Source organism: Lissotriton vulgaris, chromosome 4_1 (genome assembly GCF_964263255.1).
Source record: "Lissotriton vulgaris chromosome 4_1, aLisVul1.2, whole genome shotgun sequence".
NCBI classification, from domain to species: Eukaryota; Metazoa; Chordata; class Amphibia; order Caudata; family Salamandridae; genus Lissotriton; species Lissotriton vulgaris.
The window spans coordinates 818,610,863-818,755,041 of NC_141691.1; the positions used below are offsets into that span (position 1 = coordinate 818,610,863).

General features: G+C 45.1%; 1 protein-coding gene across 1 annotated transcript; it reads left to right on the forward strand.

Moving 5' to 3' along the window:
• Positions 1–63,406: 63,406 nt before the first annotated feature.
• LOC147722626 (thymosin beta-4-like) lies at positions 63,407–63,835 on the forward strand. The gene has a single exon (XM_086966872.1). The coding sequence runs from the start codon at positions 63,434–63,436 to the stop codon at positions 63,569–63,571; it is 138 nt and encodes a 45-aa protein (XP_086822998.1). The 5' UTR covers positions 63,407–63,433; the 3' UTR covers positions 63,572–63,835.
• Positions 63,836–144,179: the final 80,344 nt, after the last annotated feature.

Consider the following 144,179-nt stretch of genomic DNA (forward strand, 5'->3'; position numbering starts at 1 on the left):
AGGTCGATATGGGACTTGGCTTGGAAGCCAAAAAAGGACTGCCCCCTCAACGGGTATATTAGTACCCCTACGAGTACGACGTTGAAGGTTTGGGATACACTCGCCACGGACGACCGCTGGACTACATTCCCCTCGCCATTCACGCCCTTGCACTTCAACCCGGCCTTCCCGCCGGCGCTTCATGAGGGGCCCTTTGACGTATGGAGGGTGGGAGGCTGCAGAGCCTTGACCCATCTGTTTCATGGTCAGGACACCCTCACTTTTGCTAATTGTATGAGGGACTATGGAGTCCCCCGGTCTGAGCAATTTCGTCATGTTCAGCTGCTTCACTGGGCCACGTCGCCTGGGATATTGGAGGCGGCTACGAGACCACCATCGCCCTTTGAGGCCTTCATACTACGGACATCTGCCATGAAGGGGGCCATCTCCTTTCTGTACCGGCTTCTGCTTAAATCGACAATGGCGCCTCGGCCTCGCTATATGGGGCAATGGGAAGAGATGTTGGGGAATGATGTCTCGGATATAGAGTGGTCGGCGCTTTGGCGGGACTTGACAACATTTAACCACTCGCTACAATTGAGGGAGGCTCACCTCAAGACGGTCATGCAATGGTATATGTGCCCGACCAGGCTCCACCGCATCTATCCGGCCACCTCCGATAAATGCTGGAGGGGATGCGGATTTCTCGGGGACTTCCGCCACATCTGGTGGGATTGCTCGGTGATCCGACCGTACTGGGAGGAAATTCTCTCGCACATCAAGGACATCCTTGCTTATCCCATTGAGGACTCCATGGCCTATGTCTTGTTAGGATTGCGTGAACCTGGACTTGAGTATCAGACCAGGGCGGATAAAAAGATTTTGTGGCTATGTCTCGGAGCTGCAAAGCTCACGTTGGCCGCTGCCTGGAAAAAGAAAGATGCTCCGGCGATCTCTTTGTGGCACGCGCGACTCTGGAGGTTGCTAAGCATGGAAAGAGTGGCGGACATCTTCCTTGGCCAATTCAAGAATTTCCAGTATCAGTGGGGTCCCTTGGTTACTTTCCTCTCTAAGGGGCTACCTTCGGCTGTATGTCCTGCTTCTTTGCGGTCACTACACCTCTTTCAAGTCTAGTATGGTTGAGGGTATGAGTGTTGGTATGGATGGTGTCACCACCTTGGGAGGGGAGGGGGGGGAGTTTAATGTACTGGTTTTCAGGGCTGTGGAGGTGTTATTACCTGGGTACTTAGCCTGCTTGCCTGGATATGCAGGATCGGGGGCCGGCCTGTTAATATATTGACTATCTGTATTGTACTGGCCCAGTTGACAGGCTTTCCGAGCCATTTGCACTACTGTTTTCGATACCTGATTCTTCGTTATCGGCCTGGATATGCTTATGTTGTCTTGGGACGCTAATGCTTTATGACTTCTGATTTTGCCCCCTGTGTGGGGTACTGTGCGGCACCTCCGCAGCCCTATGTTTGTTTTCCTCTGTAACTCAAAATAAAAATTTTACAAAAAAAAAATGTAACACATTTGGCCATCAACTAAGTATTAAATAAGAGATTTCCAAAAATAGATAATCAATTCTACATTTGGTTTGATGGGCTGGTGAATAAAACATATATTCCATTGTATCTGGATTAAATACTCTCTAGGCATCCATCAATCCCCTGGAAGCAATTATCTTCCAAAAAGGCTCTGTGCTTTACTGGGGATATATTTCATGCTTGAACATCTATCTATCTAATATGGGATCTATAAGTTGTTTGCAGACCCCTCCAACAACAAGGTTTGTTTGAACCTGGGACAACAAATTATTTGAGAGCTTCTCATAGAATGGTGGAGCCACCTCATTAGGGCCAGAGATTTTGAGAATAGAAAATCCAACATTATGTAATTTGAAATCAAGACATAACCAACTATCTTCATTGTCAGATTCAACATTTCTATATTCAACCTAAGATTTTTATGAAAAGTAAAACACCAATTCTTCCCTATATATTGAGAAAATGTATATCCTTTTGAAAAGGATGTGTTTCTTGGAACATAAGCTATTACAATGTAATGTGGATAGATGCGAAAGAACTCTTCATGTTTAATTGGATTACATGTATGGCTAACATTCCATGACACAAAATAAAGATTTGTCATTGCATTATTGACAAAAGTGTGAATAAGTAACAATGTAAATGGTTTTCGGAAACATAAAGGCAAAAAGAGAATACTAAAGAGTGCAACATAATAAGAAGTGAGAAAATTCACAAACAAAACCAAGTCAAGAAGAAACAAAGGAAAGACAAAAGCAGGGGAGAAAGGATTTGAAATCAAATCAAAAATCATAATGAACAAATGAAAGGTAAGAAGTCAACAAAATGTAACCATAAAACTGTAGTTATAAGTGGAAGAACAATATTGTAGGTAGGATGGTGAGATGCTAGAGCGAAGACAGAGTCCAAACATAAGCCCTGGCTCCCAGAGAGGAATTCGAAAAAGATAAAGGAATAAGAATGTACAAGTTGTGGACATATTAACATAGAAAGGGAAGATGGCAATATATAAAAAAAATGAAAAATTTACAGTTGGAACATTAATTAATGTCATCAAAAATCAACAAAAGGATAGACTTGCCCAACAAAGATGAAATGGAAGAGAAGTAACAATGTGGGGAACCCCACAAAGTACATCAAGGAACCCATTGGTAAGGTGTGGTGCGGAAAACACTTATGGTTCAGCAAAGAGAAAAGAAAAGTGTTAATAAATGCGGTGGTATTTAGAACAAGCATACCAAAAAAATCAGGAGGCACAACAGACCATTTAAGATGATCAAAAACAAAAGAAGGTTTTTAGTAAATAATTAATAAAATCAACTATAGTTTCTCAGTATCCATTGCCTCTCCCTTGTGATGATGTAAAGATTCTCTCACCTGGTTTGGATGATCAAAAGTAGTGGTAGTGCCTTTATAACTGGCCTTGAAGAAACAGGGATGTATTAAACCATATATAGCATTCATTGATCTTAAGACTGGATGCATGTTCAAGAATTCCTTCCATCTATGTGCTGTAGACCTGTCTACATCCCTGGGAATACAATCCATTTTCACCTAACAATAACATTTGTTTGCTTTGCTTTGCTGCATAAAGAACTTCCATGAGGTCCAAAACCTACAAGAGAAGAATAATGATGCCTCTAGACTTGCGTTGAGTCTGCGAATGAGATAATTTAAGTCCAATTAGATGAGCTCTTTGAATATTTAGGAACAACGCTTTCTGACAGACCGACAAGCTTTGGAATTGCGGACCTCAAGAAAGCACCCAAATCAACCTTCTGTTACTTCCAGAATACCACAGATTCAGAGATTGTTACAACGATTCCTGTTTCCAAATCCTATGTTTATTTATTTAAATTACATTGAATTGACTTTTCTTAATAACATCTTCTGCATCATGTATACTTTGCTCAACAGCTGAAAACCCAACCACTTTCCTTTCAGTTTTTGGAGAGTATAATTAGTTTCCATTACAGAGGGTGTAAGGTTTTTAATCTCATCCACTAAATCTTCCAAGGTGATTGGAAGTGGGGTTTTGATAGCTGATATTGGGTTTTTCATGGGTCGCTTATTTTTCCCGCCAAGCAATTCTTTACGAGACGTAGGCAATTGGGTAGCATGCATGAACTTAGTAGGAATAGATGTTGATCTATCCAATTTATGTAGAGTATTGTCTGCATTTTCACCACTTGTTAATACGCAATTGGGTAGCATGAATGAGCTTAGCAGGAATAGATATTTAGCCATCCAATTTATGTAGAGTATCATCTGTGTTTGTGCCACTTATTAATAGCTGAGAGTGTCCCACATTGTGTGATGTAGTTATAGAAGTTAATTTGTGAAGACGTTTCAGTTGTTTCCGTTTGCCCATGAAATAAAGAAAGTTCGACAGCAACGATAAAAGAGAGGACACCAATATGTAGTAATGTCTGTTTAATGTGGAGTTTAAATTAATAAAGTCCTCAAAACTGTCTCTCCTCTGTCTGCCACATCAGCACTTTACTGAAGTAATTTGCCATTGAAAGTTATAAAATATGTTACCTCATTCATACTGTCACCAATTCTTCGGCCCCATAAAAAGCAAAATGTAAAAGGCCACCTTAAAACATTATACGCCGTGATATGAATGTAAAACTCACAAATGCACATTCAAAATATTGGTCGCGCCACGCTCGAACTGAGCAGAAGCGTGTTAACATATGAATATGGTTAGAAAAACACATTGAAAAAGTTTGGCACTGTGCACATGCTCTTCAAACGTTCCACAGCACATACCTTTTTTTAGCATCATGTGGCACAAAAGAACATCTTCTCACCAGGATGTTTCACATAGGAGCCGCAGAGTCAGGCTGCCATCCTCGGTGCGCACAAACCACGCCCCCCACCAAAAAAAGTCTTTCTAATCATGGCATGAAACTAATACAATTTAAGTTGGTCTAAATACAGTTTCTTAAACTAAAACCAACACCTGTGTTGTGACATAGTATTATTCTTCTATAAGAAAGCTTCTCCACCTTTCAGTTTTTGACTAATATACGAATACATATGCCCACCTCTGGCTTCTTGTTCTGTAAGCGTTACCAATAGATATAGACTAGATGCCCAATCCTAAATAAAGAAGTTTCTTTTTAACACCAGATGTTGCTTATCAAATTACCTTTTATTGTGTGGTTCGCTATACTTGAAGAAAGGAGAAAATATTCACCCACTTTTAGCAATTCGGTTTTTCAATGATGAAACAGGGTCCATGATTCAGCTCCTTCTTGGATTTGGAGTGATATAATAAATATACTACGGACCTCACTAGAATAGGGAAAGAGCTGTATTATTTTCAGTGTCCTTTTTAATGTTAGGACAGACATCACCATTTCAAAGTTTTTTAATAATTGACGTTCACGTTTTTTACAATTCAACACAAGTGCAGCCTCGCACAAATGAAGGCTAAGATATCTATATATATTATTTTTATTTATATAGATTTTAAAAAATGTGAACATGTGATAGCAAACTATGCCATAGTCATATTTAAATGATAGCTTGTGTTTGGGTACATGAATGTTTGGAAAATAATTGCTGGTTTAAGAATCATTATAGATACAGCAAATGTGATCACTATAAAGGGCTTAATAGCCCATGAGTATGTGGCTAGTAACTGAAATAACAACTCTGGCAGTAGGCATATATATTGACAGAATACCATGGCCAAGGAAGTGTGGATAAAGGAAAGCTAAGGACCTAATTTATATGTTGGTGGAGAGAAAACTGTAATTCAACACTAGTTTGGCTGACATTTCTAAATTAGGTGTGCAGCATCTCGTTTAGGGTGATGAAGTAATTTACTCTGTCACCCTAGTGGAGAAACGGGCTGTCCACCTACATTTCAATTAAGTCCTAAGTCTTTGCATGGAGGACTGGGTAAATGAAGGGTATGTCTTTGCCACAGTGGCATGGATAAAGGAAGAGTCAGTCTTTGCCATGAAGGCATGGGTAAAAGAACAGTAAGTCTCAGACATGCAGGCATCACTAAAGGAAAGATAAGAGAAACAAAATGACCTGTAAAGTACCTTTTTGCTTGGGCATGATTATGGCTGCAGTAAAATTTGAGTCACATTAATGCCAAAAGATAAGAGTTCTTATCCCTTTAAAGGACCCGGTTCCAAATTGCATGGTATTTGGGACTTGGAGATACCAAGGCCAGAATGGCCAGTATTCCTGCAGCTCTACTGTGTAATTCCAACTTTAGATGGTCAGGATGGGGAATAACATCTTGGAGGCAGAATATCCATGCCTTTTTCTGCATGTTTATTTCCAAATCCAGATGTGTTTGCATGAGTATGAACATGGAAGCACGGGGCACTGAGGGGTATATTTATGAAAAAATCAATTACCGCATCAGGTCACCTTGCTGCTCTGTGCTGAGTAAAGGGCAGACATGCTGTTTTTAACATACACGCCTTTTCCCTGTGCTGGCACACAATGGGCTTCCTAGTGCCAATACAGGCACCTTTGCACCATGGTGCAAGGATGCCTGCGCTGCAGGCAAAATTGTTGTTGTGAAGGAAGGTATACCTTAATGCACAAAAACAATCCTCTGAGGCTTTTAACTCTGTCCATGTGTTTCTGCAGCACACATAGACAGAGGATTTAACTAGGAAAAATAAGGATGTTTCTTCTCGCTATGTCTCACCTGTCGAGGCGTGGCATTTTTACTCCTTCCTAGGTCTACTAGTAATGGTAAATCTGGAAATGCACCAACATCCATGGGTGGATGTGAGGGAACTCTTCGCAATCAAAATAGAGGGTCCCCTACAGTAATTTGTAGGGAGAAGAAACGAGGGAAGGTTTAAGTGGCAACTAACAGAAAACATACAACTTCTCCAATAACTTCAGAAGGGACAGTACATCTCCACACCTCCACATCTCCACTGGGTGTGAGTGTTTTGTCTTGCTTTTGTTTTTGTAAATGTATGTATAGTTGTTTAACGTCGGTTTGTTTTTGATGTTTATTTTTTTCTTCATTGTAGAGCTCACGAAAAAATTGCTGTATATAATATAAATATAAATATCAGTAGCTGTATATGTATATGACTATAATATTTGTTACTGATGGTGAATATAACGCAAACTGAATTGATCTGACTTATGGTTTATTAGTTTTGGAGATGTACTGTCCCTTCTGAAGTTATTGGAGAAGTTGTGTGTATTCTGTAAGTTGGATGCGTGGGAACACCCGTGCTCCACTAATGGAATGCCTCCCTCAGGAGTAATGAAACTCTGCGAATTGCGCTGTGGTGATTTACTCTAGCTTTATCAAGCCATGCAAGGCCAAGGAAGTTGATAAATCTAACTTGAGTAGCATTGCTCTTGTGCCCCGTTGCATGGTGCAAGGGCAACACAACTTGTTAAGAAATTTGCCCCTGAGTTTGAATCCACACCCAGTGAACCCAGAAGTGGGTGGTGTGGTATGTCAAGAAGTGTGCAATTAACATGAAGTCACTTGAATACATGAAATGAGATTCATACCAAAGCATAGACAAAATAGTAGAGTGGGCTCTTCCCAGAATATCAATTTCTCATCTCATATTATTGGTTGTTTGATGTATTATTCGGATCCTATAGAGTGCTCGCATTTTAATGCATTAAAAGCTATTTCACATTTCCACAGTACTATGATTCATCACACACTATTTGATTTCTCATAGATGCATTTTATACAGAAAGTAATAATATTTTTGTGATTTTTTTTGATTTACTGCAGAAGACTTAAAAAAATATTTAGTCAAGACTCAACATGCTGGTTTAAATTTAACCTATAAAACATTTAAACACAGCCCATTTCTGATACCTCCTTGCTCTTTATTCAACTGTTTTCTGCGTTGCTTGTAGGGCACATGTGTGCTTGTTGTAGGGAAATTCTGATCTAAGTTGGATAGTGGACTATGCATGGCTTCCCAAAATAAAAGGGCACACCATTGCACCCAAAAGATGGCGTTTATTATTATAATTTTTTTAGTTATTGACATTTTTCTCTGATCCATATAGAACACGTTAAAAACAAATTGTCAATGTCTTGAGAAAGATGAGCATGTTGATTTGTGTATGTTTGTAGTAAGTTAAACGCGGTCTGAAAACACGGAAAATCATAATTCCTGACTTTCATTTATTTAGCTAAAGAAAAGATATGTGGAAAAAAAAACATAACATCAGAAAAACAGATTGAAATGCCTAAAACATGAATACCACAAGACCGGGAAATGTAGTTATACCCTAGAAAATTGCATTGGGAAGTAAGGATGATGGTGTAATAAGCCTTGGGGCATGCTCCACTTTGCTTTACCACAAGCAGAACAAATGCTTGCCATTTGAAAGCATTCAGCTTGCTTCGAAAGGCTCAATGATCGTAAAGAATGTGAATTGGTTCCTGAGAGGGTCAAATTGTTTGCTCTGAAAACAATTGGCTGACAGCATACCTTCCATAGCTACTGTACGTTTTTCTGATAAGATCATAAATGCTTTCAGCCAACATTACACAGCTGGGCCAATATGGAGGGTAGGCTGGTGTAGGATAAAAGGCAACATTATAATGTTTCTTCGAAATGGCAGTGATTCTCATAAGAGGAATGGCACACTCTTGTTGTGAACCTGCTTCTAGTCTGCAGTGAGGCGTTAAATACTGAGAAACGCCACCATCGGGCGGAAAAAGCTGGACCCAGAATTAACAGGCCCATTACCATATTAGAATCACAATTTTAGGGCTTCTTCCGGGCACCTTCACTTCCTGCATTCAGCAGGTGGGGATGTGCAAGGATTAGTGATAGGTTTCCTACTTCCGGTAAAAATTGAATTCATGCAGAGCTCCGCACAGCTCTGAATTTGCCCTTCTCTGTTTTTGGTTTTGGTTAAAGGAAACAAAATACCGGTTTTCCAGTACTTCTTCATATTATTATATGACCGGTTAAGTTAGTATTATACATCCATACCTAAAGAACTTAAAAATAAATACAATGCACGCTCTTCTCCATCTCCATCTAACATGGAGCTGTTTGGAATTTATCTGGTGGGATAAATATTATCTATTCAGGCTTTTTCAGAGTAACGTGTGGATTTCGGTGTTTACAGCTCTAAAATCTGCATGCCTCGGTAAATAATGGACCCTTTTTCCCTATGAAATTACACCAAATTGGACCTGCCAAACTTTAATGGAGACTGTAACCGGTAATTACCGGGTGTGATAAATATTGCTGCATTTATAATCTTCATCCCTGCGAGTGGTGTAGCAAGTGGGGACAGGCGGGGGGAGTCCGGTCAGGCGGCATGAGTTTTGGGGGCAGCCGCTCTTACCTGGGGCCGTCACTGGGCTGACGTCGCACGAATCGCCAGCAGCCCCGCTCCTACATGCGCCTGCTGCGGCCGGCAAATGCAGGAACCGCAATAGCGGCACAAGGCCTAGCTACACCACTGATCGCTGCACAAACAGCATGCCTGCGCAGCAATCGCAGTGTCACCGCCCATTTGCAATCAGGAAAATTAACTGCGAAAGTTTGCGAGGCGCAAGTGGGTGGCACCCAGGTTACACAATGGGTTTGGCTTGAACTTGAGGGCAGTGCTTAATTTGAGCCCGTGGTTTTCGGCCCTCAGCACTGACACTATATTGTCATCACTGGCTCCTACAACAACCAGTTACATGGTGGTGCTGTTTATATGATTTTGTGAGGAGCACAACAACAGCTGCTTAATAATTAAATATACATTAAAATCAATAATGCCTGCCACCCAAAGCTATTAGAATAGCTTTGGCGGCACATGTCAGTCATTTTTAATGCATATTTAAAATCTGAATTGTCATATTTGTATGAGTGTGATGGTTAGCAGTTATGTTGGTACTGTCATTGGCAGTGCTAATGGGGTCAGATGGTGGTGCAAGCTGCAGTGGCCTTCTGAGAAGGCCTCTGGCACTTAATTATTTTTACAAATTAAGAACCGATTAAGGGTCACCATAAATTAACACAGATGCAAATGTATGGCAGAAAGACAAGAGGAGGAAAGTGTGAAAAAAGTTCTATTCAAAAAGTCTCAGAGGGAAGGGGGGAGGGAGGTTTCTACTTTTCTCTTTGTTTGATGTTTCTTACTGTTCAACGAGATAGTCCCACTGATGGGCTACACTACGATAAGCATAGCATCTGCTGGATTTGTTTGTTGATTTATGTTCTTGAAATCAATAAAAGAAATTTAACCATAAAAAGTCTCCCTTTTAAGGAAAATATGGACTGATGCCAATTCACTGAAAAGCTATAGCGAGCAAATACAAGAAGGGAACAAAAGCGAGTTAGGTGCTTGTTTATTTTTTATCATTGAGATTCTTTAATAAAAACATTTATGAAGCAGATTTTGTGGCTGAGGGTATTCAAATTATACTATCAGCAGAATTTATTATTTCAGGTACAGGAAGTACCAGAAAAATGCATGTTCCCCGGCAGACAATATTAAAACAAATGTGGGTCGCAAGAGCTGTGGGCTGCAGAATTTTATACTGTACTGAAAAACGTGTAGGTTGTTTCAAAATGTCATCTGATAAATCCGTCAACAATGATAAAGATCAAATCAAGAATAAACTCAATTGTGAAATTTGGCTTAGTAGGTGAGAAGTGAAAATGCACATCCTGAACATATTGTTCCCAGAGTGACAAAAGCAATGCCGCTTCACCCAGCCTGGAGAAAGGAATGAATGTCAGTGAATAGATTGAGTACTTGATAACTGTTTGCATTAATCACGTAGAAAAAAATCCAAGACTGCTCAGTGAGAAACAGAATTCTTAATGTAGGCAAGAACAAAGCAGTAGCTTCAGTTATAAAATAAAATTTAAAGACTATTGCCAACTAGAAATAGGCTTTACAAATCTTAAAGTGAAATAGGCAAGGTTCTCTACATTGTCTAGGCTTCTATAAGCATATTGATTGCAAGCTACTGACAAGTACTCTGACAAGGACTAGTGGCTGGGTAGACAATGTAAACAGAATATTGGGTACAAAGTTGTGTAAGATCACACAGGAAGACAGAAGAAAAACGAGATCTAATGGGAATGCTCCACAAAAGGAACTAAAAGAATTCAAAGTTTCGAAAAAACAGGCACTCAAGAGGCTATTCGGAATTCAGAATAACTAACACCCAGGACATGAAAAAGGCATGCGTATAACAACATTAACAATAGACGGTATGTGGGGTAAGGCACTCAGGAACTCCACAGGGTAAGACTGAAGCTCAGTAAGTTCCTCACCCACTATTGCTGTTAAAGATACTTACTGCAAGTACCCACATATAGGATGTATATGCAAAGGCAGTGTCTGTGGAACTGAGACTAAGTAGTGATGTTATGAAAGTAACCTAAAGGCAAAACTCACAGTGGACAAAAAAACATCTTCTAGTTAGTCAGCTGTGACCATGAAATCTAATGATCGAACAGGAACATGCATGGTGGTAACAGCAAGGGTGGAGAGCTAAAATACACGGACACGATCGACAAGGAGCAAACATCACAAGGGGAGGTGGAAGGAAGCAAACTAGAAACTGGACCTAAGGTTCTTATCCGCAGAAGCATCGCCCATCCAGTGGAGTGTCAGTGTTGATTTTCATCCGCAAAGGGGAGGGGGGGACTGGCATATGTGAGCTCAGTGACTAAAAATTCCCCTAACTTGCCTCTAAGTATGTGAGCGCCAACCTTGCTGGAGCTCTCAATTTTCCTTTCTGGGTTATTTTCCTGCCTCCACCTGGCTAAAACGCCTAAATATCAACACACAGAACAATAAATAGTCTCACACAACTGACTACGTGCCGTACACTTGTTGTTAGTCTTCAATCAAATCAGGCACACAGAGGGATCCCTAAGAAAATCTGTTTGCTAACTTATGTGTAAAAATTACACACATATAAAATACACTCCCATAATACGTGTCATTTAAGCATCCCCACCAACAGCCTACTCTACCAGTAAATTAGGTTGTCTGTGGTAACCCTGCTCTTCCTGAAATATCTCTAGGTTTCTATTACCTTTATTAGTAAGCAGACCTTTTTGTAGGTGAAGAAAATTAAATTGAATAAGCCAATGTGGGCACTAATCATTTTAAGTGGTATCCAAGCAATCTCCGACACCCTGCAGAAAGTCTGGGATGAAGACCTGACTGAGTCTTTGTCTGGTGTGATCTGTTGTGTTGATAAGACCAAACCTGTGGGTGTGTCCCGCTGAATACTTGCCACCTTGCTAGCAGCAGACCACTAGCCATTGTGTAGTCCAAGCATCTGATCCCCAGCTCCATCAACCCTTTGAGTGACAGAAGTAATCAGTAATGCTAGAGAACATCCAGTGAGATGTTCTTTCTCAAATTGTTGTAGGAGCTGGCTCTGGGTGTGAGACATTGGCTGCATCCAAGCTCATGCACCTACCTACTTCAGAAGTTCCTGTTTGAAGACATGGCATACCAGCTTTTGGTCCTTAGTTGCTGTCTCTGCTTTTACAGCTACCTGTAGGTGACTTCACAGTCTTTTCTTTTGTTGTGATCCATTGCTGAGTCATCTTTCACAGGAAAGAGAGATCATGCGATCAGTGCAAGGAATGCATACATTTTGCTGAACAGCACACCTACGAAACTTGGTTATGTTATGTTATGTCATGAGGATTTGTATGGTGCAGCTAATCACCTGTGCGAGTGTGCAGGTGCTGGTGAGGAAACAACCACTGAAAATTGGGTTTCAACAACAAAAACTAATATAGCATGTCTCTGACTTATTACAGTGTGTGCTGTTAATCAATAATAAATAACTGTGAAACATATTTTTGCTGTGAATATTCCATGAAGAGTATCATCTTCTGTTTGCAATATCTTCAGCAAAAGCTGCAGCATCTCATGCATGTTTCACATGTTGCACTCTGACATGGAGCCAGAAGCTTGCATTTTAGTTAAGGTGGAAGGACACTGCATTCCAGTTAAGTGGATAACCATCCACATTAATCTGGTATTACATTTTTGTATCGGATCACTGACAGAACATCGACAGACAAAATATCGAGATGCCAAAATATTGAGGATAAAATATCGACTGACAGAATATCGACTTCCTATCTTCAAACAGGTAAGTACAAAAATATGGACTCCAAAATATCGAGTGTAAAAAATATAGAATGTCAAAATATCGAATTTTTTAAGTATGTTAAAAGTAACTTAAAAGTAATATAACAATAAATTAAATTAATATAAACATATTTAAAATATTTAAATAAATGTAAAATTAGGAAATAATTAATGTAACTTAAAAAAAATAATATTAATACTTTTTTTTGTGAAACCCTTATAGGCAACAAGGATAAAGCAATACACAGCTTCACGCCTACAACCTGTGACAACAGGCCGGCAGCATCTACAGAATTGGTTCATAACATGCCCAGCATTAGAAGGACAACATCACTGAAGTTAGACACAGCATGCCGCCTACAACCCGACCGGGCCGGCCGCGATATAAACTGGCATAATTGAATAACACGTAAAGTAGAAAGAAGGCACTGGAAGTGCCGCATAGCCGAGCAACGGGCTTTGAGGTTTCTTTTATAATTTTTGTGAAAGAACCAACATAAACATCAAACAAAACGAAACTCCCACGTGATATACCACCATATCTTGCGTGTGGACAGGGGGGGGAATCATGAGGCGGGGGGGCTATGCAATGGCCTTAAGGAGAAAGCAGTGCAACCATCGCCAGGGTAAGTGTTGCTTCACATTTGTGTTGTGCATTAGGCTGATACGGGAGGGGGAGGGCAAAGAGGGAGAGAAGGGGGGGGAGAATCTAGGGAACGCTGCAAATCCAGCGCACGAAGTGAAAACGGTGCCAAGGTCAAAACAGTGGCGATCTGTGCAACATGTCTATAAAATGAGCACGGAGTCATGCGAGGGGGAACGTGTCGCAGGGCGTATCTGGGTCAGGAGTCATAATTGAACTGGGAATGCAGTGCGGTGTGTAACGCGCAGGCGTGCCTCATGGATCCGAAGAGTCGTCCCCTTGCTCTCGAAGAAGATAGGCCACCAGGGGTCCCCAGAGATCCTTGGGGCGGGACATGTGTGGCATGAGATTGGCATAATTGCGTATATGTTCTTGCCATGTGGTCATTGTATTGAGCCATATTTTGAACTTAGGCGCGCGGCCCCTACCCCATTTACATGCCACATGGCGTTTAGCTAACAAGAGGCCTAGAGCGAAAAATTTCCTATGTGATTTCAGCGCCGGGGCTGAGTGTCCCAGCAGCGCTATCTTGGGACAGGGTGCTACATCCGCCCCGACCATGTCGGATAGTGCCTCGAAGACTTCGCGCCAGTATGCCGCTACAGCGGGACAGGCCCACGCTAGGTGAAAAAAGTCAGCCCCTTCGCCTCTGCATCGGAGGCAGCGATCGTCAGCACGCAGTCCGAGTCAGAACAGTTTAGAGGGAGTGAAGTAGATTCGGTGCAGGAATTTGAAATGCAGCAGCCTGAGACGGGCATTACCAGTGACTGCATTAGTGTGGGAGAAGCTTTCTTCCCACTGTTCGTCCGAAAGCGGGGTGTCCAGATCAGCATCCCAGTCTCTGCGGGATCTAAGTGGGAGGGGGACGGAGCTGCTTGTGCATGTCGGTATAGCATAGACACCACGTGCTTCGGGGAGTCGGCTTGTAGGAGCGTATGGAGGGGGGTCAGGGTGTCTGGCTCGTCCGGGAAAGAGGGCGGGACCGCCTTGACATTTTGACGAAGCCGGACATATAGGAAAGTGTCCATTACAGAGGGGGTATGTTCTCCAAAAAACTGAGCCGCCGTACGGAATTGTCCCTGGAGGTACAATTCACCCCATGTGTGGACCGCCAGCTTCACTAGCAATTTACGGCCGATCTCCTCACAGGCCACACGCAGCTGCGGGTCATGTGCTAGGGGCATAAGCGGAGAGTAAAGGAACGTGAAACCCATGTGTTTCGCTAATCGCTGCCAAGCTAAAACCGTGCAGTCAACTGTGGTCGGGTCACGGTCAGTGACCCGGGGCTCGGTGTATAAGTAACCCGATGGATGCTCAGGCCTCATATAACCGTCCTCCACCGCCAAGTGGGCCATGAAGGGAGGAGGGTGAAGCCAGTAGGCGGCAAAGTGGCCCTGGGCGCAATCATAGTGGCGCTGAAAGTTCGGTACATCGAATCCGCCTTGGTGGTATGGTAGCATGAGAGTCTGTAAGCTAATCCTGGGCTGCTTACCTCCCCATATGAGGCGCGGCAGTTGGGAGTTAAGGGAATGAAAAAAATGTGATCCCGGACTATACGGAATGTTGGTGAAATGATACAGGAATTTGGGAAGGATGACCATCTTGATGAGGGATATACGTCCCGCCATGGAGAGTGGAAGATGAATCCACCTAGTGATAGTATCAGTCAATTTATCCAGGACTGTGCCATAGTTAGCCCTGATGAGTTCTTCCCGATTTCGGGAGACGATGACGCCCAGATATTTACGATTTAGAAAAGGGGGTGGTGATGAACAGAGTGTCTGAGTTAAACAGACCACTCTTACCCAGTCCAAAGATCAGGGCTTGATCCATCACCGTTATTTATCTCACTGCCCCATCCCAGCTCAGAACCTGGCTATATGCAAATCAGTCTGTCCCTGGCCCAGTGCATCATGGGAACAGGGCAGACTAAACTACCAAGCCAATTCTTCACCGGAAAGGAGACAAGCTACCGGGGACCGGTTTCTGGCATTTCAGCCTTCTTCGGCCCGGCTTGCTTGAATCCTGATGGAGCAGTGAGAAAGGGACTCATGTCTGAGTATACCCTGCCACACCTATAGTGGCCAAAAACGATTTAGAAAAGGGGGTGGTGATGAACAGAGTGTCTGAGTTAAACAGACCACTCTTACCCAGTCCAAAGATCAGGGCTTGATCCATCACCGTTATTTATCTCACTGCCCCATCCCAGCTCAGAACCTGGCTATATGCAAATCAGTCTGTCCCTGGCCCAGTGCATCATGGGAACAGGGCAGACTAAACTACCAAGCCAATTCTTCACCGGAAAGGAGACAAGCTACCGGGGACCGGTTTCTGGCATTTCAGCCTTCTTCGGCCCGGCTTGCTTGAATCCTGATGGAGCAGTGAGAAAGGGACTCATGTCTGAGTATACCCTGCCACACCTATAGTGGCCAAAAACGATTTAGAAAAGGGGGTGGTGATGAACAGAGTGTCTGAGTTAAACAGACCACTCTTACCCAGTCCAAAGATCAGGGCTTGATCCATCACCGTTATTTATCTCACTGCCCCATCCCAGCTCAGAACCTGGCTATATGCAAATCAGTCTGTCCCTGGCCCAGTGCATCATGGGAACAGGGCAGACTAAACTACCAAGCCAATTCTTCACCGGAAAGGAGACAAGCTACCGGGGACCGGTTTCTGGCATTTCAGCCTTCTTCGGCCCGGCTTGCTTGAATCCTGATGGAGCAGTGAGAAAGGGACTCATGTCTGAGTATACCCTGCCACACCTATAGTGGCCAAAAACGATTTAGAAAAGGGGGTGGTGATGAACAGAGTGTCTGAGTTAAACAGACCACTCTTACCCAGTCCAAAGATCAGGGCTTGATCCATCACCGTTATTTATCTCACTGCCCCATCCCAGCTCAGAACCTGGCTATATGCAAATCAGTCTGTCCCTGGCCCAGTGCATCATGGGAACAGGGCAGACTAAACTACCAAGCCAATTCTTCACCGGAAAGGAGACAAGCTACCGGGGACCGGTTTCTGGCATTTCAGCCTTCTTCGGCCCGGCTTGCTTGAATCCTGATGGAGCAGTGAGAAAGGGACTCATGTCTGAGTATACCCTGCCACACCTATAGTGGCCAAAAACGATTTAGAAAAGGGGGTGGTGATGAACAGAGTGTCTGAGTTAAACAGACCACTCTTACCCAGTCCAAAGATCAGGGCTTGATCCATCACCGTTATTTATCTCACTGCCCCATCCCAGCTCAGAACCTGGCTATATGCAAATCAGTCTGTCCCTGGCCCAGTGCATCATGGGAACAGGGCAGACTAAACTACCAAGCCAATTCTTCAACGGAAAGGAGACAAGCTACCAGGGACCGGTTTCTGGCATTTCAGCCTTCTTCGGCCCGGCTTGCTTGAATCCTGATGGTGCAGTGAGAAAGGGACTCATGTCTGAGTATACCCTGCCACACCTATAGTGGCCAAAAACGATTTAGAAAAGGGGGTGGTGATGAACAGAGTGTCTGAGTTAAACAGACCACTCTTACCCAGTCCAAAGATCAGGGCTTGATCCATCACCGTTATTTATCTCACTGCCCCATCCCAGCTCAGAACCTGGCTATATGCAAATCAGTCTGTCCCTGGCCCAGTGCATCATGGGAACAGGGCAGACTAAACTACCAAGCCAATTCTTCACCGGAAAGGAGACAAGCTACCGGGGACCGGTTTCTGGCATTTCAGCCTTCTTCGGCCCGGCTTGCTTGAATCCTGATGGAGCAGTGAGAAAGGGACTCATGTCTGAGTATACCCTGCCACACCTATAGTGGCCAAAAACGATTTAGAAAAGGGGGTGGTGATGAACAGAGTGTCTGAGTTAAACAGACCACTCTTACCCAGTCCAAAGATCAGGGCTTGATCCATCACCGTTATTTATCTCACTGCCCCATCCCAGCTCAGAACCTGGCTATATGCAAATCAGTCTGTCCCTGGCCCAGTGCATCATGGGAACAGGGCAGACTAAACTACCAAGCCAATTCTTCACCGGAAAGGAGACAAGCTACCAGGGACCGGTTTCTGGCATTTCAGCCTTCTTTGGCCCGGCTTGCTTGAATCCTGATGGAGCAGTGAGAAAGGGACTCATGTCTGAGTATACCCTGCCACACCTATAGTGGCCAAAAACGATTTAGAAAAGGGGGTGGTGATGAACAGAGTGTCTGAGTTAAACAGACCACTCTTACCCAGTCCAAAGATCAGGGCTTGATCCATCACCGTTATTTATCTCACTGCCCCATCCCAGCTCAGAACCTGGCTATATGCAAATCAGTCTGTCCCTGGCCCAGTGCATCATGGGACCAGGGCAGACTAAACTACCAAGCCAATTCTTCACCAGAAAGGAGACAAGCTACCGGGGACCGGTTTCTGGCATTTCAGCCTTCTTCGGCCCGGCTTGCTTGAATCCTGATGGAGCAGTGAGAAAGGGACTCATGTCTGAGTATACCCTGCCACACCTATAGTGGCCAAAAACGATTTAGAAAAGGGGGTGGTGATGAACAGAGTGTCTGAGTTAAACAGACCACTCTTACCCAGTCCAAAGATCAGGGCTTGATCCATCACCGTTATTTATCTCACTGCCCCATCCCAGCTCAGAACCTGGCTATATGCAAATCAGTCTGTCCCTGGCCCAGTGCATCATGGGAACAGGGCAGACTAAACTACCAAGCCAATTCTTCACCGGAAAGGAGACAAGCTACCGGGGACCGGTTTCTGGCATTTCAGCCTTCTTCGGCCCGGCTTGCTTGAATCCTGATGGAGCAGTGAGAAAGGGACTCATGTTTGAGTATACCCTGCCACACCTATAGTGGCCAAAAACGATTTAGAAAAAGGGGTGGTGATGAACAGAGTGTCTGAGTTAAACAGACCACTCTTACCCAGTCCAAAGATCAGGGCTTGATCCATCACCGTTATTTATCTCACTGCCCCATCCCAGCTCAGAACCTGGCTATATGCAAATCAGTCTGTCCCTGGCCCAGTGCATCATGGGAACAGGGCAGACTAAACTACCAAGCCAATTCTTCACCGGTAAGGAGACAAGCTACCGGGGACCGGTTTCTGGCATTTCAGCCTTCTTCGGCCCGGCTTGCTTGAATCCTGATGGAGCAGTGAGAAAGGGACTCATGTCTGAGTATACCCTGCCACACCTATAGTGGCCAAAAACGATTTAGAAAAGGGGGTGGTGATGAACAGAGTGTCTGAGTTAAACAGACCACTCTTACCCAGTCCAAAGATCAGGGCTTGATCCATCACCGTTATTTATCTCACTGCCCCATCCCAGCTCAGAACCTGGCTATATGCAAATCAGTCTGTCCCTGGCCCAGTGCATCATGGGAACAGGGCAGACTAAACTACCAAGCCAATTCTTCACCGGAAAGGAGACAAGCTACCGGGGACCGGTTTCTGGCATTTCAGCCTTCTTCGGCCCGGCTTGCTTGAATCCTGATGGAGCAGTGAGAAAGGGACTCATGTCTGAGTATACCCTGCCACACCTATAGTGGCCAAAAACGATTTAGAAAAGGGGGTGGTGATGAACAGAGTGTCTGAGTTAAACAGACCACTCTTACCCAGTCCAAAGATCAGGGCTTGATCCATCACCGTTATTTATCTCACTGCCCCATCCCAGCTCAGAACCTGGCTATATGCAAATCAGTCTGTCCCTGGCCCAGTGCATCATGGGAACAGGGCAGACTAAACTACCAAGCCAATTCTTCACCGGAAAGGAGACAAGCTACCGGGGACCGGTTTCTGGCATTTCAGCCTTCTTCGGCCCGGCTTGCTTGAATCCTGATGGAGCAGTGAGAAAGGGACTCATGTCTGAGTATACCCTGCCACACCTATAGTGGCCAAAAACGATTTAGAAAAGGGGGTGGTGATGAACAGAGTGTCTGAGTTAAACAGACCACTCTTACCCAGTCCAAAGATCAGGGCTTGATCCATCACCGTTATTTATCTCACTGCCCCATCCCAGCTCAGAACCTGGCTATATGCAAATCAGTCTGTCCCTGGCCCAGTGCATCATGGGAACAGGGCAGACTAAACTACCAAGCCAATTCTTCACCGGAAAGGAGACAAGCTACCGGGGACCGGTTTCTGGCATTTCAGCCTTCTTCGGCCCGGCTTGCTTGAATCCTGATGGAGCAGTGAGAAAGGGACTCATGTCTGAGTATACCCTGCCACACCTATAGTGGCCAAAAACGATTTAGAAAAGGGGGTGGTGATGAACAGAGTGTCTGAGTTAAACAGACCACTCTTACCCAGTCCAAAGATCAGGGCTTGATCCATCACCGTTATTTATCTCACTGCCCCATCCCAGCTCAGAACCTGGCTATATGCAAATCAGTCTGTCCCTGGCCCAGTGCATCATGGGAACAGGGCAGACTAAACTACCAAGCCAGTTCTTCACCGGAAAGGAGACAAGCTACCGGGGACCGGTTTCTGGCATTTCAGCCTTCTTCGGCCCGGCTTGCTTGAATCCTGATGGAGCAGTGAGAAAGGGACTCATGTCTGAGTATACCCTGCCACACCTATAGTGGCCAAAAACGATTTAGAAAAGGGGGTGGTGATGAACAGAGTGTCTGAGTTAAACAGACCACTCTTACCCAGTCCAAAGATCAGGGCTTGATCCATCGCCGTTATTTATCTCACTGCCCCATCCCAGCTCAGAAGCTGGCTATATGCAAATCAGTCTGTCCCTGGCCCAGTGCATCATGGGAACAGGGCAGACTAAACTACCAAGCCAATTCTTCACCGGAAAGGAGACAAGCTACCGTGGACCGGTTTCTGGCATTTCAGCCTTCTTCGGCCCGGCTTGCTTGAATCCTGATGGAGCAGTGAGAAAGGGACTCATGTCTGAGTATACCCTGCCACACCTATAGTGGCCAAAAACGATTTAGAAAAGGGGGTGGTGATGAACAGAGTGTCTGAGTTAAACAGACCACTCTTACCCAGTCCAAAGATCAGGGCTTGATCCATCACCGTTATTTATCTCACTGCCCCATCCCAGCTCAGAACCTGGCTATATGCAAATCAGTCTGTCCCTGGCCCAGTGCATAATGGGAACAGGGCAGACTAAACTACCAAGCCAATTCTTCACCGGAAAGGAGACAAGCTACCGGGGACCGGTTTCTGGCATTTCAGCCTTCTTCGGCCCGGCTTGCTTGAATCCTGATGGAGCAGTGAGAAAGGGACTCATGTCTGAGTATACCCTGCCACACCTATAGTGGCCAAAAACGATTTAGAAAAGGGGGTGGTGATGAACAGAGTGTCTGAGTTAAACAGACCACTCTTACCCAGTCCAAAGATCAGGGCTTGATCCATCACCGTTATTTATCTCACTGCCCCATCCCAGCTCAGAACCTGGCTATATGCAAATCAGTCTGTCCCTGGCCCAGTGCATCATGGGAACAGGGCAGACTAAACTACCAAGCCAATTCTTCACCGGAAAGGAGACAAGCTACCGGGGACCGGTTTCTGGCATTTCAGCCTTCTTCGGCCCGGCTTGCTTGAATCCTGATGGAGCAGTGAGAAAGGGACTCATGTCTGAGTATACCCTGCCACACCTATAGTGGCCAAAAACGATTTAGAAAAGGGGGTGGTGATGAACAGAGTGTCTGAGTTAAACAGACCACTCTTTCCCAGTCCAAAGATCAGGGCTTGATCCATCACCGTTATTTATCTCACTGCCCCATCCCAGCTCAGAACCTGGCTATATGCAAATCAGTCTGTCCCTGGCCCAGTGCATCATTGGAGCAGGGCAGACTAAACTACCAAGCCAATTCTTCACCGGAAAGGAGACAAGCTACCGGGGACCGGTTTCTGGCATTTCAGCCTTCTTCGGCCCGGCTTGCTTGAATCCTGATGGAGCAGTGAGAAAGGGACTCATGTCTGAGTATACCCTGCCACACCTATAGTGGCCAAAAACGATTTAGAAAAGGGGGTGGTGATGAACAGAGTGTCTGAGTTAAACAGACCACTCTTACCCAGTCCAAAGATCAGGGCTTGATCCATCACCGTTATTTATCTCACTGCCCCATCCCAGCTCAGAACCTGGCTATATGCAAATCAGTCTGTCCCTGGCCCAGTGCATCATGGGAACAGGGCAGACTAAATTACCAAGCCAATTCTTCACCGGAAAGGAGACAAGCTACCGGGGACCGGTTTCTGGCATTTCAGCCTTCTTCGGCCCGGCTTGCTTGAATCCTGATGGAGCAGTGAGAAAGGGACTCATGTCTGAGTATACCCTGCCACACCTATAGTGGCCAAAAACGATTTAGAAAAGGGGGTGGTGATGAACAGAGCGTCTGAGTTAAACAGACCACTCTTACCCAGTCCAAAGATCAGGGCTTGATCCATCACCGTTATTTATCTCACTGCCCCATCCCAGCTCAGAACCTGGCTATATGCAAATCAGTCTGTCCCTGGCCCAGTGCATCATGGGAGCAGGGCAGACTAAACTACCAAGCCAATTCTTCACCGGAAAGGAGACAAGCTACCGGGGACCGGTTTCTGGCATTTCAGCCTTCTTCGGCCCGGCTTGCTTGAATCCTGATGGAGCAGTGAGAAAGGGACTCATGTCTGAGTATACCCTGCCACACCTATAGTGGCCAAAAACGATTTAGAAAAGGGGGTGGTGATGAACAGAGTGTCTGAGTTAAACAGACCACTCTTACCCAGTCCAAAGATCAGGGCTTGATCCATCACCGTTATTTATCTCACTGCCCCATCCCAGCTCAGAACCTGGCTATATGCAAATCAGTCTGTCCCTGGCCCAGTGCATCATGGGAACAGGGCAGACTAAACTACCAAGCCAATTCTTCACCGGAAAGGAGACAAGCTACCGGGGACCGGTTTCTGGCATTTCAGCCTTCTTCGGCCCGGCTTGCTTGAATCCTGATGGAGCAGTGAGAAAGGGACTCATGTCTGAGTATACCCTGCCACACCTATAGTGGCCAAAAACGATTTAGAAAAGGGGGTGGTGATGAACAGAGTGTCTGAGTTAAACAGACCACTCTTACCCAGTCCAAAGATCAGGGCTTGTTCCATCACCGTTATTTATCTCACTGCCCCATCCCAGCTCAGAACCTGGCTATATGCAAATCAGTCTGTCCCTGGCCCAGTGCATCATGGGAACAGGGCAGACTAAACTACCAAGCCAATTCTTCACCGGAAAGGAGACAAGCTACCGGGGACCGGTTTCTGGCATTTCAGCCTTCTTCGGCCCGGCTTGCTTGAATCCTGATGGAGCAGTGAGAAAGGGACTCATGTCTGAGTATACCCTGCCACACCTATAGTGGCCAAAAACGATTTAGAAAAGGGGGTGGTGATGAACAGAGTGTCTGAGTTAAACAGACCACTCTTACCCAGTCCAAAGATCAGGGCTTGATCCATCACCGTTATTTATCTCACTGCCCCATCCCAGCTCAGAACCTGGCTATATGCAAATCAGTCTGTCCCTGGCCCAGTGCATCATGGGAACAGGGCAGACTAAACTACCAAGCCAATTCTTCACCGGAAAGGAGACAAGCTACCGGGGACCGGTTTCTGGCATTTCAGCCTTCTTCGGCCCGGCTTGCTTGAATCCTGATGGAGCAGTGAGAAAGGGACTCATGTCGCCCAGATATTTAAGCTCCTCCGATTCCCACACCAAGGGGTAGTCAAGGGGGAACTTCTCAGTTTTGTCCGTCAAGGGGAAAAGAGCAGACTTCGACCAGTTGATCTGTACGCCCAATATGGCACCGAATTTGGTAATTTCGCACAGGACGGGATTTAGGTTCTCGCGCGGTTCATGTATGTATAGGGTGATATCATCTGCATACAGTGCCACTAGTAGCTGACGCTCTGGGTATATCAGAGAGCGGTGGTTATGGTGTTGCCGAAGTTTAGCCGCTAGCGGTTCAATGGCGAGCGCGAAGAGGACAGGAGAAATGGGACAGCCCTGTCTAGTGCCTCAGTAGGACTTAGGCGCATGGGTTAGTATATAGTAGTTTGATCCAATCTAAAAAGCTGTACGGAATCCCCATCCGCTCAAGAAGAGACAGGAGGTAGTCCCACTCAAGGGAATCGAACGCTTTGGTAGTGTCAAGGAACACGGCAGCCGCTTCGCAACGGCGATTAATGTCCTGGAGGACGGCTTGAAGGGTGCATAAGTTATGGGAGGTCGCCCTGTTGGGGATGAACCCTGCTTGGTCCGGTAAGACTAGACGCTCCATCAGCAGGTTGAGGCGCGATGCAAGCAGTTTCGCTAATATTTTAACATCAGTATTGAGCAGCGAGAGAGGCCCGTAAGAGTCACAGCTATCAGGCGGCTTGCCAGGCTTCAAAAGAGATGCTATAAGAGCTTCGCGCATAGAAGGCGGCAGGGTACCATCTTTGAGGGCAGCGTAATAAACCTTTTGCAAAATCGGGGCGAGTAAATGAATGTAGGCTTTGTAAAAGTCGATTGGCAACCCGTCAGAGCCGGGTGCTTTACCTGATTTCATGGACATGATAGCGTCCTTTATTTTGTCTAGCTCAAGAATGTGGTGTAGAAATTTTTGCTGAGTTGGGCCTAGCCACGCAATGGCAGTGTCATCTAGGTATTGGTGTAGGTGTATTGGTGTCGATCTATGGGACGTGTATAGAGTGGAATAGTGAAGTGTGAGAATGCGGAGTAGTTCTGTGAGGTCTCTTTGTGGGGTGCGGTGTTCATCTAGCAGGGAGGTAACAAAGTTGTTGTACCTAGGGGGTTTGACAGCCGATGCGAGCGCCCTGCCAGGCCTGTCGCCTTCGCCATAGATGCGCGCAGTATGCTGTTTGCCAAGGGACTTGCCCTCCCTATCTGCTGCCTCCGTATATTCGGATAGTTTTTCCCTAAGCAGGGCATCAGTAGCAGTATTGCGGGGGTTGCGAGTCCTATTCCGTTCTAGGTCTCGAAGGTCGGACTCAAGTTTATGTAATTCGCCCCGTAGTGATTTAAGGATGCCTCCTCCCTTTGCGATGCACCAACCTCGAACCTTAACCTTAAAGGCCTCCCAGACAGTAGTGAGATCTGAAACCGACCCAATATTAAGCTCAAAGAAGTCCTGGATGTCTTGTTCCAGTTCAGCTCGGAAAGCGGAGTCTGTGAGGTGGGCAGGATTGAGGCACCAGCTCAGGTAAGGGGAGACTTCAATGGGTATACACAGCGAAATCAGGACTGGGGAATGGTCAGAGAAAGTCCTAGCAAGGTGCAGGGCACTGGTTAGCCAGGACGCGAGGCTGGCCGAGAGAAACATATAGTCCAGCCGGGCCCAAGTGGAGTGTACAGCAGAGTAATTGGTACCTTGTTTAAGGGAAGGGTGCAAGTGTCGCCAGGCATCTACGTAGTGGTGTTCAGCAGTAACAGAGGCCAGCGCGCGCTGGGTATGGGAGAAGTGCGCTGCTTGGGGGTGAGACCTATCCTGAGACGGGACAATCACAGTATTAAAGTCGCCACCCATTATGACGTGGCCTATTCCCAGTGTTTGAATCCTGCCCCACATCGTGAGCAAAGGGGAGGTGTCATCAGTGTTGGGGCCATAATAGCATGCAAACAGGACAGTATGTGAATATATTTGCCCCCAGATCATGCAGTATCTGCCACTGGAATCCGCTTCCGTCCCAGCGGGTGTCAACCGCAGCCCTCGCTGAACAAGGATCGTGACCCCCCTGGCATAGTTAGAGTAGGAAGAGAAAACTTTGCAGGAGGCCCACCTGGTCGCAAATGGGGGCAAGCTATCTGGCAGTAGGTGGGTTTCCTGAAGCATTGCGATTGACACCCCCTGTCTGTCTAGATAACCCAAGATTTGCCTCTTCTTCCTGGGGTTATTCAACCCGCGAACGTTCCATGACACCAGTCTTAACTGTTGTGTTGGTTGCAGATTGTCTACGTCACCCATTCAAAGACATAACAGATTCTATGACACGTTATACTGTAAATAAGCACCTTAGCACAGTTGGCGATATGGCAATGAACCCTCCCTCCCAGTGCCCTCCCACACAACCCCCCCAGTGACCACACATCGAGCGCATCAAGGACAGTGGTACTTGCATTCAGTTTCTGCCCACCCACGCCGGCAACCTCAACTCGCCGGGAATACATCACCCACCCAACCACCCAACCCCAAAGTAACCCGAAAACTAGAAACAGTTTGACATCTGCCCCTACCCATAGGGGGGAGGGGGTGTGCAGGGGCTCGCCCATTGGGGGAAGACAGGGCCAGGGGGCACCAGACCCACCAACCACCTCCTTACTTGCACCCACAGACACCGGGAGTCCCGGGCGCCCATCATGGGACGGAGGTGGGTGACCGAGCAATCAGTATAGCAATAGACCGGTAAATGTAGGACTGTCAGAGTAACGTAGTTGCTGTGTGGAAGGAGCTGGGATGTATGCAGCCAGTAGCAGAGAAGTTAAGGCGACAAGGGTCAATGCCTCGCTGCTCCATTCAGTCCTGCTGCGAAAGTGGCGAGGGCGGTCGTGAGGGTCAGCAGTATCATCGCCGCCTTGACCCCTCCTACCATGTTTGAGAAAGTCCCCCACTTGTTGCGGGTTTTGGAAGAAATGCTGTCTACCTTGACCAAGCAAGCCGGGCCGACGACGGCTGAAATGCCAGAAACCGGTCCCCGGTAGCTTGTCTCCTTTCTGGTGAAGAATTGGCTTGGTAGTTTAGTCTGCCCTGTTCCCATGATGCACTGGGCCAGGGACAGACTGATTTGCATATAGCCAGGTTCTGAGCTGGGATGGTGCAGTGAGATAAATAACGGTGATGGATCAAGCCCTGATCTGTGGACTGGGTAAGAGTGGTCTGCTTAATTCAGACACTCTGTTCATCACCACCCCCTTTTCTGAATCGTCTACCTTGACACGTCACCTTCTATTTGGCAGGGTATAACATGGCATATGGGAGCTCCTGTGCCTGAAGTTTCTTTTTCACCACTGAAAATTTGCGTCTGGCGTCTTGGACGGAGGCAGTAAAGTCCGGAAAGAAGGAAAGAGACGTGTTGCAGTAGTTGACAGTACCTAGCTCTCTCGAACGCTTCAGCACTGCATCCCGGTCTCTATAATTCAGAAAGCGCACAATAATGGGGCGCAGCGGAGCTCCAGTGGGAGGACCCGCCGCCAGGGATCTGTGGGCCCTTTCGACGATGAAGTGCGGAGAGAAGGACTCCTTTCCAAAGAGTTCTATGAGGAGATTCTCCACAAAAGTCTCCATTTTGCCAGTATTGGTAGTCTCCGCAAGTCCTAAAATGCGAACATTGTTGCGGCGGGACCGCGCTTCTAAGTCCTCGTTCTTGTCGGCAATGAGCTTGAGCAGCCTGTCCATCTGAGTGACCTGTTTATGGGAGGAAGCGGCTCCATCCTCTAAACTAGAGATCCTGCCCTCAGCCTCCTTGATGCGATTGTCGTGCTGATCCAGCTTGGCCAACACACTGGCCATGAGTAAGTTCATGGTGTCTATTTTGGCGTCGATCGTGACGAGGCTTTGTTTCATGCCTAGCAATAGAGTCTTCCAGTCCTCATCTTGAGGGGCCGATGCTGCAGGATTACCCTCTGACTCCCGCGTCGCCCCGGTGGGTCTTTTGGATCCGAATGGGATCTTGGATTGACGGGCATCGTTGCGCCCCATGTTGCGTCTGGGCGCCAGCGACGTAGGGGGGGAAATGAGCGCCAGCTCGCTGTAGTGACAGTGTAGTTATAAGGGGGATGGAGCGCACCAGAAAACTTCACCGCGGGTGGAATGGGGTCCGGAGCAGCCGCAGCCGAGGACCAGCCGACGAGGCCACAGGCAATGTAAGGGCAGACCAACCCTCAGGTTACGACACCAGGTCTGCTGCGCGGTTCACGGGCCGCGCTGCTTCGATCAAGCGGCCCCAGGCAGCAGTCAGGAGTGAGAAGGACAAGCGATGAGAAGGCCTCTGTGGCAAGAGAGGGGGGGGCCACAGACTAGTGCGCCGCCCGGGGGGGGGGGCGACCGCGGCTCCCGATGTTCAATGCAGGTGGATGGCACAGTGTCGGAGTCCCGCTGTGGAGGCAATGGCACAGGTGAAGGCCAGGCAGAGAGTAAGTGCTGGTGAGTCTCCGAGGGTTTAAGGGGGCAGTCACCCAGTGAATCGCTGCCTCGGCAGCCAATGAAGTGGTGGGAGCGCTGCCGTGGAGAGGTGCGCACCACCGCCCCCGCAGTGTAAGTCTCTGCGATGCGTGTGGCAACGACGGAAGTCACAGCACGCCAGGCGCTCGTCGTCCCGCTGCAGCGGAGCCCGTGCGGCCGCCGAGCAGGTCCCACAAGATGGCGGTTGGCGGGAGGATCTTGGAGACCGTTGGCCAGGCTATGCGGCGGTCGTGTGCTGGAAGGGCCTGGGCAAGGACGTGGCGACACCCCACAGACAGCGCTCACCTTATGACAGCAGCGTAGAGTCTCCGCCAGGTACGTAGAGCAGATATCGGCCGTCCAGTGGTGGATTGCCCCGGTGAACCGGGCACTGCCGGCAGTGACGGGAAAGGCCTCTGAGCACCGGCCTTTCCCAGCAGGACGAGCTGGCGGGCAGGAGCCTCAGAATCAGCAATGGGTCCGCTCAGGCTTCTGCTGTCGCCAGCCTCACGTTAGAAGGGGTTCTCCAGGAAAGGAAGGTACCGCCGTGTTCAGCTCGGCAACGCGAAGGCAGGCAGTCAGTATTTGGGGCTATGTGCCCGGTCAGGAACACTGCAGGATAGGAGAGAATGCTCAGTCGAGCAGGAGCCTCACACCAGTGCGGCCATCTTAGTCCGGCGCCACCTAGCGCCCCCAATAATATTAATACTTATATATATATATATATCTACATATTATTAACAAAACATATACAACATTTTTACCGTAGGATAGCAAGAGGGTTAAATGTACTCTAACAACTCCAGTGAGTGCAACAGTAGGGAAAGCGTTGGATAGCGTAGGGGTAAAAATTACTATCACGACAACAACAAGTGAGGAGGGTCTGAGGGCAAGTTTACCGACCAGCCAGATATACGCCCCTAATACAATCTAACACAACAAATAATATCTGGGGGTCAAAAAAATAAAGAAGAGAGTTTGACAGTAAGACCCACTATACCAGACAGTAACAGTGAGGGATAATAATTAGAGAGTGGTCGAGTCAAGACTCAAGGGTACCAGGAGGGAAATATTATTCCCATCAGAAGCCACACTGTACCGCCCTTGTTATCATCATATGGGATCTCCTTACCCAGGAGGCAAGACGGCCGGTAAACATTACCGTGACCGAGATGTAATATGAGGTATGAGAGCAGAACAGAAAAGTGTGGTGGTGGCTAATGAAAAAAAGCAGCGTATAGTGATTTGGAGTGGAAAAGTGAAGGGTACTAAAATTAGGTGAATGGGTGGTAAAAGAATTTTAATAATAACCCCCAAACCCTAAGGTTAAAAGGCAGGTGTGGGTGCAGGTTTTAAATAATAACCGCACTTGTTAGTGGTCGACATGTTTCAGCATATGGTAAGATGTTCTTAATGCATTCCTCAGGACCTATATATAATACACTACTGCTTGCGAAAAAATAAATTAAAAGGTGTCACCTGAAATCCAGGCGTGCTCAACCGTATACTGTCAATGAAATGGTACGGGATCCAACATGTAAAACAAATCAACAAACAAACACACAAATAACACAACACACGTTATTATTTGTATTCATTGTGACATTGCACACTGTTCAATCATACCTGGTCGTTATTCCGAGTATGCACTCACCCTTACGTGTAGGCTGAGGAGCTTCACCCCACCTGGCTGCAGCGCAGGTAAAAGGAGCACCGCTCTGTGAGAGATCACATAACGTTTAATCGAGCGGTTGGTATTAAAACAATAAACTCAGTCAGTTGCAGTCGGAGTCCACGTCAGTGTCTTCCGACTGCAACTGACGCGGATCGGCTCCTTTGCTCCCCTATGTGTGGTCATTGCTCCTGAGTTATGACAGAATACGGCGCCTACGCCCAGCCTGGTTATAATTGTCTCAGATAACCTGCCATCTCAAAGTATGTTTTGCTACTCAAATAGTTTATTGTTTTAATACCAACCGCTCGATTAAACGTTATGTGATCTCTCACAGAGCGGTGCTCCTTTTACCTGCGCTGCAGCCAGGTGGGGTGAAGCTCCTCAGCCTACACGTAAGGGTGAGTGCATACTCGGAATAACGACCAGGTATGATTGAACAGTGTGCAATGTCACAATGAATACAAATAATAACGTGTGTTGTGTTATTTGTGTGTTTGTTTGTTGATTTGTTTTACATGTTGGATCCCGTACCATTTCATTGACAGTATACGGTTGAGCACGCCTGGATTTCAGGTGACACCTTTTAATTTATTTTTTCGCAAGCAGTAGTGTATTATATATAGGTCCTGAGGAATGCATTAAGAACATCTTACCATATGCTGAAACATGTCGACCACTAACAAGTGCGGTTATTATTTAAAACCTGCACCCACACCTGCCTTTTAACCTTAGGGTTTGGGGGTTATTATTAAAATTCTTTTACCACCCATTCACCTAATTTTAGTACCCTTCACTTTTCCACTCCAAATCACTATACGCTGCTTTTTTTCATTAGCCACCACCACACTTTTCTGTTCTGCTCTCATACCTCATATTACATCTCGGTCACGGTAATGTTTACCGGCCGTCTTGCCTCCTGGGTAAGGAGATCCCATATGATGATAACAAGGGCGGTACAGTGTGGCTTCTGATGGGAATAATATTTCCCTCCTGGTACCCTTGAGTCTTGACTCGACCACTCTCTAATTATTATCCCTCACTGTTACTGTCTGGTATAGTGGGTCTTACTGTCAAACTCTCTTCTTTATTTTTTTGACCCCCAGATATTATTTGTTGTGTTAGATTGTAAAAATTACTATTCCAACTCCAATGAGTGTAACAGTAGGGTAAGCGTTGGATAGCATAGGGGTAAAATTTACTATTCCAACTCCAGAGAGTGTAACAGTAGGGTAAGCGTTGGATAGCTTAGGGGTAACATTTACTATTCCAACTCTAGAGAGTGTAACAGTAGGGACATCGTTGGATAGCGTAGGGGTTTAAATTACTATTCCTACTCCAGAGAGTGTAACAGTAGGGAAAGCGTTGGATAGCGTAGGGGTTAAAATTACTATTCCAACTCCAGTGAGTGCAACAGTAGGGAAAGCGTTGGATAGCGTAGGGCTTAAAATTAATATTCCAACTCCAGAGAGTGTAACAGTAGGGAAAGCGTTGGATAGCGTAGGGGTTAAAATGGCTATTCCAACTCCAGTGAGTGCAACAGTAGGGAAAGCGTTGGATAGCGTAGGGGTTTAAATTACTATTCCAACTCCAGTGAGTGTAACAGTAGGGTAAACGTTGGATAGCGTAGGGGTAAAATTTACTATTCCAACTCCAGTGAGTGTAACAGTAGGGTAAGCATAGGATAGCGTAGGGGTAAAATGTACTATTCCAACTCTAGTGAGTGTAACATTAGGGTAAACGTTGGATAGTATAGGGGTATACATTACTATTACCACTCCAGAGAGTGCAACAGTAGTGAAAGGGTTGGATAGCGTAAGGGTAAAAAATAATATTCCCACTCCAGTGAGTGCAACAGTAGGGAAAGCGTTGGATAGCGCAAGGGTTTAAATTACTATTCCAACTCCAGTGAGTGTAACAGTAGGGTAAACGTTGGATAGCGTAGGGGTAACATTTACTATTCCAACTCCAGTGAGTGTAACAGTAGGGTAAGCATTGGATAGCGTAGGGGTAAAATGTACTATTCCAACTCTAGTTAGTGTAACATTAGGGTAAGCGTTGGATAGCGTAAGGGTAAAAATTACTATTCCAACTCCAGAGAGTGTAACAGTAGGAAAAGCTTTGGATAGCGTAGGGGTTAAATTTACTATTCCAACTCCAATGAGTACAACAGTAGAGAAAGCGTTGGATAGCATAGGGGTATACATTACTATTACCACTCCAGAGAGTGCAACAGTAGTGAAAGGGTTGGATAGCGTAAGGGTAAAAATTAATATTCCCACTCCAGTAAGTGCAACAGTAGGGAAAGCGTTGGATAGCGTAAGGGTTTAAATTACTATTCCAACTCCAGTGAGTGTAACAGTAGGGTAAGCATTGGATAGCGTAGGGGTAAAATTTACTATTCCAACTCCAGAGAGTGTAACAGTAGGGTAAGCGTTGGATAGCGTAGGGGTGAAATTTACTATTCCAACTCCAGAGAGTGTAACAGTAGGGAAAGCGTTGGACAGCGAAGGGGTTAACTTTACTATTCCAACTCCAGTGAGTGCAACAGTAGGGAAAGTAAATACTTCTTATATAAACATAAATAACATAAATAGTAAAATCTCTTGCAAAATATTTTAAATATTTTAGAATTGTGTACATTATATTAAATAATCTATTAAATTGTAAAATACAAATTATTTAATAATATATATTACCTACTAATACTAATAATTTACCTATTAACAATCAATTAATTTAAATTTTAAAATTATTTTATAAAATAAACTCAATTTATTTTTTAAAACAATGTAATTACTTACAAAATAAATTAATTCCAAAATTATTCCTCTATAAACACACAACCCACTACAGAAATTAAATTAATTAAATTAACATATTTATCAATTAATCATTTAAATGTATTTACCTATTATATTGTAATCAATTACCAATTAATAATTATTGAACAATTAATTCTAAATAAATAACATTTAATTAATTTACATATTTAATTAATTATATTTAAATTACTTCCCACCCTATTACCCTATAAACCCACAACCTACTAAATTATCAATTAATCAATAAAAATTAATTACCAATTATGTTTTAATTACTTACCAATTAATAATTAATTAACAAATAATTTTAAATAAATAACAATTAATTAAATAACATATTTTATTAATTATAATTAAATTACTTCCCACCCTATTCCCGTATAACACCAAAACCCGCTATAGAAAATAAATTACAAAAAATATAATATATATCACTTAATCAATTAAAATTAATTACCAATTATATTTTAATTAATTACCATTTATTAATTAATTAACAATTAATTCTAAATAAATACCAATTAATGAAATAACATATTTAATTAATTATATTTAAATTACTTCCCACCCTATTCCCCTATAAACCCACAACCCGCTACAGAATTATATTACACAAAAATTAAACATTAATATTAACTTACCTTAAATTTGATTTTTTTGTTGTCTATAGTCTGTCTAGTCGATATTATGTCCATTCTATATTTTTGAATCGATATTATTGCTATTCTAGTCGATATTAGATTTTTCTAGTCAATATTTTTTTAGTCTATATTATGTCTAGTCGATATTATGTCTAGTCGAAATTAAAAACTCTATATTATGTCTAGTTGAAATAAAAAACTCGATATTATGTCTACTTACCCTTTGTATCTATTTTCTGTTAGTGAAGGCTGAGTGTGAAAGAAGACTGTGTTGATATTGACAATTTGCTGTTGAGGTGAAACTTACACAATACATTGTGTATGATACTTAGGAAATATTTGTAAATGTGAAAAAGAGGGTGTATTCAATGTACTGTTCGTCTATCTTATTTATCCTGACAGTACACCTCAGCTGCTCTTGTAAATATTGAAGAGAAGAGCAGTTTATCTTATTCAAGTATCGTAAGTTGAACCAATCTAGAAGATGTCCTATTCTTCGTTCCATCGTCTTCCCTCATACTGAATTGTAATATGGAGTCTAGTATAGGTGCATGGCTATCACAGCAGCTACTGCCAAAAGGTAGGTACTATGACGGTGAACAAAGTCAGAACTAACTCATTCTAACCTACTCATTTCCTTAGCCTAATAGCTTTGCATTATTAGGCATGGGAAACTTATTGTCTTGCTTGACATGGGCAGGTTCAGGCTTTCAATGGTACCACTCTTCTCCAGCCATAATTCAAATGATAAAGATATAAATATGGACCAGAATGCCCTGGTGAATTTGTATCCCAGCTGCTTAAGTCAGCCTAGTGCAAGTCTATCTGTCCCCTCAGTCCACAAGGATCGTATCCATGTCTTGTGATTGTACTCATCACCTCATTGGGGTGGATTCAACTGCTACTCCTCTTCATGCATCCACAAAGCCTTATTGTGCAGGCACCATCAGTACCTTCCCCTGAAATTAACATAGACATGCCTACTGTCACCTCAGGTGTATATGTCCTTTGAATGTCAGGCCTGCCAACTCATTGTAGACAGAGTATCTGTAATCCAAACATCCTCAGTAGGGAGTAGGTTCCCACACTCTCAACATCATACCATGCAAGTATTCAGGCTGATCAATCGCACACAATGGTACCTGTCTTTGGACCAGACACATGACTATAAATACACAAATCTCAACACATGGTCTCACTCTCTAAACATGCATTCACTTAGCTACACACAAATAAAATATATATACAAAATGTTCTCTTTATCGTCTCTTCATCTACACAGTAAAAAAGCCTAGTTGGGCTGTGTATATATAAAGTAATAATAAAGAGAAGATTTCTTCTTGATTCCTGATCTTTGTGGAAACATTTTGCAAACCTTGTAATTATTGTATATGTGGTGCACCCGTAGCTCTCTTGTATATTGATTCTCCCTAGTTTAGAGTGGTACTTTTGGCAGAAGGTGTCTATAGTGAGTGAACGAATATTGAAGATGGCGGGGTGCACAACGTGAAGGTAGATAGATAGATCAGTAAGGTACTTCTAAGTTCTGGGTGCTCTCATAGGGTGGTGTTATCCGTCTGGAACACCTTTGGATATCAATATTGTCGTGTATGCGGAGCCCCGCAAGAACATCCCCTGGTGGAGCACACCACTTAAGATCACACGGAGGTGCTTCTATTTAGACTATAGTGAGTGCACACAGTGAGATATGCTTCTTCAGAATATATTTTTGTAGATAACAGTTTAGGTGCGGCATACTCTTTGGTCTACTGCCTTTTGGCTTTCTATATTAACAAATACAATATATGTCAGAATCTTGGAGAAAGAATGCAGGACAGCTATCAAAAAGTGGTGTATGACCTGTATGCTCTATTTAGAGGGCATAGAGAACCTCTAAAGGGTAAATAGGGCAGACGTAACATCCTCCGCTTTTTGACAGATGCTCAGCATCTGCCAAACTCTAAATAAGGCTTTTTGTCCTAGTTCTGTAACCTGCATACCTTCCATGACCAGCCCTAGACTCACAATCATAGGAACAATTGGATGAATCTATACTCTTAGGGGATCTACTGAGTCAATGTTAAGCCAATCATCAGTCCTTAATCACACACCACTTTAAAACATTTTTCTCATATCTTGAGGAGCATCCACACCAATCACTAGATACCAGTCCTCTAGATCCATGAACAGGTACACCAAGCCCCCTTCTTAAATCTTCACATTTATATATTTTTATGTATTTATTTGCTGTTTTTTATAGCATGAACAAGATCTGTGAGTGCCAGAGAGGTTTACATATGTAAGCATTTAAATAGTTTTTGGCATCTTGGTGTTGTTTGGTTTGTCTCAATTTATAAATCTCCAGTTTCTTGACTGGAATTAATCACAATGCCATGTTGAAGTGATAGTTCATTCAATATAATGGTAGGGAGTTCCATTTTTATATATTCTTACTCCCAGACGTCAGTAGGCAGCTTTTAATATGAGCTCATACTTCAGTAGGTAGATGTCAAGTGCGGTCTAGTCTTTCAGCTGTAATCACAAGAAGAGCAGATGGCCACCTCCAATAATGCATGATTTATGGCAGCTCTTTGTTCCTGGCATCAAACCTACCCACCCTCTACATTGTGGTGGGAGTTGGGCTGATGTTATGTTATGTTATGTTAATGATATTTTTAAAGCGCGTCGATTACCCGGAGGTGTCCTGGCGCTAGCTAGATCTCCTAATGGCCGAGTAACGGAAAACAGATTTATTGGGACCAAATTATTGGGATAAGAGCCAAGTTTTTCAGCCCTTCCTGAAGGATAGTAGTTATGTGGCATTTCTCAAATGGAATGGCAAATCATTCCAAGCTTTTGCCACGCAGTGAACAAAGCTTCTGCCTCCCCACTGGCTTTTTTATGCGTGGTATTAAGACCAGTTTGGCCCCATTGATCGCAGTGTTCTTTCTGGGATACACCATTGGAATCGCCGTTTTAAATAGCCTGGTCCTGTGCCTTGGAGTGCTTTATAAAAACATGCACAGAGTCTTGAAAGGTACTCGGCTCCATACTGGGAGCCACTGCAGTTTTTTGATTTCATTAGAAATCGAAGAGAATCTTGACGTACCAGTGAGTAGTTTGGCTGCTGCATTCTGCAACACCTGTAATTTGTTTGAGAATCTTTGTTGAACGTTAAGGTAAAGACTGTTACAGTAGTCCAGTCTCGCGATTATAAGAGCTGTGACCACTGTTTGCCTGCTCCCCGGGTGCAAGAACGGCAATATTTTCCTGAGCATTCTCATAACAAACATTGTTTTTGATGCCACTGACTTTACCTGTGGCCCAAAGGTGAGACTCTGATGCTGTAGGATGTTGTAAGATGAGCTTTAAACATCCCATGAACTTCTTCCTGAACCTCTCATAACCCTCTCTAGAATCAGTAAAACCGATTGATCAGGGCAATAGTTGTCTCAGGTATCAATGTGGATTTACACTGGACACTCCATCCAAAGTCTGTAACTCCACCTCCTGTTTACCCCAAACCGATCTCAAGTCTCTATATTCAAATGATGCCTGAAGGTGAGACTACCCTTAATACTGATTCTTCAATTGATTATCATAGATTCCCACAGTTCCTCAGATTGCAGTGGTGGCATACCACATGGATTCCTTCTTCGGAATAGCAGTTTAGTTTTAGCTATTGTAGGAAGGTGGCTCTTTATATATTATACCAAAAAGAGGTATATTGTGTAGAGGGACCAGATATCCCTTCTGAGTGGACAGGGATTACTTTAACAATCACAAGATGCTCTTTTTGGAGGTAGTGTGGTCGAGCAGCCTATGGTGTTAGACATTTGTTACATGCACAGAGTTAATAAATGATGCACGCACTCAAAAAAGAGATGCACACCAATTTGGAAAAATAACACTTACTACTTTGTAATTAGGTAAGTACTTTGTTGTGAGATAGCACTGTTTTGGAAATACACAAACATACACTTGCATTTGAGGTATCACAATTCTTCAGTATACAGCAGTACACTAGCACGTGTATCGTTTATGTTGAAATTATTTTATTGTTGCAATAAAGATATAGCAAGTTGTATTATCTGACTCAGCGTCAACATTCAGCCTCGTCAGCGTGAGTGCAACATTTTATCATGTAACAAAAGGATAAAATAAATGCAAAAAGAAATCCGAACTCCAGCCTCCCTCTTCCTTCCCCTCCCCCCTCGGGTGCCTGCCCGTCCTAGTGCCTGAACTTTCTATGAACCTTTCTCGCCTCCTGGATCTGGAGAGGTGTCTGTTGGGTGGGAGCCTTTCGTTAGTCATAGAAGTCTGAGGTATCGAGGGCAGGTAAGTTCAGTGAATTTTTGCGAGAGAAGTGTAATGAATGCGTGCCATATTTCTTGCAAGGTGTCTCGCTACGACTTTGCAACTGAAGAGAGGCGCTCCATACCTAATAGACCCCAGATCCTATGTAGCCAGTTAAGCCTAGTTTGGATTTTATCAGTGCCCCAACGCGCTAGTATAGCTTGGTGTGCTGCTTGAAGTGCTAAAGTTATTTGTCTACCTCTTCGTGACGTATGCGGATAAGTGAGTGGATTTGTGAGGCCCACGATAATATATGAAAGGAATCAGGGTAACTGGTTAGAGAAATGCATATCAATTTATGTTAGAATGCCCTCCCAGAAGTGTGTCAGTTTTAAGCAGGCCCATAGTAAATGCGTAAGTGTTCCCTCATCTGTGAGACATCTCCAACCTTTGCTCTCTTGTGCAGGGTCTATTTTGTGTAGGTGAATTGGGGTTAAGTACCAATAGGAGACTATATTCACTGCTGTTTTGGTGCTTGTAGTGTTGGGGGCTGATCGGCGAGTTCTATGATAAATGTCTTTCCACTCCTTTCGGGTCAGTTCTCTACTCTGCGCCCTCTCCCAGCATTGTTGAGCAGCTGATTTTATCTTTGTCTCTGGGCCCATTAAATTTTTTTTATTAATCTAAGACTAATCGCTTATCTGAGGTTCTACCAATAAGCCACTTCTCAAAGGTAGTTAAATGCCTTTGTGCTACTTCTCTAGTCTCTTGATTCATAACCCAATGTCTAATTTGAGTGTAGTGAAATCTTTCTTCCTCTGGGAGTACACCATCTGCTCTCAAGGAACTGAATGGGATTGGGCCATTGATATCAAACAGATGGTCTATCGATCTGCAATCAGGTTTCTGCCAGGCCTCAAACCCCCTATGCTCTTTTCCAGGTATAAAAGCCGGGTTCCCCACTATAGGGGTCAGGGGAGACGGGTGCAATGTAAGGCCCTTCTTTGTCCCACTGAATCCAAAACCTTGAGAGTAGGGGCAGTGAAGGCTGGGGACACGGCTAGCCTTATCCAGGAAGGGGATCTTCCACATTGAGGAGCCCGCCAATGCCATATCCATAAACAACCACGCTTTCTCCAACTCCGACCGGGACCATTCAACTAGGAATCTCAGCTGTGCTGCCTGGAAATAGGTGTCTATTGATGGGATTCTCAGGCCTCCTTCTCCTAGATCTCTAACTGTGATCTCCCTTTGCATTCAGGTCTTTGTTTGCCCATGCAAAGGCGTGGAAAGCATACAGACGCTTAGCAGCGACTTACAGTACTGTTCTTCAGGACTTAAGGTAAGTAGGGGGCCACAGTCCATGGTAGTACCAACAGGTCACCTCAGTCAACTCTGGGGCGTCCGGGTGCACAGATGCAATTCAGTGTTGGGTGCCCTGTTGAAGTCAATGGGGAACTGTCCAGTTACAAAGAGGCTGCAAGCAGGGAGTGGGAGACCAGTCCAGGCGAACTCACAACTGGCCCTGTCCTTGAGATTATGGGCAAGTAGGGAGTCGGGACACCACTGGTTGACTGGAATTTGGTTTGGTGAGTTCAGCTGCAGTGGTGGCTTCTCCAGCACGGTCGCATTGCGGGACTGCAGGAGACGCTCTGGATTGTAGGGGGCCTTCAAAACAGGCTGCAGGCGGGGATTTGGAGTCCAGTCTGGCCAAACCCAAAGGTGGGCTTAGCTCTTGAGAGTGTCAGGACCCCATTGGCACCATTAGTCCACTCCTCCCAGAACTGTGGGGCTCGGTGCAGTGGTGCTTCATGGTGTTGGGTATTCGTGGTCTGAGGCTTTTGCGGTTCCTGCTGTCTAGCAAGGAAGACTGCAGGTAGTGACTGGGATACCAGTCTAATGGACTCCAAGGAAGAGCTTGCTTCTTGAGGTCTCTGTGCCTCAGGGACACCATGGGTTCACGGTAACTGGAGCCGGGGCGCTCGTGTGGAGTGGTGTTTAGTCTGGGAGTGTCGCACTGGCAGAGGCTCTCGTTTTGGTCCTTCTGGTGCCTGCAAACATACAGACAAGCAGCTCCTCTGCTCTAAGGGAGATGTTGATGATGGGGTGAAGCTTTTGGAGGTGACACCGCTTTCTGTGCAATTGTTGGAGACAACAGGCAGGGTGGTAGGGTTGGCACAAAGTCAGTTGCTGCTCCTCAGTTCTAACGTTTTGGGCTCTTCTTTGTCCTACTTTCTTCTTCAGGCAGATGAATTTGATTTACTGCTATCAGGGGGCCACCAAAATACTTAATTTAGAGACGTTAAGGGGAGTGAGTGGTAGTAGGCAAAGGGCTACTATCCCTGGAGTCACCACACCCCATAGATGACCACTTCCTGTAGGGAGTGGGCATCACACTGTCCCAGAGTTCCTAATTTTACCACAGCCAAGATGGTGAACTCCTACTTTTCGTGTACCCTTCAGGTAGCCCGCCGGAGGGGTGTGACTAGCCAGGAGGTGTAACACGCCTGCTTGCATAGCTAATTTCCCGCCTGTCCTGGTGCTAAATGGATCTCAGGCCACGGGGTGGCATCCTCCAAGTCTGGAGGAAACCAGGCGTGCATATCAAAGGTGGTGGGCTCTTTGAAGCTCCGTGCCTTAATATGCTAATTTTCTAGCCATCCTGCTGGAGGACGTGTAAACACCTTCTGCCAGGAGAAACAAGGTTTCTGACCTCTTAGAGTGAAGCTCTCATCTCTTAGGGGGTCATAAACTCACCTGTGGAGGCAGGCTGGACAGGAAAAAGCAGCCAGCACACTAGAGGACTAGTAGGGTTCAGGGGGTACCACTAAGGTCCCCTCTGGGTGCATGTATTAATACAGCCATCGTTGGATGAGGAACTCTGGGACAAGGTGATGCCCACTCCTCACAGGAAGTGGTCATCTTAGGGGTGTAGTGACCCAAGGGTGAGTAGCCCATTGGCTAGTACCCCTCACGTCCCTTAATGCCACTAACTTGAGTATCTAGGTGGCCCCCTGACACCAAGGAAATAGATTTGTTTGCCTGAAGAAGAAAGAAGGACATAAAAGAACCTGCAATATGACAACTGAGCATCAGCAACTGACTTGGCACCAACCGTACCAGACAGCCTGCTGTCCCCTACAATTGCACAGATCCAGCTTGTCCGGAAAGCGGTGTCACCTCCAAAAGCTGTGGAAGAGTGATCAATGACTTCACCTGGCCACCACCTTCTCCCTTGGAGCAGAGGAGGCTGCTTCCCTGCACGTTTGTTTGCGGGCACCAAAAGGACCTAAATGAGAGCCTCTGCCTCTGCCACTGGGGACCTACTGGACTAAATAGCCCTGCACACGAGCCCCCCAGCCTAAGTTCCAGTGAACCAACGGTGACCCCAAAGCAGAGAGATCCTCAAGAGTCGAGCCCCCCCATTGGACTCCACCGGACTGGTCCCCCAGTCTTGACCTGCAGTCTCTCTTGCTAGACAGCAGGAATCACGAGAGCCTTAGGCCGTGAAAATCCGAAACCACAAAGCACTACTGCTCCTGAGCCACACCGTCCAGGGAGAAGTGGGCCATCGGTGTCAACGGGCTCCTGAGAAACTCAAGAGCTGAGCCCACCTTTCGGTTTGGCTGGACTGGTCCCCCAATCCCTGCCTGCGGCCTGTTTTGCAGGCCCCCTAAAACCGGAGTGCCTTTAGCAGTGCAACTCTGCTTAAGAAACCATCACTGCATCTGAGTCCACCTGCCCAAGTTCCAGTAGACCAGTGGTGTCCATACATGGCTGAGCCCCCTGTGGGTTTGCCTGGACTGATCTTCCAGACCCTGCTTGAAGCCTCTTTGTAACCGGATAATTTCCCATTGACTTCAGCAGGGCACCTGATGCTGAATTGCATCTCTGCACCTGGATGCCCTAGAGCTGAATGAGGTGACCTGTTTGTGCTGCGTTGGACCAAGGTCCCTTCTTACCCTAAGTCTCGTAAGTCACTGCTAAGTGCACATAAGCAGTATATGTTTCTTTCCCATAGGATAACATAACTGCTTCAAAAAGATACAATTGCTAGTGTACTGAAGAATTGTGATATCTCAAATGCATGTATACAAGACTTAACCTTTGCTGTACCACTCAGTTAATAGGAGATTCACCAAGGAATCCCAAATTCTCTTTCATAAAAAATGTTTGGGTTGAATTTGAATTTTTTTCTAAATTGTTTAAAAAGATTGTTAGGGGCATGTGGTAAGTCCCCCAGTTCAACCTATTTAGAATTTACAAAAGCATGCAAACAGTTAGGCCTTAAAGTCTGTTAGAATGTTTGCGAAATTTCTAATAAGGTCCCAACTGATTTAAAACCTTGTCTGAGACAGAGGGTACTAACCAGGAGCTCAACCTGGGTCTCTACAAGAAACCTAAGTTGGCCCAATTTAAGGACCTCCTATACAGACATCGTATTCACTTAATCAATGTGTCCGAAATGGATCGGCACTTTGTGGTTGAGTTCCAAGAGTCTGCCACTGAAGACAGTACTTGGCTTCACCTTCTTCTGGTCTTGGCTTTTTTGAGCATTGTAAGGAGGCAGGACAGAGATTCTTAAATGCATCTTCTATTTTAAGACACACAGCACCCTGTAAACATCTGACCAGCTCATGGATGTCAGCATTGGACACTCCCTGTGATTCTGAAAATGCACCTAACAAACCAAATCTGGGTTCCCTTGGCATTCCCTCTATCTTGCCATTGTTTTTTTAGGTTGCTTGATGTTTTTCACAGGCGTCTTCACCTGGATGCATGTAGCAACCTCTGCCAAGCTTCCTGCCCCAGTCCTGATTTCATATCCAACTGAAGTGAAACAGGTCTTGTACTTGTATTGGCAGTAAAAGAATGTGGCGGATGAGAGTTCTGGGGCAGCACCAATAAAGATGAGGCCAGAAGGTCTGTGTTCTCACTGGGTGTAAATGGTCATGGGGAAAGGCAGATGTTTTCTGTGACCTCCTTATCAATAAAGCAGACAAATGCCTTGGAAATTCCAACACCGCTGTGCCCTTCATCTCACCAAGGAACCTTGGTCTCTCTGCTGCAATTTCAGCAGCTCATGCTAGTGCTCCCAGACATTCTCCAGTGGGGAATAGATCCCTGAACAGCTATTACACACTATAAAAAACTCTAAAAAAAAAAAAGGAGACGATAAGCCAAAAGAAAACACGACTAGGTGAGACAAGGCAAGGGACAGTAAGGCAAATGAAGACAAGGCAACATAGCAGGACACAGCAGAACACAACACAGCACAGCACATCACAACACAACATTATTCAAAAAGCCAGAGAACATAATTAACGTGCAAAACTTTAGGGTAGAAATGCACTAAAAGATTTAAAGAAATATATACAGGAAGTGATTCCGTACAGCTGTTTATAGGTTTTTGTTCCCCAGGTGACAAGTGCTCCCTAAACCAAAACAATAACCACAGCTCATTCTATTTGCCATCTCGGTTTTCAGTGTTATCCGAAAATCCACTGAGAGAATGAAGAACATTATTACCAACTTTCTTGCAGGGAGGATTTTCATTGGCTGGTAATGTATCTATTTAACCCCTCAAACGCAAAGGAAATACATAAATCCAGTTTTGGATGAAATATCAAAATAAAAACAAAAACACATCAGACATCAGACATGAATGATATCCATAGGAAAATGAGAGCAATATAAATATAATGAAGTGCTGTCAATCACTAATCCTTACCACTGTGTTGGTAGTTGATGTCGGAGACTTTTTGGGAATAACAGCTAGCCAGTAGCTCCTCATTTCGGCAACAATGCAGTGCTTCAGTGTATGTATTTCACAGGTGTTTGTTTTGCTGGACATAAAACCATGGGGCATATTAGCAAGAACCTCGTTAAAATTATCGCCGTTTTAGCGGCAGGAAACTGTCGCTAAAACGGCGATTATGGGCTTGCTAATATGCGTTATAGAATTCTAATTTAAGCCCAGGTTAGATGTCCTGCAGATCTAACCTGGGCTTCTATTGGAATTCTATAACGCATATTATCAAGCCCATTATTGCCGTTTTAGCAGCAGTTTCCTGCCGCTAAAACAGCGATAATTTTAACAAGTTTCTTTCTAATATGCCCCCATGTTTTTAATGCTGGATGTACAATTTTCAGCACATTATTTCATGTAATGAAGGCAGATCTTGCTATAAAGTGCAGTGTATCAGCAGTAGTCAAGCACCTGTGAAACACCTGGAGATAATCATTCACCACTAACTTTATTTTATAGAGGCCACATGTAGATCACTTTTAGTCAGATGTGTGACTTTATCTCTGGAATATGGAGGAGGGGACAAGGCACAGAAAAAGCAGTAAATACTACCTTTAGATTTGAATTTATTGCACTAACAATCTTTTCATGAGCGAGAGATCACTTCCAGTAGTTGTGGCAATAGCCCTACTTGCCTGTCTGGTACCTACTCCACTAATAGCAGATTACCACACAATGGCTGCCGCATCATGAACATGTTCAATTCTCTCTAGCAAACTTAAGTCCAGGGCAGCATCATACAGCAGGCCTGACTTAGGTTCAGGCAAAACGTGTGTCCTAAATGAAGCAACCTGCCTGTTTCAGGCAATAAGTCTCTCATACATAACAATGCTTGGATGGGGCAGAGAAGGTATTCATTCGCTCTAGTCTTTATTACGCCAATAAGGAACCAACTTTATATTATTAACTAAGCCTGTGGTGGAGATTGTTGGTTCATTTCTTAGTAGGTGTTTTCATAATGTTGACCGTCAGTGACTTTAGCCCTGTGACGAGTTTGCCTTTATTCCACAGCAAATCTGAATGGACAGAGAAATATTATGCTTTCTTCCAAATCCTTGACCTCAGCCAGCCATACCATGCTCACTGCTAGCAAAAAGAATGACTGTTATTCTGATAAAGGAGGTACAGGCAGTCCCATGCGACTCTTTCACCAGTGTCACAGGTAATGACATAAAAATAATGCAGATCGACTAGATGTTCTGGTTAAATCAGAGGCCTCATGCTACTTTGAGATAATGAGGGGCACATTTATAAAAAAAAGCAATGCAGCGCAGCAAGACACCTTTCTGCCCTGTGTGATAGGGAAAGGCCAGGAATGTGCTGCATTTAACATTATACAGCGCATTCTTGTCTTTTCCCTGCACTGGCGCACAATGTGCTGCCGGATGTACGTTCGTACACCGCATTCTTTTACCACGCATGCCTTTACAATGCATGTTTTTCAACGCAAGTCGTTACAACGACTTGCGTTGGGGGGTGCTGGATAGTGAATAGTTTAATTTACTATTCCATCTCCAGTCCCCGTGTATAGTAGGGAAGGTGTTGGATAGTAAATTAAACAATTACCTATCCTAGAGCGCCCCCTAGCGCAATTCGTTGTAATGACTTGCATTGAAAACCTGCGTTGTAAAGGTACTGCATTGTAAAAGTTGCGTCGTAAAGGATGTTTCCCGTGCTGCCTAGTGCCAAAGCAGTCACCCTTGCGCCATGGCCCTAGAGTGCCTGCGTTGTAAGCAGGATTAATTTTGTGGAGGGAGGGGCACCTTCCTGCACAAAAACAATCCTTTGAGAGTATTTTTCTCTTTCTATGTTTGCTGCTGAATAGAGCCCACATAAAAAGAGAAATAAACAAGGAGAAATAAATATGTTTCTCTTCAATAAGCCTCACCTGGGAAGCGTAGAATTTTGCTGCATCCCCAGGTCTACCACTAATTGTAAATCTGGGAATGTGCCAAAATCCATGGGTTGATGTGTGGAAACATCCAGGCTCCACCCATAGAAAGGCTCCCCGGGGCAGAGTAACGCAATGCTTGTTGTGCATTACTATAGATTTATCAAGCCACACAGGAACATGCAAGGTGACAGTGTATGACTTGATAAATCTTACTTAGTAGTTGCGTCACCCTTGTGCTCCATTGTGTGGTGCAAGGGCGAAGCAACTGCATGATAAATATGCTCCTGAGTTTGAACATGGTGCTAGCACGGAACAGTGTTTCCCCATGACATAAGTAACTGATTAAAAATGCTGCTATACTGTATTTCTCAGTGCAGGAACTGGGTAACCAAAAGGGTATAAAATATGTTTTGTCCTAGAGAATGCTGTGTGGCACGTGTAGGGCCAGATATATCTCCTGAGTCGTCTCCCAGAGCTTCTGAAGGAGAACATATTGGTCAGAATAAACATTCATAAAACAAAGGGAATATACAAAATGAAAATTGCTGGCATGCCGGGACAATTAATTCTATTTTCAGATACACATAGGTGTTAGGCACTATGGCATAGATGCATCAAGGTAAAATCCTCTCGTAAAGGGGCAGATTCTCAGAATCTGCCCCTTTGCGACCGGTATTTTTGCATTTGGGATGCATCATCCCAAATGCAAAAATCGCAAATTAAGAAATCGCAAAATTGTGATTACTTGCATTTAAGGAATCTCAAATTGAGATTCCTTAAATGCAATGCATTAAAGTTTAAAAAATAGAATTTCGCTAATAGGACTCGCAAATTACCATGAAGTTGAACTAAAGTGCATTTTTCAAAGTTTCATGTTGCGCACACACATGCCCTAAGGGCATGTGTGCGCGCAACATATGTGCACAGATCAATTTCAGGGGTGTAACAGGGTGTCCTTTGGACACCCCTGCACCCTTGAAATCACATTCTCAATTTGCGATTCGCTAATTGCGATTCGCAAATTGAGAATGTCCTCCTATTCATTCCTATGGGCCTCTAGGCCCATAGGAATGAATGGGGAGGTATTTCTTAATTGCGACTCGCAATTTGCGAGTCGCAATTAAGGAATTTTAAGAAATCGCTATTTTTTTAGTGATTTCTTCATGCATTGCATTTTGCTATTCCTTAATAGCGAATCGTTATTTTTCGCTATTAAGGAATAGCTGCAGTCGGGGGGGGCGTGGCTTGGACGGCAATGTGGACGGTCGTCTGAGTCCACTCGCTCCGCATCCCTGAGGCAAACTAAGGCCATAACTACCCGCCATAAAAGTTTGTGCAGTTCCAGTGAACAAGTTTCATGTAGGGGAAGAGCAAGGCTACAAGCGAGTCGAGGAATTGCCAGACAGAATCGGTGCAAAACGAAGATATCGGACCTCGAAGCTCCCGGGACCCAGCCAAGGTGCAGACCCCAAAATGGCGCCCAGCAAGTAAGGAGGAGGAGAAGCCACTGCAGCCAAAACGGAGAAGTCGTGGGAGAAGGGAAGGAGGTGAGCCGCGCACGAACAACCCCAGCGGGCTCCCAGGCACAGCAACAGTGTGTGCGGAAGCAGAGGAACCGGAGGTGAGCGGGGGAGTGGTGCGAAGTGGAGCGGAGTGGCTGCAGGACATAAAGAGGTCGGGCGCAACAGCAAACAAGCGGAGGGGTCCGCAGAGTGAGTCGGCAAGCAGTAAAGCAGCTAACGGTGGCAAACGGTGGCGGTTTCTGGCACTTACCAAAAACGAAGAACGGTAACGAAAACGAAACCATCACCGCTCATGGGGGCCGCCATCACCGGAAGCGGAGCAGGGAGTAAACAACAAACGCCGGAAGTGGCGAACGCCCAGAATGACGCGCCGACTGCAAACACCGCGACCACGACCCAAGCTACGAGGCAAAAAAGCGGCAGGTGTGCAGGAAGAGCGGGGCTCACCGAGACAATACCCGAGGGTGGCGGCTGGCCAGCGCAAGGGGCATAGAGGAGCTGAGGCACGAAGGCGAGGCGAGCTCAAAGGTCTCCACAACTGCCCACGTGAGTGCACAAGTGCGGAATAGCGGCAAGTACGCAAGGGGAAACGCACGAGAGCACGAACGCCGCGACCGAGACCCCCTCCCCCGGCAGGTGCGCAGGAAGGCAAAGGGGAAAGCAACAAGCGCACGAGCGCACAAGCAGGGGAACAGAAGCGGCCAACCAGCACCTCTCAGCAACATCAACCCATCAACAGCTAGGGGGAAAGCAGAAGCAATGCGGAAGCGCATAGCCACACAACACATGGGCGCAAGAGGCAAGCGCTAACTAGCTCAATCTTGAGCCCTCAAGTTTGCGAATAAGGACCGCTAAGGCAAACTACGTGGGGCCCATTACCTGCAAGCAGTAAGTGTCTAACAAGGATAACAACTACACCAGAGGGGTCAGAGGACAACACCTAGGGCAACACACGCCGTACACCCACTCACAGCTTCGTAAAGCGGACGGCCCAAAAGCCGCGAACGAGACAAAGCACACGCTGGCAGGTCCCAAAGCCAAGACCAGAACAAGACACATTAGAGAACCAAGCAGATACAGATCTCAAGGATCTTATGCCTCAACATCAAAAGCAACCCTAGCAGGCAACCCAGCAGCGGCCCAAAAGGGAGGGCGCCTAGGCAACATTCTGTCGCGAAGAGGCATCGGAACTATGGCGAACAATGAGGGGAAAACGGAAGGAGACCAAAAAAAGCCAAAAATAGACAATCAAGGATCCCCAATGAAAACCAAAGGCGAAACAGCCACCCTAGAGACCATCCTGAGGAGAATCAATGAGGGGAATGAGGTGGCGAAGGAAACAAAACTAAAAGTGGAGAACATGCAACTTGAGCTGGCGGCAATAAGAGCTGATCTCCACAAGACCAACATAAGAATGGAAGCGGCAGAAGGTCGAATCAGCTCTGTGGAGGATGCAACTAAGGAGAACACTAAGGCCGTAGCAGAATGTCAGAAGGCCACGAAGGCCATACAGAGACAGCTAGCTGAGCAAGACGACAGGGCCAGGAGAGGCAACGTAAGGATCCTGGGCGTGCCGGAGGGGAGAGAGGATAAAGCAGGCTCGTGTGCAGCCATGCTCAAGGAGATGATCCCCAAACTCACAGGCATCAACTTCGAAAGGCAGTTCGAGGTGCAAAAGGCCTACAGAGTGCCGGCAGGGAAACCAGTGTCGGGCAAAGGACCAAGACCAATAATATGCAATCCGCTGAGAGCGAGCCAAACTGACGCCATTTTTGCCTTCGCCAGAAAAAATCAGAACCTGACATGGGCAGGCTGCAAGATCGTGCTGACCCAAGACTACTCAAAACCAACGGTCGAGACCAGGAAAGGGTTTCTAGCCCTCAGAGAAACCCTGCGGAAAAGAGGTGCCAGCTTCAGCTTCGTTGGCCCGGCTCGCTTCAAGGTCACGGACAAATGGAGAACAATGGTGTTTGAAAGCCCAGGAGATTTGAGACGGTACCTGAAGGGACCACCGGCAGAGGAGATGGAGGAAACAAAAAGCCCCGGCGCAGCGAAAAGAAGCGCTTCTCCCGACATGACCGGTCAATCGGAGTAAGGAGCACCACAAGCTACAGGACAACATGTCTACCTCAAACATCCAAGCGACATACGAAAACGTGCCTTGACCTCCAGGAGAAAGGACTAGCCTCACATGCTTGGAAAATCTACCTCAGCTCAGACAAACGAGCAGGTTGGCGGAATGCAGAACTGAGAAGCAAAGCCACGCTTACGAGCGCGTTCAAACCTACCTCAGCAGTGTGAAGGACTGCGAAAGGAAAGTCCGAAACCAATCCGGAACAATGGACCTAGCGAGAACGACTGAGACTGACTGTGCCTCTTCTACTTTCAAGGCTCTACCAAATAAAGAACACAAACTCTACCTCAGGGACGATGCGGTGCAAAGGAACGTTGTCGTTGCACACCCACTCAGCAAGTAAGGGAGGTGAAGGACTGGGTTTTTCTAAGACCCAGCGGTGCCAGGGATAACACCTAAAACCTTCGTGGGTAACCTGTTCCGGCGTACAAATGACAGAGACACGGGACACTTCCTTCGGCGTCAAAGATTCGAGGTTTATTACTGCAGGGAACACAGAAGTCACGAGAAGTACATAGCATGTAAGTTCACGGAGACTGCTTCAAATTGTATCTGTGGATCGCTCTTCTTATACAGTTTTCGAGCATAGGATAACATGGTGCACATAGGTTTACAACTTGGTTCCCATCGTAAAAGTCATAAGGGGTCGCTTTCATGTATTCAGGGCCCGGAACATAATTACAGTAACATTTGGCGGTTCCCAACTGTAAAAGTACATCTTCCCACCATTAGTACATTCCAATCAGTAGTAAACGAATCAAGGAAGAGACAGAAACAGGTGCAGAGGAAGACGAGGTTAGCGAACGGATCGAAGAGGGTGTAAAAGGGGTGGTACCAGGAAACACGAGTTGCAGGCATCAAAGGGGACGTGCCTAATGATTGCACAACTGAGACAATAGAGCGGCACGGCAAGATGAGCCTCGAGCGGGGCCATCTGCCTCACAGTGTCATCCCCCTCGTCATAAAGACACCTTCAAAGGAAAACGTGTCTTCCGCAAGAGTTTGGGAATCCCAGGGTCGCGAAGCGGACAGCGTCCGTTCGCTGGCTACTTGAGGGCAAGAAACAAAATGGATGCCGTATCTAAGATGGAACCCGTGGGTTCAGATGAAAAAAACCCACGAAATAAACGAACGGTTTTAGGCTAGCACAGCGAAAACGCGTACACCCACTAAACTCGTCATTTGCGGTTCATAGATACCAGACTCGACCATATTCGTGCGAGTCGAAAACACCACTTACAATTGTCACGGAACCTCAGACGCTCCTTTTGCCCTCATGTAGGCAAGCACTAGTCGGAATCATAATCGATCTCGATATTCATCAGACCATCCAGATGCTGCTGCAACATAATTCTATCCATCAGAGTTCCTTTGGTAACAGGCGGCTGCCTTATACACGTCGTAGCACAGAGGCCACATAAGGCAGGACCACACTGCACACAAAGGCAACACGTGAACAGGAATGCTACAACAACCCCGATGATCATCAGAATTTTCCAACCCCAAGTCGACATCAGGCCCCAAAACCACCCTAGTAGCGTCCAATCCCCTACGTCCACGTGTATGGACTCAGAGATCTTATGCAACTTCGAGATGGCTTGATAGACAGTCGGAGCGTTGTCTGGAATGAAAATACAACAGCTCGAATGGATCACCTTACATACTCCACCTCGATCTGCTAAGACAATGTCTAAAACCATACGATTTTGTAACATCATCAGCCTATCCGCCTGAAGCTCTGCTGTGATATTACCAAGGGCACTGGCAGTGATGTTAGCGGTCGATTCCACCACTCGAGTCAACTGTCTCAGGTTCCTACTATTGATCATAGGCCCCCAAAACGGCAAGAAACCCTTGAAAAAGTCTCCTGCCTCTTGACCGGCAGTGTCCTCTTTGCTAATCACGCCCCTCACAACTCTGGTCTTGTGGTAATCGGAGGCGACTGTAAAAGTCGGTGGCAACAAGTTTGCAATATAGCAGGTGCCCGCAAAGTCAAGGGGCAACCATGTATATGCACGGTCGTTACAGACAAAGTACGTACCCTTGGCAGTCAGGAGAACAGGGGAAGAGTGCATTGGCAAGACATACGTCTCAGAGCAAGCACTCTCTCCAAGGTGAGCTCTCGGGCTTCGGCCACGGCCTTTTAGACAGAAATTACCAAGGTGGGGTACGATCCATATTGGAGACGAGCTTTTGAGCTGTCTTTCGCCCACGAGCGCACTATACTCAACCTCACTGAGATCCCTATAGGCTCGCACCTCTTCCTTTGGGATGAGCGACGGCTCATAGATATCCCTATCTAAATCAGCAATCGCTATTGCCAAAGGCTTATGGTACGGACCGGGACCAAAGTGTGGAGAACGTGGCTCTCGATTGGGGTAGGAATCTAGTGCGCTCCGAAACATTGTTTGGAATGCTCGAGCTGAACCCTGGGAACTGTAAGGAAGGACCAAATACGGGATTCCCTTATCGGTGGTATGTGGCATTAACCCACACACCCAACAATTGGTAGTGTTCATCACCAACTGATGCTGGTGAAGGAGCTGAACGAAGGAATTGTTCATGAATTCCGCACGTCTAACCTGCTCGTGTTGAGGTAGGATGTGGAAGGAATGAGGGGAAACAGTGGAGGTACGTTTAGGTTCAGAAGAAGGGGTAGGTGAGGCAGAAGGCAAAAATGACTGTATCATGTAATACACCCCACCCACCAATAACGAAGAAACAGTTAAAAATAGAAGGAACATCTGAAACATGAAGCATTTTGTACGTGAAATTCGGCGTAATTCGAATCTTTGGGCCTGAGCTTTTTCCAATTCCGACAGCTTCGAGAAAGCCATCCTCTAAAACCGTCCGCTACGTTCTTGACGCACTTCGTTCTGTGTAGCAATAGTCAATCCCCAGGAGTTCCTAGGAATCGACGGTCTCTGACCTAGTGTCAAGACCTACTAACCAGAAGGAAGTACCCGCGCGGCCCTACGGTCTACCCGGATGTAAGGTATCTTTAATCAACAATATGTACAAAATCTCCTAGCTGTGGAAACAAAACACATACATGGAAAAAGGCTCAAAATTCACGAAATCACAATTATGGAAGTGTGTTCAGACTGAATAGTGGCAATAGGGTAACGTAGATGTCTGGGGAGAAAGCAAAGATAATTTTATTTGTCTCTAGTATTGGATCGAAGAAAATATCGGCTTCTCCCAGGACGTGTCTGTTCGTCAAACAGTTGATCCGATGATGAGGCAGAGTTCTGTTGATCAGTCAATTGTTCAGATCTTGAGTTTTGTGATGACAAATGTTCAACAATGTCGTTCTGCTGCACTGAGGTCTCTCCGACAGGCTGAGCATCGCTAAAAGGAACGAAGGTCGGCACAGTTTCGACTTCAGACGAGGCGATGCCCTTCCTCACCCACGTGTCTGCTGGTAAAGGTATAGGTACCTTTTTGGTATGGGTGGCATGCACCCAGTTCTTACGCCCTTCCAAACAAACAGCAGTCCTCATGGCAAGGAGCACTTGGTAGGCCGGTAAAACGAGGCTCAAGGTTGCGCTTCCGGGCGAAATTCCTCGTCACCACCCAGTCTCCGGGCTGGAGCTGGTGGCCTGGACCCTCCGTCTGCGTCGGCAGTGCTTCAAAGACCTGTTGGTGAATTAACCTCAGTTTAGCAGTCAGATCATGAAGATAATCGATCAACATTGGGTACTCAAGATCAGAGAACACACTGGGTCTAGGATGCCCCCAAACATTGGCAGGGCGGCCGAACACAATCTCGTAGGGACTAAGCCCTACTCGGGAGTGTACAGTCGCCCTAGTTGACAGAAGAGCTAAGGGCAAAGCGTCAGGCCACGAGAGACCAGTCGTAGCCTGAATCTTCGCTAGTTTCAATTTAAGGGTGCCATTATACCCTTCAACCAAACCTGCTGATTGGGGATGATTGGCGCTGTGGAATTTCTGTGTAATTCCAAGGCCCTTACACACACTCTTCATCACACTCCCCACAAACTCACTTCCGTTATCAGACCATACAATCCATGGCATTCCATACCGAGGAAAGTATTCCTTCAGTAGGATTTTTGCAGTGGACAGAGCAGTGTTGTCTTTGAGAGGGTAGGCTTCAATCCATCGGGAGAATGCGCAAACCACAACCAAAACGTACTTCAGGTTATTGCATCGCTCCATATGGATGAAGTCTAGCTGAATCACCTCAAAGGGACATGAAGGGGGAGCAAAATGGCCAGGAGGTGTAGGAGTTCCCTTACCAGGATTGTACATCATACATATCATACAATTCTTAACCAATCTCTCAGCACACTTAGCAATACCATCATTCTTCCATACAGGGGACAACAACTTGCAGATACCTTTCGCACTAATATGTGCCAAGCCGTGTGCCATCGTTACAACAGCCAGCACATACGCATCCGGCAACATCCATCTCTTATTCTCCGACAAATCAATCCAACAACCATTCGCATCCAACTTTCCCGTACTCTCTTTCCACTTCGTCTTTTCAGACTCAGTGGCCTCGTTCTGAATCGCTTTCACACTCTCGATAGTGTCATCACACATACCAGTTTCTGCAGGCCACCTTACCGAACTCGTCACATACATTTTAGTGCTAAGATTCCGGGCAGTCTCCTTAGCAATCTCATCCGCAAACGCATTGCCACGACCAACATCATCTGTCACCTTACGGTGTGCACTACATTTAATAATCGCCACCTGCTCAGGCAATGTAAGTGCATCCAAAAGATCATTCACAAGCTGTCCATGCTGAATCTTTGTACCATGCGATGTCATAAAACCTCTCTCTCTCCACAAACGTCCAAAACTGTGCGCGACACCAAATGCATACTGACTATCCGTAAACACATTCACCCGTTTCCCTTTCGACAACACACACGCTCTAGTCAAAGCAATCAGCTCTGCCGCCTGAGCAGAATTCTGATTCAATCTCGCAGTTTCCACAACCGTACTCAACGTCACCACAGCATACGCAGTCGTCACATCACCATTCGGCAACTTAAAACACGACCCATCCACATACAGAGTCCCATCGGGATCTTCCAATGGAGTATTTTTCAAATCAACACGACCTTTTGTTTCTTCCTCAGTTCGTAGATAGCAGTCATGAGGTGCTACTTCGTCTGATTCCATACTGATTGGCAACAAAGTCGCCGGGTTCAGGACATTACAACGTTTTATTTGAATGAGACTTGCCAAAAGCGCCAACTCATACCCAGACAACCTTGCGCTCGTCAGGTGTTGGGTTTTCGTACGATTCAAGAGAGGGTCAACTGCATGCGGAACCATCACCGTAAGCATATTATCCATGACCAATCCTGCAGATTGTCGGATGGACACCGCAGCTGCCGCCGTTGCTCTCAAACAACTCGGCAATGCTCTAGCTACTGGGTCCAAGGTCGAGGAAAAATATGCACATGGACGTTGCTTACCGCCGAATTGTTGCGACAAAACACTCAACGCACAACCTTCCCTCTCGTGAACGTATAGTGTAAACGGCTTACTGTAGTCAGGGGTACCTAACACAGGGGCCGAACAAAACGCGTCACGCAATTCAGAAAAACTTTTCTGACATTCTTCCTTCCATGGTAAAGGAGTTGGAACATCCTTGCACGTAAGAGCCACCAATGGTTTCGCTAGCAATGAAAAATTTGGGATCCATTGCCTGCAGTATGACGTGATACCTAAAAAGGCACGCACATCTCTCTGAGTTGTTGGCACAGTCATTCTGGCAATCGCTGCAATTCTCTCTGGGGTCAACCGTCTTCCCTCCTTTGACAATAAGTGACCTAGATAGGTTACTTCTTGACAACAATATTGCAGTTTAGAAGGTGACACCTTGTGATGTAAGTCACAGAGATGCTGCAACAACGACACCGTAGCAATTTTGAAAATGTCCTGAGTATCTGCAGCCACCAGTAAGTCGTCGACATATTGGATCAAGGCCGCACTGACCGGCAACACAAACGCATCAAGTTGGCTCTTCAAGGCTTGACTGTATATCGATGGACTCTCACAGTAGCCCTGAGGTGCGCGTTTAAACCTCAAGCTGCGGCCACCAAGAGAGAAACCGAAAAGGTCCCTACTCTCCTCAGCAATCGGAATGCTGAAGAAAGCATTCTTCAGATCGATCACCGAGAACCAAGATGCAGAGGCTGGAATCAGAGTCAGTAGAGCCGTAATGTCGGGCACCACAGGGAACTGAGGAATCACAATTTTATTCACCTCCCGTAAATCGATAACAAAACGATAAACAGGGGGCTTTGATGGATCAGTGCGCTTCAGAATGGGCAGCACAGGGCTATTGCACACGTTTCCCAGAGTTTCCTCGATAACATCTTTCTCAATCAAATCGTAGATGATTGCTAACAGCGCTCGCTCTCCATCAAGGGAGATACGATACTGGGGAATACGTGGCAATCGCACATTAGAATTCAAGTGAACAACATAAGGGGAGATGTCAAGCAGGCCCACGTCATTGGGACCTGTTGCCCACAAAGATGCAGGAAGAGAACTCAATTCCGGTGGAAGCTTGTCGATGGATAAGTACATAGGAGAGACAACTTTCTCACCCAACGTAAGCTTTACTCCCGCAGGAGAACAATACAAAGTCGCATACAGACATTTCAGCAAATCCAGGCCCAAGAGATTTTCACCACAACCAGTAGTCAAAATCAAAGGAGCTTTCAGCTCGCGAGGCCCAATGGCAAGGGGCAAAGGGCACGAAACCGGATTGCTAACAGGGGCGCCAGAGAATCCAACGGAAACATTTGTTAAGCCAGACAAAGGTGCGCCAGGGAGTTTCGAATGCATGATGGAACTTTTCGCTGTACCAGTGTCCAACAGAAAAGGCTCAACGACGCCCGAGGTGGCAACTGCGACGTAAGGCCCTCTCTGATCAACCGGAACTGATACTACTCCCTCTCCTTGTCTATGGCTGTCCTAGTAATTACCGTCGTCAGTGCCCTGATCGACGTAATAATCGTCCACATTGTACTGCGCAGATCTTCCTTGCGATGATCCGCGCTGATCGAAACAATTATTAGAATCAGAAGAACGATCATTTTGAGCACTGCGGCCTCTACCACGTGATGCCTGTTGAGGACCACTACGACCTCCTCTAGATGTATTACCACTATTCCGATCACGCAAAACTGGACAATCGAATTTCAAATGACCCTCTCCCCTACAATAGGCACACTGATTGTACCCCAACGAAGATCTCTGCGAAGAGGAGTCATTTCGTGATTGCGACCTATTCGACTGAGACTGCGATCGATTCCGCTGTTGCGAATCATTCTGATTCGAACGTGGAGGATACGCTTGTTGCAACAACACTTTCGTTTTTAGCTCTTTTGTCTTTTTATCGGCTCGATCATTTTCCTCTTTCTCTCTATTCTCATAATATTGGGCCGTGGCCAATATCTGAGCAGAAGTGGAAACAGCCCACGCACTCTCTGAATTCCGTAATTTGTTGCTTAAGTCCGGCAACAAATTTGATACAAACTTGTCCACAAACAATCGCTGACCTCCCTCGGTACCCATATCTTGACCACTATGATCAATGAATGCCTCCTCAAATCTCGTAAAGAAATCAGAGACACTCTCATCCTTCTTTTGCTTACAAGCGGACAACTTGTCCCAATTTACCTTCATAGCTGGCATAAGCGTCTTCATAAGAGTTATTATTCTCTGAGGGAGATTAGCAATCAACTGTTCGGGCTTAGCCCCACCAACTTGCAAGGCATCCGCAGCAAGAAGTGCATTCCAGTCACCGCCTAATTCTTCCTGACGAATCTTTGCCCATACCGGCTGCGGTACGACATTGCCAAACAACATATCAATGTCGGCAAGATTCATTATCGTAGCATCCACGTGCTGCGACAATTCTTTATAGTACCCTGCAGGGTTTTTGCGAGGGTCAGGCAAAGATTGCTTTACCTGCAAAACTTCTGACCGTTTCCACGGAAGATGTATCCACACTCTCTGGAAATGTGGCAAAATAGCAGGATTAGCAGCCGGATTACCTGTCATCCACACTGGCGGAACTTCGCGCATAGGATACTGACCAGGCGCTGCTAGCGGTTCCTCAATGTCTTCTAAAAACAATGCCCGAGGCATTATAGAAGGACGAAAAGATAGCAACTGCTCGACAGCACGTCGAACATTACTACCCACCAGTATTCCGCTCGCAAACTGGAGCTGAAGATTAGTTAGAGCAGTCAATACATCGTCAGACGCATCAACCGATATTTGATCACGCAAAAGCTTGCACATTTCCTCAAACACGAACCTTTGTGTCGGTTCATTGAATTGAGAAAACGTATCAAGCACTATACGTGGAGGATTCCTAAGAGGGTATCTAATCCATCCCATCGCCATGTTATACAGCGAGTCACGTTCCCTACTACCAGGAAGCTGACTTCGCCTTTGGGGACCATCAGAACCAGCGGACTCAAGAACCGGTCCAAGAGAAGTGAAAAAATTAGCAGCAACAGAAGGGACACGACGTTGAGAAGATGGGGAAGAAGAGTAATTCAACGGGGTAACAAGAGAAGTGTCAGGAACAGAAGGGACAGCAGGAGTAACCAGAACAGTAGGAGCAGCGGGAGCAGGAGTATGAGGAAGTACAAGCGGGGGAGCAGTAGGGACGGAAGCAGGTAGAGGAGCAGGAACAGGTTGAAGAACGGGAACAGGTTGGGGTACAGGAACAGGAGCAGGTGGAGGGACAGGGACAGGGGGAACCACAGGAACTGCGGTACCCTGTGCATACGGAGGTGGTGACTTCAAGAGATAGGACAACAAGGGGCCTTCTACCGCTTCCTCCTTTTTATCCGTACCCGTCGGTAAAGCACTTATCTATAGTCATGCGCTGCAATCTATCGAAAACTTCCTTTTCCTTTTCCTCCTTATCTCGCTGGAACTGCTCAGCGTTTCTTACCGTTGTAACAATTCCTTCTCTCTTATTACGTTTAATCTGCTTGATTTCTTTCTGCTTGGCTTCTTTACGCCACAACCGAAAGGAATCAAACATGGCCGGCCTTGCTTTTCTTTGGAACAATTTAGCTTCAAGATTATCTCAAATCGGGGCCTCAAAACTACCATGAGGTGGCCAACTAAGGACACCGTCTTTTTTAGTGTAACGAACCCAACACTCATTGAATGTAATAGGACCCAAACCGTGTCGACTGTACAACTCGTAAGTTGGAGTTCCAACCGGAGGTATCGGACACGAGTCCTCCAGTCGGGAATCCGCACCACAACTTCTAAAGCAACTGAACAAAGTACTACGGCCAGGCATCGTGCACACTAACCGAGTTTCACAAACGTCAAGGGTTATAGGATTACAATGTCCCTGCAAAGAGCAAAAACCCTCGGTTTTTGGCGACTGCAGACGTCAAATATCACAACAAAGAACAAAATACCAAGAACCACAAATGCAATGGAACCATGCAACAACTAAGCACCCACAACGAAGGACTCTGGGAGCGACCCACAAATACTTAACTCAAAGATCAATGGCGTCACCAGGAAGGCCCGTCAATCGTCTCGCTGTACCAAGTCTACGCCAGGCGCCAAAACAGGTCTACAGTCAGGGCAGCAGTCCGTCGCAGCCGTCAGGAGGCGGGGATCTTCGCAGGAAAAGTCGTCGGGCCACTTGTTTCGACAACAGGATCGATGAAGCGGGGTGCACCTTCCCTCGGAGATTTAACACGAAGTTCCTCACGATCGTCGGGCTTTGGACCGGTACCACTGATGCAGCCCCACGTGGGCGCCAACTGAAGGACTGGGTTTTTCTAAGACCCAGCGGTGCCAGGGATAACACCTAAAACCTTTGTGGGTAACCTGTTCCGGCGTACAAATGACAGAGACACGGGACACTTCCTTCGGCATCAAAGATTTGAGGTTTATTACTGCAGGGAACACAGAAGTCACGAGAAGTACATAGCATGTAAGTTCACGGAGACTGCTTCAAATTGTATCTGTGGATCGCTCTTCTTATACAGTTTTTGAGCATAGGATAACATGGTGCACATAGGTTTACAACTTGGTTCCCATCGTAAAAGTCATAAGGGGTCGCTTTCATGTATTCAGGGCCCGGAACATAATTACAGTAACATTTGGCGGTTCCCAACTGTAAAAGTACATCTTCCCACCATTAGTACATTCCAATCAGCAGTAAACGAATCAAGGAAGAGACAGAAACAGGTGCAGAGGAAGACGAGGTTAGCGAACGGATCGAAGAGGGTGTAAAAGGGATGGTACCAGGAAACACGAGTTGCAGGCATCAAAGGGGACGTGCCTAATGAATGCACAACTGAGACAATAGAGCGGCACGGCAAGATGAGCCTCGAGCGGGGCCATCTGCCTTACAGTGTCATCCCCCTCGTCATAAAGACACCTTCAAAGGAAAACGTGTCTTCCGCAAGAGTTTGGGAATCCCAGGGTCGCGAAGCGGACAGCGTCCGTTCGCTGGCTACTTGAGGGCAAGAAACAAAATGGATGCCGTATCTAAGATGGAACCCGTGGGTTCAGATGAAGAAACCCAGGAAATAAACGAACGGTTTTAGGCTAGCACAGCAAAAACGCGTACACCCACTAAACTCGTCATTTGCGGTTCATAGATACCAGACTCGACCATATTCGTGCGAGTCGAAAACACCACTTACAATTGTCACGGAACCTCAGAGGGAGGGGGTGGGAGGGGAGGGGAGGGCAGGGGAGGCAGGGGAGGGAGGGGGAGCGGGGAGCACATACATGGGGTTACTTTCTTTCACTATCTCTTCTACTACTCTTTCTCTATAACTTCCACACCTACATCTAGGAGCAACAAGCGCAGGCGTAAGCACATGCACCCACTAATCACCCAAGGACCAGAGAGAGGGGGCCACAGCAATTCACACAGAGCAAGGCCACACAGACCGCAAAATGCAAAGCAACACAAATGACACACAACACCCAAACAAACCTCTCATCTGACATTAAGATAGTATCCATGAACGTCAAAGGTCTCAACAGTCCGGTGAAAAGGAGGAAAGTGCTCGAACACCTCAGGAAACTTAAGGGCGATATATATGTACTCCAAGAGACAAGACTAGAAACCGATGACATAAAGCGCCTCAGAGCCAGCTGGATAGGCGATGTTATAGGGTCACCAGCACAGAACAAGAAAAATGGGGTGGTGACAATAACTAGCAAAAACTCCAAGCTAGCAGTGGTGTACTCACAGGCAGACACCCAGGGAAGAACTCTTGGGACTAGCCTAAGAAGAGCCGGGGAAACAATCCACGTGGCCAATATATATGGCCCAAACACTGACGATAGACCCTTCTGTGATGGGGTGGGAGCACAACTGCACACCCTACCACTAGGCGACCTTCTTGCCGTCGCTGGCGATATGCACCAGGTTCTAGACCCAGCGATTGACAAGCACCAACACAGACCGAGCCATGCGACACACAAAGGCAACATCCTGAAGAACCTGTGCTCCAAACTCAGCCTGAAGGATCCATGGCGCCTAAGTAACCCAGACACCAGAGAATATACCTTTTACTCCTACCCACACAACTCCTACAGCCGAATAGACTACATCCTCATGTCAGAAACACACACCCACCTCATAGACCACACGGAAATTGGGCCTCGGACAATCTCAGATCACTCGCATATAAGCCTAACCCTGTCAGGGAAGCACAATGAAAAGCCAAGATGGCGCTTTGATGACTATCTGCTCACCAACGTCTCAGCGAAAGCAGAGATAGAAGCTGCAATAAAAGAGTACATGACAATTAACAACACCCCAGAGACAGACACGGAACTGCTATGGGATGCCTTAAAAGCCACCATCAGGGGGACCGTTATGACAATCAAGGGCAGGCTGAACAAAGAAAGAAACAAAAAAATTGCAGACCTAGAAAAAGAAATTAAAAACCTAGAGAACGGCCACATAGCCAACCTAGAAGATAAGAACACCCTCACTAGCCTAACTAAACGGAAGTATGAACTCAACAGAATACTGAGTGAGAGAGCAGGGACCTGGATTAATAAATACAAATCTATTAACCTATGCACCGCAAACAAAGCAGGGAAAAACCTAGCATCCTACCTTAAGGGGAAACAGAAACAGCACTCGATAGGGGCCATCAAAGACAGACATAACAAGTCCCAGACTGCAAACAAAGACATTCTGGAGGTCTTCAGAGACTTCTACGAGGGTCTATATACGAGAGACGAAACACTAAAAGATGATGGGGGCAAAGAACTATCAGGAAGCATATCCACACCGACGCTATCAGACAAGGAACGAGACATCCTCGAACTAACCATAACGGAGGACGAAATAGGGAGAGCCACGGCAAGCCTGAAAGACCACAAGGCACCAGGGCCAGACGGCTTCACGGCCGGATTCTACAAGCAGTACTTGCACATTCTCAAACCCACCATTAAAGAAGTCTTCACGAAGTGTGTCCAGAATGGACGCATGACACAGTCAATGGCGGAAGCAAACATAATAGTAATACCAAAGGAAGGAAAGGACACAAACCAGGCAATGAATTTTAGACCAATCTCACTCATAAACGTAGATTGTAAAATCTACGCAAAAATAGTAGCAAACAGACTCAATGCATACCTACCTAAGCTTATACACAGCTCCCATGTAGGCTACCTTAAAAACCGTATGTCCCACGACAACACAAGGCTGCTATGCCACATATTTAACCACTCCTCCAAAAGTACCAACGCAGCAGTCATGATAGCCTTAGACGCTGAGAAAGCGTTTGATAGGGTGTCATGGCCATTCCTAGACCAATGCATGGAAAAATTTGGGCTAGGACCCAACTATAGGAAGATGGTAATGGCCCTCTACAATGACCCTAAAGCAAGGGTGGTAGTAAACGGAGGTACATCAGAAACACTTCACCTAGGACGGGGGACCAGACAAGGGTTCCCGCTATCACCAGCCCTATTCCTACTAGCGATAGAACCACTCCTAACCATGATCAGAACCAACAAAGACATAGCAGGAATACCTGTAGAGGGAGAAACTTTCAAGTTAGCGGAATATGCGGACGATGTACTAATAGTCACAGAAGACCCAGAGAGATCCATCAAAGAACTGATGGATACGAAAGAAAAATATGCCCAAGTCTCGGGGTACAAACTGAACAGGGACAAATCCGAATGCAAATCGCTGAACGTCCACACAACAAAAACGGTGTTAGGCACGTCCGGCCTAACATGGCAACAGAAACCCATAAAATATTTAGGCCTCCTCTTCGAGAGAGACCTAAGAGCCACACTGGAACAGAACGAGCAAGCCACTCTCCAGAAAATTAAGGATAGGGTAGAAGGGTGGTCCCCCAAATTCACAACGTGGTGGCGGAGAGTGGAAGCGATTAAAATGATGCTCACACCAATGATTAACTACATGGTGAGCATGCTGCCACTAATAAACACAGAAGACTTCCACAAGAAACTAGACAAAATGCTGAACAACTTTCTGTGGAGGGAGAAAAAGCCCAGAAAAAGCCTACACAAGCTTAGACTGTCAAAAGACCTGGGAGGCCTCAACCTAACCAATTTCAAAAGATTCCAGAAGGCATGCATAGCTAGACAAGGGCTCCACTGGCTCGACCGAGACCGGAATACACCCCCGCATGGCTGACACTTGAGCGGGGACTACTTAAAGGTATGAACCTCATCACCCTTCTCACAGCCACCCGGCACCCAGCAATCAAGGACAACCCCGTCCTAAAGAATACAAGAACTGCGCTCCTAAGTGTCGACAAACTAATAGGAATAAGCATAAGGAAAAGTCAATTTGAGTCCATTTGGCACAACCCCACAATAAAGTACAGGGATAAGACTCTGAACATGCATTCATGGTATAGACACGGCATCTCCACTGCCAACGACCTTCAGAAACAAGGCACGCACCTAACTTTTGACACCCTTAAGGAGGAGCACAACCTACAGAGCATAGAACTGTACAACTTTCTGAAGATCGAGGTAGCAATAAGAAAGGCAAACCTTAACGGTCTAACACCATCACTCATACAACACGCCGCCAACCTCAACATACTAGGACACCAAGTGGCACACCTTTACAAAGCCCTATGCCCCAAATCTACCAAACTCAACGATAAAGTCACAAATTTTTGGGAAACAATAGCGGGTAGGGTGCTAAATGAGGATGAGAGAGCCGAGCTATGGAGATCCACCTCCAGGAAAAAGGTAACGGCAACTCTAAACCAGACCAAACTCTGGCTAGTACATAAGGCATACTGGACACCAGCCCGCCTAGCATCCATGGGAATCCGAGAGAGCGATTCCTGCTGGAACTGTGACAAGGGGAAGGGAGACCTGGAACACCTACTCTTCAGCTGTTCTAAGGTTAGGGAATTCTGGGACAAAATTGGAACATTAATTAACGATATCACGGGGGTAACCACACACATAGACTTCCACAGCCTGGTCCTGGGTTTCGCATCCCCATCAATCACAACAATAGAAGACCGTGACCTCATCGACCTACTTCTGACTGCGGCGGTCAAAACAGTCCTAAACAACTGGAAAGACACAGCGAAAGCCACGCCTAAAGTATGGCTTAACTGGATCACCTTCCTTTGAGGGGCTGACAACATTACAGCGATACACTCACCGAAAACACACAGGCAGTCGAATATGTGGGGTTCCCTAGACAACTACCTATCATCGCATAAACCCCCATAGGCGGCGAAGCTAGGCAATCAGCAAAGTGGCACACCTCGCCGGTCTCTGTGCATACAACAGGAATGTAACCTGCAACGCTCCTTTCTGTTTTCTTCTTCGACCTTTCTCTATCCACTCTATCCTCCGGGGCGTGGGACCAAGGATGTCAACCAAGCAACACAAAGGGGCGGAGGACTACATCGACAAGCAGAACTTGAAAGACTGGCAATCGGACCAACCCCAATAAGACTGGAAGCTGGCAGCGAACTTTCCCCCCCCCCCCCCCCCCCGGCGTTTTTTCTTCTTTTCCTCTTCTCCCCCCTTCATTTCTCTTCCTCCACCCATGTATATTCTATGCTCCATGTAAATATATATTTTTCTACAATAAAAAATTACAGAAATAAATTTAAAAAAAGGAATAGCTGCAGTCACAGGGATCAAGATTCCTTTCGCTGCTTGGATTCGCTGACTCTTATCTGCAAAGATGTCTGACAAACCGGATATGGCTGAGGTCGAGAAATTCGACAAGTCTAAGTTGAAGAAGACGGAAACACAGGAGAAGAATCCACTGCCCTCAAAAGAAACGATTGAGCAAGAAATGAAAGGAGGCTGCGAATCCTAATGGCCCCACCCTGCCGAACACGCACTGTACATTCCACGAGCATTGCCTTCTTATTTTACTTCTTTTAGCTGTTTAACTTTGTATGAAATAACTCAAGATGCAAAGGGAGGTTGGAGAACGTTGTACTGTGACCCGCCCCCGCCCGGTTCCACCAAAAAAGCGCAAGGACTGAGAACTGACAGAGCGTGAGGGCGCTGCCCTCCTGTCTGCCGGCGGGGGCGCTGCAGAGCCTGGTGTCAAAGGGCAGCTGTGGAGCCCGGGCAAAGACCCCCGACGAACAACAGCAGCAATTCCACCACGGCCGAGCTACTGGGGCCACATGCAATTAATCGAGTGCCATTTTTATTTGTCCAAAAATAATTTTAATTATTGGAATGCACATTTTTTTTAATATGCAAATAAAACATTTTTAAAACCTGAAGAAAAAAAAAGGAATAGCAAAATGGGTTCTTGATGCATCTGGGGGATAGACATCATATTTATCACTTTAATGTAACTTAAATGGTCAGCAGCTCTTTTTGAGGTAGGATTACCTTAAAAAAACAGGATGTCAATTATACATGGACACATCTACCTGTCTTGCACTTTAGAAGCATTGGGGTAGGGATAAAAGCTAAAATTAGATATATTCATGGGTAGAGTGGTGGAAAAATAATATTAGATGATTCTACGTACTCACTTTGTAGAAAATCTTATGGCTGTGACAGAAGCTCTTGAGGACAGTATAAAGGGAAAGCTACTATTGATTAGGTAATTAACTCTTCATTGGATCATGCTAGCGGCCCACACATTATTGGTGATGTGGACATTTTTATGGTATGCCATATATAATAGTAAATGCTGCAAATTAAACATACAAGATAAACAATAAAAGACCTCCAGGATCGTCAAGTCTGTTGATTTTCTTAATTTTATAGAAGTAACAATAGTAAATGTCAATTTCTCTTATTAGAGTGCCAAATGTGTTAAAGTTAATTTTACACTTCACATTACACTTTAAAAGCCTTACCCTGTCAAAACAACCATGAAGCAAGACTTCATGAACAGGAAACATTTCATATTTTATTCTGCACTTCTCTTTCCTCTTGAAATTTAGATTGATGTACTTATTAAGTCGCAGTCATCAAAGTTTTTTATCATTTGTTGAAAATTATAACATTGATATACCACTCTTTACTTTGCTATATCTTTAAGTAATGTAATCTTCATAGAAGGTGGTTTTTAGGTCGAGCCTGGGCAGAGGATGCACTGCTCTGTAAGGCATACTAGGCATGCTGTATTGAGGTAAGGCATAGAAGTTCCGCCCATTTCCCACCCACCTTTTCAATTGGCTCCTGGTATTGTCCTTGCGAAATTGTTGCATGTCATTTGTGAATAGGCCTAGTAGTTCATCACCTTGGTACCGACTTATCTGCATTTGTAATCTCCCATAACGACTATACTTGCCACTTGTGTTGTTACAAGGTCTGATTTATGTAGTCAGTGAGCAACATTTTCTTTAATCATCATCCCCTATCCCACCCAGGAGATCGCAGCACTCTGCACCCTTTTACATTATTAATAATGTATTTATTTAAATTACAGCTCAGTCCGCTTTAATTATAACAGCCACACTTATTTATTTATTTATTTATTTAATTTACAGAGTCAGGCTGTTTTCACTTCAACAGCCACGCTACAGAAGCTTTCGTAATTAATTTATTTTTTATCACTGGGTGAAAGCGCCCATAGGCGTTTTCACTTTAATGTTGGCCATGCCCCTTTCTTTAGACGCTGCTCACTGTAACCTGAAAACGGTGAGCAGCGTCTAAAGAAAGGGGTGCGACCACCATTAAAGTGGTCACACATTGGCAAGAGATAGAGCTATTGGCATTAGATATAACAATGCCTTTTATATATATGTGTCGCTTTTAAAAACACATAAATAAAAGGCATTGCCACTTACAATGCCAATAGCTTAAACGCTCACAAACGCGAGACTTATTGCATTGAAAATACTTATTTCAGAATTTAGGACCAATTCACAAAAAAGTAGTAAATCCTCACCGACAAATTTATATCTACATGTGTGTAAAGATGTACTACTTTTTGGGATTTGCAAACATTCCCACTAATGAACCAAAATATCTGTGCTAGGCACAGGTTTTGAGGTATACTTCTGGGAATGCAATGTGCTATTCCCACAGATCCTATTCTCCATGTAAAGAGATCTCCATACCGGTGAAGTTAGCTCAGGGGAAATAGCAGCCCCCTAGGCAAACACATACTTTCTTGTGAAGTTGTTTATCTTTGGAATTTTATATAGCACAAACTTTCCCTATAGGCAATAGTGCACTTTAAATGAGAATCAGATTTCACACTATTTTTAGGTATTGGAAGGTAAAGTGATTTACTCAGAATCAGAGGATGTTGAGTCAAAGCTAGATTACAACCTTGTTTTCTAGTTCCATAGACAGCAGCTCTAGCCGGTAGGCTTCATCTCCTACTACTACTTCACATACTCCTAAATGCCTTTGTGAACTTGCACCAGGAAGTCAAAATTTGTTATTCAGCTCCATTGAGCCAAATATATCAGATCATAAAAAGAATATACGTGTGTGTTGGGGCTGTGTTTGGTGACTGGTCCTTTGTGGGTGTCTGTCTAGAGTTTTGTCTAATACTAGGTTAAGGTTGCCTGCTCCTATCAGTAGTTCCTCTTGGGGAATATTGCTGAGTTTGTCTCCCACTGCTCCCCAGAAGGACTCGTCCTCCGTGTTGGGGCCGTAGATGTTGGCGATGTGTATCGTTTCTTCCCCCCGCTTCAGGCTAGTGATTAGCAGGCGTCCATCTTCGTCCGCCTGGTGTTCGAGTAAGGTCAGTCTTGCTTTCTTATTTATTATCGTTACTACTCCTCTTTTTTGTGTATGGCTGGTGAGCACAGGGTTAGTCCAATCCAGCTCGCTTTTAGGCGTTGTACGTCCTCTTCGGAAAGTTTTGTTTCCTGCATGACGTATACATCGCTTTTAAGTTTGGTTAGCTAGTTCATTATTTTTCTTCTTTTTATCGGGTGGTTGAGCCCTTTGACGTTAAGTGAGGTTATTTTCAGGTCAGATAGTATTTGGGGGTCGTTGTGCGTTGTCATCGTGGGTGTGTATTATTGCCCATGCTTGCTGCTGTATGGATGGCTCCTATGCTTTTGGCCTATCCCCCCTCCTGGTACCTCGCTGCGTGCCCTGTCTGGACTGTCTGCGCTGCGTAATGGCTGTGTGTGTGTGTCCGTTGAGAATTAAAGAAGTAGAGAATGAAAGAAAAAAGGAATAAATAGTCTGTACTGCTCTACCCCCGTGCCCCCCAACCCCCAACCTCCCCTCCCTCCCTCCACCCGCATTTCGATAGATGGGCGTGCGACAGCAAATTTCCTCCCCCCCCCACACGAGGTCCCCCAAGTACGTCAGTTGGTGGGGCAGAGTAGAAACCATTAAAATGATGCTAACTCTAATGGTCAACTACATTCTGAGTATGCTGCCACTGATAGTCACTGAAGAATTCCCCAAAAAACTGAACACAATGATAAAGTCGTTCCTCTGGAGGGGTAAAAAAGCAAGGATCAGCCTTTAGAAACTCAGGCTCAGCAAGGACCTAGGGGGGCTTAACGTCACAAATTTTAAGACTTTCCAAACAGCCGGCCTGGCCAGACAAGGCATATACTGGCTCACGCAAGAGCTGGGTTACACACCTGCCTGGCTGGAGCTAGTGAAAGCTCTGATGGGAGGCACAAACCCGGCGGCCCTCCTCACGGCTAACAAACAATCGGCAGCCATCAACACAATCCTCAAAAACACCAAAAAGGCCCTCCTGCAAGTAGACAAAAGAATGGAGAAAAGTATTAAAAACACAAAAGACGAATCCATTTGGTTCAACACAAAAATTAAATACAAGAACAGCGTACTTAATATAAGCCCCTGGCTCCAACGAGGCATTCACACCCCATCCCAACTAGAGGAACGAGGGTCCCCTGCCACCTTCTCCAATCTACAAAAGGCACATGACCTCCCTGACATAGAACCATATAACTTCCTCAAAATCAAAGCGGCCATCACCAGAGCAAAACTAAGCAAAGAGGTGACAACAATACACCAATACATGTCAAATCTCAACAAACTTGGACACCAAACATCACACCTCTACAAACTACTTAGGGCAAAAACAACAATTTTAAACAGGAAAGTCATGAATCACTGGGAGACACTAAACGAGGGGCGACTTAGCGAGAAAGAAAAGGCCCTCCTCTGGGCCTTGGCTAGCAAGCACAAAGTCACCGCAACACTAGCGCAAACAAAATTCTAGCTCCTACACAGGACCCGGCATGCCTAGCAGCGGTCAGTCTAACCGACAGCGACTTATGCTGGAATTGTCAGAAACAGAGAGGCGACCTAGAACACATGATAGTCCATTGCCCTAAAGTTAAAAAATTTCTCGAACGAAAGTAACAGACTTCATCCACAATGTAACTGGGTACACCCCAAAAATAGATCTCCTCAGAATAGTGTATGCATTCACAGCACCGCAGATCCAATCTGCCAATGACAGGAGCCTCATTGACCTGCTCCTCACGGCGGCAAAGAAGATAATCCTGTCTAACTGGAAAGATACAGGGAGGGCCACTTTCAAAGTATGGTTCAACTGGGTCACCTTCCTAAGGGGAGCTGACAACATAACGAAAAACCAAACACCACAAGTTGGATGCAGCAATGAGATGTGGCTCTCCCTGGACAAATACCTGGCCTCACAAAAACTGCAGTGAATGCACCTCTCGCCCCTACACAGACCCCCGCCACCACCCCCCCCCACTCCCCCACCCGTGGCGCAACCCGTCTGCAAAGTATCGCTGGCCATACAACCTCTAACCACAGCACCTGTGTCCTTCCTTTTCTCTCTCTACCTCTCATCTCACTCCTACTTACCCCTACACACTATCTCATCCGACCGAAGGAGGCATTGCATGTGACCGGTATGTAAAGACAAGGACTCAAGCAGCCTATGTATAACCAGCTCACATTCGCCATAACAAGCCGTATGCATTATTACTGATATGTATGTTTACACTTACCAATGTTGCCTTCGATCGGTTTTACTCTGTACTGTTTGGTAAAAAACTTCTTCTAATAAAAATCTTTTGAAATAAAAAAAAAGAATATACAGTAAATGAGACATAAAATAAACAGCCATAAAAATTGCATTGTTAAAATAAACCTTTGATAAAAGCAGAAACATTCATTAAATGGTATAAGAGCAGCAAAATGCAATTAAAACTTTCAGTATTTGGATCATAATGTTAAAGAATGTAAGATGTAATGCAGAACAGCAATAATAACAGCTTCATTTCCCAGACATTGCAAGTAAGGAAGGGCAACTGTGTAAGATCTAGAATCCAATGCATGCAGTACTTGTGCGTAGAAACTGCCTTCTTTGATGGGAACAAAATGTACAAAATAAAGTGCAGAGTGCTTTATTTAGCTGGGACTTCACAGTGACAGGGGGTGAGTGCTTTTGGAAGGAAATGCTACCAGGAAGTGTTTAGTTTGGAGTCGGAACCTTGTCAGTAAAAACTTCTGTCTCTCATCTGCAATGAGCTGTAAGTAAAGTGCTGGGCTTGATGGTAAAACTGGGGAAATAACTGCTCTGTCTATGCCCAACTCGGACATTATTAACCATAATCTGGTGCGATCCACTGTGGCAAATGCGCATGTTAGGTCCAAAAAGGCAAGATGGACACATCCTTTTCTAGCCTTTGTTCATTTTTGGACACTAAGAGACAGATTTAAGGTCTGCTCCACTGCTCCCAGGCCTGGGCAAAACCCAAACTGTAAATCTGATAGCCCCTGTGTCTCTGCCACCCAACTTTCTAGTTTGGCTAGAAAAATCCTTCCTAAGAACTACCGTGCTATCCAGAAGAGAAATTGTCCGGTAACAGTGTGGCTGGCTTTTATCACCCTTTTTAAAAATAGGGATAATAATGGCCTCTTCCCATGTTTTAACCAGAGGCCCAATGATTGCAAATGTTAGGACATTAGTTATTAAGGGTGCCCAGAACTGTGGGAAGGATTTAAAGATATCTGAGAGGATTTTATCGGGTCCTCGGGTATTCTCAGATGGACTATTTTCAATTGCTAAAATAACATCAGAGACCTTAATGGATCTGCTCAGTTCCCAGCCGAGGGTGGGGTTGCAGATAGGTATATCATCAATATCATGTGTAAGGGTCTGTGTCTTTGGGCCGAATATATTTGAAAAGTGGGCCACCCAGGAATTACTTTAGACAACACACTTAACTTTTGGTACGGACTCACCTACAAGCGCCTGAGAGTTTACTACCTTCCAAAAGGCCCAGGAATCTTTCAACTGGCCATCGCTACTCCCAATCTATCCCATGGACATTTATTAAGAGCATACTTTAGGAGTTTGTGAGCTTCGGGACAGGTACTATGAACCACTTAGGGCCAGTGTAGATTTTTCCAGCATTTTATGTCAGCTTATCTGCCGTATACTTTTTAAGAGAGGTAAAAGCCTGAATTGTGTCTCTTGGACTCGATTTCTCTTGAAGAACCTGATTAATCTCCATTTGATGTGAGTGAATAGGTTTCTGTCAAAGGCACCCTTGCCTATCTTTCCCATCTAATGTTTAGACCTTTATTTTTATTATCTTCAATTTGATGTTGAGGGATATTCTGAACATCCCTGGATAAAGGTAATTTAAGAATCAACATTAGTGGGTTGTGATCACTTATGCATGAGGCAATTGTTTTACAAGCGACCAGCACTGGTAACAGATCCTTAGAAACTAATGTATAGTCTATGATAGAATTAGACCCTGGCCCCATGTATTTTGGAATCTGAATGGAGGACCCCTTGCTATAAACATGTGCAAATACCAAATTGTTAGCGACAGATACTCTATTTAATGTGTCTTCAGAGGGAGTATGTCTAAAATGTGTAAGAGGGTCACCACAATCATCACTAATTCCACATATTACAGAAAAACCTGTTACCACACATTTTGATGTTAAAGCCCCAGACGTCGCCTTCCTCACGGAAACCTGGATGAACGCCTCTTCAGCGCCCAACATCGCCATCGCCCTCCCAGACGGCTACAAGATCATCCGGAGGGACCGCATCAACCAGACTGGAGGAGGCATCGCCATCATCCATCATACCCCAAAGAACTATTCCAAACGGTCTCATCCCTAGCAAACCCAAAAACCACAGAAATTCCCCCTAGTCTTTCACTCTGTGAAAGTCTGGCCACCTTTTTTCGTGAAAAAGTTGAAAACATCTTTTTTTCCCTAGACAGCCTTGTTAAGACTTCTTCCTCGAGCGAGGACCCGGAACCTCTCAGACCTTTGGTAACACTTCAACAATTTCAGCGCATCACGGAAAAGGAAGTAGTGAGGCGCATACAAAAAATTAAATCAGGCTCCCCTCATGATCCCTGTCCCACTGCAATAGCCAAACTAGCACCAGATGCCATTGCCAGGGGACTTACTCCCCTTTTTAATCAGATGCTGGAGAAAGGGGAATACCCTTCCAGATGGAAGCGAGCCTCCATCCTGCCCCTGCTAAAAAAAAACAACTTAGACATCACTGAGATGAATAACTATCGTCCGATCGCTTGACTCCCCCTCCCTGCCAAAATAATGGAAGGTAGCCTGAATGCACAACTAAGCGCCTTTTTAAAAACAGGGGATCACCTTGACCCTTCCAAACACGGCTTTCGTGCGGAACACAGCACGGAATCCGCCCTGATCAAATCAATGGAAGACATCAGGCAGGTGATGGATGCAGGAGGTAGAGCGGCCCTTATTCTGCTGGATCTTTCCGCTGCCTTCGACACGGTCCACCACAACTTGTTGGTGGACCGGTTGAGGGCCTGTGGAATTCAGGGAAAGGCACTAAAAATCTTACAGGCCTTCCTGTCCGATAGAACCCAGTCAGTGGCCCTAGGAGACCATGAATCGCATTCATTTGTATTGCCCTGTGGAGTCCCCCAGGGATCTTCGCTTAGCCCCACCCTTTTTAATGTTTATGTGTCGACCCTCGCCCCGGTGATTCGATCGTTCGGTTTTCAACTCACGGTTTATGCGGACGACACACAGATTTTGGTGTCTCTCTTACCCGGCAATACTGATAACACAGCAGACAGATTCAAAAACTGTATGCACGAAGTGGGCTGCTGGATGGCACAAAGCTGCCTTAAACTGAATTCCTCGAAGACAGAGGTTCTGCTCTTTGGAGCTAGGGAGAACTTCTGGTCCCCGAGATGGTGGCCAGATGAAATGGGACCCCTCCCCGCGCCAGTGGACAAAGTAAAAAACCTGGGCATACTGGTGGACAGCTCCCTGTCCTTTAAACCCCAGATTAATGCACTCTCTTCCTCTCTGCATTATACCCTCAATACCATCAGGAAAATTCTCCCGTATTTGGAGAAGGAACACAGGAAAACTATTGTTACAGGTCTAGTGCTTTCACGCCTGGACTATTGTAACAGCCTGATGTTAAACGCCCAGCAGAGTGTACTCAATAAACTCCAACTATTGCCAAATGCAGCCACCCGCCTGATCACCGACACTCCCAAATTTGCATCGGTAACGCAGGATTTGGTGGCTCTACACTGGCTGCCAATTCGTAAGAGAATTGCCTTCAAGGCACTATGCATGGTCTTTAAAGCCCTTCATGATATGGGCTCTAGATACATGAAACTGCTATTTCGCTGGCATAAACCAGCACGAACCCTGAGGTCAGGAGAATTGGCTCTGGTTACGGTCCCCAGAATTAAAAGAGCTCGCTGGGGAGGCAGGAGCTTCTCCCTTGGGGCGGCAGAGGCCTGGAACAAACTCCCACTTGTGCTCAGACAATCTCAGGACCTGATGGCTTTTAGAAGAGGACTTAAGACCTGGCTCTTCACTCAGTAATCCTACTCACTCACCCTAGCTCTATCATACCAGCGCCAGGACACCTCCGGGTAACAGAGCGCTCTGCAAATGTGCTAAATAAATAAATAAAGAACACCATCCGCATCACGACCAACACCGATGACACCCTCCCACCCGCCGAGCACCTGCACTTCCAAGTCCACATCAACCCCAATACCACCCTCAGAGGCACCCTCATCTACAGACCCCCGGGACCAGGCACACCATTCAGCGAGGACATCGCCAACTTCGTAAGCCCGCACGCCCTCCCCTCCGCTGACTACATCCTCCTCGGGGACCTCAACTTCCACCTGGAGAACAACAACGACCGCAACACCACCACCCTGCTGGACAACCTCACAAACCTCGGACTCAAGCAGCTGGTGACCACCCCCACCCACTACGCCGGACACACACTCGACCCCGTCTTCTCATCCAGCAAGGACATCACCTTCAGCCACGCCACCGGACTCCACTGGACGGACCACAGCTGCGTCCACTTCAGCTTCAGAAGGACCACGATCCACCACCACCAGCAACAGGCTGCACGCAGAAGCTGGAACAAGATCACAGCCGACCAGCTTGTGACTTCCCTGAGCAAGAACCCACCCACCAGCGCAACGAACCCCAGCCAAGCGGCCACCAACCTCACGAAGTGGATCAGCGACTGCGCAGACGACCTCGCCCCCCTGAGGACCCCGCCTAGCAGACCCGGCAGCAAGAAAGCCCCATGGTTCACCGACGAGCTCAAGAGCTCCAAGAAGAACTGCCGAACCCTCGAGAGAGCCTGGCGCAGAGACCCAACACTGGACAACATGACTGCCCTCAAGCTCGCCACCCGTAAACACCACCAACTGATCCACGCCACCAAGAAAACTGCATTCAAGGAACGACTGGACAACAATGCACACAACAGCAAGGAACTCTTCAACATCGTTAAAGAGCTCTCCAACCCCAACGCCGGAAACAACGACATCACCCCTTCGAAAGACCTCTGCAACTCCATCGCCTCCTACATCCACAACAAGATCGCGGACATACGCAACAGCTTCAGCACGCAACCAACGCACGCCACGACTGAACTACCGCCCCCCACCACCACCCTCCGCGCCTGGACCCCGATCAGCACCGAAGACACCGTCCGCACGATGAACTCCATCCACTCCGGATCGCCGACCGACCCCTGCCCTCACCACGTCTTCAACAAGGCCGACACGGTCATCGCACCCCACCTGAGGGACATCATCAACACCTCCTTCGACACCGCTACCTTCCCGGAGAACTGGAAGCACGCCGAACTCAGCGCTCTACTAAAGAAGCCATCAGCCGACCCCACCGACCTCAAGAACTACCGCCCCATCTCGCTGCTCCCGTTCCCTGCAAAAGTCATCGAGAAGACCGTCAACAAGCAGCTGGCCGCCTTCCTCGAGACAAACGGATCCCTCGACCTCTCGGAGTCTGGCTTCCGGGCCAACCACGGCACCGAGACCGCCCTGATCGCAGTCACCGATGACATCCGAGCCCTGCTTGACAACGGAGAAACAGCAGCCCTCATCCTCCTAGACCTCTCCGCGGCCTTCGACACTGTCTGTCACCGCACCCTAGTGCAGCGCCTCAGCAACGTCGGAATCCAAGAGAAGGCACTAGAATGGATCATCTCCTTCCTTGCCGGAAGGACACAGAGAGTCCGCCTCCCCCTGTTCAGATCAAAAGCCACCGAAGTCATCTGTGGCGTTCCTCAAGGCTCCTCGCTCAGTCCAACCCTCTTCAACGTCTACATGAGCCCCCTCGCAGACATCGCACACCAGCACAACCTCAACATCATCTCCTACGCCGACGACACCCAGCTGATCCTCTCCCTCACCAACGACCCCACCACCGCCAGAGCCAACCTTCACGAAGGGATGAAAGAGGTAGCCGAATGGATGAAGAACAGCCGCCTGAAACTGAACTCGGACAAGACGGAAGTCCTCATCCTGGGATCTTCACCCTCCGCCTGGGACGACTCCTGGTGGCCCCCCGCCCTAGGCAGCGCACCCAAACCAACAGACCACGCACGCAACCTGGGCTTCATCCTGGACTCCTCCCTCTCCATGACCAGACAAGTCAACGCCGTCTCCTCGTCGTGCTTCAACATCCTGCGCATGCTACGTAAGATCTTCCGATGGATCCCCACCGAGACCAGGAAGACGGTCACCCAGGCCCTCGTCACCAGCCGTCTGGACTACGGCAACTCCCTCTACGCCGGAACCACCGCCAAACTCCAGAAGAGACTCCAGCGGATCCAGAACGCCTCAGCACGACTCATCCTGGACATCCCCCGTCGCAGCCACATCTCCGGACACCTGAGAGACCTGCACTGGCTCCCGGTCAACAAGAGAATCACCTTCCGTCTCCTCACCAACGCACACAAAGCCCTACACAACCAAGGCCCAGGATACCTCAACAGCCGCCTCAACTTCTACGCTCCCAAACGCCAGCTTCGACCAACCGGCCACGCCCTCGCCGCCATCCCCTGCATCCGAAGAGCCACCACAGGGGGACGGTCCTTCTCCTACCTCGCCGCCAGGACTTGGAACTCCCTCCCGACCCACCTCCGCCTGACCCAGGACCACCTCGCCTTCAGGAAGCAACTCAAGACCTGGCTGTTTGAGCAGTAGCGGACCCCCCTCCCCTAGCGCCTTGAGACCCTCTGGGTGAGTAGTGCGCTATATAAATGCTTTGATTGATTGATTGATTGATTGAAAGTCTCCAGCTCACATGATTAATAAATCCTATATATGGTCGTGTAAGGTCTTACGCAAAGCATCCTGTATCCCATCAACAATCTTGATTTCATGCGGGGTCAAATATATTATAATAATAGTTAACCATAAATGGTCAAAAGATTTTTTCTGTGTGATCCGGAGTATGTGATAGAGCAATGTGATGACCAGCTCAGAAACCTTACAGTCCGTCACTGTCACAGAGATAAATGTTATCAAACCCCTTTAGCTAGGCCTGATGTTGAGGGGATTGTTGGACCATGGAAAGTAATAAAGCCATTTAAATGTGATGTGTCCAATAATCAGTACTCGTGGCAAAGATTATTTGATAATGACCAACCAAGTTCAACCATTCCAGAGCAGTTTGGGATCCAAAGTGCCACATTCCATGAGATTAGGCCAAATTCCCCTGCTTGCTGATGAACACCATGAGGTGCCCGTTGATTGGGTTTGGGAAAAAGAGGATGGTTATCGATTGATTCTAGTTGAGGCTCTATAGGGGGTAGACAATCCCATTACTCTAGAGGTGTCTGGGGAGTGAACCTATCAGAGAGAGTGAGGAGGCAGTTTGAGTGATTGTTTACCGTTGTGTCTTTTGCTGTACCCAGTTGAGCAGCTTTACTGTCGCTGTATAATAGTAACCCAGTAGCCCTTGATGGATAAGAAAAAACAGTGGAAGTGCTCTGATGGCCACCAGGGTTAAGTTGGAGTTTGACTAAGTGAATGTAATACGGACTTGACTAAGCTAGGTCTTCTAAAGTTGATGATTATACAGTCCGCCTGTGAACTCTTGGGTTGCAATTCAATTCAGGAGACCCTGCTCACTGGGATAATATTTTTGGAGTGGCCACTAGACCATCCGGAATACTTTTGCTGCCAATGTGATACTTTATTCAGAAGGGATGTGCGTGATTCCATGTGAGGATATAGGAACAGTTTCCAGCATGATGATATATGGAGTAAACTCTGGGGGGATGTGAGGCCAAATATCATTTGGCTCAGTCCACAATTCCTTGTTCAAAGTGCTTGGCCCCTTGTCAAAGGATTCTCTCTGAATGGATTGTGGGCCACTTGCCCTATGTGGAACTAAACTTTGTTTGTTGGAGGTCTATTGTGATTTGAGTCACCAGAACCTGTATGGAGTTTATTATTAGCCCCGGGGTCTCTTTACATAAAATGAAACTGTATGATTATAGGGGGTGGGGTTTAGGGCTAACAAAGGCGCTGAGTTGCTTTTGTTGCCCTATGTATCCTCTAAACCTCCACCCACTGCTGGTTGTACAAATCCTGGTATCGGAGGGGCGCAGGGGAGAGTTGAAGCAAGAGCAGATCTACTTTGTCCCCAGTGGAAGCCCTGTTGGTTAAGTTTCATGAGCTCTAGCTCAAACATGCCAAGACACCCCAGGATTGGGTTTAGCCTTGTCTACAGGGCAGCTATTATGGTGTCTTAGAGAATGTTTCTGCGAGGCAACTGGTACAGTCTTTTTTTTCCCAGAGAGTCTTTCTTCTTGGGGGACTGAGTGGTATTGACCCTTGTTCGCTTCAATTTCCCAACAGGCTCCAGTATCTTTCTCTTCCCAGCCACACTTGGATCATTTGGTGGTGGTGTAACCACCATGACTTCTGGCTCCAAGCGGATAGGGTGGTGGTGGGTCTTGGGGTGAAACAGGGCTCTCCAGCATGGTGTGAATCTTGGCTTGCCCTTCCTGGTGTATGTTCTGTGCGAGTGGTACACTAGGGCCCTCGCCCATATTTGAAGAGCTTGGCATCTTACTTCCAAGGAAGCCCAGCAAGGAGGATGTTTGAGAGGAGAGAGAAAGGCGCCATTCATACCAGCTTGGTTTCTTTGCTAATAATGTCAACTGTGTACGTCAAAAGTGCACCTATGATCATATTTAGAGAGACTGCTGAGGCACCCACATTGGCATTACCATTGATCTTGCGTTTACCCATTTGAGACTTGGGCGTGATCCAATAACAGCGAGAGAGTGAATAAACTGGTTATTACATACAAGATTTATAAAACGGAAAAAGAGATACTTCTTAGATGGGTTTGCTTAGGTGAGTTTTATCCCTCGAGGAGCAGTCACAGCTTTGCACCTTGGTCTTTATTAGCTAGAGTAATTTGGAGGCTGCGTTAGATATTGTTTGCAAGAAAATCCACACCCAGAGCCAAGAGGAGTGGCCCAGCCCAGCCAAGGTCAGCTACAGACAGGCTTAGATGGGTCTGCTCTAGGCCCAGTCCTTGCACGAGCATGTGCCCATGTGTGTTTGGTGCATGTACCTCACTGCGGGACAGTAAAGCGGTTTTCAAGCATGTCGCCTCCATTCTGCCCTGCTTTGCCAAGAGAGGTCTGGGGGATGTAGTCCCACCCCAGGCCAAAGTCTGCACAGTCTCTAGTGGGCAAGGAACCACTAGTCAACATCTGCACTGTGGGACCGGAAAGGGCTCTTTAAGTGCGTTGCCTCCCCTTGGCCCGCCTTGTAGGAGAGAGGTCTGAGGGACAAAGTCCCACCCCAGACCATTGTTTGCAGAGGCTCTGACGGACAAGGAACCACTGGTCAACACCAAAGCTGCAGGACCGAAAAGCAGTCTTCAAGTGAATCGCCTGGCCTATGCCCCACCTTGCAGGAGAGAGGTCTGGGAGATGTAGTCTCACCACAGACTGATGTGTGCAGAGTCTCTGGTGGGCAAGGAACCACTGGTCAACACCTGTGCTGCAGTACCGTAAAGCGCTCTTCTAGCGCTTTGCCTCCCTTCTGGCCTCCTTGCAGGAGAAAGGTCTCGTGGACTCAGTCCGACCCCTGACCTTTGTGTGCAGAGTCTCTAGAGGGCAATGAACCACTGGTCAACAGCCCGCTGTGGGACTGGAAAGCGATCTTCAAGTGTGTTGCTTTCCCTCTGTCCCACCTTGAAGTTGAGAGATCTGGGGGACGTAGTCCTACCCCAGACTGATCTGTGCAGAGTCACTGGCGGGCAAGGAACAGCTGGTGAACCAAAGCATCTACAACTGGAATATTGATATATAATTCATACAGATTGACGGTATTTTGAAATTATTCGCTTTTACTAAATAGGGATTTAGACATTTTTGAGTGTATGTATTTCTCCGAAATACTGTTTATTTTTGATGTGGTTTTCTATTCAAGCTTCAGGAGTTCACTCCTCTACATCTGGTCCCTCAACTGCTTCTGCAAGTGTAAAATGATGAGTAAATAAATATGGTAATATATCAGACAATTAAATACATTTGTTAGACATTTTGTAGAACATCACAAGTAAAAAAAAGTATTATGAGAAAGAGAAATCAAGCAGAGGTTCATTATGGTATTTATTTACTTAGATGTGTTCTTTGTATTTCAGCTGTATTTCCAGGACTGACCGGCGCAGGTAAGAGTGGTGGGCTGTCGAGTGCGGCAGGGGGTGGGGCAGGCAGGGGAGAGTCGACATGCGACGGGATTAAATGTAAAATGTATGCCATATAATACGCTTTGCAACAAACCTTTGATTCTTGACAGAATTAATTGTGATTCTAAGATAATCACTTCATATTCATGTGCCTTAAATTGTCAATATGTATGTAATTTAACTATAGCAAAAGAGACTAGCGGTACAGTTTAATTGATATTACTGTCTCAGTGTCCCAATGAAGGCCTCCCAAAATCCTTAATGCAGGGTGTATGTTGCAGAGGAGGGAGGGGATAGCATCATTAGCAAAAGAGCAGCTTTCAGGTCCCAGGCAAAAGTAAGGTAGGCAGGAAATTCTCCATGCAGAAAGCAGGGAAATCTTTTCTTATTCTGCTGTTCATGCTGAGTTTGTCCAGGAGGGTATTTGAACACCAAACTTGGTCAGTTATTAGTATTCACCACTGAGTAAATAAGGTAATGGTTCTTGCCTTCTCCCTCCTCAAACAAAAAAGCACAGAATGTCATGATTCAGTAGACTAGCTGCAGAAATGATTGTTTAGATGTAGTGTAGCACAAGCTGGAACTTTACTCTCCATGCTTCCTAAAATCCATGTGCAAGGGTGGATTTCCTACTTTTTTGGTCTGCATAGCAAAACACACAAGATGATGGACGGAATGTTGCACAATGACAAAACATTCACCCCCAGTCACAGATCTGGGTTTAATCCATCGTTATTTTGCTCACCAAGCCACCCCAGTTCAGAAATTACCATATGCAAATCAGTATTGACCCTGTGCCTCCTGGGAACAGTACAGCCCGAACTGCCAAGCCATGTCTTCCCTGAACCGGAATCAAGCATCCTAGGTAGGGTTTATGGCTATCAGCCGTCTTCAGCTGGGATAGCTTGACTCCAGTGGCGGAGTGAGCACGGGACCCACGTCTGGGCATACCCTTCCACATAGGGTGAACAGCAAAACACACAAGATGATGGACGGAATGTTGCACAATGGCTAAACATTCACCCCCAGTCACAGACCAGGGTTTAATCGATTGTTATTTTGCTCACCAAGCCACCCCAGTTCAGACATGGTCATATGCAAATCAGTCTTTACCCTGTGCCTCATGGGAACAGTCCAACCCGAACTGCAAAGCCATGTCTTCCGTGGACCGGAATCAAGCATCCCAGGACTGGTTTCTGGCTATCAGCCGTCTTCAGCCAGGATAGCTTGACTCCAGTGGCGTAGTGAGCACGGGACCCACGTCTGGGCAAAACCTTCCCACATTGGGTGAACAGCAAAACACAAAAGATGATGGACGGAATGTTGAACAATGGCAAAACTTCAGCCAGGATAGCTTCACTCCAGGCTGAGGCACAAGGTCAAGACTGATTTGCATATGGCCATGTCTGAACTAGGATGGTGTGGTGAGCAAAAAAAACGATGGATGTAGGCCCAGATCTCTTTACTGGGGTGAATGTATGACATTGTTCTGCATTCTGTCCATCAACTGTTGTTTTTGCATTCGTCACCCCGAGTGGGACCGGTATGCTCAGACGTGAGTCCCGTTCTCTTCATGCCACTGGAGTCAAGCTATCCTGGCTGAAAACAGCTGATAGCCAGAAACTGGTCCTAGGATGCTTGATTCTGGTCCAGGGAAACATGGCTTGGCAGTTTGGGCTGGACTGTTTCCATGAGGCACAGGGTCAAGACTGATTTGCATATGGCCATGTCTGAACTGGGGTGGTGTAGTGAGCTAAAAAAACGATGGATTTAGGCCCAGATCTCTGTTCTGGGGTGAATATATGAATTTGTTCTGCATTCAGTCCATCAACTGCTGTTTTTGCATTTGTCATCCTGAGTGGGAAGGGTATGCTCAGACGTGAGTCCCGTACTCTCCACGCCACTGGAGTCAATCTATCCTGGCTTAAGACGGCTGATGGCCAGAATCCGGTCCTAGAATGCTTTCTTCCAGTCCAAGGTGGACATGGCTTGGCAGTTCGGGGTGGAATGTTCCCATGAGGCACAGGGTCAAGGCTGATTTGCATATGGCCATGTCTAAACTGGGATGGTGTGGTGAGCAAATAAACAATGGATTTAGGCCCATATCTCTGTACTGGGGTGAATGTATGACATTGTTCTGCATTCTGTCCATCAACTGTTGTTTTTGCATTTGTCACCCCGAGTGGGACGGTATGCTCAGATGTGATTCCTGTTCTCTCCTCGCCACTGGAGTCAAGCTATCCTGGCTGAAGACGGCTGATAGCCAGAAACTGGTCATAGAATGCTTGATTCTGGTCCAGGGAAAACATGGCTTGGCAGTTTGGGCTGGACTGTTTCCATGAGGCACAGGGTCAAGACTGATTTGCATATGGCCATGTCTGAACTGGGATGGTGTGATGAGCAAAAAAACGATGGATTAAGGCCCAGATCTCTGAATCTGGTCCTAGAATGCTTTCTTCCGGTCCAAGGAAGACATGGCTTGGCAGTTCGGGGTGGACTGTTCCCATGAGGCACAGGGTCAAGGCTGATTTGCATATGGCCATGTCTAAACTGGGATGGTGTGGTGAGCAAATAAACGATGGATTTAGGCCCATATCTCTGTACTGGGGTGAATGTATGACATTGTTCTGCATTCTGTCCATCAACTGTGGTTTTTGCATTTGTCACCCTGAGTGGAACGGTATGCTCAGGCGTGAGTCCTGTTCTCTCCACGCCACTGGAGTCAAGCTATCCTGGCTGAAAATGGCTGATAGCCAGAAACCGGTCCTAAGATGCTTGATTCCGGTCCAGGGAAGACATGGCTTGGCAGTTCGGGCTGGACTGTTCCCATGAGGCACAGGGTCAAGGCTGATTTGCATCTGGCCATGTCTGAAGTGTGATGATGTGGTGAGCAAAAAAACTATGGATTTAGTCCCAGATCTCTGTACTGGGGCGAATGTATGACATTGTTCTGCATTCTGTCCATCAACTGTTGTTTTTGTATTCGTCACCCCAAGTGGGATGGGTATGCTCAGACGTGAGTCCTGGGCTCTCCACGCCACTTGAGTCAAGCTATCCTGGCTGAAGATGGCTGATAGCCGGAAACCGGTACTAGGATGCTTGATTCCAGTCCAGGGAAGACATGGCTTGGCAGTTTGGACAGGACTGTTCCCATGAGGCACAGGGTCAAGGCTGATTTGCATATGGCCATGTCTGAACTGGGAGGGTGTGGTGAGCAAAAAAATGATGGGGTTAGGCCCAGATCTCTGTACTTGGGTGAATGTATGACATTGTTCTGCATTCTGTCCATCAACTGTTGTTTTTGCATTTGTCACCCTGTGTGGGACGGGTATGCTCAGAAGTGAGTCCCGTGCTCTCCACGCCACTGGAGTAAAGCTATCCCGGCTGAAAACGGCTGATAGCCAAAAATCAGTTCTAGGTGCTTGATTCCTGTCCAGGGAAGACATGGCTTGGCAGTTCGGGCTGGACTGTACCCATGAGGCACAGGGTCAAGGCTGATTTGCATATGGCCATGTCTGAATTGGGATGGTGTGGTGAGGAAAAAAACGATGGATTAAGGCCCAGATCTCTGTACTGGGGTGAATGTATGACATTGTTCTACATTCTGTCCATCAACTGTTGTTGTTGCATTTGTCACTCCGAGTGGGACGGGTATGCTCAGACGTGAGTCCCATGCCTCCACGCCACTGGAGTCAAACTATCCTGGCTGGCTGTAGATGGCTGATAGCCAGAAACCGGTCCTAGGATGCTTTCTTCCGGTCCAAGGAAGACATGGCTTGGCAGTTCGGGCTGGACTGTTCCCATGAGGCACAGGGTCAAGGCTAATTTGCATATGGCCATGTCTGAACTGGGATGGTGTGGTGAGCAAAAAAACGATGGATTTAGGCCCAGATCTCTGTACTGGGGTGAATGTATGACATTGTTTTGCATTCTATCCATCAATTGTTGTTTTTGCATTTGTCACCCCGAGTGGGACGGGTATGCTCAGACGTGAATCCCGTGCTCGCCACGCCACTGGAGTCAATCTATCCTGGCTGAAGACTGCTGATAGCCAGAAACCGGTCCTACGATGCTTGATTCCGATCCAGGAAAGTCATGGCTTGGCAGTTCGGGCTGGACTGTACGCATGAGGCATAGGGTCAAGGCTGATTTGCACATAGCCATGTCTGAAGTGGGATGGTGTGGTGAGCAAAAAAACTATGGATTTAGTCCCAGATCTCTGTACTGGGGTTAATGTGTGACATTGTTTTGCATTCTGTCCATCAACTGTTGTTTTTGCATTCGTCACCCCGAGTGGGACAGGTATACTCAGACGTGAGTCCCGTGCTCTCCACGCCACTTGAGTCAAGCTATTCTGGCTGAAGAGGTCTGATAGCCAGAAACCGGTCCTAGGATGCTTGATTCCGGTCCAGGGAAGACACGGCTTGGCAGTTTGGGCTGGACTGTTCCTATGAGGCACAGGGTCAAGGCTAATTTGCATATGGCCATGTCTGAACCGGGAGGGTGTGGTGAGAAAAAAAAACGATGGATTTAGGCCCATATCTCTGTACTGGTGTGAATGTATGAAATTGTTCTGCATTCGGTCTATCAAATGCTTTTTTTGCATTTGCCACCCTGAGTGGGACGGGTATGCTCAGACGTGAGTCCCGTGCTCTCCACGCCACTGGAGTCAAGCTATCCTGGCTGAAGACGGTTGATAGCTAGAAACCTGTCCTAGAATGCATGATTCTGGTCCAGGGAATACATGGTTTGGCAGTTCGGGCTGGACTGTTCCAATGAGGCACAGGGTCAAGGCAGATTTGCATATGGCCATGTCTGAACTGGGGTGGTGTAGTGAGCTAAAAAAACGAAGGATTTAGGCCCAGATCTCTGTTCTGGGGTGAATATATGAATTTGTTCTGCATTCAGTCCATCAACTGCTGTTTTTGCATTTGTCATCCTGAGTGGGAAGGGTATGCTCAGACGTGAGTCCCGTACTCTCCACGCCACTGGAGTCAATCTATCCTGGCTTAAGACGGCTGATGGCCAGAATCCGGTCCTAGAATGCTTTCTTCCAGTCCAAGGTGGACATGGCTTGGCAGTTCGGGTGGAATGTTCCCATGAGGCACAGGGTCAAGGCTGATTTGCATATGGCCATGTCTAAACTGGGATGGTGTGGTGAGCAAATAAACAATGGATTTAGGCCCATATCTCTGTACTGGGGTGAATGTATGACATTGTTCTGCATTCTGTCCATCAACTGTTGTTTTTGCATTTGTCACCCCGAGTGGGACGGTATGCTCAGATGTGATTCCTGTTCTCTCCTCGCCACTGGAGTCAAGCTATCCTGGCTGAAGACGGCTGATAGCCAGAAACTGGTCATAGAATGCTTGATTCTGGTCCAGGGAAAACATGGCTTGGCAGTTTGGGCTGGACTGTTTCCATGAGGCACAGGGTCAAGACTGATTTGCATATGGCCATATCTGAACTGGGATGGTGTGATGAGCAAAAAAACGATGGATTAAGGCCCAGATCTCTGAATCCGGTCCTAGAATGCTTTCTTCCGGTCCAAGGAAGACATGGCTTGGCAGTTCGGGGTGGACTGTTCCCATGAGGCACAGGGTCAAGGCTGATTTGCATATGGCCATGTCTAAACTGGGATGGTGTGGTGAGCAAATAAACGATGGATTTAGGCCCATATCTCTGTACTGGGGTGAATGTATGACATTGTTCTGCATTCTGTCCATCAACTGTGGTTTTTGCATTTGTCACCCTGAGTGGGACGGTATGCTCAGGCGTGAGTCCTGTTCTCTCCACGCCACTGGAGTCAAGCTATCCTGGCTGAAAATGGCTGATAGCCAGAAACCGGTCCTAAGATGCTTGATTCCGGTCCAGGGAAGACATGGCTTGGCAGTTCGGGCTGGACTGTTCCCATGAGGCACAGGGTCAAGGCTGATTTGCATCTGGCCATGTCTGAAGTGTGATGATGTGGTGAGCAAAAAAACTATGGATTTAGTCCCAGATCTCTGTACTGGGGCGAATGTATGACATTGTTCTGCATTCTGTCCATCAACTGTTGTTTTTGTATTCGTCACCCCAAGTGGGATGGGTATGCTCAGACGTGAGTCCTGGGCTCTCCACGCCACTTGAGTCAAGCTATCCTGGCTGAAGATGGCTGATAGCCGGAAACCGGTACTAGGATGCTTGATTCCAGTCCAGGGAAGACATGGCTTGGCAGTTTGGACAGGACTGTTCCCATGAGGCACAGGGTCAAGGCTGATTTGCATATGGCCATGTCTGAACTGGGAGGGTGTGGTGAGCAAAAAAATGATGGGGTTAGGCCCAGATCTCTGTACTTGGGTGAATGTATGACATTGTTCTGCATTCTGTCCATCAACTGTTGTTTTTGCATTTGTCACCCTGTGTGGGACGGGTATGCTCAGAAGTGAGTCCCGTGCTCTCCACGCCACTGGAGTAAAGCTATCCCGGCTGAAAACGGCTGATAGCCAAAAATCAGTTCTAGGTGCTTGATTCCTGTCCAGGGAAGACATGGCTTGGCAGTTCGGGCTGGACTGTACCCATGAGGCACAGGGTCAAGGCTGATTTGCATATGGCCATGTCTGAATTGGGATGGTGTGGTGAGGAAAAAAACGATGGATTAAGGCCCAGATCTCTGTACTGGGGTGAATGTATGACATTGTTCTACATTCTGTCCATCAACTGTTGTTGTTGCATTTGTCACCCCGAGTGGGACGGGTATGCTCAGACGTGAGTCCCATGCCTCCACGCCACTGGAGTCAAACTATCCTGGCTGGCTGTAGATGGCTGATAGCCAGAAACCGGTCCTAGGATGCTTTCTTCCGGTCCAAGGAAGACATGGCTTGGCAGTTCGGGCTGGACTGTTCCCATGAGGCACAGGGTCAAGGCTAATTTGCATATGGCCATGTCTGAACTGGGATGGTGTGGTGAGCAAAAAAACGATGGATTTAGGCCCAGATCTCTGTACTGGGGTGAATGTATGACATTGTTTTGCATTCTATCCATCAATTGTTGTTTTTGCATTTGTCACCCCGAGTGGGACGGGTATGCTCAGACGTGAATCCCGTGCTCGCCACGCCACTGGAGTCAATCTATCCTGGCTGAAGACTGCTGATAGCCAGAAACCGGTCCTACGATGCTTGATTCCGATCCAGGAAAGTCATGGCTTGGCAGTTCGGGCTGGACTGTACGCATGAGGCATAGGGTCAAGGCTGATTTGCACATAGCCATGTCTGAAGTGGGATGGTGTGGTGAGCAAAAAAACTATGGATTTAGTCCCAGATCTCTGTACTGGGGTTAATGTGTGACATTGTTTTGCATTCTGTCCATCAACTGTTGTTTTTGCATTCGTCACCCCAAGTGGGACAGGTATACTCAGACGTGAGTCCCGTGCTCTCCACGCCACTTGAGTCAAGCTATTCTGGCTGAAGAGGTCTGATAGCCAGAAACCGGTCCTAGGATGCTTGATTCCGGTCCAGGGAAGACACGGCTTGGCAGTTTGGGCTGGACTGTTCCTATGAGGCACAGGGTCAAGGCTAATTTGCATATGGCCATGTCTGAACCGGGAGGGTGTGGTGAGAAAAAAAAACGATGGATTTAGGCCCATATCTCTGTACTGGTGTGAATGTATGAAATTGTTCTGCATTCGGTCTATCAAATGCTTTTTTTGCATTTGCCACCCTGAGTGGGACGGGTATGCTCAGACGTGAGTCCCGTGCTCTCCACGCCACTGGAGTCAAGCTATCCTGGCTGAAGACGGTTGATAGCTAGAAACCTGTCCTAGAATGCATGATTCTGGTCCAGGGAATACATGGTTTGGCAGTTCGGGCTGGACTGTTCCAATGAGGCACAGGGTCAAGGCAGATTTGCATATGGCCATGTCTGAACTGGGATGGTGTGGTGAGCAAAAAAACGATGGATTTAGGCCCAGATCTCTGTACTGGGGTGAATGTATGACATTGTTCTGCATTCTGTACATCAACTGTTGTTTTTGCATTTGTCACCCCGAGTGGGACGGGTATGCTCAGGCGTGAGTCCCGTGCCTCCACGCCACTGGTGTCAAACTATCCTGGCTGGCTGAAGATGACTGATAGCCAGAAACCAGTCCTAGGATGCTTGCTTCCGGTCCAAGGAAGACATGGCTTGGCAGTTCGGGCTGGACTGTTCCCATGAGGCACAGGGTCAAGGCTGATTTACATATGGCCATGTCTGAACTGGGATGGTGTGGTGAGCAAAAAAACGATGGATTTAGGCCCAGATCTCTGTACTGGGGTGAATGTATGACATTGTTCTGCATTCTCTCCATCAACTGTTGTTTTTGTATTTGTCACCCCGAGTTGGACGGGTATGCTCAGAAGTGAGTCCTGTGCTCTGCGCGCCACTGGAGTCAATCTATCCTGGCTGAATACTGCTGATAGCCAGAAACCGGTCCTACGATGCTTGATTCCGATCCAGGAAAGACATGGCTTGGCAGTTCGGGCTGGACTGTTCGCATGAGGCACAAGGTCAAGGCTGATTGGCACATAGCCATGTCTGAAGTGGGATGGTGTGGTGAGCACAAAAATTATGGATTTAGTCCCAGATCTCTGTACTGGGGTTATCGTTTGACATTGTTCTGCATTCTGTCCATCAACTGTTGTTTTTGCATTCGTCACCCCGAGTGGGACAGGTATACTCAGACGTGAGACCCGTGCTCTCCACGCCACTTGAGTCAAGCTATCCTGGCTGAGACGGCTGATAGCCAGAAACCGGTCCTAGGATGCTGGATTCCGGTCCAGGGAAGACACGGCTTGGCAGTTTGGGCTGGACTGTTCCCATGAGGCACAGGGTCAAGGTTAATTTGCATATGGCCATGTCTGAACTGGGAGGGTGTGGTGAGCAAAAAAATGATGGATTTAGGCTCAGATCTCTGTACTGGGGTGAATGTATGACATTGTTCTGCATTTTGTCCATCAACTTTTGTTTTTGCATTTGTCACCCTGTGTGGGACGGGTATGCTCAGACGTGAGTCCCGTGCTCTCCCCGCCACTGGAGTAAAGCTATCCCGGCTGAAAACGGCTGATAGCCAGAAACCGGTCCTAGGATGCTTGATTCCAGTCCAGGGAAGACATGGCTTGGCAGTTCGGGCTGGACTGTTCCCATGAGGTACAGGGTCACGACTGATTTGCATATGGCCATGTCTGAATTGGGATGGTGTGGTGAGGAAAAAACGATGGATTTAGGTCCAGATCTCTGTACTGGGGTGAATGTATGACATTGTTCTGCATTCTGTCCATCAACTGTTGATTTTGCATTTGTCACCCTGTGTGGGACGGGTATGCTCAGACGTGAGTCCCGTGCTCTCCACGCCACTGGAGTTGAGCTATCCTGGCTGAAGACGGCTGATAGCCAGAAACCTGTCCTAGGATGCATGATTCTGGTCCAGGGAAGACATGGTTTGGCAGTTCAGGCTGGACTGTTCCAATGAGGCACAGGGTCAAGGCAGATTTACATATGGCCATGTCTTAACTGGGATGGTGTGGTGAGCAAAAAAACTATGGATTTAGGCCCAGATCTCTGTACTGGGGTGAATGTATGACATTGTTCTGCATTCTGTCCATCAACTGTTGTTTTTGCATTTGTCACCCCGAGTGGGACGGGTATGCTCAGACGTGAGTCTCATGCCTCCACGCCACTGGAGTCAAAGTATCTTGTCTGGCTGAAGATGGCTGATAGCCAGAAACCGGTCCTAGGATGCTTGCTTCTGGTCCAAGGAAGACATGGCTTGGCAGTTCGGGCTGGACTGTTCCCATGAGGAACAGGTCAAGGCTGATTTGCATATGGCCATGTCTGAACTGGGATGGTGTGGTGAGCAAAAAAACGATTGATTTAGGCCCAGATCTCTGTACTGGGGTGAATGTATGACATTGTTCTGCATTCTGTCCATCAACTGTTGTTTTTGCATTTGTCACCCCGAGTGGGATGGGTATGCTCAGAAGTGAGTCCCGTGCTCTCCCCGCCACTGGAGTCCATCTATCCTGGCTGAATACTGCTGATAGCCAGAAACCGGTCCTACGATGCTTGATTCCGATCCAGGAAAGACATGGCTTGGCAGTTCGGGCTGGACTGTTCGCATGAGGCACAGGGCCAAGGCTGATTTGCACATAGCCATGTCAGAAGTGGGATGGTGTGGTGAGCAAAAAAACTATAGATTTAGTCCCAGATCTCTGTACTGGGGTTAATGTTTGACATTGTTCTGCATTCTGTCCATCAACTGTTGTTTTTGCATTCGTCACCCCGAGTGGGACAGGTATACTCAGACGTGAGACCCGTGCTCTCCACGCCACTTGAGTCAAGCTATCCTGGCTGAAACGGCTGATAGCCAGAAACCGGTCCCAGGATGCTTGATTCCGGTCCAGGGAAGACACGGCTTGGCAGTTTGGGCTGGACTGTTCCCATGAGGCACAGGGTCAAGGCTAATTTGCATATGGCCATGTCTGAACTGGGAGGGTGTGGTGAGCAAAAAAATGATGGATTTAGGCCCAGATCTCTGTACTGGGGTGAATGTATGACATTGTTCTGCATTCTGTCCATCAACTGTTGTTTTTGCATTTGTCACCCTGTGTGGGACGGGTATGCTCAGACGTGAGTCCCGTGCTCTCCACGCCACTGGAGTAAAGCTATCCTGGCTGAAAACGGCTGATAGCCATAAACCAGTTCTAGGTGCTTGATTCCTGTCCAGGGAAGACATGTCTTGGCAGTTCGGGCTGGACTGTTCCCATGAGGCACAGGGTCAAGACTGATTTGCATATGGCCATGTCTGAATTGGGATGGTGAGGTGAGGAAAAAAACGATGGATTAAGGCCCAGATCTCTGTACTGGGGTGAATGTATGACATTGTTCTCCATTCTGTCCATTAACTGTTGTACCTTCTAAGGCAATATGTGCCCAGTGTATTTTATGCATGAAGAGTCTGGTGTAGTAAATTCGATGTAAGATTTTAAGTTGTACAAGTCAGAGACGTGCGGGGATTCCTACCTCCCTAGGCGATGCCAGGGCTTCCTGCCATTCTGAGTCCTCAATGTCCCCCAAGTCTGCCACCCACTTGTCCCGTAAGGAGGTTGTTGGGTCTGGTAGATTATTGATCAACTTTCTGTAGGTGAGAGATGTGGCTTTCTTTTGCATGTAATCTGTCAGTAGTCGGTCTTCTAGTGGGGAGGCCTCGGGGACTTCGGTGTCTGGTGGGATCGCAGTTAGTAATGCATGCCTAATCTGCACATATCGATAGGTCTCGGACGGGTTCAGTTCATTGGAAATAGCATTTTTGGGTAGATGGCCATCTAGCCGTCTGTCCTCCAATGGGGAGCTATCTGGTAGAGAGGAGTTACGGGGCAACACTGTTTGCAATGCATGTTAGACTTGCAGGTATCCAAAACCCTCCGAGTCTGCAAGTGCATACTGACTTTGGAGGGTGTTGAAGGACTTCACACCCCCTGCTTCCCAAAGGTCCCTTATATGGCAGATGCCAATTAGATCCCATTTGTCAAAGCATTGGAATTTCCCAAGTCTCCCAGTTTTTGTGAGTCCCACAATGGTGTGGCAAGAGTCAACCTATGGTTGGTGGGGCCAGTACGTGGGTATCTGTCTGGTTTGGAGTATAGTGCATGGGTGTAGGTCCCGTTTGGAAAAAGCCAATGATCCATAATGAACCCCAGGTCGTCAGGGTGACCATAAGTGCCGTGGTTTATTGCTGTAAGATGTGCTGCCTAATAATATTTTTTAATGTCGGGTAATCCGATTCCGCCATCATACCAACTGAGCATAAGTTTTTGTAAAGCAATACACGGTCTCCCACCCCAGAGAAGGTCCCGCTAGAGCCCTTCAATTTCTTTAAAATACGAGTTTGGGACAGGTTCGGCCAAGTTCTGTAGGGCATATAGGAAACAGGGCAGGGATATCATTTTAAAAAGGGCCGCCTTGCTCAATAGAGAGAGCGGGAGTGCCTGTCACATTTGAGTCTTTGCAGTGGAGGGACAAGGTTATGAGCGTATCTGATAGAGGGGTCAAAAGAAATGAATATGCCTAGGTATTTGAAGCCTTTTGATACTATTGTATGGAGCAATTCCAGGGTATCAGAGGAGGGCTCCCACAGAGGACATATAGGAGAGATTTTTGCCGGTTGACATGAATCCCAGAGTATCTGTGAAAAATGGCCAGGATGTCGAATACGGCAATCAGGGATCTCTTGGGGGACGTGAGATACAGTAGGATATCATCCGCATATAAAGAGATACGGTCTTCCCAGCCTGCCGACCATCGCATTCCACAAATCATAACATCCTTACAAATTCATGCTGCAAGGGGTTCAAGGGCCAAAGTGAATAATGATATGGGGCGTTAGGAGGCGCAATCTGTTTTGGGTTTCCCTTCCTTGTAGATTGTAACAATGGTTGCGATTCTCTGATCCAGGGGCAGGGACCCCTGCTCCAGACTGTTTTCAAACATGGATTTCGAATATGGGGCTGATTTATCTGGACAGAGCTCATAAAGTTTGATTGGGATACCGTTTGGGCCAAGGACTTTACCCAAATGCAGCACTCGTATCGCAAGTGCTATTTCGTCAGCGTTGAGGGCACTATCCATAAATGTTCGGTCAGTGTCCGAGAGTGTAGGAATTGAGATATCTCTAAGTAGGCCTGAGGAATCTGTCTCAGTGTATGGCGCTACCGAGCTGTAGACTGTGGTGTGCAAGTGGGCTGCAAACTGATTGACTATGTCTTGGTTGCCTGTTATGAGGGACATGGCAGCGTCTCTAAGTTCTGGAACGAGCCTACTAGCATGTTCTTTATGTATCTAGCATGAAATAGTCGTCAATGGACTTATTTAGTTCTTTGCGTATTTTTGGGTTTTTGAGGTACCAGGGATTTATAGGGGCAACGCGTCCTACTTGTGTATGGTCTAGGACTATGTGAACCCATAGAGGGGAATGGTCGGAAATACCACTGGCCAGATGTAAAATCTTGTGGATATCCGTGACTTGCAGAGCCGGGACAATTAATGTAGTCAAGGCGGGAGAGACTATTGTGTGCCCCAGAGTGAAAAGTGTGCTGAATCTTGTCCGGATTATATGTTCTCCATCCGTCCACCAACCCCATTGCCTCCAAAAAACTGGAAAAAGAGTGTGCGGCTTGGGAGATTGTGCGAGGGGGATGTCTGTCTAGTGAGCCCGATAATATTGAGTTAAAGTTACCGCAGAGCACTAGGCACCCATCAGGCAGTGTTAGCAGCAAAGCACTGAGGTCAGGGAACGTGACAGCTTGTAGCCCTGGAGGTGTATATATCGACATGAAGGTGATGGTTCGGCCCTCCCAAGTGCCTGTGATCCCGACATACCTGCCGGGGTCATCAACACAGGTAGACGTGAGTGATAATGAGAATGATTTTTTTGCCTGATGCCCACCCCTCTTGAGTTTGACGCAAAGCCTGCGTGTACCACCATTGACTATCCCCATCTATGCATATCTTTGCATTTGTTACCTATAAGGTGAGTTTCCTGAAGTAATACAGTGTCCTGTGATAGTCTCTTGTTTTATTGCAATTCCACACTTCTCTTAATCTTGTCACCCAACCTGTTAACATTAATATTTTGACTTCTTTGTTACACTGCACCCCCATTGACATGTACTTAGAGCACAACAAATTGCATCACAAACAGGGACTGTATCACCGAGATAACGCAAAAAATAATAAACAAGAAAAAAGAACCCCTCCCAACAAACCCCCACCCTGCTCCCCTGCACTCTGGGCTCAGATCTACCCATAATTCTTAAATGCAGTGTGCCTGTCGCCCAACAATATTGCTAAAAGAAGAATGTGGGGGGAGGCCTTAGCGCCTCGTCAACCCCTTTTCCTACCGTTACTGATTACAGGTGCATTACGTAGTAGATGGTCAAAACACAGACTATTAAGTACTTCAGTACATTGGTGTATAGTTCGATGTCTTAGAGTGTCCGGATACCGTGAGTGGAGCTCAACTTATGGAGGGAACAGGTGGTTCGGAATTATCAAAAGCTGTCCGATGAAGATACATTATCTGTCTCAATGGTTGCAAGAGCTTCTTTCTAGTGTAATCCTCCAGCTGTCTATCCAGTCAGATGCTACCTCTGGTAGATCGAAGAAGCATGTTTTCCCATCGGCCTCGAAACGCCGACGCGCAGGGAAGAGCATGGCATATGACCTTTTTCCTGCAGTCTTTGTTTGACATCCAGGAATGAGCGTTGAGGCATCTGCACTGCCCGAGTGAAGTCAGGAAAGAAGGGGATTTCTGAGTTGTCCAGTTTGATCCGGTAGAATTGTATCCCTATCCCTATAGTTTAGCAATTGGGCCTGTATCGTACGGGGGGGCTCCCGGCTTCGGGCGACCTCCCGGCACCTTGTGCACTCTTTCGATCACAACCAGCTTGGACAAGCCCTTCGGCTGCAGTTTCGTCGTGATCAAGATTTCAATGAACAAGTCTATGGTTTGACCCTCCGATTTCTCCGGCACCCCAAGAACGCGGATGTTATTGCGTCGTTATCGCCCCTAATAGTCGTCCAGCTTGTCCTCTGCGAACTTACGGAACGCTTGGAGCTCCTTGACGTCTATCTGCATTTGCGAAGTGTCTTCCACAAGGCTGGCGGTGGTGAGCTCCAGCTGTTTGACCTTTTCCCTATATTTTGTGAAGTTGGCCCTTATCAGTGTTACTTCAGAGGATAGAGTATCAATGGCAGCACAAACCCCTGTGATAGCGGCCATTAAGTACTTCATTGTGGGCTCGGTAGGATCCTGTTCCGCCCCGCTCTGTTGTTTGTCGCCTGTTTCCCTCAGCCCGGGCAGGTCCGCCTTTGGACAGGTGTAACGGTCGAGCCTGCTCTGCTGGGATGTCTTTGTACCCTTTGCATCAGACATGGTTAGGGCTTTGTCTGCGCGTCAGGCCAACAGCATGCTCATTAGTGATTCCGCCGGGTCAAATCCGCCACGCCAGAGCTCCAGCGCTGGACAATGAACAAACGCCACATGATGGAGGGCGCACAGGGCTTAGTTCGCAATTTATGCACTTTCACTGTCTCTTGCCGTGGACCACGCACACCGTGTGCGCAGCGGGGGGGCTTCCTCACCCCTGTACAGCCAACTCAGCACGACCAGTGTCTGATACGTATGTCCCAGGTCGCAAGGCCACAAAAGTCAGTGTCGCTCCTTTTAGGGTGGGCCAGTAGCAAAGGCTCAGGTGGAGGAGCTAAAAGGAGGCGAGTGAGGGAGGGGAGGTACATGGGGCCCCCGGCAGCTGGCACTATAGGAATGCGAAGATTGAATAGCACCCGATCTGCACTCGAATGTATAGGCCCTCCCAAGTCCTCTCACAGCATGTACAGATAAGCCTTCAATTTAGCATTGGCTTGCAAGTCCGCCACACCGGAAGGAGCGCAGACTGTTAATGCCTCAGGTTCCGTGGCCGTGAGCGTCGCAAGCTGATTTCCTTACTTGATGTTTGCGGCCCTCCCGGGATGACTCAAGGAGGGGCCGTCGGCACTTTGGGACTTGCTGCGGCAGGCACTGCCGCACTGGGTCTCGGTCCGCACAACCGGGAGGCCCCAAGCGACCCGCCTCACCCCCTCGGCACCAAGCGAGTGTTGGTCAGGCGCTGCTTCAGCTCCTTCACATATGATCACCCCGCCACAGACAGCTGCTCAAAGCTCCCGGTTCGCTCATCGGGCCCGGCTCCGTCCCGGCAGATCCGGCACATAGGCTCCAGGCAGGGGCGGATTGGCAAGGCGGGCATTCGGGAATGGGACGAAGGGCCGGTGCCTCAGTGCCCTCTGTGGGCCGTTTTTTTTCTCCCCTGTCCCAGTCCACAGAGAGTGGACTAGGAAAGGGGAGAAAAAAAACCGGCCCACAGAGTGCACGGAGACAGAGACTGAGAAAATGAAAGCAGCCTCGCTGTGCGGCCAGACTGCGATTGTCAGCTGTGGGCTCTCCTTCACCCCTACCCTGCCAAGCAATCAAGCTGAGGCTAGGCTGGGGAGGGGTGATTGTTTGCAATAATCGGCCTCCCTGGGGGCCAGGTGTTTCTCAGGCCTTTGAGCCATTTTCACCTCGGCCCCCTGGCGCCCATGCAGCCCAGAAACGGTGTTAGTCTTAACACCTCGCCCACAGCCCATCACATTCAGGGCATAGTGGGCGAGGAAGAATGGGTCTTGCTGTGGGGGCCTGGTGATGTTTGGAATTTTTTTGTTTTATTTATTTATTTATGCGATTTTATATAGCGCGGACTTTACCCGAAGGTGTCAGAGCGCTTCACACTAGGAACAGCAATAATACATGAGGAGAAAATTATAAGTGGACAAATTACAAAAGCAAACGTTAAGTTACATGAATCAAAAGTGACAATAGTGAGCAACCAAAATACAAGAGGAGCAAACGATACGTTACAGGAGGAAAAAGAGATATGTGTGCAGGTTACAAAAGCGTACAAAATACAAGTAGAGGTATAATTCTGCAATTAATGGCAGACACTCCAGCACAAGAACAAACGTTACGTAGGCAATGGTGGCACTTGTGCAAGTATCTAAAGCAAACAAAAGTGAGAGGTAGCAAACAGTGTGTTACAAGAGAAAAGTGACGTGTGCATGTTACAAAAGGGTACCATACACAGGTACAAGGATAATACTACAGTAAATGGTAAATACTCAAACTGCCAGAACACACTGGGAAGGCACTTCCCATGCACCAGCCTCACCTCAGCCTCCCCCCTGGCTACCTGGCTACCTTGGATGACCCAGAAAGCTGTGTTTTGTGCTCCCCTGCCAGGACATTTTCCCAAGGCCTGGAGGGTTGATTAATTTACTAATTGCAGGGGCCTTACCTCTGTTCATGTGCTCCTGAGCTGAAGGTCTGGGGAGGGCTGTGTAGGTTAGTAATAGCAGGGGCTTTGCTGCTTTTCAGGTGCTCCTGTGCTGGAGGGCTGGAATAATTTTGTGACAAAAAGGGGCCTTGCTATTTTTTTTAGTTGCTCAGGATGTAGGCCATTGTCACCTTGGCCCTGTGTCGTGTGCAAGAACAGTATCCTCCCACTTTCATTCCTTGTCTGTGCAAATGGTGTTTCATGAAAGGGCACGCCCCTTGAATGTGGGCCACGCCCCTTAAATATGGGCCACGCCTCTTGAATGTGGGCCACTTTTTTCGTCAGTGCCCGGGCCGAATTGTGATCCCAATCCGACCCTGGCTCCAGGCAGAAGGTCGGACCGTGGAATTGCATTGTTGCAGTGCTCGGGGTACTGCTGGGTGTTGGTGTGCCTCGTGTCTGCTATTTGCAGCACCCACCGGATGGGGGTGGGGGCCCGTCAGCACACTCAGCGTCAGCGGTGGCAGGTGCTTCTACGCGAGGCCCCAGATTTTCCATTCAGGAGGCCTCAAACGCCGGCAAGGATATCTTTGGCCCCAGATGTCTGTTCGCGGTCAAAACAGCAACAGTGGGTACCACTACTCCTCCGGTGTGGGGATCCAACACCGGGGGATCGGATAAGAGAAGCCTTAGCAAGCGACCACGTTATTTCGCCGCGAAGCCACGCCCCCGGATTCTTGTATCTTAATCATCAAGTACAATCATCAAATAACCCTCATCATTGATTGTAAGGATCTTTGTTAGTCGAGAAGTAGAGGTGATTAGAAGTTGTCATTTACATCAGTTACCCTGAACAGTGAAGTTCAATTGTGGCTTCACAGAAATCACCCAAAAAGATTTGGTATGAGTTTAAAGGGTTTTCTTAACATAAAGGGTTTTCTTAACATATTAATTCAAATCAATAATTTCATTAAGAATTTACATTTTAGTCATCATTTTTACTGGTTAAAATAATCCAAAAGGTGATATTTTAAACAAAAAGATAAAATAACACAGTAAGAATTACAATAAAATGCAGAATATGCAGCAAGTGCATTACATAAAGGAAAATCCCTAATATAAGTTAATGATCTTTACATATAAAAGTACACTTATATTCAGCAAGCAATGTAAAGTGTTAGTTTTTGAAACCCAAATGAAGGGTTCTGATGAGAGAATAGGAATGCACAGGCATGAAGTCTTAGTAAGTCAAGCAGTGGAGTTTAGCAATGATTGTGTGGATTAACGTCAGCAGGCATCTCTGAGTTCTGCTTCCTACGTTCTACAGCAAGGTCTCGGTCCTAGTCTACAGAACACATATTAATATAAAATATTAATTGCCACAATTCTCCCATTCCCTTCTTCCACAAACCAATCAGTCTTTAGTAAACTCGTGAGCATGTAAAGTCCCCAGTTCCTGCAATCTCTTCTCTTTCTAATGAGAACCTCACTATCAGTTGTCTAATACACTACAAATGCCTATTCAATAACTAACAGTAGGCTTATGGAAAATTACAGCATCTGCAGTGGGAAGAAAAAAAAGATGCCATTCAAAACAGCAGTTTGAATGCAAAAACAGGCCTCTCAGCCCTATCATGCAAAGTCAACATTGAAAATGGCATCAGCAGTTAAGCAAACTTAATCCATTACAATATATTAATTCACGTGTTTACTTAGAATGCCAAAGTATTATTACCTTCTGGTATTAATTGTGTGTATGTGATTTGGCCTTGATGTTAGCACTTTACAGTTAAATGTGTTTAATTTGCAAAATGAGGATATTCGCTCTAGCAATAGAAAATCTCTATTTAATCAAATAATTCCAAGAAAATTTTACGTGGCAAACTCAGATAGGGTACTGACAGAATCCCAAGAGAGGAAAAGTCTCAAAATGTTCGGACAGAGTCTGGGGATGAAAATGGAAAGTGGCCCAAGAAACTTCAAAACCAGGAGTTTTTATACACAATTTATGCATAACAATTAATAAAACTGCAAAATCAGCATGGTATAATCACAGTTATGCTGCTGTCGTGATTGAAAGCAGCGCAAGAACACGCACGCGCCACTAACCTGACTCCAATGCCCAGCAGAGACGAGGGGATGAAAGTCCTCACTACCTCCCTCCGTACAACACCCAACAATGGGAAGACCACCACTATTGGAGCGAGCACAGTCGGAGGCCGCAAGGTGAGATGGCGAAGGGATGCGGGTATTTCAGGTATCTTCAGTTCAAGATATATGCTCAGCGGATTACGGGTAAAACCTCCCTGGAGGTGGATGAGAAGACAGAGAGAATAATGTAGATCCGTAATGCCAAGAATAGTCCCCCTTCCCCCGTGTTCCGTGACTTACCACTTTCTCCAATCTGGACTCTGTGAATGAATCCTGAACCATATACTGGTGGATGGAGAGTCTACCCAATGTGTCGAAAAGTTGACTCCACTTCTGGAACACGATCCGTTAAGAGAATCAGGTAAGTGGTGTATCATACGATATGTTTTTAGGCAAGGTAACGTTTCCAGAAAAACCCAAAATAAACCTTTTGGGTATAGATAGCCGTAGTCTATCTGCAGGCTGACACGGTTAGGTTTGAATAGAATTCCAATAGATCAACAAATAAGGGAAGGTGCACCCTGCACAAAGTGCTAAACGTTGCTCCAAACTAATGAAAATAAAATGAAACGGAAGAGAGCGAGCCCGCTCTCCTCGAGGATTCCAATCCAATACGGTTCTGTTTTACTCACAGGAACTCTGACCACGCTGGCACTTCGTCGTCGCGGCGGATCACTGGAACTCTGACCACGCTGGCACTTCGTCGTCGCGGCGGATCACAGGAACTCTGACCACGCTGGCACTTCGTCGTCGTGGCGGATCACAGGAACTCTGACCAAGCAGGCTAGTCACGGACACTCGTTGGGAAGACTCCAAACAAACAAACATGCGGAAGACAAACCAGGAACAAGATTGACAAGCCCCGTTTCGTTCCAGGGGCGGGGCTTAAATAAGATCCTCCCATTGTGCCAGATCCCAGTGCCGCATGGCCTTCTGGGACTGGTAGTTTTTACGTAGATGGTATGTAACACGATGTCTGCTGCAGCCGGCTGCCCTGCCATGGCCGATCGCTACAGAACCCCCTCTCGAGGACCGCCGTCCCGGCGGTCGTCCCGGCTTATCAGGATTGCGTTCATGAAAAAGGTCAACCAAATCAGGACAATGCAGATGATCTACAGGTTCCCATGTTCGGTCTTCGGGGCCGTAGCCCTTCCACTCGACTAAATACTGGACCCTGCCTCGCACTGTACGAGAATCCAGGATGGACCCTACTTCGTACTCTTCATGCCCCTCCACTTCCACTGGGCCAGGGCGCACTGGTAACCGGACACCAGGTAGGCAAGGCCGCAGAAGCGACACATGAAACACAGGATGTATGGACCATGACACGGGCAAGGAGAGTTTCATGGCCACAGCATTCATCACCTCACAGATACCATAAGGACCAACATATTTAGGTTTCAATCTGTTCATTCCTTTCAGGTGCAGGTGGCGTGTGGAAAGCCAGACTTTATCGCCTACCTTATATTCGGGTTCCTGGGACCTTCTTTTGTCAGTGAAAGTCTTCTGGGCGTCTTGAGCCTTTTTCAAATTGTTCCGAGCCTCGATCAGGATCGCCCGGAGATGAGCGTGGTGTTCATGGATGGCAGGAACTAGGGAGTCAACAGGCCACTCAAAGGGAAGCATGTTCGGGTGGAATCCGTACAGGCAGAAGAACGGAGAACATCCCAGAGTGGTGTGTACCGCGTTATTGTACGCAAATTCCGCCAACCACAAAAGGGTGGTCCAGTCAGTGGCGTTTTGCAAGGTGAAACAGCGAAGGTATTGTTCTAGGGTTTGGTTCAACCGTTCTGTCTTACCATCCGTTTGCGGATGGTAGCTGGACGATAGGCGAGCGTCGATCTGTAAGATGGTACATAGAGCCTTCCAGAATCGAGAAGTGAATTGCGTGCCCCGGTCTGTTATCACCACACTCGGTAGACCATGCAGACGCACAATATTTTGTAAGAATACTTTCGCTAATTCCCCAGAGGTAGGCAAACCCGGTAAAGATATAAAATGTCCCATCTTGGTGAGATGGTCTACCACCACTAGGATAACTGTCTGTTTCTCACAGGATGGCATTTCCACAATAAAATCCATGGACAGGGTATGCCAGGTTTTGGGCGGAACTGGTAAAGGGTGTAACAATCCCGCTGGTTTAGCATGACAAGATTTCCCTTGCGCACAAATCGCACAGTTCTTGACGTACTCTTTCACATCGGTCCAGACACTAGGCCACCAAAAGGATCGTTCCACAATAGCGGTGGTTTTGTAAATACCCATGTGTCCTCCCAGTACAGAATCATGGGCCCATTCCAACACTTTGTTTTGCAACTCAGTTCGGGGCATGTATAAGGCATGGTGATGATACGCTAATTGATCTTTTTCACAGCGATGAGTGGGCTCTTCTAGGACCCATGAGGGTATATCAAGGTCAGTGAGGGCGATTTTGACGTCCTCTAGGAAGTCGTCCGAGGTGATCAATGCGATAGATGCTTCGGTGTTCTCGATACCCTGAAGTATAGAAGGGGGTTCAACGGGCCTCAATGTGTCCTCCTCCCCCAACCGAGAGAGAGCATCTGCTTTACCATTCCAAGTTCCAGGTCTATACTTGATAACAAAGTCAAAGTTGGAGAAGAAAAGGGTCCACCTCAATTGACGAGGCGTCAAGGCCTTTGCTGTTTTCAGAAACAGTAGATTACGATGATCCGTAATGATCTCCACAGTATGCACGGCCCCGAGGAGGTAATGTCTCCACTCTTCACATGCTCTTTTTATAGCCAGGAGTTCCTTGTCCGTAATGGTGTAGTTAACTTCACAAGGAGTGAGCTTTTTCGAATAAAACGCCACTGGATGAAGTTGCCCTGTGGAAGGATGACGCTGTGACAGAATTCCACCAAGAGCATATTGGGAGGCATCCGTTTCAAGAATGAAAGGCAGCTGTGGGTCTGGATGCCGAAGAATAGGTGCTTGAGTGAACCTCTCCTTGAGGATTTGAAATGCCTTTTCAGCTTTTGCCCCCCATTTATTTGTGTAATTTATATAGCGCGCAGCTACCCCAACGGGGTGTCCCGGCGCTTCTGAGTGAAAGCAGAGTGATAGTCCTGGGGGAATTAACAAAAGAGAAAAGTTTTTAGTGCCTTACGAAAGGGTAATTCTTCCTGGATCATCCTAATTGCGATCGGGAGTTTGTTCCAGAGAGTAGTGGCACAGACCTGGAAGGTTTTACCTCCAGAACGTGCTTTCCTGAATCTTGGTATGGAAAGCAGATGTTGGGAGTTGGAACGTAGGTTCCGAGAGTTACAATAAGGACGGATACTAACAGAGAGGTAGGCCGATCCCCTACCCCTAGTTGCTCGATGGGCTAAGGTCATGGCTTTGAATGCAGCTCTTTGATGGATTGGAAGCCAATGTAATGCTCTGCGATGTGGCGAAATATGGGTGCGTAGGGAAACCCCGCAGACCAGCCGAACAGCCGCATTCTGGACTGTCTGGAGCCGATGTAGGAGGCCCGCGGGCAACCCTAAATACAGGCCGTTCGCATAGTCCAGGTGAGATGTAATCAATGCCTGGACTATGGTTTTCCTGGTATCACTAGGGAGATAGGTGATGAATTTCCTAATCATCCTGATCTTGGAAAAACAAGCGGCTGAAACGGTCTGTATTTGGTTGCTAAAAGAAAGATTAGAGTCCCACTTGACCCCTAGATTTTTTACAGAGTCCTTAGGGACAGGGGGAAGGCTGAGTTCCTGTGGCCACCAGAGAGTTGAATCAAGAGGGGAGGGTTGATGGAAAAAGAGAACCTCCGTTTTCGCCGCATTCATCCGGAGGCAGTTATGGTCCATCCATTTTGAAATGTCCCGCAGACAATCCTTCAAAGGATCAAAAGTAGTTTGCGTGGCACTCTCATAGGAGAAAAGCAGCTGAATATCATCTGCATAGGAAGTAGCTATGATGCCCGACCTTGCAATGAGTTCAGCCAGAGGAGAAAAATAAACATTGAACAATAGTGGGCTCAAAGCCGAGCCTTGAGGGACACCCCATTTCAGGGTACGGCTAACAGAGGTAAAAGGGTGAGTATAGACTGCCTGGGTGCGATTAGACAAAAAAGAGGTCAGCCACTCCAGGGCCATTTGAACAAAACATTTTTTCTCAAGAGGGACGTGATAGGATGTATTATCTTGGAAAAATCCTGAACAAAGCGCCGATAGTAATTGGCAAAGCCAAGAAAGCTCTGAACAGATTTGACAGTCTGCGGGGTTTTCCAGGTAAGAATGGCCTTGACCTTTCTCATGTCCATCCTAAATCCTTGTGCATCGATCACATAGCCCAGAAAAGCCACCTGTTGGACGTGGAAAAGGCATTTCTCGAGTTTGGCATACAAAGAGTTCCGTTGAAGCCTCTCCAATACTTTCTTCACATGTGTGATGTGTTCTGGGAGTGTGGCCGAATAAATCAGAATATCGTCAATGTAGACGATGCAAAAGGACTCCAAACACCCCCGCAACACCTCATCCATAAAGTACTGGAAGGCGGCAGGGGCGTTGCAAAGGCCAAAAGGCATCACTCAATATTCGTAGAGGCCGAATTTGGTTCTAAAAGCAGTCTTCCACTCATCCCCGGTCTTTACTCTCACAAGATGGTATGCCCCTCGAAGGTCGAGTTTGGTGAAGTAATGTGCCCCCTTGAGTTGGTCCATTAAAACGGGAATCAAGGGCAGAGGATAACGGTTTTTAATCGTCACTCTGTTTATGGCTCTGTAATCTATAAATGGTCGCAACTCATCACAATCCTTCTTGGGGATGAAGAACATAGGTGAGGACACAGGGGAAGTGGAGTGTCTTATAAACCCGGTAGCCAAATTGTCGTCGATATAGGTTTTCAGATACTGTGTCTCCTTTTCAGTCAAGGCATACACTCTACTACAAGGGAGATCCACACCCGGAACAAGGTCCACACGGCAATCATATGCCCTATGTGGAGGCAGATGAGTAGCTTTTTTTATCAAACAAGGAAGAAAATTCATGGTACTCAACCGGTAAGACCGTGGCACAGCAAAATCTGTCGACATCGCAGGACCCTGCCAAGTAAGAGGCAGGTGAAGGTTCAGGAGAAATGTTGAGAATCACCTTGTTCTGACAATGTTCCTGGCAATAATTGGATGTCATCCTTACCGTGCGTGTTGACCAGCATACCGAGGGGTCATGCAAGGTAAGCCAAGGCATACCTAGGATGAGACGGAATTGAGGGGCATCTATGAGATCGAACTGGATGTATTCACAGTGATTCGCTCCATATTCCATTAACAACGCAAGGGTGTGCTGAACCACAGGCCCTGACGAAAGGACTGTGCCATCCACTGCCTTGACGGTTTCGGGCGTCTTTTTCTGTTCGCAGGGGATACCCATTTTGACCGCATAAGCTTGATCAATATAGTTCCCTGTAGCCCCCGAATCCAATAGGGCGTCGACTTGAAAGGGTTTCTGATTCATCACTTGTAGAGACACGTTGATATTCATGTGCGCAACTGCAGGGTGAAGGGTGTTAGCTACATAAGGGGAGACCGGAGTGGACGGGAGTCTTGAATCAGAGGTCTCTTTCTGATCCAAGACCTTCAGTTTTCCGACGGCTCCTCCGTCTTCACGGTGGCCTGTGCTCTGGGAAAGTTGTTCTTTCCAGAAGTAGAATTCCGAGCTCTACATTCGTTAATAAAATGTCCGCTTTTACCACAATACATGCATAATTTGAGTCTTCGTCTCCGGTCCCTTTCTTCCCTGGTAAGGGGACCCCGGATTCCTCCAATCTGCATGGGTTCCGGCCCTTCTTGGGCCTTGGTTTTCTCTTCACCCGTTTGCCGGGGTCTGACCAGGGGATAGGAGTACCTAGCGTCCCCTCTGCTTCTATCCCCTCTCCGTTCCAAAAACCTGTGGTCCAGTTGGACTGTCAAATCAATGAGTTCTTCACAGGTAGGAGGCAATTGCACCACCTGTGCTAACACGTCCTTCAATTCTCCCGAAGGCCCTGATAAAACCGAGAGTTCCGTTTCTGAGCCGGCCAGTCCGTTTCTACTATGAGTCGATTAAAGGTTGTAATATATGATAACAGATCCTGTGATCCTTGGCGTAAAGTCATCAACTCCCGGTCTAAGGATAACATGTGGGACTTTCTGTCGAATAGTTTTCGTAATTCAAGACAAAAGGCGGAAAAATTATGTAACACGGGATCATTCCGTTCCAACAAGGGAATGGTCCAACTGGATGCATTTCCTCCCATATATGACATCACGAAGGCTGTCTTGGATGATTCATCCTGAAAGATTTGAGGCTTACAGAGGAAGTGAAGACGACATTGGTTCAGGAATGTCTCAAACTTTTTGGGGTCTCCGTAAAACCTTTCGGGAGGAGCTAGTGGTATGCCATGGGTTTGCAGTATGTGTACCGTGGGAGCTACGTCAGTTGACGTGGAAGGGGCTGCAAAGGAACCTCCAGGTTGGAACGAAGGAGGCGGGGGCAAAGTAGCAGGCCTAATCAATGGTTTGACACTCGGCTCCTTATGGGCAAGATCGGACATCTCTCTACGCAAGTCCGACACCTCCTTGTATAAGGCTTGATTCTCGGCACGAGATGTCTGGACTTCGTTTTGTAATTCTGTGAAGCTCTCCAATAAGGAGGTAAGTATGGTATTCGTATCCATCGTCTGGGCTGGGTAATGTTCTTGGGCTTGTCAATCTGTCGTGATTGAAAGCAGCGCAAGAACACGCACGCGCCACTAACCTGACTCCAATGCCCAGCAGAGACGAGGGGATGAAAGTCCTCACTACCTCCCTCCGTACAACACCCAACAATGGGAAGACCACCACTATTGGAGCGAGCACAGTCGGAGGCCGCAAGGTGAGATGGCAAAGGGATGCGGGTATTTCAGGTATCTTCAGTTCAAGATATATGCTCAGCGGATTACGGGTAAGACCTCCCTGGAAGTGGATGAGAAGACAGAGAGAATAATGTAGATCCGTAATGCCAGGAATAGTCCCCCTTCCCCCGTGTTCCGTGACTTACCACTTTCTCCAATCTGGACTCCGTGAATGAATCCTGAACCATATACTGGTGGATGGAGAGTCTACCCAATGTGTCGAAAAGTTGACTCCACTTCTCGAACGCGATCCGTTAAGAGAATCAGGTAAGTGGTGTATCATACGATATGTTTTTAGGCAAGGTAACGTTTCCAGAAAAACCCAAAATAAACCTTTTGGGTATAGATAGCCGTAGTCTATCTGCAGGCTGACACGGTTAGGTTTGAATAGAATTCCAATTGATCAACAAATAAGGGAAGGCGCACCCTGCACAAAGTACTAAACGTTGCTCCAAACTAATGAAAATAAAATGAAACGGAAGAGAGGATTCCAATCCAACACGGTTCTGATTTACTCACAGGAACTCTGACCACGCTGGCACTTCGTCGTCGCGGCGGATCACTGGAACTCTGACCACGCTGGCACTTCGTCGTCGCGGCGGATCACAGGAACTCTGACCACGCTGGCACTTCGTCGTTGCGGCGGATCACAGGAACTCTGACCAAGCAGGCTAGTCACGGACACTCCATGGGAAGACTCCAAACAAACAAACATGCGGAAGACAAACCAGGAACAATATTGACAAGCCCCGTTTCGTTCCAGGGGCGGGGCTTAAATAAGATCCTCCCATTGTGCCAGATCCCAGTGCCGCATGGCCTTCTGGGACTGGTAGTTTTTACGTAGATGGTATGTAACACGATGTCTGCTGCAGCCGGCTGCCCTGCCATGGGCGATCGCTACAGCTGCATTGGCAAATCAAAACTAACTACGTTATTATTAATATTTCTTAACACTAACACATTTCGTAGGTAAGAGAAATCGTCCACTTGTTTCTTAAGTAACTGCACTTGTGAGATGAACAACATAATATGAAACATTTCTCAAACAATAGCTCATAGAATTGAGGGGCATATTATCGAGGGGGTTTATCTCCGCTTTTTTGGCTTTAAAAGCCAAGAAAGCGGAGATAAAATTATCTCCCTATTACCTAGCTGTCGTTAACACCAGTTAGCGACAGCTAGTAGGAGATAGCGACCATCTTGGGCCCCACTTTGCATGTCAGTGATATTTATCACTAATGACATGCAAAGTGGGCGTGCCAAAATGGTAGCGACTGGAAACAGTCGCTAACATCGCTATCTCCTATTACCAACTTTTGGAGATATTTGCGCTAAGCGCAAATATCTCCAAAAGCGAACATCTGCCCCTGAGCAGTTCTTAGCCATGTTATCCAATGGTAGGTGGATAACATGGCTAAGAGCATTAGCTCGGTAATGCATGAATATCGCTGACTTTTCAGCGATATTCATGCATTTCGGCCGATTTTTATCGCTTCGGCGATTTTTACCGCATTTGCGTTAAACCTTGGTAAGACCAAGGCTTATTTGCGGTAAAAATCGCTGCAGCGCTGCGGTAAATGTTTGTCTCTAACCAAGCAATAGCGATAATTATCGCTATTGATTGGTAATAATGTTCCTAATGTTCCTAAGCGATAAAAATCGCCGCAGCTCGGCGATAAAAATATCGCCGCTAAACCAACATAGCGATAATTATCGCTAGTTGTTGGTAATATGCCCCTATGTTCTTTTGGACGCATGCATACGAACTTCCAGTGGAAATCTTTCAAAATTATACATTAGGTACAATATGGGAAGCTTCATTCACAAATACATGCTTTCTAATACAATTGTCCCCTTTAAAGTCATAACATTCTGTGCTCACCATAGCCTTTGGGCAGAGATGATTTACAGCGGGTTACTGACTGGGAGGGTAAATGAGCTGGAGTAGGATGGGCAGAACACCAAAAACTGATGCCTCAAGTATGACATTGTTCTGCATTCTGTCCATCAACTGCGGTTTTTGCACTCAAGAAAAAATGTGGCATGACTATACTGCATTATTATTCAAACTTCTGAGCAAAATGATCAATTCGTTTCAAATGCAACATTATTAATTCATCAGTTACAACTGAATGCATCATTAAAATTATAAACTTGCACAACTAAATTGTCACCCAAAATTACACTTCAGAAACAACCTTGGCAGTAATAGGGAACAGATAAACTGGATTTACAAAGACTGGTTATGATTAGGTGTGATTATCACTTGTATTACTGGGTTGCTCATGACTTTCAGGCTTACAACTGAAAATCAAGAGTATTAGAAAAGTAAGCCACAGCACAATCTTTGAGAATTAGTCCCATTGTGATGCTAAAAGTGTGCTGAAGTTCACCACAACCCCATGAAAAAAGGCCATTTCCCTGGTGTTGTAATTTCCATATAAAACTGACTCTTGTATGCATAAAAACAATACATGACCTCCAATCTCTTGCAGCCTACAAAGCGATGTGTCCGTGTTATCGCGAGCACTGCCTTCGGTCTGCTGAGACACCTGCTTCTGTCTTCAAACCTTTCCCCTGCCTTTGGCTCAATATTTATGGATCACTCAACCTAACAGATGCAATGGAGTCGGAGCGGATGAATATCCAAACAGGAGATTACAGAAGGGGTGATCAATGATAGTTGATGGTGCTCTCTATGTACTGCTGTAATGCTGCACACATTAGTTTCGCCATGCCATGCCTAAATGCAATGTTTGGGAAAAGCTGTAAACAAATGCAATTTATGAACCATCCAGGGGGTGTTCGTTAATTGAGTTGAGTGGTCCTCAGAAAAGTCATTGTATGTCATAGTGTCAGAGCATTACATAAACCATTAAATACAGAGGTGCAGATTACACTCTGTACACATTGACAAACAGAATGACTAAGAATCCTTTGCCTTTGTCCCATCATAATTTTAGAGCATCAATTCCATTGTAGGGAATTATTAAATTAACAAGAGTCATGTGTCTCTTGTCAAAGTGCATTTCTTAAGGTCAGATGATAAACATGCAAATTAGCATACATTATGGGAATTCATATTTTGGGGCAAATTACATACCATTTGCATGGTTGCATATCAACAGATTACCTATCGCAATGGTTAAATTTTTGATGTTGCCAGAGTACCAAAACAGTAGCCCAGAATTGTAGAATGGCGCACACAAATATGATATGGTCAGAATGTCAGACGAATTTCCAAAACAGGATTTTAAAGCTTCCCTTATCTCCAAGCCAAGGACTGGCAGTTGGATGCGTTCAAAATGCTGGCACCAGATTCTGGCAGCATGGCAGTTGTGTAGAGCATGGTACCGATTACCTTCAAGATCCTGCAACATTAGCAGCTACAGCGGCAAAGGAGTTTTTGGCTCAACCTCTCACTGTAGTGGCTAGCATGGGCCATAGTAAGCTAGGAAATGGTCACATGAAGAAGAGAGAAAGCATTATCCAGCTTTCTATACTGAAAACCAAGGCACCATTCAAGCCTTAACTTAGTGCTCTCCTTAAAGAGCCATTTCACTGCTTCTATGACAAGTCGTTGACAGATCGGCTGCAGCCACTCACTACATTCATTCAAAGCTCCATAATTCCGCACCAAAAGATTCTCCTCCTAAACATCGGCATCCTGGTCTATCACCACTATATTGGAATTTGTTTTTATTGCAACTGCATAAATCTTCTAACAGGAGTGCAGAAAATAACATCATGGAAGTGCAAGAAAACAACTGCAACCCCTCCACACACATAACCCAAGTATCTGGAGCCTATCAACAGCCCACAGAAAGCCAATATCACCTATTGCTGCTGCTGCACACAGCCCCACCCACAACATTTAAACACCTAATATTTATTTCCCTTCCAGAATTTAGCCCCCCTAATGTCTTCGCCGAGCTTGTATTCAAAGCCTTGTTGTTTCCTAGTCAGCACCCAGTCTCCAACCGCAGCATCTTCTGACACCTCACCTGTAGACCTCACTGATCACACTCAGACTTTTATATATGGAGGATTTTGCTCCATGTTTAGTCCTTAGTGGTCTAGATATTGCACTAGAGTTGCAGAGCAAAACATTTATGAAATGGGCTTGTTATTTATTTATTTATATAGCACACTACTACCCGAGGGTGTCTAGGCGCTTGCAAAGGCAGCGCACAGAGCAACAGCGAAATGCAAAATGTCCAGTATTTGCAATGATTACATTGTGAGGTTTTGAGTCCTTTCCTAAAGGTTCTTTAATTGAGAAGGTAGCTTGATCCAGCATCTAGTGGTAATATTACAGAAGCTTTTTTCCACCCCATCTCTGGAGACGGATGGTTGGCACCGTCACTAACTTCAATGAAGCTAAACGAAGTGTATGTGAAAGCGTTTTTTCAGGTAGGTAGGACCTGAATTCTGTAATGCCTTAAAGGCAATACACAATGCCTTAAATCTGATTCGCTTCTCAATAGGCAGCCAATGCAAGGTGATCAAAGCGTGTTTGTCTGAGGAGTATTTAGTTAAAACAAGAAGCAATCTAGCAGTAGAATTCTGAAGTACCTGTAGTTTAGCTATTACTGATTTATTAGCTCTGACCAGTAGCCCATTGCAATAATCAAGTTTGGACAACACTAGAGCTGCCACCACTGTTCTGCAATCCCAGCAGTATAAATGGAAGAATTTTCCTCAAGATTTTAAAAATATAATATGTAGATGTAGCGAGCGCATTTACGTAATGGGAAAAGGAAAGGGAGGTATCGATGCTAACTCCAAGGTTTTTGGCCTTGGCGACTGGTGTTCTTGCAGTAATAGGCACGCAATCTCATATGGACACTATTCTTGCCAATTAAATTGCTTATTCCCTGTAAAATATAGTGGCACACTGTTTAAGACATGTTTGTATGTGTAGAGCCCCAACCTAGCTACAGAGCAAAACAGCACTGAACAAGTATGGGTGGCTTGAATTACGATTCAGGATCATTTACAGTGAAGTAAGATGTTCACAGACGGTGCATCTTATCATGTAGAGATATAAGTCCAGATTTACTTGCTTTTCAAACAACACAGGGCAGCATCCACAATTTTCTGCCCTGCATTGTAAAAAGGAAAAACCACAGCACAGGACCATATCTACAAAGATTGAGCTGCTGCTGGTGTCATCCCCTGCACTGACACTCAAGCAAGGCTGCCTTGCACAATGCACAGACTTACACCTTGGTGCAGAGGTGAGTACATTGTCTAGCATAGAATTTGTATTGGAAGCATACTATTTCAGCACAAATAACTCTGCTTAGACAAACCTTGAAGGTTCCTACTCATTTCCTGTGTCCTGTATACCACAGCACATATGCCATTTCTGTTAGGAAATTAATGCTTTTGCCATTGTTTGAGCCTGCTTGTGATATGCACTAAAGTTTGATGCAAAACCCAGTCTGGCCATCTTAATAGATTGCACTTTGCGACAAAACCTGTTACTGCGATCCCTGCCTTTGCCACCCGCGGGGCGGGTGGCAATAAATTATGTGCTTTCCGCCCACGCGGCAGACACATGTAAGAGCGGGGGGCGCTGCCGCCCACAAAACTCGCCCCTCCTTTGCTACGCCACTGGACCCACCCCAAGTAATGCCCTCTCAACAGAAAGCAGCACAAAGGATATTTGTGTTTTGAAAAGTGGAAAAATACCTTTTGCGCTGGACACTTAATAGCATGCACCAGTTTGTGTCACTCTGCATTGTTCTTGTGCCGGTGGTAAGCCTTAGTAAATCTGGGACATAGTGTTCTCTTAAAAGATGGGTCTTCAGTTCCTTTCTAAATTGCAGAAGAGTTGGAGCAGTTTTGATATTGATGCCTTTATTGAGGAGAATGTTCAGCTTGTGTTGCGGGTGCTTAATATGGGGTTTGTGATTGCAAATCAATTTCAAAGTGTTGATTGCAAAAACTTTGCAAGTTCATGACACATGATATCCCTTAAAGAGAAGCACCAATGGTCTCAGACTGAGGAACCAGGCTCAGAATGAATACAATTCTTCACTTTGAGAGATTGATTTCCTCCAATTCCCAGATAGCGCTAGTGCTGTCCATCATATAAGCAAGAAATAAATCAGGTCAGAATTCCTCAGTAGAGAAGAAATCCGCCGTAGGTCCTACACTTTTGTATGATAATTCATATATCCTTCAGAGATTGTTAGACAACTATTAAACAGTGAAATTCTTTTTATGCAAGAAAACCTTTAGGCAACACTCTAGTATTTCTACTTTTCCTCTTGTATTCTGAGAATTACAGGTCCTCAGCATGATGCGAATAGCTTTGCACTTATTCACACCAGTGTTTTTCGATCTTATTGGCGGTGAGATTTTATATATAGCTGAACGTTCAAATATATATGTGCAGAAAATAACTTCACAAGTCAGTCATACTTCTTTGTAGATTTTACACTGTCTCACTGCACTGCTCACAGTCATCATCATGTTAATGAACCCAATATTTTACCATTGTACTGTGGCATTGTGCCCACCCCTTGACATTGGTCAAACTGCCTCTTGACACAGGGTCCATGCATTTCCTCATCCTACCCAGCCTTTTTGAAGGTACATAATAGTGGGTAACACTGGCCTAAAGTCTGGTGGCAGCATTATGGTCACCAGGCTTCAACTAAGTTTGGGCTATGTAAACTTGAAATGCGTATTTTAAAAAGGCAGCTTTAATTTGATAGACAATGAAAATAAAATAAAATGCATGCATGGATTGAAATATATCGAGCAGCGCTACCTGAGTTTCTCTATATTATGTGCTAGATATGTAACATAACGACGACCACGTGCAGGACACATGTTTTGTAAAAAGAGTTGTGAATGTCAGCATGAATAAATGCTGTGCACCAAAATAGCACCATCAACAACATTTCCCAGACTGATGACAGACAGCTAATGTCCTGAACTGAAATGCCACAACGAGCATCATAAAATGATTGTTCACGGTGCCATGTCCATGTTAAAGAGAGGAATAACAGTAAGCTGAGCTCCAACTACTGCAAAAATAAATACATGCTTTTGTGCACAGTGAATCTACTACCTGGACAGCAAGCAGCATACTTTTGTTTAATGATGGAAAACCTGTTTTTGTCTACCAAGAGAATGATAAGACTAGAACTGTAACTAAAAAACATGAGAACATTTTTATTTTGTTGAAAGGAAAATTAAAAATAGAAAAAAGAAGCAAGCATTGGCAGAGCCATTGGTCTGGCATTATTTTGAGATTCGACTAAAACAATACAAAAAGTATTCGGCAGTGAAAAACTAAAACAAACCACCAGTGGCAAAACCAACAAAAGATAGGTGCTGACATGGTAACTTTGCCAATGCTTGTTTGCACTGCCTGCCTTCCAACCTCCTCTTTGGCTTGAGTAATAATAAAAGCCAAAATAACTGTTGGTGCATTGTGTCATGACTGATGCATCATGACATATATGTATGCAAGCCCTGTGGGGCATGCACACTTTGCGGTCATCATGGAATGGTTAAGTGGTCACCATCTGTGCACATGTGGCACAAGCCTCACAACACATGAACGTGTGTACATGACATACAAGCATCCCAATGAACGCATATTAGGACACATTGGTAGCTGTTTTCAACTTTAATGTTAAAAATGGCTGAGGGATGTGTTAGAACAGTAAACAAAACAAAATATTCACAGGAGTGCATCAAAGTTTAGCCAACCTCCCAATAGCACTCAACAGTTGCTGGGCCTGTAATAAATAAATAAAAAACGTGAACAGGGAATGGGCAGGTGTGATGTAGTACAGGGATGCAACAGATGAGTGGAGAGGGATAAAGAATAGCAACAGAGCAAGGAAGGAGTGGGACACTACTGATTAAAAAAGTAAACAATTAATAAACAGCAATGTGTGTGTGAAATACTTTTGACGAAGATTACATAAGCGTAAGGCTTTGTTTCTTCATTCCAACACTGATGACACACCCTTAGGGCCAGTGCCTAAATCCAACTGAACCACACTAGACAGTATCTGAAAGGAGCTGTTCAGAACCCCCTTGTCTCTACTTATAAGGAAGTGTATGTTGTGAATTGCTTGTTGTGTGGTGTGTTGGATACTATGACTTGGCATAGTTGCTTTTACATTTGAAATACAAAGTCTGATTTTATATAGTAAAGGCATACCATTTTGAATGGATGAACGTGTTATTTCTTTGTCTGTCTAAGCTGAGCAGCAGCCAGTAAAGCTTATTTTTCATAGTACAGGGAGTAAAATTCCACAAAGTTAATTTTTAGTTTACCTGCTTTTTGAATTTTGCTCCCTTAGTTTTACGGTCCCCTTTTTACCTCATTAAGCAGCACACATATAAGTTTCAAAACGCCATTTCAGATTGTTTATGTGCTGGAAGGGACACCTTCCTTCACATGAACTATCATTCCCCTCAACCGAGGCACCCTTGCACTTTCGTGCAAGGGTGCCTGCTTCGGCACTTGGCAGCTATTTGTGCGCCATCACAGGGGCGAGCAAAGAGATCCTTCATATCGTTGTAGCTATGATGCATCCCTTTGCTCTGAAATGAATACAGCGCAGCACAGCTAACTGGCTTGCAGCACCACGCTGAGTTAATTTCATGTAAATAAGGCCCAGAAGTATTTGTTTTTCACTTAACTTTATTTTAGAGTTTTTCTCCTTTACTATTACGGTCTCTTTGGCCACCCTCAATAGTCTGGTTAGTAGTTATACTAGTGTACTGGAGCAGCATCATTTTGTCTCCACCCTTTCATGTTATAAATACGCAATATATACCTGCACTTAGTACTGCATATCTTGTTTTTCCTAACGTTATTAATGTAAGGTGTTGCACTTAAATCCAGTACTGAAGTGCTTTCACTGTAGAACACAAAATTCATGTACACTGCGTACCTTAACCTTATCAAAATGAAATGTAGTATTTAGAGTTTGAATAAAACCATCCTCACACTATTAGAATATATTTACTTTAGAAACGAGAAAGACTTATTCCAACGTGTTCACTAATGTTTTCACATTTGCATTCATAATGTAGTTCTCACTTGTACCTAAATTTATGTATTTCCAGCTACATTGCATTTACTTAAAGCGAAACCTGAATCTAATGCAAAATGTATATACTAATGTGTCGTTTATTTGTAGATGTAGGTGCACATATGAGCACCTATTAAACATGCACCATTGACTCATATGGTCAGAGTTGACCAAAGTAGGCCTGCATTTTTTCCTGCATATAATACTGCTTTTCCATTTCTGCTTGTATGTCTTTTTCCTTGCAGGTACGTTCATACGGTTTGTTAGTTTGAGAATAGATGCAACAATGTATTAGTGATAGAGTCTCTGAGAAGAGGACCTTGACAAAGAACATGGAGAGCTAGAGCGTTAATTGACAAACCGTATTACGTAATGTATTGAGGAGTTGCAGGTACCCAAGGTCAATATCATTCACAGGACTGGTCTGATAGAATTTTCTAATATTGTCACAATGCAAGAATGGAAAGGACAATGATGATGTGATCAAGAGGTGTTACCCAGACGATTTGTGTGGTGTTTACTAGTGTACTCACAGGTTGAAGTTGGCCACTTTTGCTTTGGACTTTGAGAGGAACTGACTTCTATGCTCTCCTTTTGAATCTTTGCTAAGTGTGGCTTAGGCTAACATGGATTTGCCTAGCCTTAGTGGATTTTTGACAAAGCTTCTGAAATGTTAACTTCTTCCCAATAATTTCAGTTTTTTGCATTTCTCCAACTTTTTGAGACTTCCTAAGATTTATTCACTTATGAGTGTTTTAGACTCTAAGGGACAGATGTACGACCCTACCAATTTGCAAGTCGCAAATTGCGTCGTTTTGTGACTCGCAATTTGAGACTCGCATATAGAAATGTACAACAGTGTCTCAGACACTGTTTGCAATTCCTTATGGGATCACAAATTGCCTGCCTTATTAATATTCATGAGGCAGGTGGTATTTGCGACCCCATTAGGAAAGGCTAGCATTCTCAGGGATGGTGGCCTGCTGGGATCAGCAGTCACCATGCCTGTGACTGCTTTTTAAATAGCGTCGTTTTATGTGTTTAAATACAGTTCGTTTTCCTTAAAGGAAAACTGGATGCATTTAAAAAAAGAAAAATGAAACATTACTGTTTCATTTTTTAAGAGTAGGCAGTGGTCCGTGGACCACTGCCTGCTCTTAAAAAATATTTGGAATGCCAGTCACAAAGGGGAAGTGGTCCCCTAGGTTACTGATTCGCAAAATAGGGTTTGTACATGGGCCAGACCTATTTTGCAGTCGCAAACGGGTCGATTTCCCATTTGCGACCGCAAGAAATGGTCCATGCATCAGGCCCTTAACTAGATGCCTTTAGACGTTACTCATTGTGAGAGGAACAGAGACTCTTCTCTGAGCACCAGATTCCACTGTTAATTCTTTGTATTGCTGTTACTGAACTGCTTGTTTGTCTCATGCTGATGCGCCTGAACTTTCTTAGGAGGTTTGATTATCCAGTTAATAGTCTGTACCTTTACAGCATGGTACTGAGATTCACTTAAATTAACCTAAATTTTAACTTGTAATACAACTTTGTAACTGTATTTCCTGAACCCTAGTCCATATAGTGGTTACACCATTAATTAGATGTGTTTGACTAATTCAACTCCCTTCACCTATCAGTTGACAAAGAAAAGACTTATCGGATAATCTGTAGTAAGAGGTTGGCCAAGCACTGGAACAGCATCATCATGGGAATCACAGTGAAATCCAGGTTGGCAAGAAGATAATCCTTACACACATTGTCTTTATTGTTTGATACTCTGATCTGCCATTTTTGCTGCTACATTTAATATTTAATGTCTGATTTCATACGTTACATTTTGAATAGATAATGCATTTTTCTACTGTGAACTCGGCTTAGCAGCACTCAGTAAAACTTATTTTTGCATAGTACACAGTGTAGAATTACTCAAAGTTATTTGCACTTTAGAGTTTTGCACCCTTTCCTTTATGGTACAATTAATATGAGTTATTTCTGTTGTCCGCCATCTTGTTGAGAGTCTCCAAGAAATTTAGATCAACATTCTAGACACTCACGCAAACGTGTCAAACGGCCAGTTTGGACAAAAATGCGATCATTGCACTGTTTTGACTATTTAATTCTCTGATATGCCATTTTCTGCTGCTACATTTGATATTTGATATCTGATTTCAGAGGTTAAAGATGTTACATTTTGAATAGATTTTATTTTTCTCTCTGTCTCGACTGAGCAGCAATCAGTAAATCTTATTTTGCACAATATCCAGAGTTCGTATTACACATAGTAATCTATGTTTAACATAACTGCACTTTGAAGTTTTGCTCTATTGGTTTTATGGTCCCTTAGGGCTCCCTCCATCATGAGACCTTCGTTGTTATCTTGGACTGGTCGTTGTTTTTTTACTCAGATTTACTGCTACACAGAGTTCCGACTTCCCATGCCTTTAGGCTTGATGTCTTTCAACCTATTTTTGTACCTGGCTATGGATTTAACTTTACATGGTTTTGACAACAATGATTCTAATTCAGGAAGAGAGATGTGCATTCTATCTTCGATTCTCCAGCAACTATCCTGGTTTGCAAACCTATTGTCTTACTGTCAGTCTCTCATCCAATACCCCCTATTTGCCACATCTAAACAGTTGTTCTCTGCTCACCTGGATAACAATACAGGTAGTGGGATCACGTTTAAGGGGAACATGTGCTACTAGCTTCGCCAAGTCACGTTACAAGAGTCATGACACTTCGCCACACCAATATGCGAATACCGAGGCTAATCTGTTACAGGTTATGTTACAAGCAATCAATACAATTCTGGGGGAACTAAACACTGCTCACCAAGAGAGATCTTTTTTGTTAGACATGCTTTATCAGTTATTCAGTGAAAACCTATTGAGTGTATTTGCAGCAAGAACTCCTCCTCAAAAACGGTCTTCCCTCACCACAAGCAATGCTGACGCAGTATGCAGAAATTCTATATTAGGGTTTTCATATTCCCATTTGTCTACTACAGCGATCACAGACCCTGAATGATCCTCAGGAGACCCTCAGTAGTTCCAATCCTTCATGGCCCAATGTGCATTTTTTGGCTAAACTCCAGCAGCACACTACAGATTAATCCAAAGTAATATTCATGCTATTATACTTGAGTAAAGATGTATTATCAAGGGGGCAATGACACCAATTTTGGATTAAAGTCCATTGGTTTCCAAATTCCAGACATTTGTTCAACAAATTTGGATGATTTCTAGCAGAAAATAAACCAGAAACCCAGACTAACTGTAAATACCAGACTACTGACACTTCAACAAAGTTCAAGAGATGTTAGTGCTTATATTTGTACCAGCAGTTAGTGTCCAAGGCAGACCACTTACAAATGAATTTGCAGCTGTCTCATTTTATCAAGGCCTAGGAGAGCATCTAAAGTAGGCGTTATCTTTAGTAGTTTACCACATCAGTGGGGGTGGTAGACTTTATGCTACAAATTGCCTAACAGAAAAATAAAGACACCAATTTTTCCCAGAAGGGTCTTTCATGAAGAATCCTGTGAAAGATGCAATAAACTCTGTGACATGAACTTAAAGAACTAATGCAGATTCGTAATACCAGAGAGACTCTCTTTTCAGATGAGGAGGAGCAAAATATGTATATATCGTGGAATTGACGGACACTTTGTCGAAAACCACCCTAGTTGGTGGGAAAATACAGAGCCCAATCCTGACCCCTCTGAGATTACGGAAACAGAACAAAACCTTTCATTCAGCCACCCGTGCTTACTTGTGTATGAGAAATATACAGAGACTGCACAGTGGGTCGTTTTCAATATATTTCTTGAACCAAATGTATTCTTGTATAGAAGAAATGTGCTGCGATGATCAATAGACAGAAGCATATAAAAAGGATTACAAGCACCAAAAGAGTAAATAGTAGATACCGTTCTACCTTGGTGCTAAAATAATGTATACATGCAGGCAAATAAACAAGGCTGTAATCTGGTGTACTCCTACTATGTATCCCACTATGTAAACCCTCCTCTGCGTGTACCTAGAGTGTGTGTAAGTGTGAAGCCAAGAATGTGCTCAAGGGACGATTCATCCCATTACCTGGTGGGAGACAATGTAGGACCCGGTCTTGGTCATAAACTGAACACCCCTCACAAGATGACAGACTGCTGAGTGTTGAAGACAGCATGCATGGGCACTCGGTGTCAGCTGAAGTGCCTCCTCTGCTAATCTTTGGGAATGCTTGTTATTTATATTAGAAAGCATCCTTGTGATGTACGTATAGATTAGCAAGTTTTGGATATGTAGATAGCCTGGTCACCCCATGGAGGAAGATAGAACAACATTTGTTCATAGTGCATAAAGAGGCTTTCTACATGGTGTTCGAGGCATTTTGATAATGTTATGCGAAGCTAGATGTGTATACAAAGTTGTTTCAGGGAAACTATTCCAACATTGTCACAAACGCAAATATGTGCAAAAGGTCACAGCTGAAATGTTATTGTGCAAAGTTAGGACTATGTAAGAAAATGTGCAGCTTCGTTACTTGGGCCTAACCTGGGCACATAAAAGTCTTACATACAGAAAATGTCACAAGGACAAGGAAGCATTTTCATTTCCAAATACAAATATTAACACAGAAAGGACCCTTGAGTTTGTTGACTGAAATAGACTGAAGGGACTATAGATGTTTCATGGATCAGGCATTTCATACTTTGCACACACTTACCAGAGAAGAAAACAAGAAATCAGAAGCAATTATGGGAATTGATGGTAATTGTCTGATGGGAAACAATTTACAATGGATATACCGAAAATATACGTTTTGATCTCATTGACTGCCTTTAACCTACCTTGTGTGAAAGAATGAATCTCCTTCAATCTGTGTCCCTGAACCTTACCAGAAGTGTGAATGTGTGTTTAGTAAGAAAGATCAAGACCAGTTACCATCACAGTGGCCTTTTGACTCTTCTAGTTGGATGCTAAGATCCTTCGTGGGTGTATTTATCCTCTAACGATGAAAGAAGATACAATTCTACTTGATTAATTAAAGAAAAGTTTTAGAAGGGGTTTATTCAACATTCTACCTCTTCAGGGGGAGTTCCTATCTTCTTCATCTCAAAATCAGGAAGGGGATACCTGCCATTCATTGACTACAGAGAACTTCATACAATCACAATATGCAATAGCTATCCGTTACCTCTCACATCAGTTCTCTTAGACCAGATCAGATCCGCAAAGATATTTTCCAAATTCGATTTGAGAGGTGCTTATAATTTAGTTAGAATAAGGTAGGGATACAAGTGGATGACTGCATTCCATACCTGATGCAGACATTTTGTATACGTAGTCATGCCTTTTGGTCTGTGCTGTGTAATACTCCAACACCTTTTCTGCATTTTTTCAACTACATTTTTAGAGATGTGTTGGATATATTCGTGGCTGTTTATCTTGTTGACATCTTAATATTTTTACCTTGAAATGGTTACAAGAACAAGGTGGGGAATGTCTGCATGAGCATGAGCTGCGCCCTGAGTAGGTCTGAATTAGACCCCTGATCTCAATGAAGAATGATGACCTCAAGATGGCGCCGGCTCCATAATGTTGTGACTGCCAGGCAAGTAAGCAGGATTCCGCCTTGGAGGTACTGGAGCGGATGAGTTAATCCACTTATAATCTCTTACACTCTCTTATACCTCTGAGTGCTCTGACACCCCGGTTCCTGGTGGAGGCAAGGAGGCTTTCACGGCAGCCACCCCTTTTCGGGTAGCGGCATCACTATTTGACCCTGAGGCGCCCAGGGTCCCCCTACCACTGGGATCCTGCTCAAATGCCCAACACTCGCTAGTGCTGCTGGGAATGGGGTAGGATCTGTGGACTTTGGAACTGTCCCTTCCACCTCTCCTCTCACCACTCTTGACCTGGGAGCGAGCTAGAGGATGAGGCAGACGCGCTTCCCAGCAACACTGTGACCGGTGCTCTCAATGGAAATATGACGATAACCCCTGGGTGGAAGCCATAACTGTCTGTACCTACAGCGGTGCCCGAGCAACCTTGGCCGATGCCCGGTGGAGCTGTCCTATGCAGCTATGGAGGAGTTTGGCTCTGGTTCACCGCTCTGCGGTGACCTACCCACTGGACATCAGACATTGTTTTTCCTCGCTTCCCCGTTGTCTATCCAACCGCATTCCGTACTCCTGTTTACCATTCCCCCTCTACCTTTCAGTCCCCTTAAGACGTGTATAGGCGCTAATAACTCACATTATTGTGTAATCTCATGTTTTTCTCCTATGTATATACTTGGCTATGTAATTATGCAACCTGTAACTCGCTGATCCTCATGTAATGCGCTCAGATACCTCCGGGTCTAGCCAGCGCTATATAACATTTTGCAGATAAAAGACACTCTTTGTTTGCCAAGATGTCAATTTGAAGCCACAAAGGTGTTTTTCTGGGTTTCAAGTTCCGTGGCAAAGGAATCTATATGGACCACTATAAAGTTAAGGCAGTACAAGATTGTCTGTCCCTCAGGTCAGTGAAATAGATTCAATAATTTGTACAAGCATTTTTATACAAGGGTTCTCAGAGATTGGGAGGCCTATATCTTAAATTACACAGAAGGAGACCCTATTTCATAGGGGAAAGGTACAGAAACAAGCATTTAAAAGATGTCAAGAGGCCTTCACTAATGCTCCTATTTTGAAAGATCAAGACAGTGAGTTATCTTTTATCCTGGAAAAGCATGCTTTCTCTCATGCTATTGGAGCAATTTTGTGAGAAGTAGATCCAGAGAATGGGTTTGTACATCTGGTAGCCTGTTTTTCTAGAATCCTCAAATCTACATAAAGTTATTATGCTATCCATGATAGATACATATTAGCTATAAGGATGCTCTGGCCCATTGGCAACATTATCTGCAGGGACCTTAATTTCAGATTATAATTAGGACACATCATAAGAATTTGCTGTACCTCAAGTCAATGAAATGCATTAACTCAAAACATGTGAGGTAGTCTTTCTTCTTCTCTGGATTTAACTATGAGATCACTTATAGACCTAATAACAGACATGGAAAAGCAGATTTTGTTCAAGACAAGGAGATCAGAAACAAATGATAATCAGGACCCAGTGATTGTGACTATAACAGCAACAACTAAAACAGATGCTGAGATTTTTTTACATCCCCTAAAATAAAGATATCAGAAACTCAACATAGCAGAATAGATTGCAAAAAGTCTGGAACATCAAAGCTTAGAAAAATAGCTTTTCTGGCACAAAGGAAAGATGTACACCCCAGATTAAGAATTAGAAGAACTCACTTTGTTGGTTTTTTCCCTCTTCCCTCAGTTTCTCTTCTCCTGTCTGTTTGAGGGCACTGGTACAAGGTCAAGAAAAACACTTACCCTTGAAGTCCTGCTGTGCTGCTCCATCGCCAGTCGGTCCTCACCATGGAATCCTAGGAAGGGAAATAGGACCGGATAAAATACGGATAGAAAGAGAAGAAAGACTATGAAAGGAAGAGACAGGCGAGTAGTGACGTGCATCAGTTAAAAGGGACTTTGCTTTTGGACAGGTGTGGGAGGGGAGATGGAGAAAGACACAGAGCAACGAGAGCAGGAGAACGAGCACCTGCAAGATAAAGAAGACCTGCCCACTTGGACCCCGTTGAGAGACTGGGAATCTGTGAACAATGAAACATAGAAAAGAACAGAAGATGTGGCTCTTCCAGCACTGTAGGCCAGCACCGAAGGTGACACAGATATCAGTGGGGAAGAAGTACCCGATGAGGTAGCTTAAACAGAGGAGTAGTGGACTCGCCGGTGGCCATGAGTTTGCTTATCACAGGCTGGATGAATCTTGTGAGCTGAGGATGAGAGTGGTGAAGAAACAAAAGAGTCTACAAGGGAATTGTGGTTTTCGTTCTTTTGTTATGCTTTTATTTGAGCTATTTGCAGCCATTGGCCTGACAACGTAATACTCCCTATGAGGTGACTATAATTTTGAGAATGTAAGATCTATTTTTATTTGCATGCGGTCACACGTATTAACTTAAGTGTCCTGCATCTAAGGGTGAGAATAATACTTTCATCCAAAGAGATATTAGGTAGGAATAATTTATAACACAATTCCTGCCCAACAGTAGAGAAAAGGGTCAACTAGGAATAAAGACCCAGAAACTGGTTTCAAATTTATTATTGTTGTTTTTTTTTATTTTACCTGGTGTTGTCTTGACTCTTCTTCCAAGGAAACCCTTGCCCCAACCACCACATCTCCACCTGAAAGAGAATGAAAATACATCTTAATATTTCATGAGAGAGAAAGAGGAAAATACCTCACTTTTTAAATCTTGAACTCTGTGCCGGTGAGAATGATTGCTATACATAGGTTACGGTTATACAAAAAAAAAATCACGATTGCTAAACAAATCAAAAATGTTACATGCTATACTTTTCTTGAGCCCTATCTCTGTATCCCTTTGATGAATGCCTTCTTGCTATCTAGATTGGAGTACGGGAATGCTGTTTATCTTTCAGCCACAAATAACTCATAACCTGCCTCCAACCCATTCAGATTGCTGCCACCAGTCTGATAAGCATGATAAGCAACATCACTATATTTGATCATGTTTCTCTCATCCTGAGAAAACTGCACTACTTGCCTGTTCCCAAAAGAATAACTTTACACATAAAGCCATAATCTTTGTTCATAGAGCAGTTTACAAAGGCACATCAGATTTTTAGAAGTTTGGTTTAGATGATATAAGCCTGTCAGATCCCTCAGTTGGGAGCACCACTTTCTTCTATCTCTACTGAAATAGCATACCTCTACCCTTTGGAAACAGATCTTACTCCATTGCTGCTGCTAAGGTAGAGCATTTTCTTCCTCTTAGCCTACTGAGTCAGTCTTCACTTACATTTGAGAAAACTAAGCAACCATAAACAGCCTTCTTTTCAGCCCCAAAATGATTCACGTGAACAATGTGTTATATATATAAAGCCATGCAACATATAGCATAACATTGGGGTCACGGTGTGTGAGGAGTCAAGCTCTCGTGAAACAGATAAGGCTGTGTATGGTTGAGACCAAAAATGATTGCATTCTGCATACTACGTATCAATGAGGGTCATCTTTACAAACGTTTCACCCAACGCAGAACAGCAAGCGTAGTTGCTGAACTGCGCAGCGTGAAAAGGAGAGAGCAGAACCGCGTCTTTGTTTTTAAAAAATGCGGCAGTTCTGCCTTCTCCATGCGCTCGCACATTTTAGGCTGCTGAAGGCCAGCTTAGGCAACCTCACTCCACAGTGCAAGGTTGCTTGCTTTATAGTGAGGATAGTTTTTGTGCAGGAAGGGGTACCTTCTGGATTGTATTTGTGCAGGGAGGTCTCTTCCTGCACCAAAATATCCTTTGACACTTCAGAATGCAGCACACCGGCAAATAAGAAACAAAAAGGAACATAATATTACACTTGTCTCGGGTAGGAGCAGCTCTTTGGCACAAACTCATGTCCACATCTCTTTGTAACTAAGGGTTTGCATCAAAATTCATGGATGGATGCATGGCAATGCCCATGCACAACCCACGGAACATCGACCTTACACAATGAAAAGTTAGGCAGTGCAACAGGCTGTATTGCATTACTTTTTCTTTCAAAGCCACCCAAATCAACATTTGAGTGGGTTTGTAAACACCAAAAATCATTTTGTGTCTGGGCTGAGTAAAAAAGGGATGCAACCCCGATGCAACATCTTTGTATATCTTGACCAGAATGACTGATGACTCAGTGTACTTTTTATATGTAAAATAGCACTTTGTGCATGTAATGCAAGCACTCCAGAGGAGGTGGAATAATACACTAAAAAGTTAATAGAATAAGGTGATATAAAAATACTCCTTTGGCAGAGCTTAATTTGAGCTGGTGGTTGCCGATAGGGGCTCTTTACTGGGGACCGGCACTTATTTTTTCTCATCCAACATTTCCCGAGAGTGCGAGAGGGTAAACGCACAACAGAGAAAGAAGTAGAAAGAGAAAGATGGAAAATTCTTCACAAATGGAGAAATCAGGAACCTGCCAGAGTGAGATAAAGTGGCAAGGAGGGTCTGGAAGTGGGTTACGGATTCATGTGGTGGCTTCCAGACTATGCAGCCTTGGAATTCGGTGCGCAGGTGCCGGCTTTGGGCTTCTGAGCAAACCTTTGGTCACAGCACTTATTCTTCAACAAATTAAGCACTGTCCTTTAGGGACAGACAAAGCCAATGTATATTTCAAATAATTGATACCAACAGGAAATTGGTGGCAATAGGTCTAGGTTAGGGAGCTGCTATCACCCAGACCTAAAAGCAAAGAGTGCCTGTATGTACCATAGGGCATATTTACAAGCCCCTAACACCACCAGTTTGACATTTTCTTTGACACACCGGTGGTGCAGTTTGGTGCTCCATATTTAGAAGGCCACATAAAGCAACCCTGAATGGCTTTCCGATGCCTTGTAAATATGCCCCATTTCATTCAGCACTTTGCGTGAAAGGGGCATGCCATGAGTGTTGCTGTGAGTGTTCCTATGCAACACCCTTGCCATATTCCCAGATTTACAACATTTCATAAACCAGGGAATGCGTCAGTATCCTATGCTTCCCCAGGGGAGGCATAAGGAGATGCAACAATGAGAAATATTTACATTCCTCCCCGTTGTTTCCACTTTCTATGCAAGCTTCATTCTGCAGCACCCAAAGAAAGAGGAAAACACCTCACATGATTGTTGCAGGATGGCCTCCTTTCCTGTGCAAAAACAATCTCCCCTAAAACGCAGACACTCTTGCAGCATGGGGCAAGGGTGCCTGTATTGGCGCATGGCAGACAATTATGCGATAGCGCAGAGGAAAGTACAAGGATGCAACATGTTGTAAATATGACGCATCCCTGTGCTTTGAAAGTGACGCCTATTGCTGTGGCACGCTGTGTCACTTTCTTGTAAATATGTCCCTTAGTTCACTAGTTGTATTTTAGGAGCACCCTTTGCCTTTCCTCTGAACCAGTTAACATTAGTGCATAGAACAGAGTGCATGATGATTTTATTATTCACACCATATTGGAACTGCAACGCTAACACTAACTCTGAAACTCAGGCGGCTCCATGTATCCATGCTTAAAGATAGGGCTTCATGTTTTTGATATAAACCTCATACATAAGCACTTGTTGCCACTCCTGCAATCCACCGACAGCTCTGTGTCTGTAGGCAATGCTGATGTAAAAGCGTAGATGTACTGTACAGCCAAATGTACCTTAAAACGCACGCACAAAAAAAATGGCAATGCACCTTGGAGTCCAAATTGCACACTTACAAGCTAAGAGTGCTGCTTAAATTATGCAAAGTACAAGTTAGGGAACCCTGGGTTTGTGCCTGGAATGGTAAAACGCTTTTTATCATTTTCCAGCTCAGAATGGATAGCCCTCCAGCTAATCCTATATTAAAAGAAATTCCTTGAAAAGGGCAAAAGGCTTTGCCAATTTTCTAGCTGAGCACGGATGGTACTTGAACTAATCCTACGCTTAAAAATGTTTCTAGAAAAAAAGGACATTTAAGTGAAGCAGCTTTAGAGTGCGTTTTGTGTTTTAGCAACATACTGTGAGAAGCAGCAGGTCTCCTCCTCCTAAAGGACCTTGGAGGCATTAGAAACACCTGCACCGTACCTACATTAAAACATATGGACCAGCCAGGGCTACACAAATGTGCACGCTGGATCAATTCCATAAGTACATCTGAAAACGCAAAACCAAACGCAACTAATTGTAACTAAGACAGTTCCATTTTATGGTGAAGCAGAAATTACAAGACAGAAAATGACCACAGGTGTGAAGACTAGAACTCCTTAAATAAGTGTACATTTTATAGTCCCCAAACCTAGGTGTTGCTGGGCCGAGCATCAGGATAAGTGCAATTGTCAAGGTGGACGGTGGTCCAGATGCAATCATACATCCTCCTGAAGAAGGGCGGAAGCGCGCTATCACGTTTGCCAGTATGTCAACTTCTAAGGGTTTTTATGCCTAAAAGTAGGAGCTTCTTACTGTTCTTTAAGTGTTTTTCTTGCATTTTTATTCAACAGTTGTACAGCTCCAAATATTATGTAGTTATACACCAAGAGATTTACATATAACACGTAGTACGAGGCAAAGCATGAGAGCGCCAATGTACGTAATTTTGCATAATGTAACTGTTTTCGAGAAGTAACAGTAGAGCAATGCCTGATACAAAAAAAGGAATTAAAACAAACAAAAAAGAAGAACGTTCCAAAACCATAACAACTGGGACAGTGGGAGCGGCGCTTGAGGGGCAAAGCTGTAGGAACAGGAAACCGCAGGTTGGGGCAGGAGGCAGAGGGATATTGAGAAAGTATGGCTTTATTTCAGCAATGTGTGCCCAGGAGCTATAGAGGGTGGGCGGCTACTGAGTAATCTAAGTGTCAAGAACTTAGAAAGAGTGGTAGAAGAGTAAAAGAGCAGGAGGCAGTAGTACATATCAAACCACAGGGGTTGGAACAGTAGCCAATACCATGCTGGTGTTCTGCTAGTTAGTGGCGCCTTGGGAGAGAGGGGGTTAGAAAGAAAAGAAAAAGACCTACCTTCTCGTCGCTGGTAACCAAAAATAGCCTCTTCTTCGCCCTCAATGTTCTGCTGGTTCCAGGCAGCACCCAGGCTCCCCAAGGCAAATCACGCTGCTACTGTCACCATGACAGCAGTCTTGGGCGCACCATGGTTCGGCACTCAGACAGGGACTGACAGCCTATGCAGGTTCTCCACCCAGGCTTTGCATTACAGCCCAGTGGAGAGCAGGCACAGTGCACATGACTGTTTGACCGGCCCATGACGGCCGGACAAACAGTCATTCACACTTCATGAAGCAGCAACCCCTCCTCCTCCCTTGACCTCGTGGAGACCGGTTCCGCCATGCCCTAACCTGGCTGGAAGATGCTAAAAATAAAATTATAATAACTTCTGTTGTTATCAATGAATTTTTCCTTTTACACTGCACTGAGAGCAGTGGGGGGGCCCTTCTCAGCCTTAGCTGAGGAGCCGCCACTGCTACTAGTGCGGTTCCATCACAAAATGACGGTACCCGCATTATCTGTTATATTGTGTGTATAGAAATCAATGCGGCATTCCAGTGGAAGCCATGATGGATATGTATATGTTTAGTCTGAGTGCCATGTAAAGAGGTACAATTGAACATGATATGGTGAACATATTCCCTCCACATTTACAATTTCTATTGCCCATTGACATATTCCGACATGCCACTGTGGCCTGAAATAGATGTAAGAGTGCACATTTGTTCCTCGTAAAACTTCTGGTTTCACTTCAGTTCATTATAACTTTTTTTTAATGTGGTTGCTCCCAGTGTTAGAAATTGAATAGCATCAATTCATTATTTAGTGTCCACTGAAAATAAACATTGGAAAAAGCCAATAAGCTATCCTTTTGTTTTGCTTTGTCATGGTGTTTGCAAAACTTTATTGTTGGACACACTGTTGGATCCTTGTTATTTGTTTTTGGGTATAAACAGTACACATTACCATAACAACCTCTCACACTGGAGTTAACTACTTTGTGTGTATAAGTGCTCTTTGGGAAAGGGCAGAATGTTCACAGTGAAGTTAGCCTTTGGCTGAAGTTGGTGGACCCTTTGATCCGTGAAAAATGTGAATGACACAATAATAGACCAGTTGATGAAGGGTGCTGGGTGAAAGTTCCTATAAGTAAATATAAGTATATTATACATATAATCTTAGTTAAAAAAAAAGTAGTCTGTTAATCTATAAATGTTTCACCCTTAACATGGCTGGTGGGTGCCTCTGTTGAGACTACTACACACGAGGAAAGGTATTCCTTTTAAGAAGTTTTGAAACAGCCAATGAGAGCAAGGGTGGCATATAGAGCTGGCACACGTTGTCTTATATACAATGGTTCAAGATGACAAGAAGATGGCAAGAGCAACACAAAAGTGACTTCCAGTAAACTATGCATAGAAGAAAACAATTAAGAAACATCAGATTACCAAAGTGTCTACAAACATTGCTCAGCTCCCTGTAAAGCATGTGTGCTGGGCTTCACCAACAACCTATGTCACATTGAACAAATTGTCCCATCAATCCAACACATGCAAAGATCACAATGTACATCTCCACCATACACTCATCATGACAAATACAACATTTCGGCACAGTCAGAATGCCTGATAGGACCTGAGGATGCCCACTAACACCGCCTAATGCAGAGACCTGTACCAATGTCACAGGTTCCGCCCCAATGAAAATAGGAGTCCTGCGTCATGAAAGACTTTTGAGAATCAAGATCAGCACCGCGTCTGAAACGAATGGGCTAATCTCTGATAGAAACCAAGCAGGTCTGCTTGTCCATGAGTGTGTGAGGGTCAGTGGCGCAAGAGGCTACACTGTTGAATGTCCAGCATCTGCCTACTTGAGAGCATACGCCAATGATGATATTAGATTTACAGAGCTCTAGAAAACATGGAATTTGAAGGAATGATCCCTGGTGCCTAACGCGTAGCCGGCAGTGGTTGTGGAGGTACAACAAATTAAGTAGGAAAAATTCTACCCATAGATAAGTAAAGGTTTACTGCACTTAACTCCACTTAAATGTACCTTGATGATATACATCGCCAAGATATGTATATGTGGAGTTCAGAATAAGAAATCTGTGCTTACCTATATATACTCATCTCCTCTGTATGTTGGTCCTTAATACTTTGCCTACAATAGCACGGTAGGACGGTATTCCCTTTTCGATATTTTGGACTACTACTGACAGGGACAACATTTTGCAAGATATTTTTACTTCGAACTAAACTTATTCTATGTATGTGATTAGAGTCAGTTTAGCCTCTAAATGCAAAACGTGAACATGAATTTTTTTGTGTGAATTGAAAATCCAGGGGCATATTACCAAGCAATAGCGATAATTATCGCTATTGCTTGGTTAGCGTGAAAAAATTAACGCTGAGCTGCGGCGATTTTTATCGCAGATAAACCTTGGAATTACCAAGGTTTATCCCAAATGCGATAAAAATTGGCTGCAATGCATGAATATCGCTGAAAAGTCCGCGATATTCATGCATTAGCGAGCTAATGCTCTTAGCCATGAAATCCACCTCCCATTGGATAACATGGCTAAGAACTGCTCAGGGCAGGTGTTAGCTTTTGGAGATATTCGCGCTCAGCGCGAATATCTCCAAAAGTTGGTAATAGGAGATAGCGATGTTAGCGACTGTTTTCAGTCGCTAACATCTTGGCACGCCCACTTTGCATGTCATTAGTGATAAATATCACTGACATGTAAAGTGGGGCCCAAGATGGTCGCTATCTCCTACTAGCTGTCGCTAACTGGTGTTAGTGACAGCTAGGTAATAGGGAGATAATTTTATCTCCGCTTTCTTGGCTTTTAAAGCCAAAAAAGTGGAGATAAACCCCCTTGATAATATGCCTCCCAGTCTATTAGTGGATGGCTACATGTGTTGAGGCTCAGGAGTTGAGTGGGACAGTGGTTAACCTGGAAGAAGATTTATAACGCATGTTTAACTCAGGATAATTTCCATTTTTTATTCGTTTTTTGGGGGAAATTGTCGATTTTTGCTAGCCACATAGAGACTGGGACGAGAATAAGAGCGCGGTACTGGGGTTCCCAATTTAACAGCAACTAAACAAAGTGCACTGATTGCCGGTCTGAAGCAGTGCAAATAATGTCCCCGGATGTTGTGGCGGAGCGCGTGCAGACCAAGACAATATAGTTATCCCTTGCAAAGTAGAAGCGGTTGTGATTGCATTTATTTCTGATACGAAAGCTGCATGACAGTGACAAAGAGCAACTCCATGATTTATGGGGCAGTTGCAGAGAAACGCAATAAAAATATCCCAGCGCTGCAGAGAATTATCGTTGCAATAAAGGCCTCTGAAATGAACATGCTTATTAACATACTCTCACATGCACGCAGGCGAGGGGGGCTGCACCTTTATTTTTATGGAGTTGGTCTGCAGTTTTTTTTTAATCCAGTTGCGACACTGATATCTATGGGCAATGATGAACACCCCCCTACCCCCACCCTTTGGGGATGATTGATGTCAAGGGTGCATCCATTCCGCCAACATGAAGAGCCTATGGTTCGCCCGATGATGTTTTCTCAGCTTTAGGGACATTCTGTGCATTTGAAAGAGATCCGGGTAGGGGGGAGAGAGAACAAAAGCAGACAGTGGCATTATACGGGACAAGAGAGGCTTCAAGTGGGGCTTGGTTCATTACAGAAGCATCTTCAGAGAGTTTCGAGTTCTCTTTTTGGCAGCATAGACCTATCCAATCCAATCGAATCCTAAAACATTAAGGAGCACATTTTTCAAGGTTTGCTCCAGTGGAAAGTCACAAAAGATTCCAGAAACCAGAACAGCGGGGCATATTATTAAGGGGGTTTATCTCCGCTTTTTTGGCTTTAAAAGCCAAGAAAGCGGAGATAAAATGATCTCCCTATTACCTAGCTGTCGCTAACACCAGTTAGCGACAGCTAGTAGGAGATAGCGACCATCTTGGGCCCCGCTTTGCATGTCAGTGATATTTATCACTAATGACATGCAAAGTGGGCGTGCCAAGATGTTAGCGACTGAAAACAGTCGCTAACATCGCTATCTCCTATTACTAACTTTTGGAGATATATCTCCAATAGCTAACACCTGCCCTGAGCAGTTCTTAGCCATTTTATCCAATGGGAGGTGGATAACATGGCTAAGAGCATTAGCTCGGTAATGCATGAATATCGCTGACTTTTCAGCGATATTCATGCTTTGCTGCGATTTTTATCGCATTTGCGATAAACCTTGGTAATACCAAGGTTTATTTGCGGTAAAAATCGCCGCAGCTCAGCGGTAAATTTTTGTCTCTAACCAAGCAATAGCGATAATTATCGCTATTGCTTGGTAATATGCCCCAAAGTCTTCATGAACTAAATGCGTTCGAATGCTTTAAAGTAGCCATACATTAATGCACTTTATGTCAAGGGGATGTCTCAACTGTGGTACATGGGCATTTCCATTGAACCAATGATGGCTTTTGATGAAACACCCTATTTACTAGAATTTGAAGACAGGGCTTTGAAAGAAAATACACCTCCTTAAGGCAGGGGCAAAGTAGCAGAAAAGGTTTGTTTCTCTAAACTCAGCGGTGGCTCCTCCACTAGGACAGAGGAGTGTTGCCCCACTGTTCTCGGTTCAGCGGAAAAAGGAAAAATAAAATGATAATAACAACCTTCATTATCATTTTATTTTACTTACCAGCAACAGGGCTATTTTAGGGCGGGCATGTGGCAAGGAGGATGAGTGGTTTGAGCACCATAAGTGCGCATGACAGTTTGGTCATTCACACTTAGCATTTCCCCATGTGGCTGTGTTTCACAGCTGTATGGAGAACAGTGCCAGGGGTCCCAGGCACTGTCAGACTAATCACAAAGCTGCTGTCATGTTAGTGACAGCAGCGTCGTGATTGGCTGAGGGGAGCCTTGTGCTGCCGGGAGCCAAGAAGAGAAGAGGATGGAGGAGAAGCTGTGGCTGAATTTAGGAAAGTGTTTAAAAGAAACGTTTTTTCTCCTCTACCCTCATTCCGTAGCCGCCGCCACTTTTTAAACCTTTCCAAACATGCTGTCATACTGCATTATACTGCACACAAAGTGGGAAGCATTTTTAACTTGGTCTAAGCATAGTAAAATATGCTTGAAGGGTATCTTCCTAGTACAAGACCTATGCTAGACTCATGTAAACAGCTTTGCACTGTGGTTCTGAGGTTTGGGCGTAGCCAGAGGCAGTCAAAAAGTGCATCAGCGCAAATGAAGAAGGCAGCAGCGCACATGTTTGTGGATATGCTGCTGACCTGCTCTCCCCCTTTCACACAACTCAGAGCAGCAACTTTGGGGGCTGCTCTCTGAGGTGTGAAAAATTGTAAATCTGCCCATTGATTTCTTTCAATATACAGCTATTTAGAATCACCTGTTGGTATACTCATTTGATTTATAGACCAACCAGTTGGGTGCACTTTCTTGCCTCCACATTTCTTATATTTTTAGCTTTTTTCCTTCCCATTCAATCATTGCTCATCTCAGAATGATTTGTCGCTCACCTCTACCCTGCTATCAATAACACATCTTTAATAATATCTAGGAAGGTTCTGCTCTTTTATATTTCCAGCGAGTGAGATTGATGCAGGAGGCTGAGTATATTAGAAACATCAACTCCCTAATAATAAGCTGTGTATGTGGATGTATGACAGTGCAACGTGATTATTTTGATCGCGGTATTTTACATCGCGGTTTTTACAATGCAAGTAGTTACAAGGACTTGCGTTGGAGGGCGCTGGATTGAGGATTAATATGATTTTCTATTCTATCTCCAGCCCACGTAACAGTAGGGAAGGTGTTGGAATATAAAATCCAAGAGCGCCATCCAGCGCAAGTTGTAGTAATGACTTGCGTTGTAATGGCTGCGTGGTAAAGGTCGTGTGGTGTAAACACTGCGTTGTAAACGATGTTTCCAGTGTATGTTTATCAATTTTAAAGCAAAAGATTATCATGTCATAGGTGTCATATTTTCACGGTGACTGAGCCTGTGACATGGGAGTAGGTGTCCACAGCTGGCCCTGTTAGTGGATAAGCCTCAGAGCCTCTTAAACATTCTGGTTGTGCTGAAACGTCATATTTGTCATCATAAAAGAATGGCACCCATGCAGGTTGAGATCCTTGTATGTGGTAGGTTGATGGGACAATTTTTTAAAGTTGATATGCTGCCGGTAAAACCCAGCAGATATTTTTCATATGGAGCTTTGTAATAATTAGATCTACCAGTGGTAATCTGATGTTTTGCAGCATCCTGCTCATATACGTATTTGTTGTAAGTCACGTTTGTGATGCTCGTGCCATCTTGAACCACCAAATGTAAAGGGAGTTGTGACCCTCTGCTTGCTGCCGCAGATTAACATTGCTCACACTGGCTGCCGCATAACCTCATGGGGGGCTCCTTAAAAGGAATCACTATATTAATGTGTAGTAGTCTCAGCAGATGCACCCAACGGCATTGTTAGGCGTTGAAACCTTGTAGAGTAACAGATTACTAATGAAAATATTAAAAACTTTCTAGAATGGTTGAACAGTGAGGAACCACTAAGAAAAATAGTAAAGTTTGATTCTAGCAAAGGGTGGGGTTACTTAGTTTAGAGGTATAGCAGTAAGTTGGAAGTTTAGTTTCTGCTAGGGCAATGATAGTTTATCACACCTTTTTGCTACAATGTCAGACTGTTCTATAACTCAAATATTAGATTAGCAATTCAGCGGCCACAGGCAACTAAAGGTCTGATTTAGAGTTTGGGGCATGGGTTACTTTTGTCACAAATGGTGCAGATAGCCTGTCCTCCTTATTTCAAGTACATTATATTCTATGGCACTTGTAATAAGGTAGGCAGGATATCTGTCACATTTGTGACAGAGTAACCTGGCTGCCAAACTCTAAATCAGGCCCTAGATTCTTTGAAGATGCATTTGCCCTGATTTGTAGGAGAGATGCTTAGCAGTGTGATAGCACTGGTCAAGGTGAGTCAGATGTATTCTTCAAAGTAGCTGGAAGAATTTTGAGAGCCTGTGTGGGTGGAAATGTGTAACCTTTACCATTACTTTTTTTAAGGGTATGTCAACAGTTGTCAATCAAAATATGACTTATGGATTGCTCACTAATTTTATATGTGTTGGTATTGAAGCAGTTCAGATTGCCGACCTTGGCCCTACAATATAGTAGGATGTCTTGTTTCCCTTAAGACATTGTCACTGTCTTATTTCAATGCTTACACTTTTATTGTAAAACGATGCAATAACAAATACTGCAAAAAGCTTACTTAGGGCAACAGTAACTCTATAAAAGTAATGCCCCTCAAACTAGTGCTCAAATTGGTACAAATGGGACAAATTGTACTTGGGTCTACTTAGGCACTAGGCAGGTGGAGATCTCTGTGCCTTTAACAGAGCTGCCTGATTGGATCCTGATGAGAAGCCAAGGGGATGGCTTTGAAACATGTCGACAAGGGAGGCGGTAGCCCATTGTAGCATATTACCTGCACTCCCCTTTTTTAATGATACCAGCTAGAAGGAGCATTAAAAATTAGTTTTCCACATAGCCAGGTATTTTTTAATAGAGTTTTCTATTTTCACGTTTGACCCTTCCACTATTTGCGTTACACATAGTATATTAACTCTTAAGTGCTCCTGCGCCTTCGTTGGTTGTAGCATGCTCTGTCCTGCAGTGGGCAGGAAGAACCCAATGATGAAGCATGCCACCAAGGGATCTTTTGGGGGGTGAGGGTTATTTTAACAACACACTGTCTCCCCCCTACACATCAGTAGGGTATACACATTTCACGAATAGTGAGCAAATATCTTGGAAGGATATTTTAATTTCACTTTTTCCTAGGTGGATTCCTTTTGGTTTAGCTACTACTCTGATAAACATCCTGATACTTTGCTGATCAGCCGCATGTTTAATGTGGCCTCCTACCAAAGGTTTTTGATCTTCAAAAACCAACACCGATGGTGGGCGCTTTTTATAAAAAAATAAAAACAAAATGACTCTGACACGCTGGGAATTTTCTCCCAGTGTATGAGTGTAATTACTTGCTTTCATGTTTAGGACTGCTTGGCTATCCCAAGCGGTCCACCACAGGAAAAAAAAGAATATCAAAACATCTGCCTTCAATTAGGTGGACAGTTTGAGGAACTTTGGCAAATGGCTCAATATCAAACACCACATGGGTCATGGTCTTCCACCTGTAGAATCAGAGTAGATTTTGCTGTTGGAATAATAGAGGTTCACTTGACTCTAAACAGAGTGTGGGAACTGCAAGTTTGGTGGAGGTTGTACCTTTAACATTTATGAAAGTATATCAGATATGGCAAATTCTAATTGAGGGCTGAAGACTCTTATGTTGTAAGGATCTCACACATGAAAATGCTACCAGCCCACATATGGAAACTTCAAATTGAGGGGCGAAGATGGTGTGTAAGCAGCTCACGCATGAAAACGCTACCTGCCCTCAAAACCCTTCAGCGTTTCATCAACGCAGTAAGTGCAAAATAAATGCCACTATAATGGAATACAATAAAATAACATGTGGCATAGAAAATGCAAACTCCTTCTATACCCTATAGGTACAAAATGAGTAGTAAAATGCAACAAAGAGTCAATGTTTTCTAAAGTGTTTCAGTTTACATTAATGCTGTCCTCTGAATCCTGGGTAGATAGGTAAATTATTTCTGGGGGATTACGGATCATTTTCATTCTCGAGAGAAAGTATAATGATGACAAATAATCTTTGGAGTGTTATGAATAGGTTTTATTCAACATGATGGTTTTGTATGCTTATTGTTGCCTAGGGATAGGATACAATGCTTACATTTGAATATACAGCAGTGAAAGCCGAAAAGCAACATAACTAGATTCCCTGTGCAACAGTACAGATATGGTATTAGTAATATTAACTATATTAATCACAATTTTATATAGAGCTTCATTTCACAGTGTTGATGCATCTAAGCATGTAAATAACAGGTGATAATATTATGCAATCTAAGGAACTTAGGCCCAGAATCTGATCTGACATGGGGTATTACATTCATAGTGTTAACTCTGAGTGGAATACCTCAGTTCTGAACTACAAGCCTATCTGTGCTTAGAGTTATCAGATCTGAAAACTCTAGAGCTGATAAATCTGGACCCAGAGACAGTGAGCCTGTCTCAAGAGCTGTAGAGGGCAGGGGCTTTTGCCACACCCACAGTAATCAGGAGTCGGTGGGGCAGAAAATGCTCCCCCACTGGACTGTCATCAGTATGCCTTGCACACCTGCCCCTTGTCTCAGCCACCTAACTTTTACCGACTCCCTGCTGACACCTTCCGCATTTTCAAAACAGAACTAAACCGTCAGGTGTTTTCTCCCTGTAATTGAGAAAATATACACTGTTAAGGACCCAGTACTGGTCCGTGCAGAATAGCTGTTTATATTTGTATATATCATGATTTTTTATTTTTTTTAGGCGGGGATACCTGCCAGAATCAGAGTTTCAGGACTTCTGGTTTTACCCAACACTAACAACTGGCAAGCCTTTAATCAGACCATTAGAGTTTACCTTTTTCCCAATTGTTTAGATAACTTGGGATGTGTGGGGTTTCACAATGCTGATGAGATTGTCAGAACATACATTTTTGGACAAGAATAGTGGCCCATGGAAATTGAATACCAAACAGTAGTCATTGGAAGAGCAGAACATTGTGGGGCAGATTTACAAATATGTCATGCAACGCGGACCAGCAATCGAAATTGCTGCACTGCATTGAGTTAGAGGGACTGAGCAGGAGAGTGCCATATCTACTAAGCAGTTCGGGCTGGACTGTTCCCATGAGGCACAGGGTCAGACTGATTTGCATATAGCCATGTCTGAACTGGGGTGGCAGAGTGGGCTAAAGAACGGTGATGGATTAAACCCAGATATTTTGACTGGGTGTGAGTGTTTGATTGATTCAGATGCTCCGTCCATCACCACCCCCTTTTATACCGCTTTTGGCCGCCATAAGTGTGGCAGGGTATGCTCAGACGTGAGTCCCTTGCTCCCTTTGCCTCTGGATTCAAGCAAGCCGGGCCGAAGACGGCTGGAATTCCAGAAACCGGTCCTCGGAAGCTTGTTTCCGGTCCAGGGAAGACATGGTTTGGCAGTTCGGGCTGGACTGTTCCCATGAGGCACAGGGTCAGTCTGATTTGCATATAACCATGTCTGAACTGGGGTGGCAGAGTGGGCTAAAGAACAGTGATGGATTAAACCAAGATCTTTTGACTGGGTGTGAGTGTTTGATTGATTCAGATGCTCCGTCCATCACCACCCCCTTTTGTACCGCATATCTACTAAGATATGGCACTGCCCAGCTCTACCTCTAATGCTCAGGCTGCTCAGTGCCACTATTACAGTACAAAATACTATGCCTAGACCAACATTAAGACTTTCTCTTCTTTGGATGCGTGCTGTACAGTGCAGCATACATGCAAAGTCAGGAAGGTTTGGAGAAACAGAAGCATTTTTCCAACTTAATGCCAATGCCAAAATGGTGTTATTTTTTGTCTCAAAATCCTGTCGACTACGGTTAGTAGATAGGGCTTTACATAAAAAAACATGGGTTGTTGAATGGGAACACCCATTTACCAACCATGGAACTCCCACATGACACAATGTAATGCAAAGTGCTGCTTTGTATTACTTTCAGGTACATTTCCACTAAAGTAAATTTCAAATAAATATTTTGCTCCAGTTTGCTTCGCTTTTGTGACACAAACCCAGTGCAAAGTGTTAGTAAATCTGACACAAAGTCCCTGTGAATGTGAGAAACACAGGCAAGCGATCGAATAACTTTATCACAACAATAAAAACATTTATGGACTGATTAAGCAAATCAAAAGTGCAAGTGAAAGTGGTCATTGCATGGAGTGGTAGAAAACATAGGGGCATATTATCAAGGACCGGTGTTAAAATTATCAGTGCTTTTATCGGTAGGAAACTGCCAAATAAAACACGGCGATAATGGACTTGATAATACGCCCTTGTTATTTCCCATAGAAGCCCATGTTCTGATGTTAACATGGCCTTCTATGGAAATTAACAAGGGCGTATTATCAAGCCAATTATCGCCGTTTTATCGGCAGTTTCCTGACGATAAAACAGCGATAATTTTAACACGGTCCTTGATAATATGCCCCAAAATTTGTAGATGATTACACTCGATTGCCACGCTATGAGGAAAGAAAGTAGTTACTTAAATCAGATTTTTATGTTGAAAAACACCAACGTAGGGGTCCTGACAAACCTAGGAAGAGAAAATGTCGGCACTTGTAAGAAAAACCCAGAAAGTAAACCCACCAAACACAGCATTTAGCAACAAAAACATGGCAAAATCAAATGCAAAAAATAAAAAGAAGCAGCGATTGTTGTATCTTAGCAATGATGTCATTGTCTCATGGTCACTGTGCTCACTGGATTCCAGAGTGTGGAATCCAGGGAGCAGATCAGAGATGCACAGATGCTGAGGAAGTTGGTCCTTGAATGCTCCTGGGGTTGTTGATTAAATAAACTACTTCTTCTCACTTAACCACTGTACTCCAAGTCATTTCAGTGGCGACGAGGATGGGATTCATTTTAAGAAGAAAAGAAGACTTGGATTGAAGATTTTTCTACTAACTGAAGATCTCTTCATACAACCCCAGGAAGCCTGAACATTTATAAAAGTTTCAAGGTACCTTTATTATTGTTATCGTTTTGAAACGAATGAACTCTTGTTTTGCGCTCATTTTGGATTTTTGTTTGTGTTTTGAGAGCCTAAATCCAATTTTTAAACTGTTTTTGGCATATAAACTGTTTTTAACATGTCAAATTAGCGCACAGCATCGTAATCTTAATGCCATTTTTAAAATACGAAGGATCGCTTTCTTTTCCATCGCTTTAAGGATTACAACTTTCTGTCATTTTGAAAAATGCCGGCATGCTAACATCTTACTTCGTTTCTTCATTCAAATAATGCCGCCGTGTTGATTGCTGTCGCGTGCACATCGCGCTGCCACTCAGCGCGTCTAACGCTGGTCACCTGCATTCTTTTTCACATCGCGTTGCCACTCAGCGCGTCTAACGCTGATCACCGACGCTCCGCAAGCGGCCATCTTAAGTAACCTTAGCAACCAATGCTATTTCACTCGCACAGACGTCAAAAGTAAACAAACAGGATTATTTCACTCGTCGGACTCAATTTCCTTCGGCAAGTCTACAATTCATTACTTATATTTGGCATTATTAAACGTTATCCTCAATATACAAGATTATTCAATTTTTTTTGGGGGAAAATATTTTTCCATGAAGTGAACTTAAAACAAGAAATAACCTTGAACAATAAGTACAAACTTGATGGAATAAACGCCTGACAACAGTTTCTCAAGCTAATATCAGCTATTGACAACGGTGACTACATTAATTATTTTAGTTATTTATTTTCAAACCACTTTGACAACGGTGACTACATTAATTATTTTAATTTATTATTTTATTGCATTTACTAAGTGTCATTCTATTATTTTAATTTTATCAAGTCATTATGGATGTTTCATCTTCTGTAGTTGCTCCTCCCAAGTTCTTGCAGTCTCCTGGTCCACCTTCTATGAATTGGGAAGACTGGTCAGAATCCTTTGAGACCTATTTAGAAGCCATAGGCGGTGATGTATTTTTACCATCTAGAAAATTAGCATTACTTAAACATAATTTGGGCGTTGAAGGCAGAAAAGTTTTAAAAACTTTACCCGTAACAAATCGTGTTGTCTCAACGGTTATTGATAATGATGAAACAAGTGAAACTAGTGAAACCAGTTCTAATGATACAACTATTGATGTATATTCTGATGCTTTAAAAGCATTAGAAGAGAATTATGGTAAGAAAACGAGTATTGTTGTTGAAAGACACAAATTTTTCTCTAGAGCACAATTAGCTGGTGAAAATGTGCAACAATATGTGGCATGTTTAAGAACCTTAGCCATCACATGTAAGTTGAAAGACTTACACGAAGAAATAATAAGAGATCAGTTTATAAATAGAATTAAAAACATCAAAATTCAAGAGCGTTTACTTGAACTAAAAAATCCATCTCTACAGAAAACTCTTGATACAGCCAGAAAAATGGAGAATACGTCTCACTATGTCAAAGAGTTAAGTTCTAAGGATGAATCTAGTAATGTCAATGCTGTATCTACAGGCTATAGAAAAACTGATTATAAAAGCGATAACAAGGAAGTTAAACCTAGTTTTTCCAAAAATAAATCCAGTTTTTCCAAGAGAGTCTGTTACAGATGTGGTAGTCAGAAACACACTGCTGATTTCATTAAATGTCCTGCTAGTAAAGTTACATGCATTAAATGCAAAAAAATCGGTCATTTTGCCAAATGGTGTAGAACTGGTGATTACAGTAATTGGAAGCGTTCTGTAAATCTCGTAGAATCTCACCTTGACAGTGATGAGGAAGTAATTGATGGCAATGAAAATGATATTGAAGTGATGATGTTGCAAGATGATTTTGTCAATGATATCTCTGAAGACTATTGTCCGCCTAAATGTGAAGTATTAATAAATGATGTCTACATGATGCTGTGGGCGGATTCATGTTCACCATACACCATCATTGATAAAAACATGTGGGAAAATGGTAACAAGTACACCTTAATAACAGCTGATGCACGACCTAAAGGTTACTGTGGTGTTAGATTACCTGTTATTGGCTATTTTGAGGCCAAAGTAACTTTCAAAGGTAGATCATGTTCTACCAAAGTTTATGTTGTTGAACAGGGACGTGCTTTATTGAGTTGGAAAGATCCTAAAAAAATGGGGTTGGTACTAAATCCTAATCATCCTGATCAAGTAGTTTTAGCTAATGATTATCTTGAGCATGTATTGGTAACTAATGAGGATCCATCTTCTAAATGGGAATCTGTTTTTCCCAAATTATTTAGTAAGGAACTAGGATGTTTGACCAAATTTGAACACAAAATTATTTTAAAAGCAGACAATACTCCATCTGTTCATAAAGTAAGGAATGTACCATTTGCCCTACGGAATCCCTTGAAGGATGAATTAGATAGGTTATGTAATGCCAAGGTAATAGAGCCTATTGAAGCTTCAAATTGGCTTAGTCCCATCGTTTTGGCTCGCAAACCCAATGGAAAAATTAGGATGTGTGTGGAGCTGAGGACAAAGTGTCTGTCTCCAGTCCTTCTCCTCCTCAACCAGGACACTGGAACCCAGGCTGTCCACATGAAAATGTAGAGGTGTGCCAAATTTCATCTATGCTGTGAAGTCTACCCAAGAATATTCAAACTATAGCACTGCCAGGCAGTTCCTGCCTGGCTAACTCCATAACACATTCCTATTAGGTACAATCTTGATAACTCACCCTGGACGAGCAGGTTTAATGAAATTATAGGAAATCTGTCCATGACACACAAAACTAATGCCACTTCTATCAGATTTGTAGGTACTGAGGAGCATTTACTAGATGTATTAAAGAGCTATGTGACTGCGACCCGGTCCCTCAAGCACAGTATTATTGTCCAGGAAAAGACAAGTGGGTGCTATGTAGTTAATGTAACTGCTCGACGTTTGTTTCCCACAATTAAAATTCTAGAATTAATTTGACTTCTTTTGGACTTGTCATGTTCACTGAACTGCCTCCGATCATTCTCACCTCTGCAAACAACTTCGATAAACTACAGATTATACATAGCACTGGCACTGTTAATGGAATGTATAATTTCAGAGGTTTTTCCACAGCTTAGATTCGCTTTTGAATTCTTTGATAAAAAACTAAAGATACAAACGATGATTCATTGTTGAATTTTGTCGCTCAAGCCAAATATCTTTCATTGACTTCAAAGTGGACTTGAACCAGAAAAGTTGCCACACAAGCAAGTTTAATTTTAAAGGGTCATTTTTATATCTTTTAACAGAATTTCAAAGCGACTGGCCATCGCTGGACTGAAAATCCACCAACAACAATGTCCTGAAAAATCTAAGGATGGTAAATATAGGCACCTTTCAATAAAGAGCACAAAGCAGTTTTTAGGTAAAATACTTTCAGTAAGTAAAATGATGGGAAATAGGACAAATGAAGCAAATCCAGAAATGATGTCTTCAACACACATCGGAGGGTTCCCCCATGCCCTCCACTGTAAATTGTGGTAGACTAGACCTATCGCAAATTATCAGGGGTTGTTGTATTTACAAGGTGTGGGAGTATATCGCATAATTCAGTGTAGCATAATCACGCGGAATTACATAAAATTACACGAGACTATGCACAATAACATGACAAAAATACTTCTGTGTTTAATGCTATTTCTTAACTCAAAAAGTCCCCTCACATCCAAAATGAGTGTAAGAATGCATTTTTCCACCAGGGAATAGTGCTAAATGCAAGAGAACACAAATAGCAAGAGTGAGCAGCCACTCGTGTTGGCTAAATGTGCTCTTGTAGCCCAGAGGATCACATTCAAATCCCTATGAATGTCTCATAGGGCACACATAGATAAAGCCCCCCTTATCTTGTGACCCTTGATCACTCTCTATACTCCGAACAGAACCTTGTGATCTACCAATGCCCCTGGGCTGTGGTTCCTTCCATCAAAAGAACCAGAAACGGAGGTCAGTCCTTCAGATACAACATGGCCAAAGTTTGGAATTCCCTCCCTCACAATTTACGGATAGCCATCAAGGAACTCCCATTCTGAAAGATTGACTATTCAACGGCAGCCTCATTTAGATCTCTCTAGTCTGTCTGTGTCACTCTACTAGCGCTGGTATGCCCACGGGTAGGTATGCACTCTATAAATGTGTGTTGTGATTTACATGCTGCGTGTCCACTTTAGGACACCATAGCATCTGTGCGTCCACGTGCCATCAGCTGGCATTCTGGATTGTTTCCAGATGTCAATTGATAACCAGATGACTACTGATGACTGATCATATCGGACATGCACTGCTTTCTCTGCGACCTGGCCTTCTTTTATGTATATGTTGTATTCTTGAATAAAGACACTATCCTTCAGAATTTCATGTGAAGTGTCTTTACAAAGCTATATAGATAGATAGAGTTTCTCATCTGTGATCCAACCTCTAGAAAGATCTCATCTAAGGGGTAGATTTTCAAACATTTTGCACTGGGTTGGCGGCATAAAAGTGAAGCCCCTAGCTGTCACACCACAACTCTGGAACTTCACAGAATAATAACCGTAGAGTGGAATGGTGAAGAAAATCGACATGCCTAAGACTCCACTGAACCAGGAATAATAAGGACAGTAAGAGAGTCGAGAAATGAGAGACGATAGATGGGACCATAGAGGGCAAACTGATGTGTAGTGTCCAACTTTTTGAAAAAGAGTTTTTTCAGATTTCCATTCTTGTTCAACCTTTACAGATTTGCTAAATCAGCTTCTGAGGTTTCCAGGATTTACGGCTTAACATTTGAAGCAATAGTCTTTAGTTTTGACTGCATATATTGAACGTGTTTATGCTTGCAAACTGTCTGAATCACTGTTTGTGACTGCAAAGAAAACGTGTTTTACTTTGCACTAAAGCCATTTCAGGAGCCAGTACACTTTTACTGACTCCTAAAATGGCTTTGTGACTGTGCGTAATCACTATTTGGAAGGGCCTTGTTGGAGGCATCCCTAAAAAACAGTAATTTAGTACGAGATTTATTAATATTTTGAGACTGAAACCTACTTGCAAAACATTGAACATTTTTTGACTTCCGAGTTGGGTTGATAAGGCTTTCAAACAAGAAAAGGGGTCGCCTTGGGCTGCCTTCCAGTTTGTGAAAGTAAAAAAACAGCTTGTTAGTAAAAATGTAGTCAGCCAGGAGTCCACTGCCAACTCTTGAACAAACTTAGGCAGAATGGTTTTTTGGTTATGAGTACACAGTTTCAATATGATGAAGACTCCAGGTAGGCTGTGTGGCACAGCCCACCTAGATTTGCTGCCTTATCAGTGTTGACCCTTTATGGCAGTAATGTCTTTTGAACTAGGCTTAAATGCCTATGTTTGGATCAAGTATGGTGAGTTCTTGGCATTAGCTCTTCTTTGAAAATATTTTAAGCCAACTTTCACATAGAGGACCATTCAAAGGAAACCTCTTGCTTGGATAGTTCCCATAAGGATATCCTGGAATAAATCATATTATATTGAGCACAGTAACTGCGTATTGCCTAGAAATGAACATTCCATGCTCATCAGTGGGCTCTCTTTAGTGCTGTTCAGTCCTGGGATTTTATCTGGTCCAGTGTCAGAAAAGGTCTTACTGTAAAATTTAAATTTCAACTTTTAGAATTCAAATTTCTCTCATTCTGAGTTTTACCGCCACAGGTTATAGAGATTTGATGCAATACATTATGAAGCTTCTCATGCTTTCACAGTTTGCCCAATGTAATGTGCTATATGGACACATCTGTTTTCTTTTATTACAAGAAACCATTAATAAGCTTTCATCACTGTCCCTCCCCCTTAACACCATCGCTGCTTGAGTTATTCTTCTTCTGTGCTGAGGGTCAATATAAACGGGTGTGGTCATGACGAGCTCAGCTCGTCATGAGCACACGAGCACCATGCCTCATGACGAGCTGAGCTCGTCATGAGCACGGAAGGGGTTAAGAATCATTGGATTGAGTTTGAAGCCCGGGTTCATTGTTGCACAAACTGTCATAGATCAGACTTGACTTGAAAGTCTCCTCGGATCTATACTTTAAAAAAAAAACAAAGCCTTCACATCATCTAGGTGCCCTGCCCCTAACTACATCTCACCCCTGGAAGATGACCAGCTGCTGGAAGGTACATCATGTGT

Coding starts and splice junctions, on each gene's coding strand:
- LOC147722626 (XM_086966872.1), top strand. CDS start 63,434: ATGTCTGACAAACCGGATATGGCTGAGGTCGAGAAATTCGACAAGTCT.